The 144,179-nt window shown below is 32.3% G+C and overlaps 2 protein-coding genes across 2 annotated transcripts in view; one reads left to right on the plus strand and one right to left on the minus strand.

Moving 5' to 3' along the window:
• Positions 1-40,524: 40,524 nt before the first annotated feature.
• Positions 40,525-117,155, minus strand: LOC129220267 (plasmanylethanolamine desaturase-like). Its single transcript, XM_054854650.1, has 5 exons — positions 116,920-117,155; positions 53,900-54,019; positions 52,439-52,530; positions 46,787-47,005; positions 40,525-40,785 (listed from the first exon to the last, which is right to left on the minus strand). The coding sequence occupies exons 1-5, from the start codon at positions 117,116-117,118 to the stop codon at positions 40,525-40,527; spliced, it is 891 nt and encodes a 296-aa protein (XP_054710625.1). The 5' UTR covers positions 117,119-117,155.
• An 11,009-nt stretch (positions 117,156-128,164) lies between these two features.
• LOC129220359 (uncharacterized) overlaps positions 128,165-144,179 on the plus strand; it is a 62,229-nt gene continuing 46,214 nt past the window's right edge. The window contains exons 1-4 of the mRNA XM_054854766.1: positions 128,165-128,987; positions 132,846-133,015; positions 138,548-138,642; positions 143,448-143,706. Coding sequence (XP_054710741.1) covers positions 128,196-128,987; positions 132,846-133,015; positions 138,548-138,642; positions 143,448-143,706 — 1,316 coding nt within the window. The 5' untranslated portion in view covers positions 128,165-128,195. The remainder of the gene's footprint in view (positions 128,988-132,845; positions 133,016-138,547; positions 138,643-143,447; positions 143,707-144,179) is intronic.

The raw sequence follows: 144,179 nt of genomic DNA on the forward strand, positions 1-144,179 counted from the left end.
TTCGGTAATAATAGAGCTCACGGAATCACTATTTAAGTGAATTCGTCCCCCCTTCATGTCCGATTTTAACTTCTTCAAGTCCTGTAATTTGACGCAGGCTTTCCTATTCTTAAATTCGTCAGAGTCGGAGAAGATTGAACGCTCTGTGGCCTTGGCATTTACTACGAGAACGGACCTCATTGTTTGTTTAATTTTGGTTGGTGGCTGCGAGTGTACTTTTTTGCCTTCTGGTGTATGAAAGGCGGGGAGTCCATGATGCAATACGCCGAACAAGACGAAAACGAAACAGCTTTTCCGAGAAACTCGTTCTTGGTGTAATCTTTGACTTTTTACCTTTCCAACATCTTCATTCGTTCTGCGAAGATGAGAGTGATTCTGCGGAATTGCTGTTCTCCAAGGTCTGATTCTTTTGGAAGCATTTTTTTTTAAATAAAATTATTTTAATGCTGCTAATCACTCAAAACATCTGATTTGTTTGGAACAGTTCTCGCTTTGATGTTTCTCAGAAGGGTGAAGTGGACAAAGACTTGCACCATGTTGTTCCCAGAAGTCATTTAAAAAAAAAATGTTTTGAGAGGATGATAGTTTTGAAAATAAAGTATACGTATGTAAAAAAAAAAGCTCTGACCATTTCATTTAGGTGAATTCATATTTTTTTTTTCCTTTCTTTTTTTTTCTCTGTTCTGTTTTTTGAGCAATCTTCAATTGCTTATTAACTACACTCAATGGATCGCATGACGACGAGAATTAGTCTAACTCTTTGTTTTTAACATTTATTTAGAGGGATTATATAGTAAGGGCATTTTAAAGACAGGTTATGTCTATGTTAGAAAGGAATAGAAATTGAAAGCGCAGTTATGGGATACGTCGAGGAGAAAATGGACAAGGTTATGATTACAGATTGCAATACCGGACCAAAAATTCAATACCGGTATTCGGTATTTTTTTAAATGTGATACCGGAATTCCGGTATTGGTACCGGTATTTGAAATTTCCCACAAAACAACCAAAAAAACGTTTCGTTACCATATTTCATTATTATGGGCAAAAAGTCCACTATTCATTTTAGTGAACAAATTTCCTGCAGTTGAAAATTCTTTCTGAATTCACGCAGGCCGGTGGTACTTTTAACAATGCGCGATATACCTCCTGTATAGTTTGTCTGGAAGTCCTTCATCTTCAAATAATTTGGTCTTTAACTTGTTGGATTTGAAAAAAATATTTTTGTGAGTGGGAGGCTTTCTTTCGTATCGTATTTTTTTTTTTAAATCATTGTATTTAAGCTGATTGTAACTGTTCTTCGAGAACAGTTACGATTAACCTTAATAGCAATTCTTTTCCAGTATTAACATCACCTCTCTTGTTAAAAATAACCAAAAGCCTAATTTTTAGGACTTCAGTTTTAAGAAATTTCATCGTGTAAACTGCAATTTTAGAAGTATAATTTCTAATATTTTCCAGGAGAGGATCTTGTTACACTTACGAATGTTACACTTACGACGGTTGGTTCATATTGTTAATTATCTCTCCGCTTAACGCTATTCTCTAAATTTGACCGCCAGTATGCTAATAACAACACCCCTCCGTCCCGCGCCCCATCCAAGCAAAAATCTGAACTTTCTCTCCATGAAATACCAGACAGCCTAGTTATTCCATCCAGAGACTGCAGTTTCGTTTATGTTAACACTCATCAGTCTGTAATAATGAATAACCGAGAGGCAGATGTCATCTCATTGAAGTTGAGAGCGCCAATAAACCGGTAGCGGAAGTACATTTATCTCACTATTGAGAGTCCGCAGACATGGTGCGGTTCAACTCGTAAATAGAAGGCAAAGCTTGAGTATTTAGCTGTGAGTTACCGCCCCTAACCTACGTTTGATAAAAATTGAGTGACCGCCGAAGGCCCTCGTCCCAATTTTGTGAACTTGCGACGACCTTGTTGAAAGAAAATGCCTTCATTCACTTCAATAAAAGTTAGAATCACCAAAGCTTCATAAAATTTTTATAACCCCAGCTCATTCGAAAACCGAATCAATCCGCCAAGATCGGAAGAACCAACGTTTGAGCAATTAGGAGCAGTTGGTGTCACCGATAAAAGAGTTGAAACCTAACGGGGTCCAATTTCGGTAGAAAGTGTCCGATTAAGATATCAGGGGGGCCCAAGGACAGATAATTTTTCAAGGCCCTCTGTATACAAACTTTGCAATTTTAACCACTGGATAAAATAAATTTACCCATTGACTAGAGCATTTTTTGCCATTTGGGGGCTCTTAAATAGTGGGGCCCTAGGTCATGGCTTAGTCTATTCAAGCTAGATCTGTTGCTGTTCCTTTAATCATAACCCTTAGTATGTATGAAATGTCCTTCAATTTATTTTAAAGACAATTTGTTAGTTCCTTTGATGTCGGCTTTTTTAACTTGGCAAATTCATTTCCATTTTACAGAGTTGACTTTTTAAAACATAATTTATTTGCAATTAAAACTTGTCCGGTATTTTTGTCAAGTATAACTGAAAAATAAAGATTAATTAATTATTAAACCATCATACATTATAAGAGTCAAAATAACAGACATTTCTACATTTTCTATGGCACGCTCTGTAGAAAATTTTGCGCCAGAGTGCAGTAGCAGGATCTTAAGCCTCCGGTTTCGTTAATGAATGCAATAAAAAAACTCACTAAAATCCAGCTTTCTAATTTCATGGTGATTGCCTTACTTGATACGTAGTGACCAATCACAAAACAATTCTTTTTCACTTGAGACTTTTCTAACAAAACCAAAACGAAACTAGTCATTTCTGGTTACTGAAAAAAAAAAACATTTGATTGTGCTGCCATAACGCTCCGATTTAGAAGACGTCTGAAAGTGCTTTTAACTATTGATCATTGCAAAACATCTTTCAGAAATCTGGTCTCACAGGTTATTTAGGAAACATTTCACGTAAAATGTTAGGAAATGCTTTTTGCTAAAAAGTTTCACGCAAAAACTATTTTCGATATATACAATTGTTTTCTATCATGTAAAATTGAGCCCCACATTACTTCCTTGCATGTCTATTAAATAATCGATTAATTTAATCTTTACTAATGACAAAGCTGAAAGTCTGGACAGCTGGATCTCTGTCTCTCTGGATGTCTGTTACGCGCATAGCGCCTAAACCGTTCGGCCGATTTTCATGAAATTTGGCACAAAATTAGTTCGTAGCATAGGGGGGAGACCAGGAAGCAATTTTTCGAAAATTCGATTTGTTCTTTTTCTATTCCAATTTTAAGAACATTTTACCGAGAAGATTATCATAACGTGGACGAGCAAATTACCATAACGTGGGAGAGCAAATTATCATAACGTGGACGAGCAAATTATCATAACGTGGACGAGCAAATTACCATAACAAGGGCGACCAAAAGCAAATAGGTGAGGAATTCATCATCCATTATTTGTAAACATACAGGAGAGCCAAATGACCTTTTAATTTTCTACTACGGGAAAAGCCGTGCGGGTGCAACTAGTGTTTACATTACTCAAAAGCATACTTGCGTGCACTTATGCACATGTGTTGGAAGCAATTGCATGATCTCTCTTAAGCCTATTTAAAATATGTTAGATGTCGAGGATGTCGCTTTTGAATGAAAAGAAATTTGATGTTTTTGCTAGCTTAGCGTCTGAGATCTGAAGCTTCTAAAAAAAAAATAATAATAATGTGTAAAAGGAGCAACAAATATAATACAATAGTGCATAAGAATGAACAAAACACTAATTATTTGCACCAGGTTTTGAAAGTTTGTTTTGTTTATTTTTAATTATTCATTCATTTTTTTCAAATTTCTACGTTTCATACATGATTAATCCAAATTTCTATGAGCTATAATTTTACACAAAGTTCAGAATATCTTTTTGGATTTTTAACATATTCTAAGTATAATACAAAAATAGTAGAAAATCAAATATTTTGAAAGTTATATATACCATAATACATGAAGCAATCATCAAAATATAAATTAATTCATGCAGTACGAAATGTGCGTAACTGTGATATCAAATTTAATATACTGTTTAAAAATTGTCATATTAAATTGTCGTTCTTTAAGAGAAACCAAATGAAAATTAAAAACATATTGTGAATGAATTCATTTAAGTGTCATTGATGTACGACATTCCCAAGTTGGATGATAATTACAAGAATAATCGTCCCTAATTACCGTATGTAAGCTTTTAAAGTTGAATAGTATTATTTTTTAGACATGTGAGACTTATAACTTCTTTCCTTTTTTCGTCGAGGGTTAAAAAGATCATAATCAGAACCATAGAAAAGAAAATTGATGATGATATTTTTTTCATTGAAACTATGCAAGAAAAAAAAACTGATTTGTTTACATTTTGTCGCAAATTACAAACTGAAAAACAAAAACTGAAAACTTGAAAAGCGGACCAACGTGCTCCAACTCTTCTCAAGAAAAACTGAACATGTTACTTCAGAAATTTCTTCAATCGTTCTGAGACAGGTGAGAAGGAATCGCACTAGAAAATCGTCTGCTCTATCTTCCTGACGAATTTCGCTGTAGCAAAGGAAAGAAAAAAATAAAATAAAATGAAACATCTACAAACTATCCTTGAACTTTTCGTCTCGAGAGATGGCAATGATGAAAGAGGGGGTCTGGTTATTTATCGGTAAGGAGAGCAAGCGCATCCTGTTTTCTCCCTGAAGAAAAAATATGAGTTTTATTGTGAATGTGGCAACGCTTTTGAGTTTATAAGAGCCGCTGCAATTTTATCGTGAAAAAAGATGATAGATTCCGTGAAAGTTGAAACATGAGAAACACAATACGTGATCACAGTTGTAATCATCTATTGATTGAAAAGAAAGAGGAGAAATGAGAGATTGTGGTAGAGATTTCATTTATTTTCTTCATTTATTAAAGGTACTTTGATACCAGTACTGTTTTTCCGTGAAAATATTACTCAATGCATACTGTGAAAACAAACATCAAAACACAAGCCTACACATGTAATTGCACAATATTTATCAAAGCCAAGAGAAGAAATTCAATTTCAATTCTTCTCTTGACTTTGATAAATATTGTGCAATTACATGTGTAGACTTGTGTTTTGATGTTTTTTTTCACAGTATGCATTGAGTAAATACACTTTGCTCCCCCACTCCACCCCTAAATAAATTCGAAATCAAAGGCTTTAGGCCAGTGTTTAGGGAGTGAAAAAAAGGTCAAATACGGAAGTAATTGGTAGAAAGCTAGAAATTGCTTTAATCTATGCCGTATGGGTCTGGAATGACCGCACTAAGTTTTCCTCCTTCTATTAAGTGAGCATTAGCCGTTACCGCCAAATTAATGTCAAAAAACGTCTCTTTTTTCATTAATATAACAATATCTCATAATTAACTCTTCCAATACCACACATATCTCAAGAATACTTGTAGAGATTAAAATTTTGAACAAAATGAGTACCTACAACATATATCTTTGTTAAATACTAAGCGCACAACTTAATTTCAAAGTTAGGCTCAAATCATTAATCAAGCGCTTTAAGCCAGAACGTACTTTTTCCACTCCCACCGACCCTCCCCGAGACCCCTGGAATAGAACTCCGTAACACTAAAACACATGGCGGTGCTTTCCTACCTACGGAAGCAGCTACACAAATACGTATTCATCAAGCTGACATACTAAGATGATGCTGAAAACAATTTATTTCATTACAATGTAACAAAGAAGTGAAGAAGAATCATATCTTCATACAGAAATCATTTTAGTTCTTTAAAGGAAGCATAAAAATACCGATAGATTAATTTCAAGTAGAACTATCTAGAGAAAATGACTGATTTTGAGTGACATAATTTGAATTAGAAAATCTGTGTTATGTTCAAGGTAAAACATTTTCCAGTTCACTTTTCTTAAAGTAAACCATTTTTTTAATTTACACAATTTGAAGAAAACTTAATTAATAATATTAAATGTTTTGCTGCGAGAAATGGTATTATATGAGGTGCGGCTTAGGAAATCAACATAAAATATTAGAAATTCAAAGTTTTCAAGAAATGCGCATTAACAGCAATAGATTCGTATTTAAAAAAAACATATTGCATTATTACAACAAGAATTTAAAGTACAAATGACAATCTTCTGGACTTCAAAAAAGTTATTATTTTCCTATTAACAGAGTAAAACAGCAAATATTAAAACAAAAAGCAAAAATTTAATATACGTAGCAACCTTAAGTAGTTTTCAAAACATAGCTGAAAAGCTTTAAAAATTCAGACACATAAACCATAAACTAAGGAATTCGCAAAAATTACTACAAAAAAAAATAGTTCAGAAATGCAAAAATCGTTTTTAAGAGTATGAATGAAATTACATTTGATTCTTATTTAAGATATTTTTTTGCAAATCAGCAGCAATTCATTAAAAAATATTCATTTTTTTAAGAATCCTTTTTAAGAAGACCAGTCTTTAAGAACTTGTTTTGTAGCTTCCCTTTTCGGCAACGAGAACCTTTTAATCTTTTCAATATTAACGCAGACCTTAGAAAAGCAGGTACATACTCAACAAATGCTACATCTATTCTGTGTGCCTTATCGAAATATGGACTGTTCAAATAAGCAACGAATTTGATTTTATAGTCAGAAAACGTGCTTCTCGGCTCTGGGCGAAGGTAAATTACAGTCCTTGCTCCATCCATCACCACCATAAAGAAATTCTGAGATTGCTGCTGTGTTGTCTTCGCCAGGCTGAGGACCAGCGCTCGGAAAACGAAGCGCAGCTACGGGACCGAACGTTCTGAAATGGAACGCCGCCATCGGCCCGAGCATTTACAGCAGTTAAGCCTAACTGAACAAAAATATTCATATAAAAACAGCATCTCAAAATAATGGCTTGACATTTTAATTTTGTTTAAACAATGTACTACTGATTACTAATTACTAATATAAAGACTATTACATTATTAGAAGGAACGAAATAAGTAGAATACTAAAACTTTAACCATGTGCACAAAATTAAATGATATGTGCACAAAAACAAAGTTAGAGTTTGACATCGTGAGTGTGGAATCAAAGAAAAAGAAATGTAGCAAAAAAATATGTTCCTTATGTAATTTTGATTAAAACAACTTAGGTCAACGAATTTAAACTAGTTATATTTCCCACGCGACAAGTTTCAAAACTGCTTCATAATTCACTCGAAAACATTCCCTTTCACTCACTTCGCTAATCATTTTTATTGCAGTTTCCCATCCCCAAATGAAAAAGAATAAATACAGAAGAACAATATCAGAAAGGATTCAAAAATAATCATAAACTTCAGGCCTCTTGAACTCATTCCTGTACTCTCATTGAACGGGGAATCCCAAAAGTCTGGAACACATACGCGAAAATATTTTAACCTTCCTTCCCTCCCCCATAATTTATTCAGCTAGATGTATATCTCTTTCAATTACTCGTAAAAAAAGAGAAGCAAAGATATAAGCAAGAGCAATTGAGACCTCATAAATCATATGCGCAGAGCAGTGATTCACTGTTGTTTACATTAAAAAAAATCTATCCCATTGAGAGGCCCAAATAAGAAACTAAAGCGTGTACATGAAGGTCAAATACCATGTGACTCGAATATGATCAAAGTTATAGCCATTTAGCGCCATCTAGTATCATTTAAATATTCAATTCAATCGTTCCATTTCGAGAAAGCATATACGTGACGCTGGGACTACAGCGTCGATCAGAGCGCGTAGCGGATAAGTGACGCTGGGCTGATAGGAGAGGAATCGTTGCGTAGCGTCCGCGTGACGCTGGGTGCGAACGGGGTAAACAAGCGGAAAGATCAGCTTTCTTTCCAAATCAAAGTCGGCCATAAATAAAGTGGTTTTCATAAAGTGGTGAAATGTAAATATGATACTTGTGAGTGGAAAAGGCATTCTAAATCCCCTGACGTACTTGACAAGCAATGTAATAGAGCCTGGAAAAAAGGCTGCGGTCTTTTTTTGTGGCAACAAGCTGTTCCTCTTTCCTAGATAAGGATTTCACTGAAACGTTGTTAAATACTGCCAACTTGTTTTTCTGTATTGGTGTGCCAATAAAAACGGAGCAAAATCAATGAGTATTTTTTGAAAAAACCTTGAGATTCACCAATTATTTTCATTCTGCGCAAATTGGATGCCGCTTCAGAATCTACAAGTAATCGTGAGTCCAAAGCCATGAGGTCACCACTTGGTTCTAAGAATGGGTTGCTTATTTCATTACGAATATTAATCATACCCTCAACGCTGTTGATGAATGAAAGTTGTTTTGCGATAAAAATTTTATGGTAAGTACTTCCCTCGTCTCTGCTAGTCTTATTTGCGAATATTACTGAATTTATGGATAATTCGAGCGACTTTGGATCCTGCAAACCATCTATCTAATTATAGCATACGGTCAGCAGCTCCATCTTCTGCTTTAATAAGCGCATTGTTTTGTTAGTGAGCTTCGTTGATTGACATTCCCGAAAATGCCGTTTTTGTCTTCCTTACCATAAAATTTCCTTTGCAAAATTCGGAATAGATATGAGGTAGGCGATCCCTCAAAGACAGCATGTTCCACATATGGAGATTGACACAGCGTGAGCGTAGTTCGGCCGATCAAGGGAGAACATCCTCTTTAAATTCGAAAGAGCTTGCACGTAGAGTTTGAAATCTTCAGCATGTAATGCCCGTGTGTGAAAGTCAGGACATGAAGTTCAGTCCCCAGGATGAGCTGACAGGAAAAGAACTGTGAACTTTCCTCTTTTCTGGACATCAATCTTTTTCATCGGTGGCTTTCGAAATGTCCTCTCACTGATTTTCATACTCTCTTCAAAGGCTTTTTTGCGCAATGCAAATAACGCACATGCTGTTATTTGATGAGCCTGGAGAGTTTTTTTTTTTTTTTTTTTTTTTTTTTTTTTTTTTTACGTGAAAAGCGACTAAGAATGACTCGGCTGTACTACTGGGTGGAACACTTTGGGACGCTGTATAAAAAAAAAAAAAAAAAAAAAAAAAAAAAAAAAACAATCCAAATACATGACGTGGCAAATGCTATTATGGCTAAAAACGCTCCTTGACGACTCTAAAATATAATTATGAAAAGAAATTGCTTTTACCTCAAAATGCAGTCTTATCGTTATGCCGCCGCACTTTGGCGGCAAAAGAAATCTTTGGTTGTTTTGTGGCTAAAAGTTAAACACGCGGCGTTTTTGACCAAGCAAGTTAATGTTTTAAGTTTTGTAAATAAAGTTTACAATGATTATTTCGGTTCAGATATGAGGGTATCTGTGTAGACTGTTTTTTTTTTTTTTTTAGTATTTTAAGAATATTTTAAAATTTTCCACTGTTGGCAGCTTTGAAAAATCAGCGTTTTTCGCACTTTTCAGCTCTTTGATTATTGCATTCAGCCTCAACAGTAACTAGAACACATCGAAAAACATACATTATTAGGCAGAAAAATCGTTACGATGGATTCAAATTTCGCGCGCGAGTGCAATATTACTCAAACCTCACAGCGAATCCCTTCGTGTCTAAAAACGGTCTTAAAAGGTCCGAAACCAAAAGAATCTAAAGCAAAATTGCTTTTACCTCAAAGTGCACAATCTGCCTAAAATTTGTCGTTCGCCGGTCGTTTCCCTCCGGATTACACAACAAAAAACCAGCTATAGAACTTTTTATAAACAAAACAAAAAACAAACCAGCAAGGGGGGGAAAAAGGTCACTTGTGTCCAACATTATTATATTCAAAAACAAATTAGTATCCAATTTTCATGATATTCTTGTTTCTGATCATGATCCTAAACTTTTAGATGTTTGATTTTGTGGTGCTGCCATCTATTAGCAAAGCATTTGAACTATATTTTTGTTAAACCTTGTTCTGGACAAAAGTTGTCAAATTATTTGCGTACATAAAGCTTGTTTAATGAACAATATAATTAAATTTATCTCCTTAATTTCTTCTGTAGAGGTTAACTGTTTATCTCAAAATGGGAGTTAAATTGCAAAAATTGTCGGAAAGAGTTCAATGAAATCAAAATGCGTATCGGTTGCAGTTCAGTTTGAAATTTTATAATGACATGAAGTATCAACATTTAAGTTTTAAAAAAATCCGAAGCTTTTTTTCCAGAAACAATTCACATTTTTAATGAACTTGTGGCAAGTTCTTTTTTTTTTTCTTAAGAATGTACTTAAAAGGTCAAAAAACAACGTTTAACGCTAAAAAGAAAAAAACCGAACAGGAAACTATACCTACTTACAGCTTAAAGTTGTACTTGCAAAAAGTCATATAAATTTAATATGCTAATATTCCCGAAGTATTTCGATAATATTAATTGTTTGTCCCACTAAACCAAAAACGAATTTAACGGCGAGCGAAGGCAGAGCAAAACATAAACACTATCAGTTTCGGATTTACAGGTTTAAAGACCCCCAGCACCCATCACAATGTATTTTCGGGGGCCTCTTTTTCTATCACAAAACTATGTTAAACATTTATCATGTGCATTTTGAAATCCTTTTCGGGGTCCCTTGCCGTTGCGACTTCGTAAATCCGTCACTGAATGCTGCTCTATTTGCTTAATGATTTGTAGACAGCGAGTCATATGAACCATCACGACTTCGTAAATCCGTCACTGAATGCTTCTCTATTTGCTTAATGATTTGTAGACAGCGAGTCATCTGAACCATTACGACTTCTTGGAATAGTTTTAAAATGTTTAGTGGATCGTAACATGTTTTTACACTACACGTGACGGTAAAATGATAGCTCACCGCCAATTTACATAATAAGTTAGCAAATGCACTTTAAAACCGAGCCCATGACCCAATCTAGAGTCCAATGGCCTTACCACTGGGCTGTCTTCCTATTAGACCCATTTATTAATGGTATAACCAAATCCTTACAAAGATAACCTAAAATTAACTTATTTTGCTTTAAAAACGGGAAGCTACCCCAATCCCTCTTTTCCTTTAACGTTACTTTGTGTTCCCTGAACGCAATAAAATTTGTTGACAATCTCTGAAAATTCCCAATCTGTATCATTTCACCTTTGATTTCACTGAGTGATTTCATCCTGACATCATTCCGACTCTCCTCCCCCTAATACCCAAAAAGATTGATTAAAACTGCTTTTTTAAGACTTCAACTTCAAAAACAATCTGGTGACCCCCAAATTTTGCGGCATGCCGGATAATGCGGGGTAATACGGTATTTGTAGTGAAAACATACTCGCATATTTAACATATGAGTACCAATCCAAAGAATGGAATTTTCTGCGTCTGATTGGATTTGTTTGGAACTTCCAAGTTATTTAGAACTCGAGTTATAACCTTTTTTTAAAAGCATATTTTAAATGCAATCGAAGCCTTTATCCACGCGATTGGTAACAATGTCATTGCTGCCCGACAATGAAACAAAGCTCAATGATTTAAATTTTTTTATTTGTATTATATTTGTTTTCAAATAAAATACTCGTAATTCATTTTGACACATAAGAAAGGCTTTTAAAAGGATTTTCTATTTTCCCTCTTGATCCTGTTTTTGCACTAGTAAATTTCAATAGTTGTGAATATCTTTGACCAAGGCTTCACTTGATACGCCTCTTAGTTATTTCAATAAAACTTGTAGTATGAAACCAATCAATCAAACAAAAAACCTGGTCAGACTCCAGCGACATCTGTTGGATTTTAAGGCAACTTTAACAATATAAACATCAGATAACTTTATTTTTCAAGTGAATATTCAAAATTGAGTTCAAAAGTGTTTGATTTAATTTTAGAGCGGATTTTTTTCTTCTTCAAGAAAAATGTTTGAAAAGCTATTTTAGGTTAAAAGTGAAAAAATATGTAACTTTGTTTTCAAGAAAGATTAAGTTTCAAAACAAAATCATATGAGTATAATAAGTTGAGGAAGATGTTTATCTAGTACTAATTAAATCAATATAAAATTCTGTTAATGAAAAAAATTTTGTGATGAACTATTCCATTTTTCGCATGAAGCATTTTCAAAATTGTTTGAGTGATGTAACTACAAAGCTTCAATAAATATAAATATGATTTAGTAATATTGAATATTGATCCTGTCTTATTTATTTCAATTTATACATTAAATAACAATTTCAATTGAACGAAAAAGAAGTTTGCTGTTTGAAAACGTATGTGAGTAAAATGTTTTGGTTATGCTGTTTTTTTTTTTTTGGAGGGGGGGGGGAAGGCTAATTTCTGTTTTAAATTTATAAAAAAGTTCATTGAAAATTTTGTTCTGTTGATATTATGCGCAATATCATAAAAACAAACATAACAACTTACGCACGAATCCATACTGTTTTTTAAACATATGAACTATGACCAATAAATTGAATTGATGAAAAATATTTTTTTTAGTTTTATTATGCAAGAAAAAATTACATATGCTTGCTCAAGCACAACTGATAAATATATTTATGGAAACATTCAAAAAGCTTTTAGTTTTTATTTTTTACTTTACAGGTGAAGTGAAAATCAGTTATTTTTTAAAGACATATTCTAAAACTGGTGAATAACTCAATTTGATATCTTTATTTTTTCACAATAAGAACTAACAAATTGCACCAAAAATGCACAGAGATACAACTATTTTAAGAAAAAAATATGTAGAAAACATATCAAATAAAATTTTATCCATGAAACTGATCGTTAGTATCGATCATTACGCATTACAATTTATGTCTTTAAGGAGAACGTTGTATGTTAAAGAACAAGAAATTTGAATCATTTAAAAGTACATTAAAACAGCAATGAGCTGACCAGGAAAAACATGCCAATAAAAATTTCAAAAAATGAAAAGATGGCAGCTTTTTAATTAAAGATTTTTACATATATCTATTTTCCAGCATTTGGAAAAAAAGCATCTTTATAGTAAAAATTATTGAAAAAATTAACATACGTGAAACATTTGGCGCGTTTTAAAATTTTTTGCCAAATTATATAATTTTCTAAATTAAACAGTATTAAAAAGCACCTACGTTACGGTAATCTAGTCGAAGATCAATTAAAGTGTAAAATAATTCGCCAAATAAATATATCAATTAATTAAAAAACAATAAAAGTTCCATTGAAATTTTAGAAGAATAAACATTTGCGGCAACAATTTTAGCAACAGAAAAAGTTTTCGCCATGTTCGCGCCGAGATCATTTACTCCACGATTTTAATGTGAGTATTAAATGGCAAGAAATATAATGCTGTCACGTTTTGTGACGCCAAAGGATTACATATGTGCGTCACGATGCAGTTCAAATCTTGGCGATTATTTTTCATTTTATTTGTTGCCCCCGTATTTGGTTTTTTAGTTTCAATAAAATGAAGCTTTTTTTATTGTCAAACATAGTTTGTTTAGCGGATTATTCTACATTTTACTGAAATGTCGTTACTTTTAATTTCGTTTCGAGTCTCGTTTCATTTATTGGGAGGATTAGGTAATAAAACTTTGAATGCCTTTCGATGATTTAATTTATTTATTTGTCGAAACTGTATGCTATTTTGTCTTTTTCTTGGATTTTTAATCAAAACGAAGTAAAATAATTCGCCAAATAAGAAACGAGCTTTTAAAATAACATCAGAAATCTAGTTAAAATATTTCGCCAAATCAATTTAAGTTCTCCATCACTATGTGACATAATCAGCTGAATAAGTTAAACGAGTCATAAATGGAAATTGAAAGTGAGTAAATTTTCAAAATTAGAAAAAGGAGCAATCATAACATGGTTATGACGATGCAAGCTTTACTGTTAATTTTCGCCGACGATGATGTAAGTGTAATTTTTTTCAGTTTTCGCCAAGGTAGAGAGAAAACTCACCAAGTCAAACGACGTGCCTATAACGAAATAATATCCAAAGAGAAAATATGTATTGCACTCATACCGATATTGTGAAACAAAATGATTATTGTTAAAGTCTTGGCGATTGTGCCATTAAATACCTCTTTTAAATATGCAGTAAAAGACAATTTATAAACAGCAAGGATTCCTTCCTAGAAGAATAATATTTAAACTGTTCTCGATATTAACTCACCTCAAATGTCTCAAAAATGTTAGACGTAATCCCAGGGCCCGACTAACTAAACGTGAGGCCCAAGGCTCACAATGCTTTGAAGGCGCCCTTGTATTCATCACTTTCAGTCAAAGCGAAATAATGTTAAAATAATATTTAATTAACATTTAACCAGAAGAGGAATTTGATTATTTTCACAAAAATAACATGATTTTTCATTGCGATTCGTAAGATTTTAAAAACATTTTTGCCGCTACGGAAGAGGGGGCATCAGGCCCAGACCTAGGATGCCTGTGCGGTAATCAGGCCCTGTGTAATCCCAAAATAATGCCAATAGTATTTATTTAATTTAATTTAAAACAAGACATAAGCTTCAGGGATGAATCCGTGTATTTTGCCAGAAACGAAAGCCAATGAGTAATAGTTGAATATTGAGTTGGGACCAGCTTTACCTGAAAAGAAAAAAAAAAATTCCCCTGAAAAACAGAATGATACGCCGTTCCGGCATCAATTCGCTCTGTGTACAACTCATCGGTTAACCATATCAATGAAATTTTACGTTAAAGATATAAAAAAAACCTCCCTTTTAACAGCAGAAATAATACGTTAACTAATGTAAACAAAGGATCGCCCGGTTATACTACAGCGCACTCTTGCGGGCAAGTCGGCGCCTTTGATCTTTTGAGAAATGACTGAGCCTGATAAGACGAGCATCGAGTGAAGCCTTGCTTTGACTCACAACGGTGTATGCGAATTATTCCGATTTTTAAAAATTCTTTTGTTTATTTTGACCTTTGACCTTCGATAACATTTTTATTTCAAGTGGAATCGATGGGGATTTTTAATATCTCATTTATAATGATATAATTAAGGTCTATACTTATTTTTAATACTCTACAAATGTTTCCTTTTTTTAAAATTAATTTTGACCTTTGACTTAGAATAAAATTTTTAGCTCCACCGAGAGCGATGGGGACTAATGACATTTCACTTATAATGATGTCCTTAAGGTCTGTTCCAATTTTCAGCTCTACGTGAATTTTTCCGAACTCGAATGTCTATTTTGACCGGGCTAATAAGCTCGAATTTGAGATATAATACCCATGGAAGTGATAGTAATGGCATCAACAAATATACAATCTTCAAAAACTTCTCTGCTTCAAAACTTATTTCAAAAAACTGCCGTCACACTTTTTCTCAAAATTTATGACTCATCATTGACGTTGGTTTGGAATGTCAAAATAATTTTTTCAAGAAAGGATAAGGTGAGCTGGGAGCAGAGGCACGCCGATGGGAGGTCATTGTGACCTCCCAAAAAATACTTTATTCGGCAATTTTGTCAGACGATTCAGCAAAATTATCATCATTTGGCAAAACTTGGAGTTCCACTCGACAAATTGAGATCTTCTGCTCTCCCAAAAATTTGAGTTCAGGGGGCCCCAAGCTGTTAGTCCATAGAGATTGTACGAAGCACAGAAATATTATTCATTTCGAGAGGAGTTAGTTCGTTGAAAGCGAGTTGAGCTCTTATCGACTTCTCCTTGTCCCTACATTTTTTTTTTTTTTGATTTCCTTCGGAAAATCCGGGTACGTTATGAGCGAATTCTACTGCAGTTGGTTTATTCGCCGGTCGATTCTAGAATAGAATAAGTCACTGACCTCCTCAACGACTGTTGTCATTTCCTCACAGAGATAAAGTGTTCCCAAGGCGTAAGTTATGCTCAAAATAGTAACACGCCCATTTTAGCGCCACGCCATTATCTTTCGGTCAATGCCACAACTACCCTTTATTTTTTCACTTTTTATTCATTGATTAATCCAGCTGCTTAGCAGCAGAAGCATTGCGAAGCATGCTTCTGCTGCATCTTTTTCCGAAGATTAAATATTTACGACAGCAGTTTAAATTGATATGGTAATTAACTGTATGCATTGCTCTTTGCATCTGGCTTCAAATGTCATAAGTGAGAAAGCCTTAGTTCTTTGAAATGGAAGCTGGGTAAATCCACTCAAAGCTGAAAGGAAAATAATAAAAAATAAATAAACTAAATTTTTAAAAAAATGAAAAAAAAAAACGAAATTTTAATCCAGTGTATTTGTTTGAATTTACTGTACATTTTTAACCGACTTCAAAAAGGAGGCGGTTATCAGTTCATACCGTATGTATGTTTTTTTTTTTTTTTGTTTGTCCACTCATAGCGTCTCACCTAGTGAACCGATTTTGATGATTCTTTTTTTGATGGATAGGGAATGGCTCAACTTAGGTCCCATTACTTTGTTTGACCATATTTGTTCTTTAGAAAAAAAGTTATGGGCAAAAAACAGTAAATTTTATGCAATTTCCCTATAATATTGTAGCGAAGTTCGCACTTTTCATTCGTGGATAACGGTGGCTCAGTGGTAGAATTCTCGCCTCCCACACGAGCGCCCCGGGTTCAAATCCCGACTAGGACAAAGTGAATTTTACTAAAATTTCGTTTCTACTGTTTCCCGTATTTTCTCGAATGTTCTATTAATTTCTGTATCTTTCCAAGTCTGGAAAGTTCCAGCACTTTCTCAAGTTGTATATAAGGAGATGTAACGTTCCTTCGTGGTTCTGAATAAAGATCTCGAGTTGAGACTAACGCTTGAGTATTCGCGTCATTTGGCTTTCACATTGTGTTCGCTATCTTCATCTACGCGACAATATGAAACTCATTGTTATAAAAGTTTGGTGCCATCTAAGAGTAACATTAATAGTAATTGTAATGATAATTTTGAATAAAGGCTTTTCTAAAGCAATATAGTGATATAGGGCCGAACTTCTTACTAGGTAACTTCTTACTTTTACTGAAATATCTACATTTACACTAAAAAGAATGAAATAAAAAAATTTTGAAAAAAAAAAAATAGAACCGACTTCAAAATTGCTCTAAAAAGTGAAAAATAATTTTATTCTTTAAACACCATCGATAATACTTTTAAACATAATTTTTGAAGTTGGCGCAAAAACAAAAAGTAAAATCCATTGTAACCCTGCTTCGCTCATATTTTTATCAAAAAATCATCCAAAGTTAGGAACGAAACATTTAATCGTTACTCAAATATGCTGTCATCAATGCGTAATGCATTTGGTAGTGAAGAAACTGGACCTGGTTAAATTTATACTTGTAGTTGAGTTATGGCTGTGAATGATTTTATCGATCGTTTTTGCGCCAACTTCAAAAATTATGTTTAAAAGTATTATCGATGGTGTTTAAAGAATAAAATTATTTTTCACTTTTTAGAGCAATTTTGAAGTCGGTTCTATTTTTTTTTTTCAAAATTTTTTTGATACTTATTTTCAAAATAGCTTTTAGTAATTCAAATGTAAGTGGTAAAAGTTGAGGCCAAAAAATACATATGAGTATTTTATCAACAGAAAAGGTGTTGATGAGGACATGTACAATGTACATATCGTAGCACAATACGTCCCCTCGAACAATAAAGAAACTCCAGACAGATTTTGAGATGTGTTTAAAAGCAATTTTCCTAATTGTTGACAAATTTGAAGAAGCCAAACACCAAGACCTAATGTACGTTGGCCTCGCTGATAAATGGGAAAACAGATGATTATTGCCCAAAATTGGCGATCGCGCCAAGTCCCCTGTCATCAAAATATCTTCATAACTTCTAATACAAAGAAACCGCAAACACGTGCGCCGCACAAAAGTGCACCGTAACAGCAGGGAAAAAAAAGGAAATCATATATTTGTAATATGCGCTTTTGCATTTATCTATATCTATATCTATATATATAAAAATGGAGTTTGGTAAATTTGTTCCCTAAGATCTCAGAAACTACCCAGCAGATTTAGCTGAAACTTTCACCGTTTGTTCTTTCTGGTACTGGGAAGGTTTATAGACCAGTTCGAAAATAATCCGATTGATAGTTTCTTTTTTATTCCATTTATTCCAATTTAAGTCCCAATTTTAGCATAAATGCCCCAATTTGGGGACGAAAAAATACGTGCACATATCAAAATTATGTGTCCATCGAAAGCGCTAATTTTTCTGCTGAAGATGGCATCTGCTAGAAAGTTCTAAGTTGTATAAAAAACGAGTTATGAGCTTTTTTGTTCCATGTTCGAAGGCTTTCATCAACCCAATTCATTATTTAATGTATCATCTCAACTCCCAAATGATAGTTGGAATTATTGTATTGTTGAATATTTTTGCGTTTCGTCTGACTGTTCAAGGCTTTTCTCAAGTTAAATCTTAAAGTAACGTTTTGCACAAGATTGGCTAATAATGAATGGATTTGGCTGATCATTTTCCATTTAGACGGAACTTTAATGTAATTAATGGTTTTTATTATTATTTATGCTGATTGAGCACTTACTCACGATCCAATCACCAGCAGAAACATCGCCAAAATTTTTGCAGAAAGATTTCCGTAGCTGATGCAATTGGCAGTTTTTTTTTCTACGTCGCTGTTTTTGAAGTTGAAGACTACGTCATAATGTTTCTCAGCTTTCACCATGTAAACAAAATATCGCCAATCAAAGAATCTTCAAAAAACTTTTTTTACTGTGTTAAATAATCCAGCAACTAAATTAGTCAAATCCATAAACACCACAAAAACTTCCATTAATTTTCCTTTTTGCACACTTTCAAACAATCGCCAAATTTTATTACTTATTTTGGAAACATTTCGGATGAAACTCTTTAGCGCCATTTTATGGCGACCAAAAGTATCTCAGCATCTGTGGACAAAATTAATATCATATCGTTTTACAAAGTAAGGAAAGGAGGGGGGAGCATCATCGAAGGTATCCCAAAACGATTCCCACAAATTCGGTAAAATGGCACCAAGAGCCCACAATGATTGAAATTTCCCAAAATAACTAAAGCAAGTATAAGGGGATTACAAGCGCGGCTACATTTTTTTAAACACTTCGTACTTCAATAGCCATACAGAGAAGGTTTTAGACTCCATGTTAAAAAAAAAAAAGTATCAATCGATTAATCTTTTTAAACGTGAGAAGATTAATTTCATGTTTTGGAAATTTGTACATGCTTAAATATAGTGCTTTCGTTTCTAAATGAATACTATTTTGTTCTTTATTCTTATTGCTATTTTAGTTATGAGTAAGGAAGATGCTCGATTTTTAATCACGTCAATGTTTTAAGTTCTTTCACTTAAAACAGAATGCAAAAGCAAGTAACGATTTTTTCTCATAATTATTACTGACCCAGGCAACGCCGGGTATTTTTGCTAGTCTATATATATAAAAATGGAGTTTGGTAAATTTGTTCCCTAAGATCTCAGAAACTACCCGGCAGATTCGGCTGAAACTTTCACCGTTTGTTCATTTTGGTACTGGGAAGGTTTATAGACCAGTTCGAAAAAAATCCGATTGACAGTTCCATTTTTATTCCAATTTTAGTCCCAATTTTCGCATAAATGCCCCAATATGGGGGCGGGAAAAAACCTGCACATATTAACATTATATGTCCTACGAAAGCGCCAATTTTTCTGCTGAAGATAGCATCTGTTCGAAGTTTCTAAGTTGTATGAAAAACGAGTTATGAGCTTTTTTTGTTCCATGTTCGAAGGCTTTCCTCAACCCAATTCATTATTTAGTGTATCATCTCAACTCCCAGTTCATAGTTAGCATTGTTGAATGTTTTTGTGTTTCGTCTGACTGTTTGAGGCTTTTCTCAAGTCAAATCTTAAAGTAACGTTTTTTTCCCCAAGATTGGCTAATAATAACTAGATTTGGTTGAATATTTTCCATTTAAACGGAACTTTAGTGTAATTAATGAGTTTTTTAATATTATTTGTGCTGATTGGATTTTTTAATCATTATCCAATTTAACAACTGAAACCTCGCCAAAATTTATGCAGAAAGATTTCAGTAGCGGATGCATTTGGCACTTTTTTTTCAACTGTCGCGCTTTTTGAAGTCAAAGACTACGTAATAATGTTTGTCAGCTTTCACCATGTAAACAAAATATCGTCAATCAAAGAATCTTTAAAAACTTTTTTTACTGTAAAATAAGCCCGCAACTAAATTAGGCAAATCCATAAACAGCACAAAAACTTCCATTAATGTGACTTTGTGCACAAATTCAAACCATCGCCAAATTTTACTACTTATTTTGGAAACATTTCGGATGAAATTGTTTAGCGCCATTTTATGGTGACCAAAAGTATCTTAGCATATGGCGACAATATCTCTTTAACAAAAAGTAGTAACATACCGTTTTACAAAGTAAGGAGGGGGAGCATTATCCAAGGTATCCCAAAACGATTCCCGCAAATTCGGTAACATTTTAAATCGCACCTAGAACTCACAATAATTAAAAGTTTCCAAAATAACTACAGCAAGTTTAAAGGGATCACGTGCGCGCGGCTACATTTTTTTAAACCGTTCGTTCTTCAATAGACATACAGAGAAGGTAAGACTCCATGTAAAAAAAAAAAAAAAGTATAAACTGATAAATCTTTTTAAACATGTGAAGTTTAATTTCATGTTTCGGAAATTCTTCAAATTTGTATACGCTTGAATTTCGTGTTTTCATTTCTAAATGAATACTATTTTCTCTTTTTACTTTCTGCTACTTTAGTTTTACGAGTAAGGAAGAAGCTAGATTTTAAATCACGTCAAAAAGGTGTGTTTTAAGTTCTTTCACTTAAGACAGAAAACAAATGCAAGTAACGATTGTTTCTCATAATTATTGCTAACCCAGGCAACGCCGGGTATTTTTGCTAGTACTATATAAAAATGGAGTTTGGTAAATTTGTTCCCTAAGATCTCAGAAACTACCCGGCAGATTTGACTGAAACTTTCACCGTTTGTTCAGTTTGGTACTGGGAAGGTTTATAGACCAGTTCGAAAAAAATCCGATTGATAGTTCCCTTTTTATTCCAATTTTAGGCCCAATTTTCGCATAAATGCCCCAATATGGGGGTGGAAAAAAACGTGCACATAATAACATTATATGTCCATCGAAAGCGCCAATTTTTCTGCTGAAGATAGCATCTGTTCGAAGTTTCTAAGTTGTATAAAAAACGAGTTATGAGCTTTTTTGTTCCCTGTTCGAAGGCTTTCATCAACCCAAGTCATTATTTAGTGTGTCATCTCAACTCCCAAGAATTGTTGTATTGTTGAATATTTTTGAGTTTCGTCTGACTTTTTGAGGCTTTTCTCAAGTCAAATCTTAAAGTAACGTTTTTCCACAAGATTGGCTAAAAATGAATGGATTTGGCTGATCATTTTACTTTTAAACGGAACTTATGTAATTAATGGTTTATTATTATTATTTATGCTGATTGGACACTTGCTCACTATATCCAACCAACCAGCAGAAATATCGGCAGAATTTTTTCAGAAAGATTTCAGTTGCTGATGCATTTGGCAGTTTTTTCCACTGTCGCTGTTTTTGAGCCCAAAGACTACGTAATAATGTTTCTCAGCTTTCACCATGTAAACAAAATATCGCCAATCAAAGATACTTTAAAAAAAAAACAAATACTGTGTAAAAATAATTCAACAACTAAATTTGGCAAATCCATAAACCGCACAAAAACTTCCATTAAATTTTCTTTTTGCACGATTTCAAACAATCGCCAAATTTTTCTACTTATTTTTGGAAACATTTCGGATGAAACCGTTTAGCGCCATTTTTTTTTTTATTTTATTTTATTTATTTATTTATTTATTTATTTTTTTTTTTGACCAAAAGTATCTCAGCATCTTGCGACAATATTTCTATAATAAAAATTAGTAAGGAGGGGGAGTATTATCGAAAGTGTCCCAAAATGATTCTCGCAAATTTGGTAAGATTTTAAACCGCACCAAGTGCCCACAAAAATTGAAATTTCCCAAAATAACTAAAGCAAGTGTAAGGGGAACACGGGCGGCTACAGTTTTTAAAACAGTTCGTACATCAATAGCCATACAGAGAAGGTTTTAGATTAAAAAAAAAAAGTACTAACAGATAAATCTTTTTAAACATGTAATGTTTAATTTCATATTTCGGTAATTCTTCGAATTTGTAGATGCCTAAATGTCGTGCTTTCGTTTCTAATTGAATACTATTCCGTTCTTTATACTTATTGCTATTTTAGTTTAATGAGTAAGGAAGAAGCTCGATTTTTAATCACGTCAAAAAAGGTTTGTTTTAAATTCTTTCGCTTAAAACAGAAAACAAGGGCAAGTAACGATTGTTTCTCATAATTATTACTGACCCAGGCAACGCCGGGTATTTTTGCTAGTAACTGTCTAAATTAGAACATAACCTTTGATTTAGCTTTTCAAAAAGTAATGATATCCCAAGAAAACATAAATGTAAAAAAGAAGCCAAGTTCGGTTGAAATGAGGTGCGGGAAAGACGGTGTCACCGACAAAAAAAGTTCAGATCTAAAGAGTTACTAAGTTCCATAGCAGTTCCTCATAGAAGTTGGATTTTCCCATTTCTTCAATTCATTTAGAAAACAATTTTTTACTTTTTTCGATATTGGATTTAAAACTTGGCAAGTTTTAAAAAAAAAAAATGATAAAAACTTGCCGCAATTTTTTTCTATTTCGGACAATACGGATGTAACATTTGGAAAACAATCCAATATTTCCCAACTCAAATTAATAATAATAATAAAATTAATTTGAATTTTTTATATCATGATTTCAAATTATGTTTTTCGCAATCATGAGTGTGTGTACACGTAGGCAAGCGTGTCTTTGTGCAGGCATGAATGTATGGGCATGTATGTGTGTGTGAGTAGGTGTGTGTGTATGTATGCGTGTGTGTGTGTGTGTAGGATATGGACGCAACCTGGATACTGTTTTCCTTGTGAGGAGCAGCATCGGGAGGGGCCGGTCGACGGTGGTGCTACAGAGGGAGGTGGGGGAAAATAAAATCATAGGGCGTCAAAAACGATCAAGTGAGAACAATAAGCAATGTGATTGCTGAAAAAAAAAAAAAAAAAAAAAATTCGGCTGTTAAAATAATTTGTTAATTCGGGGTTTATTGTTCAGTAAATACGGGTTTTTTGTCTTCATTTTGGTCGGGGCTAGAGAAAAATTCGTTAAATCACGAAATTCGTAAATAGAGGTTCGTTAAATCAAGGTCCAACTGTATACATATTAAAAAATGTTGAATATTTTATTTCAAATTTAAAGTTTATTTTTGAAGAAAATGCGTTTTTTTTTTTCCCCGAAAAGGATGATATCCACTGTTTTGCACCAAAAAGGAATATATCCAAAATAAAATTGGCAATTTAGGTCTGATAAATTGTAGAAAAATTCCTTAACTCATGCCAGTAGTCACTTGTCATGACCTAAACATTCTAGCAGGGTTCATACTCTATTTAGATGAAAAAATTCCATGACTTTTCAAAAGACTTTTTCATGACTTCAATGAAAATTTTCATGACCTTGTTACACGAACAGAATAGCACTATTTAATCTCAAACTTGGCAATATTTGGAAATGAGCATTAGCAAAACATCTATATGAATGCCACAGCCTCATTGAAGCACTTACTCGTAATTTAAAAAATATAAGTGCACACTTAAAAAACTAAACTATTCTTATTTGTCTTCATCATATAAATTTAAGTAAATCAAAAATGCAGTGAAGCGAATATGATGATGCTAAAACATCTGATATTTTTTTTAAACATACAGAATGATATTGAATGGGACAAGGTTGATTGAGTCATCACTAAGTTTCAATAAATTTCCTTCAAAAGTTACCTTTTGGTATCAACTAGAGACGTACCGAGTAGCACTTTGGCCGAGTAGCCGAGTACCGAGTACTCGGCCTTTCACTACTCGGCCGAGTTACCAAGTACTAATTATGTTTTAAGAACCACCGACACACATGTGATGAATTTTGAACTTATTGGAATAGTAGTAAAGACCTCCTTGTCCATATAATAGTTTTTAAAACTAAATTCCTGCTGAAATTTAATTACGCATTATATAAACAATTTTGTTTGTGTCAAAAATTTTACAAAAAAATTATTTTAAAAATAATTAAATAAAAGGTATGATTATTCAAGTTGGAATTAGAACAAATTACAGTGAAATCCCTCTAATGCAGACACTAATAGGACAATTTTTTTTTGTCCGCAATAGAGAGATGTCCGTTGGACAGAGGTTTAATAATGTTGTTTGCATTGGAACTGGGGAATTAAAAATTGTCCGCATAAGAGGGGTGTCCGTTAGGAGGGATTTCACTGTATACCAATCAATTATAATTCTAGTCCGCCAAACATAAATAATTTTTAAAAGCAAATAAAACAAATGTGCAGGAACACTGCAGACCACGTGTTTCTGCCCCCCCCCCCCGTTACAAGGAACGTGTTTCAGTGTATAACATGTGAGCTAAACAATGTAAAGACAAACGGCAAAAAAATCTGACTTTTGTCGGATGCCTTTAAATCCACGAGCTCCCATTTTGTGCATTGAAAAAGGAATTCCTTGTAACGCCAAAACACGTGTCTGCAGAGTTTCTGCACTGTACTTTTAAGGTTGTTTTATTTCCTTTTATTTTTTAAGCAAAGGTATTTTTACATTTTTTATAACTAATTTTTGTTTGTAGCAAAAATTCATTTTTAATATAAAAATTCCACATTTTCTATACTTACCTTTTTTGCGTAATTTTTAATAAATAAGTTTTATAAACTTTGGGGACATTAAAATAAAGATTTATTCCATTGAAGCATTACAAACTTCATTATTCTCAAAATTTAAATTTGACTTATAAATTTTAATTGTAAATGATTGCAGAATATAATGCTTGCTCTTTTTTTTAAAATAAATTTTAGTATATGTCTTGGACAATATTCAATTTTTTGCAACTACTCGGTATTGGGCGAGTATCTGATCAGAATTTGGCCGAGTACCGAGTACTCGGCAAATCGGCCGAGTACCGAGTAGTTACCGAGTACTCGGTACGTCTCTAGTATCAACAGTGCCTTTAATTATCCACGTAACTTGACAGTATTTTGGTTCTTTGAAGTAAAGCCACATAGTTAAGTTCTTTATGTTTCTAAACCAGATCTTTAAAAAAAAAAAACCATTCAGTAATAAATCAATCTTCTGATTCAAAAGTATATTTGTTTTGTTTTCAAATTTGCATACTTTCAAATCCATATAAATTAATAGGTTCAGAAATTCAGGAACACGTTTAATTCCCGACATTGAACATAGCAGTGGGTCGCATGGATTAGTTTTGCGTGCCGTATATTGAGCACTACTGGTTTAGAGCATTAGAATGCCTCTTTTTCTGTATTCTATCGCCTGACGTAAGATCTTTATTTTCTAAAACATTTAACAAATTAAGATAAACTCTAATAAATATAATAATAAAGTCCTTACGAGTGATGGAATCGAACTTGCATACAATTGAACTGCTTTTTTTTGAGTGGGCGTGGCAAAACTAAGAACATGAAATTTTGCTACTACAGAATATGAAACATAAGAAGTGTTGAAAATAACAGAAAATTCAGAATAAGTGATGTCCAGGCAGGAAGATCACATCGCAAACTAGTATGTTGTGGCCATCACGAAACTTTCTTCTATATTTTTCCTTTTTCTGATCCCTCCCCATGCTTGACGAGGAAGCAATATTCCTAACAAAAACAAAATGACACATGCAAAAACTTGACGACCATCCCAATGTCTGAAATATTGTAAAAGCAAAGCAAAGAGCGAAATTTGAAAGTTACTTTAAAAGCCTTACTTGAATTAATTACAAATATTTTATTTATTAAAAAACATAAGATGGCAACAGTTAAAAATTTTAATTCATTGAGATAATATTTCCGATCATTTCCATACAATTACTAGTATGTTGTGGCCATCACGAAACTTTCTTCTATATTTTTCTTTTTTTCTTTTCTGATCCCTCCCCATGCTTGACGAGGAAGCAATATTCCCAACAAAAACAAAATTACACATGCAAAAACTTGACGACCATCCCAATGTCTGAATTATTGCAAAAGCAAAGCAAAGAGCGAAAATTGAAAGTTATTTTAAAAGCCTTGCTTGAATTAATTACAAATATTTTATTTGTTAACAAACATAAGATGGCAACAGTTAAAAATTTTAAATCATTGAGATAATATTTCCGATCATTTCCATACAATTAAAATCACGAGAAATACGCAGACGACAATCTATTACGATTTATCTTTCTTATTGTTGCATTAATAAAGCTATTTTATTCGCAAAAAAAAAAAAAAAAATCAACACCTCTTGGAGCGATTGGCGTCGAAATTGAACCAAAGCCTGTTTACGTATGGATTCACATATATTCTAAATTTCAACCAGAACGTAGCATTACTTCTTGAGATAGGGTACTCACAATGGAGAAAAAGAACGGGCGATTGCGCTACCCCCTTTTTAGCTGTTGACACCAAAATAAAATAAGCTCTTAGACCCACTAAGGGCTACTTGTCAAAAAATTTTTGTTTGATTCCGTTCGTTATTTCTTGAGATACAGCAGTCACAATTCACGACAAAAAACGTTCTATAACTCAACCCCCGTTTGAGCTATTGACACCAAAATTGAATCAGCACCTACTCCAGTTAAGGGCAACATATGGACCAAATTTTGTTTGATTCCGCCAGTTACTTCCTGAGGAATAGCAATCACGCATAACTCAAAAAACGTCCCATTGCTCCACCCCCCTTGAAGGAATTCGCGCCAAAAACCAATGGGCACAAGTTCACATAGGGTCACATATGTGTACCAAATTTCGTTCAATTTCATGCGATAGTTTTTGCTGTAGAGCGGCCACAAAAAACTGGTCACACACAGACGTGACACACACACAGACGTGACACACACACATACATACACACACACATACATACATACACACACACATACATACATACACACACACAGACAGACAGACATTTTCCAAAAATAGTCGAAATGGACTCAGCACACCTCAAAACGTTCGAATCCGTCAAAATTCGAAAATTTGCACGAATCCAATACTTTCTTCTATATATTAGATAGATATAGAAGAAAGTAAAAATGGCAAGGGGCTGCGACAGAAGTAGATGCAATGAGATTTCAAAATTCAGATTTGATTTTTGGATCATTCAATTTTCCACTTTTAATAGCTTTTTTGTGCTATACTGTTAAATCACTCAAAATTTCTAATGCTCCTTTAGCTACTGTTCCTTTCTCTTTGTCCATGACTTGAAATAAATTTCCATGACTTTCAATTTTCCATGACTTTTCCAGGTCTGAAATTTTGTTATTTTTTTTCCATGACTTTCCAGGATTTCCATGACCCGTACGAACCCTGTTCTAGCTAAACATGGTGAAAAATTCGAAACTGTAACAGTTCGTGTTTGTGCGTAAAAAGTTTTTTTCGTTTTGCCAAAAAATATAAAATTGGATATAATCCGTTTTGAAAGTAAACTCCTCAAATGTATTGTTAAAACTGTTAAGAGTTATTGATTTCAATCAAAAATAAAATTATTGCAGAAATGTGGCTGAAATGCTCCTTACCGAAAAGAGTTAACTCATAAAAAAAAGAGAAAAAAAAACTGGAGAGCATTTTTTAAAAATTATTATTATTATTATTTTAAATTTACATATCTGAACCTAAGAGGCAAATTTCGCACTTCGTCCATTTTTTTTTCAAAATAAGGATTTAATCACCATCTTAATTCAACTTTTTATGCTGTATAGAATGCTAAGATTTTTATGAACAATTTTCATTTTATAAGCCCCATAAATGACAAATGAATTTGGGCTTATAAAATGACATTTTATTAGCGTCATGATACAAATCATTACACAAAAAACTTCAAACTCAACTCCCAGGTCCTGGTTAACTTTGTTTTTGTGATTTATTGTTTGTTACCTCCCAGGTGTTCAATGAATATAACACTATTCATTGAAATATTTTCCCTTTGAATTCAGGGACATGTAAAGAAGAAACATTCTAGAATTTCTCAGTAAAAGAAGAAATAAAGCAAAGAAATCAGAACAATGGATACATTCGTTTGTATTTGTTTATTAAAAACATTTCAAAGCTCAGCAAAGTATATGAAAAACCGTAGGTAACGTCGTAACTCGTTCAGTGTGAAGTTGATGACAACATGCACAGCAGGGGTGCTCCAATGGGAGGTCACTATGACATTCCAAAAATTTCCTTGTCTGCGAATTTTGCTTGACGATTCTGCAAGATTATCATAATTCGGAAAAATTTGGAGTTCCGTAAATTGAGAATTTCCGCCCTCCCAAAAATGAAGTTCGGAGTACCCCTGATACACAGATGTGAAATTATCACTTTAGTGAGAGATAAACAAATCCAAAACATAGATGCCACACTTTCAGTTCGAAATCAGTGACAACGTACGTTTATGTACAAAAAGATATATACTACTAACTACAAAGTAAAACACTGGTGCAATTATTCATTAAAATAATTAGAAAAAAATTAAACATGGCACTGTGAAGTCATTTAATGGCTACAAGCACTATAAACATAAGTGCAAATCTAAAAACAAAAGCTAAACAACATTTTTTTTTTTCAAAAATCTAAATCACACATTTGGATAATTAAAAAAAAAAAAAAAAAAAAAACACACACACACACACAATGTGAACATGATCTCAATGATGCAAAATATTTTCAAAAGTTGGAAAAATACATCAGTTCATGTAAGGAGGTATACAGAATAGATTCTTCCACGTCGTTTTAAATATAAATCGTTTTTCAGAAATTGGTTGCCTACTAACTTAACAGCCATTTAAGACTGACAAATTGAAAAAAAAAATGAATATTAATTATTAATAGTTTTTAAAAATCTCAGAGTAAAAAAAATAAGGGAAAGCTCACTGAGCTGCCTTTTGACATCACGAAGCCATTTGGTGCAACTAAATACTAATTTATTTCTTTTTTTTTTCAACGATCAATAAAAGAAAAGTTTTAAGAAATAAAACTTTGAATTTAGATGCTGAATATAGAACTGCAGCCTTCGCGCCAGAACGTAGGAAGTTTTTAAAAGAAAATCATAAAGGAGAATTAGATAAATATTAGTTTGCACCACTTATACTATGTCCGGTTTATACTTAACATTCATTTCATTAAAAAATTAAAATGGTTTATTTTCCCTGAAAATATTTTAAAAGATAAAGCATTTTTGTAAAAAAAAAAAAAAGCATTGAATTAAGCCCTGAAAGAATTTTTAAAGAAGTTCTCAAATTAAAAAATACTTTTTATATTTCTGACTATTGAAAACTAGCATCTCAAGATACAGAGGTGGTATCCCTCGTATAACACAGTTAATTGGTTCTGTGTAGTATCGAAACCGTGTTATACGAGACTTTTTTTAAAAATAACATTTTTACTTATTTTTAATACTAATTATGTATGTGCATGATTAGTATTAAAAATAAGTAAAAATGTTATTACTACTAAATTATAACTACTAATTTAATCTACTAATTTAATTATTACAACTAAATTAAATATTACTACTAAAATATTAATATTAATTACGTATGTGCATGAGAAAAATCAGGTTATAAGATGCATTGTGTTATATCGAAACTGTGTTATACGAGACTTAGAAATAAGGTAAATCAAGGGATGTGTACCGTGTTATATCGAAACCAAGTTTCGTGAAAACTTATTAGAGTTATCAACCATTAACAGAATGTATTAAACAAAAATGAAATTCCATCTTTTATAAATATAACAATCATGTTATATCAAAACCATGAAGTATTAAATTCAAGTTTGGTACCATGTAATATCGAAACCGTGTTATAATAATCACAAATTTAATACCGTGTAATATCGAAACCGTGTTGTAGAAGTACCGTGTTATACCAGAGACGCCTGTATACTGCAACATGCAGGAAATTATGAAGCCCAATCTCGTTTAAGTAGCCGCAAAGAAAGTTTAGCCATTGACATGCAATTTCTTTTTTTTTAAACATTACATAACAAAGTGTCCCATCAGAATCACTTGAAATGCATTGAAAATTTAAAATAAATAAAAAAAAAAAAACATAAGGAACTGCATCTGTACAACAGTTTTTTTTTTTTTTTTTTTGAGAGAGAGAGAGAGATAAATGTGAGAAGAAAGTGTCAAGACATGTCTCATGGAAAAAAAAATACAAACTCTTTATCGGAAACAGACGCATCAGTATGTTAAATATATTTTGGGCAGTTTTTGAACTAAACGTCTGGCACTGGTTTAAACGATACAGATGGAACATACTGTATTTAATGCACCAAAATGCTAAGGATGAATTTACTCTTGCCTGCATAGAATAACATTTCAAACAGAACAGTAAAAACTGGACTATGACGTCAAACCCCGTTTACAGGGGGAGGGGGGAACCACTAGAAGCATGAACATCAGTATTTGCAATCGGATAATGAACAAAATGCCCACTCATCTGGACATGCATACCCTGATTGCACAATTTTTCCTTTTCACCGGATATAACTTCATATTTTTCTCTTGCATTTTCCCCGAAATTTACAGGTCAAAGAGGTAGAGTTTTCTGGGCTGTGGTTACTCCAAACCAGCAAGGACGATGCATTCTGGCTCTACAGAGTTTTAGCGGTAGCGAAGGAACATTTTAAATTTAATGCCCATGCTGAGGATAAATTCATTCTCAACTATTACACAATCATGTTTTGAACAGAACGGTGAAAAATGGGCCTACACACACATACATGAAAAATAACAATGCCCTTATCACAAGCTAAAATGTACTTACTATACGCAAAATATTCATTCTGTGCAATAAGACACTTTGAGTTCATCAAATATTTATCTTTATGGTATCACAAAGTGCATTACATAATCCAAAGAGTTTTATTTGCTGTAACACAATACTAGGCTCAAATACTGTAGCCCTAATTAAAAAGAATCTTTCACAGACACAAGCACCAAAGTTTCAAATCATCATACTAAATGCATTTCTTTAAAATAGAAATAAAAATAATACTGATAAAGTTACTTTAAAGTTGTGTTACAACTTTAAAAAACTTGTTCAGCCTTATTTTGTTTATAATATTTTTGTATAATATATAAATAATCATACCTTGTTTATTCAGAGCTAAAGCTCGTTAATGAAGCAGATCGAGTCTGCTTCACTTTCATAACAAATAAGGCCGAACACCTTTTTAAAAAAAAAAATGTTCTGCCTTATCTTGTTTAGGACGATATTAACATATATTATACAAACTATTTCGCCTAATCTTATTCATAGCCAAAGCTCTGCTAATGACGACTTTACATACACAAACCCAGTAATGGACAGAAAGATGTATGCATAATACAAAAGTCAGAAATTACTCATTAGTCAAGAATGAAATTCGAGTCCACTGCTTCTTACGCACTCAAACATATGGTCTTTCATACCACTCCGCTACCGAGATCTTAAATAGTGTACCTAGCATCAATTCAATACAGCAACTAAATAATTCTAGAATCAGTGATCTTCAAAATATCCGGATCTGTGTTTATTTGCAATCTTTGTTGGTTTCTGGTCTACCATGTTGGCAACAAAATCCATTGCTGTCACCACTTCTGTCTAATAGGTTGCTGTTATGATTTTCCTGCTACCAGCGAAGATTTTTGAATTCTTAATTTAAGACACACAGCACAATTAACAAATCACAGAACTCTGGAATACAGTTGCAATCAATAAGCAAGTGATTGGCAACACGATTTCCAGATTTTCCTGGCTTGATACGCAAGGTGACAACGGCTCAAATGTGTTTAGCACTTGTGTGCAAAAGGGTAGAGACGTACATTCTGTCTCATATCGCCACACTTGTGAAATCAGTAATAAGATTTTCAAGTGGCTCAAAAAGAAAAAGTGACTTTAAATGCTTTTTAAGCTCATGAAGATAAAGAATGAAATAAAACTACTTAAATTTTACAACATTTTACTAAGCTATCTAGAATAGGAAATTTCATATTTGAACATCACATTAACATACACTTAAAATTCAAAAAAGGCAACTGAATGTTTCCTGAAGCTCTCATTAGTTGTCCCACATACATTTTATATTCTTCTTTACGAAGAAAAGCAGGCACCTGAGAAGTTTACAGATACTTATATTAGTATCTTATCACTCTTTCTCTTTTATTGCTATTTTGAAAGTTGAATATCATTATCTTACATAGTACATTTTCTCTCTATATATTTGTATATGTGTGTACCTAAATTATAAAAAATTCTGTACATAGTTTTTATAAAATATTAAAAAGTTCTAGGGTAGAATTATAAGTAGTAAAGTTGAAAGTCTTTCAGTATTTGACTTCCTCTTTTAGCCTAAGAAAGTTATTGATGACATTATACCTTTTTAAGTGTTTAGTCAAAACATTGATTAAAACAGAATTAATATAAGTTCAAACTGCATAAAGAAGAGAAAATTTTGATAAATTTTAGTTCTAAATTGATTAATATTAAATAAAAAAAAAGACCTTGTGCAATATGAAAATGTTAGCAAAAAAAATATTTGTAGTATGCATATGAATTTATTTCTAATGCAATTAAATAAACTCTATACATAAAGTGACACACATTCCTCAAGTTATAATTCTTAGACACGTATAGAGAGGAAAATAATATTATTTGTATCACTTTTTTTTTTCATGATAGTGTTCATAAGAGTTTTCAATCATATCATGTTAAATAATTTATATCATTCTAAATAATGAACTTTTCCTTATGAATCAACTAAGCAATGACTAATTTATTGAGTATCAAGAGCACCTTTTGAAGTTTTAATATATTTTTGCATTAAAAGATGGGAGTGAAAGAATAAATTTCTTTGAAATTCTAATTCATGTATTAAAACACAGAAAATAATTCCGTTCTTTTGAACATCACTGATTTTCGTCCAAATATTGTACAGCACAGAATCAAGTTAAGTAAACGTGACTTGCATTAGAACAATTACAAATGTTTCACAACCAGCAGCTCTTGTCTCTACACCAACAAAAATGATGATTCATCCTGAAAACTTTCAAAGCGAACAATATGAACAATAATATAGCATTTGTTTAGCATTATATTTCATCAGATTTCTTTTAAATGCATAAAAATTTTCATCTACGACTTTCAAGGCAGCAAAATAGTTTGAGCATATAGTAGAGAACTAGGTAGCAAAAGCGAAGCATTATGCAAATGTTTATAGGACATGACATGCTTTAACTATGATATGTAAATGTTGTGATTGTGTTGAAAACCGACATTAGTCGGCGAAAAGCACTTTAAACAGCATGACATAGATACTTTGATGGCAATGAAAAAATTTTCAGCAACCTTTTTTTAAAAAAAAGTTTATAAGCTAGTATAAAACTATAAAATGCTGCAATTGTACAAATCCAACAATGTAAGGCACAAATTCACGACAAAAACAGCAGCTATGTGTTTTGGAATCATAATGGAGCTGAATAGTAAAACGGAAACTTTAAAATGTATATAAGGATCAACAAAAAATAAACAAAACTGCACAAAAAAAAAAAAAAAAAAGATATGCAAAAAAAATCCACAGAAATTATTTTTAGGAGATTTATAGATTTTTAAATGAAATTTTAAACACTTAGAATTTTAGATTTTAGTTTTCATGCGTAGTTTCTTAACTTATATTCCTTGTACCAAAGAAGTGTTTCCTAATTGCTCATAAGCAATGAGCAAGTCTTTTTTGAAGTAAATTTGTACTCACAATGTTTTATTGTACAATCGACCCAAAAGGTAATCATTTACAATATTAACTTTGGGAAAACATTCATGGTTCAATTTAAATAAAATACCTTGGGATTAATTTAAGTACAGTGTTATTTCTTGAATAGATAGTTTGATGAAGTTTTCATAAGGTTCAATAAAACTTGCACATTATATTCAATTAGCACACCTGAAACTGTAACCAAATAAATATTTAATCAATGTATATTCATCACAGATTTAGAGTGGTATAAATAAATGAATAGCAAGAAAAGTGTTTTGATAAATCGATATTACAATATTCTTTATACAATATTGAAAACTAGGTAAAGATTAAAATCAAAACAATAAATGTAGGAAAGAACTAAAAGATTAAAAGTTCCAAAATTTCAAGAGCACTTTGAAAAGGAGAATTATAATAATGTTAAGGTAGAATTATATCACCGAGCACTGAAAATAAGACTCATGGATGCTTTAAAACAGCAGCATGAGTAAATGCATAACATAATTGCAGTAATTCCCATTGTATTTTTTTTTTTTTTTTTTTGCTTTCTATAATTCCTCATCTTTAAAATATCTTTTTACTTCTTCCATAAGGGATTAATTTGCGAAATTGTTATGAAATAAAAATAAAATATTTTTTAAATTTAATAATTCTTCTCCAATCAACCTTTACCGTGAGATTAAAAAAAAAATTGTTATCATTGAAAATTTAACTTTTGTAATGTACAACATAAACACATAAATGTTTGTAAATATTCATAAAGTTTTATAAAAAAAAACGATGACAACAGAAAAAGTTTATATGTTCGTTTTTAAAATAAAGAAATATATTTCAAATTCTGATACTATGCATTATACCAAAAAATACATGTAGAATTTTATTTTTAGTATTGGTAAATATTCTGAAGGGTCTATCGTGTAGTTTCTAGCATAAGACAAATAATTTCAAAAATAATTGAAGCTATGTTGATTGATAAATTATGGAAAATACATTTTGAATTCTGTTTTTAAAAGTGCTGCAGCTACAAGAGTTTTACAAATGGCATTTCAATTACACAGTGGTACATAATACTCAAAGCTTCCATTCTTGCATTTCTAAATTAAAATAAAAATTATAGTTTAAGGAAATAAAATAGTTTTAAAAAAATGTCTTCAAATTCTTGTTTTTTATTCTTAGAATGATGGCTGTTATTTATGCACCACCGAATGAAAAATACTGATGTTTTGTGCTCAAAATTGTGCAATTGTGACAACTTAATTTCTTGCAAACATAATAAAACTGAAGAATTTTTTAAAAACCATAAATTAGCATTTCAGTATATATCAGTTCACTCGACATAAAAACTTATTTTGAAAGGTCAATCAAGAAAATATCAACATCAAAATTAATATGGAAGTCTAAAAGGACTCTTCTCAACCTCATTAACATATACCTTATTCAATAATGAATTTCAGGAATTAAAAATGTGTTTAGTTCTAGTACTCAAAATGAATATAATACATATTGTAAAGCGAATAGATAAATACATGCATATGAAACTTTTTGGGTTATGTGAACAAAGATAATTAACTTGTAACAAAAGTAGATGAAAAGGATGCTTATTTATTTTTTGATTTTGGGGAGGAATGTTTAGTTAAAAGATGTGTGCAACAACTCATAAAACTTTCACAAAAACAAATGATTGGTTTCAATCTTCTTCATAACTAAGGTTTATGCTCTTTTCAGAATTAAGATCATTTCTAAAACATTAATAATATACTTAGCTCGTCAGGCAGTCTTTTACTTAAAAAAAGGTCTACATTTTTAAATTGTATTTTTTTAAAACAAAAGCAACAATCGTTTTGTCATTTCTTTTATATAAATTAGTTCTGATGTGTTCATTGGTCTATTATAATGTAGTAAAAAAAATTTGTGTGAAAGAGTGATGGTAAACAAAAGAGGCTAATTAACAACACTTACATTTAAAAAAAGAGAGAATGAATTTCCCTGTTGGTTAACATAAAGCATCTAGGAGGAATTTTTGTTTTAAAACTAAACAAAGATTTTTGTTTTCAAAGGTACAATGACTAAGGTCTTCTTACAAGAAACTTCATATGATATAACACAATCATTCCTATTGAGTTTGAGAAGGAAAAGTCTAAAGAAATACTTAAGTTGTGCACAATCAATAACAAGACTAACTCAACTGAAACATATCTTATTTTTGGTTTCATTTGTAGAGTTTTCCCTTCTGAAGAATCAATAGTAATAAAAAGCAGTTTAAAAGTTTTAATCTCAGATTTTACTTTCCCAGAGCCCAGAAGAATGCTCTACAATAGTAGAGAATTCAAATGTTCTTTCTGCTCAGACAGATCCGTATCATACAAAGTTCAAGTTTGATGGTATTTGTAGTATCTTAAATTTGTCTTACAAAAGTCCTTGACTAAAAACTGAAAGTACAATAAAATATCATACATTTAACAACAATACACTTTGTGCTCAACTAAAATGATAAAAAAAAACAATCATTTAACTGTGCAAATATGCTTTTTATAATTACTGGATTTACATGGATCAATTAATGAAAGAGTTGTCGTTGATACCACTCTTAGGGGTAGCAAGCTGTAAAAGAGCTTCCTATCAGAAAATGCCTTTTGAATTGCTAAAGGTAGAGAATAATATAGAAATATATCAAAAAGGTTATAATTACATTCAATATTAGTAAGAACAAAACAAATAATAATAATAATAATAGCAAAAAACTTACAAGTAAAAAAAAAATCACCGAGGACAAAAATACAAGCACTGGTACATAACTCACCATTTTTAAAGCTTTTTGTAACACTAATATTTGTTTAGCAAAATAGCTCTATAATTAATTTATTAATTTATTTTTGTGGATACAAAATTACTACAAAGCTCTGATCCAGTTTTGCAAGAAAAAAAATATTAGTTTAAAATGGCATATAGTGAGCATCGTTTCCCAACCATTTTTAGCGCTCTGATTCCTCTAAAAGGCAAATTAAAAAAAAAAAAAAAAAAAAAACTTTCAGTACTTTATTTTAATTAAACATTTATCAAAGTTTTACTGTTTTTCATGGGAAAGAATATCTTGACTAGCTACAAAGTTATTTCATTGTTAGTGATTGCATGTTAAAGAGCATAAAATGGCGATTTCATGAATGGAAAAATTCAGTTACTGTTTTATTTATCATATAACAACGAGGATTTGTTTTTTTTTTTTTTTTTGAAAACATGGGTTCTCAATCTCTTTGACCAAAATGCTGATTATCTTGCAATTACCAAATCATCTGTTCAGAATAACAATATATCAGTCAACAAAACTCTTCAACTAGAACTTTTATCTCAAGATTTAGGAAAATTTTGGCCTCCTGATTGTATTGGAAGCCTAGTATTGGAAGCTGTGAAAACATTTATCATTTCTTACTTAAGCAAAAAGGGCTTCTCTTCTATGGCAGCTTCAAAAATGAAATGCAGAAATTGCTTATCATAATTTGAAAATATTCACTTACAAGTGTTTTCAATGAAACTCCTTGCTGAAAACCAGGTAAGTAAAAGGAAGAAAGTCAATTGTTGCATTGATAATGATTCAATTATTATTTAAAACAACTAGAAAGTCGCCCATCAAGATATGACAGGTGAAGATGGCTTCTATTCTTCTACATTTTAATGAAGCAATAGCCTGGTGATATTTTGACAGTTGAAATTTTAACCCCAACTCCAGTGGATTAACCCTAAACTCCAGTAGATAGCGTTAATAGTAGACCACTTTTTCGTTTCTTCATTCTCCTAAAATAACAGTTTTACCAGTAAAACAGTTAAGTGACTGGATCCAGTTCAGACTTGTTCTTATCAAAATAAAGCATTTCCCTGCATGTCAAACATTACCAAAAATATTATCAAATTATCATGCCGTGGCACGAGTTTCATTGTTGATGACATCAGAACGTTACTCGATCATTTGCTATTATACATATTGTCGCTTCAGAGCGACAGTAAGATATTTCAGTGTTATTTCTGGGATTAGATATCTCACTGTTGCTCTGATGCGACGCGATATGAGGATTAACTATTAGAGTTGAGGAAAACCTAACCTTGCAGAGTTGTAATGCTACCAGGTTAGGTATGCCCTAACTAATGTTGATATTATTAAGTTGTAGATGAAGTTTTTGCAACTTAAAATATTTTATTTTATGAAGGATATTTCGTCTAATTTCGAATTTTTAGGCAGAATGAGATCCTCCTTATAAGTGAACATGGCGCAAAGTTGAGAAATGATGCTATAGTGCCATGAAGGAACTGGTAAGAACACTCAAGGCAGTACATTCCAGGAAAGAAAAGTGTAACATTCAAAATGAAAATGGAAGCTTATTAAAATAAAACTTTAAAATTATTATTGATTATATCCAATTTAATCAATATAATAGTTGTGGGGAGAGGAATAATTAAACAATTACCTATCCAAAAAAACTTCCCTTTTCCTTTTCTTTCTTTGTTAAAAAAAATACATAAAATGCAATGTTTTTAACAAAATAATTTTAATTAAGATATAATTTTTAAACTTGTATCCTTAATTTATTTTTTCGATTTTACAAATAAATTATTTTTAAAAAACTCCCAAAACTATTCAGGGTTAAACCATTTCATTTAGTATCCTGTATCAATAATAGCATTTATTTGCAAGGCGAGATAAAAACACTGGAATGATTTGCCAAAGATGCTCAGTGATTCCTAGATATGCCATAACTTCTTATAAAATATTTTCATTATATTAAGAAATAAAAAATGAATAAATTAGTTAAGTTATGACGAATATTTAAAAGATTTCGAACGCATTAGCTGATAGTATAAATTTTCAGCGAAATTTTACTTTTAATGCAATGCAAAGACCTACTAGATTACTTTCTTTGAAGATAAGCATGTAGAGAATAAAAAAGTAACATTACCACTTCTAAGTTTTAACAAAATTTATGAATTTCTTAGTCATTAAAAATTCTTTTAGTAAAATAGATATGTACACCTTAAATCTCATTAAAAAATTAGTGTTACACTGTCAGTAGCACAATATTCAAACATCACATTACATAGATGGTATGGACAAAACAGCTTTCAAATTTAAAACCAAAAATGTATATAAATACATACTCTTACAAGACACCTTCAACCAGCACCAAATGTTTATGGTATAATATGAATCTCAACAATATGCAATTAAAATTTTGTATAAATTTTGATAGAAATTTGTTTCACTTTCATTCACATTATAAAAGAATAATTTCAACATTTTGTGCATTAAAAGAAACAAATCATAATGAAAAAAAAACGTAAACTGAATGAAGGAAATCTATGATCATGTCTTTATGATAACTTTCATTGCTTTTATCATACTTTTAAACCAAACTAGTGTAAAATAGTTTCAGCATTTAGAACAGATATGATAAAATGATAATTTAAACAAAGATAAAAATGGTGGGAAATATTTGTTTGTAATATAATGAAACTGTGCTAGCCCTAAAAGATTGGTAAGTTCTGGCAAAACAGAATTAGAACATGAATGGAATTCTTAATTGTTGCATCCCATTAAATACAAATAATGTTTGAACAATCATAAATATTTTGTGCTCCAAGGGAAAAAAAAATTACTTTTCCCTCAGTGAAAAAAAAATCTTTTGTTTAAGTTTAATAATGAATATATTAATAATAACTAAATTTTAATGAATATGTTTAATAATAACTAAATTTCAATGAATATATTTAATAATTTATAAATAAATATAAACTTTTTCACTTTATGCACTTTGACAATCAAAGAAACTGAATACATTTGCAAATAATTGTGTAAGGCACTAAAATCTTATGAGAAACTCAAATTTCATTTCTATTAACATTTAATCATTTATGCAAGAAAAAAACTCTTACGTGATATGTTTTTATCAAACAAATCAAAATATTAATATCTAGATACTCAGTACGGGATCCTGTAACCCACACTGAGCGCGTCTCCGGGTGGCGGATAGGGGAGTGCCACCACAGGATCACCCTGTGAGTGGTAGGAGGGAAATAAAATACCTCCCCCGGTCCAAACAGGCAGAAGTCTAACCTCTTCGGAGGCAATGGCACCCCCATTCTAATGAATAGAGCAATTAGCAGATCTTGTTATCAAGACTTTTGGAGGCATCTAAACCTTTTGCACTCTGCACGTCATTAGACACGACAACAACAACAATATCTAGATAGCATATGGAATGTGCATTAGATAAATGGACAGCAAATGAATGCATACTTCAGTTGAAGATAAATTTTTAACAGTTAGCTGTTAAAAATATAAAAGTATAAAAATTTTGCAGCACAATTAATCAATGTAACCTTTTATATTCAAGCACAAATACAAAACAATAGTTTATTTGACTGAGTTTAGAAAACTGAGCTAATAGATAATTTTTCCGTAAAAAGTAGAATTGCAAATTTAGAGCTTTTATTTTGAAGAATGCCTTTACTGATATTTCAATGGAGTAGATAGGGATTTATTATTAGCATTTTACAAAGAACAACATTTACAAACTGTTTCAAGCAATGTTTGCCAATTATTCATATTTATTGAAGAATAATGTGTAAGCGAATAGTTTTACTTTTGATGCTGGTTGAAATACATTAAAACAGGTGTGTAGAAATAAAAAGAACAAAATAAAGCATACATTTTTAAAGATACTAAGTAAAAAATGAGGCACCGTGAGCCTTAATAATTGACTAATTTTTAAAAAATTTGAAGCTAAGAATTCCATATGCTAATCTTTCCGTTGAGCCCATTTTAAATCATCAGTCCTAGGCTTGCAGCTGAAGACATATTCTATCACCCATTCTAAAGCTGGCCAAAAATTTAGTTTTTCTAAAGGATAATTTAGCCAGCCAGTGGTTATGCAAAAGTAAGTCTCGTGTGGTGCGACATGATGGATACGATGATGTCTTCGTGGCAAAATGACATGGAAATCTTGGAGAAGGGTGACCCAATATGGGATTCCAAAATAAGTATGTGACCATTTATGGATCTGCCAAAAATAAACAGAAAGTTAATGAGACATGAATTTTCAAATCAAACTTATTTTTCATAGAAGTCAGTAAAAAAAAAAAAAATCTCAAAAATGAGTACCAATTTCTTCAAATTAGAAACAAAAAATTGCAGCCTTTTGTGTGCAAAGAGCACTGAAACAAGATATTTTTAAAATTTTGTATTTAAATTTTGCATTGCTTAGAAAAAAATATTATTATAATAACAGTAAAGGATTTTCGTCAGACCAGAAGAAATTTTGCTAAACTAAAAGAAATATTTTTCAATTCAAAAAATATTTTGTATTTTCGTGATAAAATGTAAATTACATATGCTGATTAGTTGACACTTTTTACTGGCAGTATTTCAGTAACTCGTAAGATATTGCAAAATTATTTTACAGGAAAATGGGAAAGTGACATGATTTTACATAAATTTTTAAACAAATAAATTTCCAACTTCTCTTACTTAATGAATCCTTACTAATTTTATAAATACAAAAGTGACATGTGTCGAAAAAAAGCCATATTTTTTTTTTTTTTTTTGATTTTTGCAATATTTTAAAGCTTTTAAAAAACTGCACAATATGAACTTTACCCAAGTTTGAGAGATAACTAGAACACCCCCTAATCAGGGTTCACTGATTTAAATTAGCTTGATTTAAATCAAAATGATTTTAAAAAGTCATTAATTTAAATCAATTGATTTGAATCAAGCGATTTTTTTAAACAAAATTATTAATTAAAATCAGTTAATTTAATTTTTATCAATTAATTTTGCAATTTTAGAATGTGTTGCTCTAAATTTAACTACACTGCATTACACAATTTTAACTTTAACAGGAAAACCTACTTAGATCCCTCTTCCTGTGTGTGAAGCAGATTTTCACTCTTGCAATATTGCTTTTACTCCAAAATTACAATTCAATTCAGTACAGAACCAAATAAAATTGACAGTTTTTCTTATACACCATCATTAATATAGTTAAGAAAAGTAATTGCTCAACATATTCTTTAACACTAAATTCTTTAACACTAAACACACGCGTACATGATGATGAAAACCTCATTTTTAAGCAAAGCATTAAAAGAAAAAAAAAGTAATCTTTCTTTATAAAATAGTCTGATTCGTAAACAGACTATTTTATAAAGAAAGTAAACATATTATTTTATTTGTGAAACAATAAGTGAGAACTTTTTTTTATATATTCAAAAAGAATAAAGGATTATGGATTTAGTTTTCATGTTTTTTTATATTTTATTTTAAGTATTAACTGGGCTTTCTGCCGGTTTTAATAGTTCTTGTGGAACATAACAGATAGGCAAAATTCTGTTCAGTTGATGCACGTCAGTTTTAGAATTATTTTAATCTAAGTATTTTAATATTTTTCAAAAAATTTTCAGAACATGATTTATTGATACATGCGAATTCATCTGACTAACAATCATCATTCTACGGCCATGTCAACTTGAAAAGATCATGGCTGCTGCAGTTAATACAAAGATGACAGAAGTTTTAGGATTTTAAAAAAAGCCAAAAAGGTCTAAATTTTAATTTTGAGTCAGAAAATCGTTCTTTTCCACACATTGAAAGGGGAATTTTATTTATTTATTTATTTATATTTTTTTTGACTGATTGCTAAGCATTGCGAGCACAGGTAATTTTTGAGGTAGACTATGCAACACCAGATAATGCAGCTAGTAAGTATATAAAAGACAAAAGTTAAAAATCTTTTCAAAGATAAATATTTTATACTTTTATGCTGTATGGTTCATACTTCAAAAAGTGTAACTTTTCTGTCACCCGCCTTTTAAAGTGGAAACTTTAAGAAACAATTCATTCAACAATGATTTTTAATTTTATCAAAAATATATCTATTTAAACCTGCCAACAGTTTTTTAATAATAATTTTTTTCAGTATATTTTTGATTCACAACATGTGAATTCTCATCTCCGTGGCATGTCACACACCTTGTGTGACTGTTTAGGTTGCTTAATAACTTGTTTAATTAAAAGTATATACTTATTTATTTATTATTCCTTTCACAAGTGTCTCAAATACTAATTGTTTAGGTATACTTAATTTTTTAATATTGTGTTTTAGTTCGTTTTAGAAGGACAAGGAGTCATATCATACAACAAATTCTCACACGCCCTATCTAAACTCAAAATGTCATTCCTCATTAACACGTGGGAGTAATGACCAGTGGCGTAGCTAGACCCGACTTTCGGGGGGGGGGGGGGGTTACTTCTTTTTATATATATATATATATATATATATATATATATATATATATATATATATATATATATATAATATATATATATATATATATATATATATATATATATATATATATATATATATATATATATATATATATATGTATAATCGCTTGGAATTTTTTCCTTTTCTTCTTTTTTTTTCTTTCTCTTCTCTCTTCTTTTTCTCTTTTTTTTTGAGACTAACTTTTCGGGGGGGGGGGGGGTTTGTCCCCAAACCCCCCCTTAACTACGCCCCTGGTAATGACATCAACTTTTATTTTCTGTAATACAAGGGAGCCTCCTTGTTTATTTTCAGCCATAGTTGAAGTTCTGAGATTTTTGTCTGAGAAAAAACAAGAAGATAGATTTTGCTTTAAAAACTTAGTATGGTTACTCCGACTTCTCACCTCCGTGAACTTGAATTTCAGGTATATAAATTAATGTAATAAAAGAAGTGAACATGTTTTTTCATATGCTTAACATTTTCAGATTGTAGCAACAAAGAAAAAAAAATCCATAAAATTTTTTCTATTAGGTCTTTATTAATGGGAAGATCCTCACCTCCGTGACAGACCATATCAATGTCATTATTTCTGAGGTGAAAATAACTGATGGAGGTGAAATACATCAATAATAGGCATTCTACCAAAGTTATAAATTGTTAGTATATCCTCAAATTTACTAAATTCCATTTTTTAACATATATTTGAAACTAGTAATTAAGCCGTACTTTAATTAAGAGAGCGTAATGTTCTATCTCCACTAATCATTAAAATAGCTGATTGTTTGCACAATTTACAAAATTACTACTTTAATATTAAATTGGCCTCAATATTTAAACGTTAAAAGTTTTTATTTATTTATTTTTTTATTTCCGTGAACAATGCATTTTTTTAATTTTATTTATAAGTAAAATAATTGGAACTTAGCTGGGCCATTGTTTATGGTTACTTCTAGTAGATAACACTTTCATGTAAGAATGCAAAAAAATAAAACAAAAGGTTTTGAAATTGAAAAATATTTGTGTTCAAAAGTTACGTTTTCTGGAGAATGACCCATATATTAAATGCCCAACTGCCATCCAATGGTTTCAAATGTAAAAATTTAAACTTATGCAATTGAAAACATCATGTTAATGTACTTCTGCAATCTGCATATTGTAAATTTAACTTTAAACTAAAGATGACATGCGTATACTTTATAATGTAAAATAGAGTTTGTTTTATGATTAAATCTATTTGGAATTATACATAACTGGCTGACCGGAAGGAAACAAAGGGTAGTTGTAAGGGGAAATTATTCTGAATGGAGTGAGGTTTCAAGCGGGGTTCCTCAGGGATCAGTGATAGGGCTTGTTTTGTTCATTGTTTTTATGAAAGATATTCATAAAAATATTTCTGGGGACATGATGTTTTGCTGATGATGTCAAAGTTATGGGGATTGTAGAAAATGAAGAAATGAAGAACAAACAAATCAGCTGCAAGAGGATCTAGATCATATTACGGAGTGAGCTAATAAATGGGGCATGGCTGTTAATGTTGGGAAATGTCAAGTGCTACATTTAGGGCATGGAAATAAGTATACAAATTAATATTTGCAAGGTTCAGTCATTAGTCAGGCAGAAAAAGTTACTGATCTGGGCGTCTTAATAAGACAGGACTTAAAGTTTGGTTAGCAGTGCAGCATAGCTAGTAACAAAGCCAATAAGATGCTTGAATTTATCAATAGATCTATTTCAAACACATCTAAAGAAGTTCTTCTGCCCTTATATAGAAGTTTGGTAAGACCTCATTTGGAGTATGCTGTTCAGTTTTGGTCTCCTTATCATAAGAAAGATATTAATGTATTGGAGAGGATTCAAAGGCGGGCTACAAGGCTAATAAATGGACTTTCTCATTTAGTCTACGATTCCAGGCTTAGAATGTTAAAAATGTAGTCTTTAGCAAAGAAGAGACCGAGGGGACATGATTCAGCCTCAGCAGTTTAAATTTATTAAAATAAAAGATGTTACGGGTTCTAAAGTTTAGCACTAAAAACAGAACAATGGGTCATTGTCTTAAGCATTAAAATCTCAGGCTAACATGGATATTAGGAAAAATTATTATTTTAGCAGGGTAGTGGAACCTTGGAACAGCTTACTGGAAGAGGTGGTAATGAGCAAGGGAATAGATAGTTTTAAGAGGGCCATTAATCTTCACTGGGGATTGTAAATTGTCTAAGAACAGCCTGTTGCTGATGGTCACTTTTGTATTTGTATAAAATGAAAGACAATTTTCTTTATTTCACTTTAATAAGTACATGTAATAGCATGCATTTTGGCAACGAAAAAAAACAGAGAAAGAAATTAGTAAGGTTCTGTAAAAAGCATTCATAACAGCCGTAATATTTTGCTTCAAAGCCTTTATTCTAAATGCACCAAAATCATAACAAATAAAAGACATTAAAATCTCGCATTTGAATATCAAAACAAAATTTTAATGCTTTTTTTTGCAAAAAAATCTACAGATCATAATGCTAAAAAAGAGCTTTGGTACCAATCTTGTTAAATTTTGAAACATGCTAAAACAAACAAAAATTTTAAGAAAAATTAAATTGGGGGGGGGGGGGGGGTTGAAAAGGTTAAAAATACATAAATTTCAAAAACCTGTTCATCTAACTAAACTTGTTTCCCTTTTATGGCATAACGTTTTAACAAAATATTTTAAAACTCAAGTATAAGGGGGAACAATGCATAACTTCGCGACACAAAAACTTCAATTTGTTAGATTTTTAATTTTACAGTCATTACAAAAAGAGGGGGAGGGAGGTGTCACTAAGGATTGTTCACAAATTAGCAACGTTTCCCTGCAATCATTCAGTGTGATTTGTGATAAAAACAGATTAATTTTGAATGATCCTTTATAATTCATCGCCAATCCGAGAATAATTGGAATGTATCTTATTAGTTGCCAATATTGTTTAAACTGTTTTATGATATTCAAGCGAAATTTTTTTCATAAGTTTCCAAATCTATTTGGCCACAAAATTTTGAAAATTATAAATAGCCATCTTTTGCACATGCACATTATGGCACTAACTGCTTTAAATGCTCAAATTTCATCCAAATTTTCATTTTAAGTTTTAGTATAATAGTTCACCTCGTACGCTCTGAAGATTTTTGAAAGTTTAGTAAGCCAGAATGGAAAACTCTGAGTCATGAGCAAAAAACATGCGAGCAAAATTAATATTTTTTAAAGAAATGTTAATATCTTCGTGGATTTGGTTTCTTCAATTTGTTGCTCATCAACTAAGCCTATGGGTGAAACTTTTTTATTGAAACATGTCATCTGAAGCATGTCTTTTATGTGAATTAAGTTACAGAACAATTGTTTTCTTATTAATAGAGAAATTCTTTAAAATGTGAATTTTTGCAAGTGATGCAGTTCTTTTTTGTCGGCCACTGTATGTTACTAAAACAGTTCAATCAGCCATAAAAAAGAATTGATCTCAATTTCAATAAATTGATTCCAATGTGATGGACAAAATAGAATTGTGCAAGATGTTTACACAAGGAAAGTATGTTGTAGTTGGAAAAAATCAAAATTGGTTTTAATGCATAAAATTATGAAAGGTAGCAAAAAGAGCATTACACTTATAAAAGAAAAGGGCAAATACAGAGATGTTCATAAAGAGATCTTTTTTGACACTGATTATAAGCAAAATTAAACATCAATAGTAAATTAAGAGTGTTAACATACCTGATTTGTCATAGCTACAAAAATACCTAACAGAAACACAAAGCAATTCCAATGATAAATAGGAAGAATTTTCTCCAAAGGATAAGAAAGGAACTGATAAGCCATGTATCCTAGAAAAGGTACTGTAACCATGAAGTTATCACCATTGGTTTCAATAAAATCATGGCGTGTAATGGCTGTGGGATCAATGTGATGTTCACGAAATGGACGAATGAAAGCCTAAAAAAGATACACTTTATCAATACTTAATCATTCATACTGTATTTCCAAACATGATGCATGAATACTTACACATATCATAAACTAGCTGTACCCGCACGCCGATGCTCATGGTAAAGAATTTAAAGTAAATCCGTTGAATAAAAAAAAATCCACTCCCCCTTCCCCATGTTTTTATGCCAAGTTTGACGCCTACGGCAGCAAGCAATTGCTTTTAAAAATCACGGTACATCTAGGACAAAAAGGAAGCCCCGTATCCCATACGAAAAAGGATTCATCTTCCCAGCAGAAAAACACCACATTTAAAAAACTTGGTACATCTAGGACAAAAAGGAAATCCCGCACCCCGTATGAAAAATTTAACTATAGAAAAGCTATCGTCTGAGAAAAGGAAAAAAAAACCTCTAGAATTAACCCCCCCCCCCCCAATCTTATGTCAAATAATCAGTAATCATATTTTTTAACTAGAATGCATGAACACTCTTTGAAAACCTAAATGCAATACTTTGAAATCTAAATATTTTGCGAAATAAACAAATAATCTGCAACTACATTGGTTAGTTCCAAATTCGCCAAGTGACGTTCAAATTAAAAAGAAAATCAATTAACATTCGCACAATGAATTTAACAAAAATGACAACAGCGCAATAAACAAATCAAGAATTCACCGGCTCTACTATTCGAAACGCAACCATATACTGAAGATGACGTCACTGCAGAAACAAAAATCAAGTTTAGCCTTGAAAATTGGCTCAATTAAGATCGCAATTAGAATCGCTTATATCTCCTGTTCTAACTAATTGAGAGAAATGGAACAAACGTCATCTTTTTCGGAAAGGAAAGCTCTTTCCAACGACATATGTTAGGGGTGGAGGGGGGGATTTTTTTACCCCCTAATTAGGCAAAAAATTGAACTTTCAGCTTAATTAGTTAATTATGAAAAAATGAATAAGAAATTTAGAATTCGGGCTTCGAGGTGCAGACCCCCGTGGTATGTTCGAATTTTGTGCCAAGTCTCAAAACTGTAGGTGCTATGGTGGCTTCTAGCCATCGGGTACAAAGAAACAAAGAAAGCAAGAAACACCGTGTGCTTTATATATATAGATAAATTGAAACAAAATTAATTCTTAAACCATTGGCCCTATCAAAGGAAAATACTGGTCATCTCTCTGAGGCCAAGTTATATGTGCTAGGAATAGTTGGTAAAGATCTTGATTATGAAAAACTTGTGGAAAAATGGGTACTTTTTGCACAAGATGTGAAAAAGAAAAAAAAAAAATCATTTCCATGTTTTTTTAAAAAGTAGTAACAATACTTAAATTGTTAGCACAAATGTTTAAAAAAAAAGAAAAACAATCTTCAATACTGCATCAAATGCTTACTGCTTCAATACTGAATCAAAAGTATTAGGAGTGATACTTTTAAAATGCAGAAATGTTACGGATCATTTACAAAGTTTTTTAAAAAGAATTTTTTAACAACTTTTTGCGACATTCAACATTTGATTGAATATTATCATCTGCTTTTTAAAAAGAAAGAAAGGAAAAACAAGTTTCATTGAGGAAAGAATTCTAAAAGTTTAAATTACCAAAATGGCAAATAGAACTAAATATATATATATATATATATATATATATATATATATATATATATATATATATATATATATATATATATATATATATATATATATACTAATATTATAAAGAGAGAGTACGGATTTTTGTGTGTTTATATGTTTGAGGTAATCTCCGGAACCCCTGCACCTATTTGAAAAATTCTTTCACTATATGAAAGGTGCTTTCTTACTGAGTAACATAGACTATAAACCAAAAAAATCTGATAAATAGTTTTTTTTATTTCAATTTAGGTCCAAATTTCACGTAAATTACCTATTATAGGCTATTAAAAGGGGTGAAAAATTACTTGCACATATTAATATTTTATATCGTTGAAAAGGGTAGAATTTTTCGCATTCTAAGCAATTTGTTTCAATGCTCTAACATCATTACGATGGGAGTAATTTGTGTTTATAGCTCGAACTTTTTTAGGCGTAGCTGAAATTTCGACAATACTTTCTTCATTAAACTTATCAATAAAAAGTGAAGGAATTGTCCCACAGTTTTCTTTTTGAAACCGTTGGAAAATGCGACATTTTTTACTCCAGAAATATCTCGACCTATGATCGAAAAAATAACCTTCTATTTCCAAAGGAAAAAAAGTTACAAGCTGTTAAAAATAAACTTTGAATAAATCTAATCTCCATTAAAATTGCTGATGTTTTGCTTTGCATTGCCATGGTTACATCTTTTAGCTTCACTTCATTTTAATTTCTTAAAGGTCGACAAACTTGGCGCCACAGAATTATTAAGCAGTGGAGAAATGTTTTCGCCAATTCTGCATATTTTAACGATTTACGTTGTGATAATTCCCCCGGACATTGTAGAAATTGTGGAAAGAGTTTCAAAAATAGGAGACTTAGCAATTTTCCCAACTATCGCCAAATTTGTGGACGCCAAAGACCAAGAGCTAATGTATTTCGGCCATGGCCTTGCTGATAGTGACAGAAGCAAACGATTACAGCCCATAATTGGACGATAGCGCCAAACCCCCAGTTATCGAAATATTTTCGAAATTACCAATGAAAAGAAACCAGTGCATCGAAAAAGCAGTAGGGGATGGAAGTTGTATTTGTACGCGCTTTTACATTTAATTGTAAAGAAGAACATTAATATGATTTAGCTTATTAATGATATCCAAACAAAATATCAATGTGAAAAGTAGCCAAGTTCGATCGAAATGAGGTTCTGGGTAGACGGTGTAACCGACAAGATTCAGATCTCAACGGATAACAAGTTCCATAGCAGTTCCTCATGGAAATTGGATTGCCCCGTGTTCTTCAATTCTTTTTTGAAAACATTTTTTTTACTTTCTTTCATTCCGGATTTAAACTTGCCAAGTTACTGCATAATTGGAGTGGGCACTCGTTTTGGAAAGTGTTTTTTGACGACCAAAACTTGCCGCAAGTTTAAAATCCGGAATCAAAGAAAATAAAAAAATTGTTTTCTGAATGAATTGGAAAACAAGGGACAATCCAACTTCTGAGGAACAGCTATGGAACTTGGTACCCATTTAGATCTGAATTATTTTATTGGTGACACCGTCTACGTCTACCCAGGGCCTCATTTTAATCGAACTTGGCTCCTTTTCACATTTACGTTTTGTTGGGATTTTATTTTACAGCGATCCATAGCGTACAGTAATGTCCACAGCCCTGCTATTTTAATTACAATAGAGAAAATAATGCCTTTTAGTTCAGAGCAATTTCATGTGTAACGGAAAAACAGTTTTTTTTTAAAAAAAAAGGTTTAAAGCGATTACAGTGAAATTATTTTCATTTCAGCTGTCTTTTTTTTCTCTCTCTGCACTTCATTGTTAAAATATGAAAAGCGAGACAGAAAAAAAATTCTATTCCTTTTTCCTCAATGTTTGTGCTATTTTCTGCTCCGTGATGAAATGACACTTTTCTGAACCAAGTTTTGGGACTTTTTGGATATTTTTGTGACATTGTGTATTAATTCAGTCTTTTAACTGACGAATACTTACGTGATAGAGAAGTATCAATAAGAAACTGTTAATTCTGTCCATTCATTGCTATAAAAAAGACGATATTTTTAATTACGTTAAAAATTGTTGCCTTTAACTTATATGACACTACTGTTGTTGTTTATGTGTCCATGGTTAATGACCATGGAAGGATTGAGTGCCATTGCCTCGAGATTTTGGACTTCACACATAGACAACATGAGAAAGATTTTCAGCGTAAAGAAAGGAAATACACCACTCAGAGCATCCGAGGTTATCGGACCCACGTTTACCGGCATTGGAAGTGAAGTTTCTACCACAAAGCCACGAAGGCCCCCAACACATAATGACTGAGGCGCAATGAGTGATATAGTTTACAAAATCATTCCAATAAATTAATGGAAAAAAAATTCTTTCGAGAGAATTTTGACGGACAGGTGTAATCTTTATATCAGGATTTTTCTTAAAATTAGTTTAGGGACTATGTTTGGAGCTCAGACAAAATTATATGTGCACATTTTAACTAACGAAACAGGATCTTTCTTTTTATTTCGGAGTGGAAAGAGAAATTTACACTTGCTCTAAGATTTTTTTTTATTTAGTTTTATAGCACGAGCAGAGCTGTGCGGGTACTCCTAGTATATATATATATATATATATATATATATATATATATATATATATATATATATATATATATGATCAAATTTTATTTTCACAATAAACATTTTTTGCTACTTAAAAAAAATTTGAAATTGCACATATTAAGAAATCTATCCAAACTGTGGTGAAAGAATTTACAGGCTTCATTATAATGCAGTTTCACAGGAAATAAACACCTTCTTGTCACTCATGCCAAACTTTTGGATGGTGTAACCCAGTTGTGTGGGACAAAATGCTCCATAAAATGCTTCTTGAGGAAAAATTCTCAAGTATAGATTCACAAGCTTCTATGCACTGATAAGACAACCGTGTTACTGTTTTTTATGCATGCAGAGTTTTATGCTTGCCTCTTTCTGCTCATTAATTGGAACTCATTGATACAGTGAGAGAAAAATTGCTACACCTTGAAAAAATAGCATAGGAAAATAACTTTACAGGCATTTTTTGGGAATGGTAAAATTGTTTTTTGCAGAAATGCATTTAAGACAGAACAAATCTATTTAAAAGAGCTGTTGCAAATATCGAGTTAATAAACTAATACTTTTTTGTACCATGATAGCATTTAACTACATTTCAATCATTGTAGTTAAATTAAATGCATAATAATATTTTACAAGATTGAAAAGAAGTAGATTGACTGTTTTTTCAAAATTGATGATGATTTATTTTAATCCATACTACATAAAAAAGAATGATATTTTTCTGTGCAGAACAAAACAAAAATAATTTAGGGGACCAATGTCGCAGAAATTTAATTTTTAGAGGGAAAACAGACACTTGGCTACCACATAAAAAGTCTACAATCTGCAGTATGAATAAGAAGTAAATCATAAAAAGTAATAGAAATGCACTGTTTACCATATTTTCCGAATATCGCATATTTAGTTAAAATTCTAATAGAATATTTGGTTAAAATTTTTATTGATAGTTAATATTTTTATTTTATTTTATTTTTATTGATACTAAAGAGCAACAATCCATTGATGTAGTGGTGAGAAAATCAGCATTCTCCCCACGCTAGAAAAGATAGGTTTATCTGCCGACCAGGCAGTATACCAAATACCAATCAAATATTCAGTGCATCTCCAAGTATTAATTTAAATTTCACAAACAAATCAAAAATAAAAATCAAATTCTATATTTCTTTTTGGTTTATGAGTTTAAAAAAAAAATATAATCACTTACTTTTCCAATGATAGGCACATCAACTGAACCCCAAGTATCAGCACCCCAATGAACTAAACCACTTAAAAAATCTGCTAATATCACACCACACACTGGAAAGTATACAAATAACAGTTACTAAAAAAAAGCAAATATATTTTAAGTAATTAAAACTGTTTTACAGAAAAATACATATTAATACATTACATTTCTGTATTTAATTCAGATTGTTCTAAATCATGGGCGGAGTTAAGGGGTGAGGACTCAAGGGGGCTAAGTCCCTGTTGACAGCTTATTAGCTCTCTCAAAGAAGAATACAAATGAAGTTTGAAGCCATCATCACACATATGCATTTCTTAAAAAGTTAGTTTTGTTCTTCCAAAATAATACACATAAAACACAATCTTTTTTTCTTCTTTTTTCTCAGCTATAAAACTTTTTCTTTTATCTCACGCTCGTCTCTTTTTTATTCATTGTACATTTGTTGCTGTAAACAGTTTCAGATCTGCTGGGAAGGCAAGCCAGAGCACAAGAGGAAATTTCTGATAGTGACAAATTCAAGTACTTATCATAAGCGCGTATATAATGTAGTCATGAACTTCTCTTGACAAAGCTAGAGAGCCTGAACTTACATTTAAAGGCTTCTTATTTCGGAATATTTTCGAGGGAGAACCTCTGATTCCCAAGCTTCTTCCTTACGTTACAAAAGACAACTGAAAATCATCTTTTTAGGTCTTCAATTTCAAAAAAAAAAAAAAAAAAAACTACACAGGAGAAAAGCTTACGCATCTATTTTTCCACAACTTAGTGAAATACTGCCAAAAAATGGAGCTTTTGAGGTATTAATTTCAAAAAAATTTCCAGAAGGAGAACTTCCCTTTTCTAACATTGCCAAATGTATTATAAAAGTGTGTTTTTTGAAGAAAAGAGTTTCTGAATCTGCCACCATTTTCCTAGAATTACCAAAGATAGCTTTGTTTCAATGGTCGAAACATTTCTGGAGAAAGCCTTCGAACCCTCTTATTTCCAAAAGCATCATTAAACCTAAATTAAACGCATTTTGAAGCCTTCAAAGTCGGAAGATTTTTGAAAGAGAGGACCTACACTCTTCCCAAATTGCTCAATATATACCTTAATATTGCATTTTAAAAATTCAATGCCAAAACGGTTTGCTACAGTTGCACAGCTACTGCTACAGAAAAAAATCTGTTCCAGAAAAGTCTCAAGTATATCCGAAGTTCATATGTCTTTTCCACCCAAGGACCCAAGGAATGTGTAAGAAAACGACAATTCATAAGAAAAGTAAATAAAATGATAGAAAAGTAAATAAATAAAATAAAACGCCATGATCACGTAATAAACCAATTAAACAATCCAAAACATCCCTCTTAAAATTATTTTTATCCTCCACATCCAGTATTTTATAACTTATGAATCGTAAGGTAGTAAAGCTATCTGAAACACGATAAAACTTATACTCACATGCAGATATGAGAATGGAACTCCACTGACTGGGTTGGAAAAAATATACTAAATGGGCAAAGTTGATTGCCATAAGAGCAAGGCACAGAAACACAGATATTATTTCTTGTATTCTTTTCCCTGCAATAAAAATATAAACTTCAATTGATTTGAGTCAAGTACAAACATACATTTAATCTCTCACACCTCGTGAGCTGCAATAAATAGTGTAACCCAAAAATCATTACATGAAACAATGCAACTTGATGAAACAATTTTCTCTCTCTTTTACTCCAATAAATAATTATTTGCACTGCTATTTTTCAACCAAAATCTGTTATTTGTAGTGAACTTGTATTGATAATAATTTATACAATTTATTCCAAGCGGCTGGTGCACCAAAAACGTGGCGGATCAAGAGAAGTGTTGGGGGGCTTGGGAGGCGGCGCAAAAGAAGCCTTTTTTTTTGTTGGGAAAATTGAGCTATATTATTGTCTTTTAACATGGCTGATTAAATGATCTACTAGAAATGTGGAATATAGCAACAAAAATCGGGATTGATGGCCATCGATGGCCCCTTTCAATTAAAAATTACATTCTTATGAAACAACATGAGAGAAGTTCATTTATTTGGAATTTTTAGTTTTTATTTTTCTTTACTAATAAAATAAAGCTGAAAGTCTAGATCTCTGTCTGGATGACTGTTACGCGCCTAGACCGTTCGACCAATTTTCATGAAATATGGCACAGAATCAGTTCGTGGCATAGGTGTGAGCACCTCGAAGCGATTTTTCGAAAATTCGATTCTGTTCTTCTATTCCATTTTTAAGAATATTTTACCGAGCAAATTATCATAACATGGATGAGTAAATTACCAAATTATCACAACGTGAAACCGTAATATGGGCGAGAAAATTAACATAGTCAATCGGCGAGAAATTCATATTCTATTATTTGCAAATATACAGGCGAACCAAATGACCTTTTAATTTTCTACTAAGGGCAAAGCCGTGCGGGTACCGCAAGCGAGGAATAAATCAATCCACTTTTTCAATCGGTTATTTATTTTAAACTCCAAAAAGTGAGGGAGCAAGGCCCCTTAACTTTTGAAAGTGACGAACACTTGACCATCTCCCCCGTACGAGCCGCCTATGCCAGCCCAAAATTATGTAATGTTAAATGTTGAAAAGTAGACAGAGCTCTAAAAAAAATACACAGATAAATGAACAAAAAACAAATTGTAAATGCATATTAGAAAATAAGATTTGATTGCAACAGGAATGAGTTTTATGTGAATGGAATGTAGTGAATAATCCGCCTTTTTGTTCGGAGCTGAATTATCAGTTTTTATTATCTCACATGTTTGTAATGCGTCAGGAATTTCTCTCAGACACTGTTATCTGAATGGAGCGCATTCTTTTAAGATATTTATAGCTAAGTTCCCTTGACAAGAATTTATTAAGAGATAAGCCGCCTTTTACATTACCTACAAAGAAAAGGAAGATACGCAAGGAAAGGCAGCGTGCATGTGTGTTCCTTTGTGTACATTGTGAACAATGGGCGGAAGTGTCAAACATTAATACTTCTAATTGGGGGCAGAGATTTTTATCAATTAATATGAATAAATGTTTCTCAAAGAGTTAGGATGAAAATGTAAGCAATTTAGCCTCCCCTTTTCCAGGAAATATAAAAAAACTGACTTCTTCCCATTGCAGGGGTCGGAGTGAAGATATCAAAAATTTTAGGACACAATTTTTATAAAATTTTAGGACAACAAATATCAAGTTTTGTTTCAAATTAAATGTAATTTATAAGCTTGAATTTCGTAGTGGATGATAAAACGTTTCAATTTCAATCTTGAAAACTACAATGGAATGCATTCAATCTTTTATTCTTTAATAAAGTGGCATATTATGAAGTAGAAATTTATACCAGTAAGATAAATGTACAAAGATAAAGTAATGTAAACGTAAGATAAATGTATAACCAATTTGTTTTCAGTAGAAGACAAAGAACACGGGACTTAAAATACAGCTTGATTTTTCAAGTTACATGTCAACCTCTTATGCCTTGCCGCATCAGCATGAAACAATACCTGTGAAAATCCTTGATAATCAATATTGGAAAGATAATCTACAAACAACAAAATGTTTTAAATTCATTTCTTTCTGCGCTACACTATGTGCTGATCTCGCATACATTTCTGTCTGCTTTTTCCAACCACAAGGAGGATAATTTCGTTTAATGTGGCATTTTAATAAAACAAATTACTATTTACGTTTTTTTAAAACAAAAAGTTAGTGACCAAATTAAAAATTTTTTTGTGCAAGATACAATCCAACTTCACTGAGCAGAAACACAATGCAAACTGACTCTGTGCATTGGAAGAACAAGCTAATGCTCAGACCACAATACAAGAGAAGCACTATAAAAATAAATATTACTTTCCACCTGGGGACAACCGTATAAATTTTGCTTTAAATATGTTTTTTGAACTAAATGTTTATAGTCAACTCTCGATTATTTGAAGTGCCGAGGGACCGGCTAAAATGTTCGAGTTATTAGTAGTTCGAGTTATGGGAAGTTTCCACAACAGTCTCAAGAGTTTGGGACCCAATGAATATTCAAGATTAAGGAATATTCGAGTTATCGAGATCTGACTGTATTTGGATTTGAACTAACACGCTGTATTTGTTTTATTTCAATAAGCTGTGATACAGTTCACCCCCCCCCCTACACAGAACTGCAAACCTCTATAACTCTTTTTCTGAAACATTTGCTGCACAGCTGTTTTTATTTTCTTTATTGTTTTATTTTTACATCCTTTTCTGCAGAAGAAGAATGACTGCAGAGAAGTATCAATAAAACAAGCAGCTTTATATTGAGCATATATTTTGGTTAACTGCATCCCCCCTCCTCATTTCCATAAAAAAGCAATAGCAGTATAGATTTATCTCTTTCTTTTTTAGAGAAACTGTCTTAAAATATAGGCATATCATAATGAAAAGTTTCATTTTTAGGTTGAATTTTATTTTTCGGCGCAAGTAGGAAATGAAATAATGAAAATTTTAGGACAGAACTCAAAATATTGACATAACTCCCAAGCGGAATGCTACCCATTTTATTTTTCCTGGAATAGAGCCCTAAACTTCACTTAACTGAACAAAAAAACGTCAAATTATCAGGAAATATACCAAAGAAAAGAATCATTCGTTGTGGCTGACACGCGCGCGTCGGTAAGTGAAAAAATTTGAGTGGTTCGTTGAGCTTTTTACCTCTCCGCTTAAAAAAAAAAAAAAAAAAAATAATAATAACAATAATTGCAATTTATTATATATTTTTAACCGTAATTTTGTGATTTCTTTTCATAATTTCCTGCGATTTTTTTCAAAGATTTATTTTTTTGCGTATGCAATGATTACAGTATTTTCTTGAATTAAAATATTATTGTAAGCAAATCATGATAAAAATCTTGTTATCAATTTCTGTAATAATTCTTGTCCAGCAAAGTGTTTTTCTAACCCCCCCCCCCCTCCCCCAGAAAACACACGCACAAGTACGAGACATTTTCTAAAAAATGTTTACCGGTTCGCGGGTCAAAAAATTACGGTAAGAAACTCAAACATCCTACAATCCTGAACTTTGCACCTTTGCAGCGTAAACACAAAAAAGCATTTCACTGACACCTATAAAAACTTTTAAAACGCATCACGAATAAGAATAAAACAAGAACTCATGCGATACATAATAAAGGTCAACTTCACAAGTGAGCATCTTCCGTCAAAGGGAGCGTCGCGCTCAGTTTCTAAATATGGCTTCTCACGCTTTTAGTTAGCCACGCCCTACATGCCGCCTTTCGTATAGGGCGTGGCTGTCCGCATCGTAAGCAGGAAAGGAATTATTAAAATCTCAGGAGGGACGAGTGAAGACGCTGAGAAATGTGTCAATGGGAAGATTAGGCTGAATAGGAAGTTACTAGGCTAATCGTTCCAAAATATCTGCATAAATAAAAGTGATTTGGGCGCATATGGAATACACTGAATATACTCAAATTGGAAATTTTCATGGAAAATGTGAAAAGAGATGTTTTAGATTCAAATGCTTTTCTTCTTATTTTTTAATTCAAACAATTCTGAAATGGATTACATAAATACTTATTTCATTATAATTACAACTACATATCCTCGTTATGCCTACACCTCCAAAACCCCCTGTATGCAGTAAATCCGTGGTGCCTCCAAAAGCTACAGCGCAGACTTACAAGAAAAAGAACACCCAAAAGAGAAAAGGAGCCTTTAACCTCCCCCCCCCCAAAAAAAAAAATCGAAAAAAAAAAAAAGATTGTGGCGCTGTGCAATGACCCCTCTTTCTTAGGCACCTTGGTAACCTTTATTTTTCACTTTTCTTTGCTTTGGGAGCAATTTTTTACTGACGGTCGATCCTGCACAGGGACTGAAAATATACAAAATCTGAATAAATGAAGACAACATTCGAACACCGCACTATAAAATACGTCATCTTTAATATATAAAAATCTTCTGTGCGAACGTTTGTCACAATAAGAAACTTTGTCACAATAAACGGCTGGACCGATTTTGATCAAATTTTTTGCGTGTAATTAAGGGTTGGCAAGCATGGTTTTGAAGCGCGATGGATCGAATCGGAAACGTTTTTGTTAATTAATTAATTAATTTAAACATTGGATGGTTATATCTCCCAAATTATTAACATTTATTTTAACCTATTGTTGAGCGAGAATTGAAATAAATATTTAATCCGTTGCCAAACGACAATAAGAAAGCCAGCTCTGCTTTTTGTAATGAAATTTCCTACTGTGATATGTCAATTGAGAATAGATAAAACGGAGAGAGAGAAAAGCCTTCACACACATTTCTTGAAAGCAACGATTTTAGGTCCTGTGATATATTCATAAGTAAAGTACTGGAAGGTTCACGTAAAACGTGTGTTCTGTCGTCGTAGTTGTACCATGTGACCGGATTGGTGCTTCAGGTTTTCCTAACCAAATGATCAGAAAGTACCGTACCCAGCAACATTTGTTTCTTGGCTCAAATCCATCTGAGTTTTGGTACCAATGTAAAGAATAGTTTAAGGATTATCAAACTAGTACATTATTAAAGGAAAAGATGATGGAATTTAAAGACGAAACAAGTTTTATTTTCGTCCAGATAAATTACAACATGGTAGTTCTGTACACAAAAGATCAGTGCAGTGGAAGATCTTTATCTTTGCTGGAAGGAACAAATTAGGCAAGAAATGAAGTTTTAAAAGTTTTCGTTCAAAAGATCGGACCGCTAATCGGTCGGAGTTAGCTTCGCTCACGGATCGGCTGGACTGCAGTTACGTGGTAGCTTGGCGACTTTGGCTATAAACAATAGAGTTGCGTGATCATTTGTTTACATTTTAAAACTACTGTTAATGTAATTTATTGTTTTTTTTCCGCGAAATATTTCAAACTTATAAGAAATGTTTTTCGTTTTTAAAGAGTGTTTAGTCAGAGTTGAAGAATTTGTGCATTTTACATCCGGAGGCAGAGGGGAGGGATGAGTGATTTTTGCTTATTCAGAGAACTGCTTTTACCTTTATCATTTTTTTAAACGATATCCTTTCGATTGTTTTATTCTTTTTCATATGGGGGATGTTGCAGCGAGATTTTTCGTTTGTTCTAGATGGATAGTTAGTTTTTTACATTTAATATCTGAGGACGCTTTTTATCCTTTGAGTATGGCTGAAGGAACAAATCATCAAGTATGGGAGAAAGAATATAGTTAATAAAACAACTGCTCAGTGGGCATTAGATAAATCAAGTTGTAATAAATATACGCATTCTGACATTAAGCAGAGCTTAAAACATTTTCTTTTTACTTATTTTTTTCAACAAAACGGTTCAAACACTTGAGAGTTTATTGAAATTTTTTAACTTTTCAATTTACAAAGTTTGAACAGAACAACGTCTGTCGGGTCCTCTAATTAGAAATATAATGCTGTCCGAAAATTCATTCAAATTAATGCATAGATTAAGATTACTATTCAACGTTGAAATTAGCATAGCGAAATTGAACATATTATCCGTATTTTTTTATTATACAGAATAGAAATGACACATTTATTGCCATTATTCAAATAAAAAACAAAAGTATTTTCATGCGCTTACTTGAATTGAAATGCAAATGTAATCAATATCGCAAAAGAATAAATATATTAATAAATTTGGAACAATGTAAACAGACACAAAACTCGAACTTTTGAATGGTTACTGACAACCACTTGCTCTACTTTGAGAATTCAGTAACTGCCTACGTGTCACGTGTATTCAGAACCTACGTGTTCAACAAATTATTCTTCAAAAAAAAAAAAAAAAAAAAAAAAACGGAACATATTCCCAGCGTATTGTAGGACGTTCTGACAGTTGATAATAACAAAGCAACAAGAACGTACTACGACGTGACATCTTTTGGTCTCAAAAATTGAAAAAGTAACATAGAAACTGAGATTAATTATTGAGAATCATTGAAAAATATCGACAATCGTATGTCAAAAGAATACAAAAGCAAAAGGAACAAACTGTTACCACATAAGCCCGATTTCGGGAACTGGGTTGCGGAAAGAAGAGTGCTTGAACCAATTGTGAAAATTGATGTATGAAATCTATTAGACTTTTATTATAGTTGACAAATGAAAGGTATTCTCAGGACTCGCGAATGCTCAACTCATTCTCAAAATGGAACAATTGAAAGCAGATTAATCATTTACCAGGCAACCCTACACAGTGGCATAAAAGAAAAGATACGCGGCTTTCGAAGCAGCTGCCGACAATATAGAATTATTATTATTATTTTAAGCATAACCATATAAACTTACCACAGAAATAATAAACATTCCAAAACAAAAATTTAAAACTAGAAAATCGCCCCTCAAGGTATGACGGGTGAAAACTGCTTCTAAATTTGAACGAAGCAATTGCCTGTTTGATGATATTTTGATAGTTGTAATTTTAGCCCCAACTCCAGTGGATGAACCCTAAACTCCCGGAGATGGCGTTCATAGTTGACCGCTTTTTTCGCTCCTTCATTTTTCTTAAATGAGTCTTAAGAGTAAACAGTTAAGTTAATGGATCCAGCTCAGCCTTGTCAAAATAAAGCATTTCCCTGAATTTCTAACATTACCAAATTATCATGCCGTGGTGCGAGTTTCACTGTTGATGACGTCAGAAACGTTACTTGATCAGTGAATTGAATCTCATTTTTGTGAAAAAACATAACGTTAAATTGGTCAAAAGTTTACAGATAACTGCACACACATATTTCGGGGTTTCAAGGAACCCCTTTTTCAAAGGAAAACAGTGAGCTTTTGAATAAAAAGACATCCAATAAAAGGATCAAATGTCGACCCTGAGAACGACATTCATTGAAAAGGTAGGCAGGGGTGCCCCGAACTTAAAATTTTTTGGAGGGCGGAGATTCATATTTTGTCGAATAATGGTGATTTTGCCGAATGAAACTCAAATTTTTGACGAAAGGAACTCCAAATTTAGCGAATAATGATCATTTTGGCGAATAGAACTAAAAATTTTGCCGAATGAAGAAAGTTTTGGAGGTCATGGTGACCTCTCGTAACCTCCCATCTGGGTGCCCCTTAAGGTAGAACAGAAAGAGTAGAAAAACTAAGGAAGAGAAAAAAATGTGAAGTTATTTCCTTCATTTTAACGACTTGACTAAGGTCATTATGGTAAAATTTATTTTTCTTAAGTAGCAACATTATATGAGGCAGGGAGAAGCAAAGGGAGGTAAGTGGCACAGTTAAAAATTTGGAGATAAAACCAGTACACATGGTAGGTGAACCTCTCCTTTGCCTTGGGGCAAGAGATGGTACTAGTAGCCCCGGTAGTTGCTGCTATACAGCATGATTTTAAAAACAATTTCAATGAAAGCCTACCTAGAATGTTATCTTTAAACGCGTTTTACTCAAAACTTGAAAATGTCCGCTTACATCCCTTTGCTTCTCACTGCCTCTCATATGTAAATGTATCTATGACATTTACCAAATGCATTCTAACTATGCTGAAATTAATGGCCGGTCACGTTTTCAATAATGGTTACGCATAGTAATAACCATCACAATATTAAAACATTACCATCCAAATGTTTTCATTTCATTCGTACACCAGTAATTGTTTAAATGGCGACACGAAATTTAGGAATAAATTTATGTTAAGAAAGTGCATGAACGAGTATGCCGTGACTCCGAAGAAGTTTTTACATTGATACAGGAAAGATCGAAAGTGAACACCACCTGCCAGGGCTGGTAAATATCGGCTTTGGAAAAGAATAATCCAACGACTAATCGATGCGGAATAAGGACTGAAGAAGCGATATATATAAAACTGCAAAACTTATTTTTCCGGGAAGAAAATGCAGGAGAATCGATTGCTTATGCAATCATATGATTAATGCACAAAAAAGCATTTTAATCACAGCGATAAGATTTCGGCAAAAATTACTTATAAATAGCGCACCCGTTGTGAAACGCAAAGCAATTGTTTCTATAAACTCCACTCTTTCGTAGTTCAACGTATGGATTGGTTTATACGTGAATCCTATTTTTCTTTTTTTTTTGCACTAATTTGTTCGTCTCTACTTCTAATTGCTTCCTTAACCAGTTCAGTTTATTATTTTTCTTTTGGTATTATTAAAAAACTTTTCAAAGGTTTTGACGTAGTTACAGTAGAATGTCAAAAACCTAAACGCACACCCATGAGGTTTTGATAAATTCAAAAGAATATAAAGCTCTCTCAGCTCAGCTGAAGCGCTCAATGATTTTTAAGAATGAATTCAAGTCAGTTTTCCATCACACAAGTTAGTTCAACTTTCTTTGTGTAAAGTCTGTATTTTTCAGAAGTTCAAACAATTTTCAGTTTAATTACTGTATAAGTTTTTCAGAGCGCAGTACAATAAATATTTTTCATCTTTATTTTCAGTAAACAATGAGAGCTAATTTTTGGTAAATTTTTATTTAATAAAAAAGGTTTGTTTCATGTTGTGTACATACATATTGTATAACCACTTCATTTGACACCAAATAGCATACTGTTTTCCAAAATAGTATTTCCTTATTTATTTTTGAAAATCCGGATAGTTCGAAAACCCGAACTACCTATGGCACCAATTGGTTCGGATTTTTAACGCTCCACTGTATTCATCTTTACTGAAATATACGGTACTACACTCGTTTTGATGATGTTTGGCGACACTTTCTTTCTAAATTGGCGAAAAACAGAGAAATATAGTTTACATCGCCGGTATATTTGCTTCTCATGTTTTTAATTAATTTCAATGGAACTGCTGTTATCCTCATATATATATAATAGCCAATGATCAAGTAACGCAAGTATTTCAACAATGAAACTCGCGCCACGGCATAATAACTTGATAATGTGTTTCGATGATGTTTAACATGCAGGGAAAGGCTTTATTATGACAAGGCTGAATTCGATCAGGTAACTTGCCTGTTTTACTGGTAAGACTGTGTCATTTCAGGGGAATAAAGAAACGAAAAAAGCGGTCAACTATGAACGCTATCTACAGGAGTTTAGGGTTCATTAACTAGAGTTAGGGTTAAATTTCAACCATTAAAATATCACCAAACAGGCAATTACTTCGTTAAAATGAAGAAGAAGAGATGCAATTTTCACCCGTCATACCTTAACGGGCGACTTTCGAGTTTATTAATAGTTTGTGATACAGAAATTCCGTCACAACGAACTTCAAAGGACCGTTGAAATTTTGCTCGTTATTACGGGAATATCGTTGTAGCGGAATTCAAGCAATGTAATGGCAATTAACACGGGACTGAACACTTACTTCGTTGAAACAGATATTTCATTGTGTTGGTATCCGCTGTCAGGAAGTCTTACTATTTAACTGGCTGATTAGTTTAATGCAACTTTTAAAGAAAAGTTTCATTAAACTTTTCATTGCTTGCAAATAACAAGATTGTTATTTACAAGCATGTACAAGAAAACAATAACAGTACAGCATTGTTAAGTACATTGTTAATTACAGCATGTATAAGAAAAATAAAACACAAGCAAATGTCGGGATACTGAACTCCGTTTGAATACAAATTAAAAACAGTAAAATGACAAGTATAAAAATTTTAAAAACCCCCGACTGAGTCACAAATGTAGAATCAAGAGGAAAAATTGGAAATCTTTTTAAAAGCCTTATACTATTAAAATCAATTACAAGTATTCTATTTGTTAACAAATAGAAACTAACTGGCAGCAGATAAAAATTTTAAATCATTGCTTTTAATTTCCTTATCGGCCAACAACATAGAGTAAAGAAATATAATAATGTAATTTCTTTAATAATGTAATTTCTATTTGTACTTTTGTAATTTTGTAAATAATGTAATTTCTTTACTCTATGGCCAACAATGAATTCAGTTACTAATCGCTGAATAAAAGCTTAGGCGTATTTGAAATCTGTTCTAAAAAGCGTTATACTAATTCAAATTCTATATGTAATTTCTAATTGTATTTTTGCAATTTTGTAAATAATGTAATTTCTTTACTCTATGGCCAACAATGAATTCAGTTACTAATCGCTGAATGAAGGCTTAAGCGTATTTGAAAACTGCTCTAAAAAGCGTTATAATTCAAATTTTATATTAACGTGGAAGTTCCAAACACATTTTATCAGACGCAGAAAAAAACTCTTTATTTTGGTATTAAGTTTTAAAATTTTAGAGGTTTTTAATAAATATCTTCTTTGACTAGGGTCATCTGAAGACGCAAACTTGGTAAGAATACACTCGATCATCTCCTTTCGAACAAAAAAAACTTTTTCAAAATCGGTCTATCCGTTTAGGCGTTAAAGTGCCACAGACAGATACACACACACAGACACGTCAAACTTATAACCTCCTTCCTTTGTGTGTCGGGGGTAAAAACCGATACAAATTTTGTCGAAAAAACCTTAACCAATAAATATTATACTGAAGAACTGACATTCAGTTGAAAACAACAAAGCAGCACATTGCAACCGGAACTTTTAAAACTTCCTATAGTTTGTGTTATAATGAGCTTAAGTTGGTAAGAGTATTTTTAATCCAATTAGAGGGGGTTCAGCTTAAAACGGAAGATGCATTTCACAAGTCATTATTAATTCAGCTTTCAATTGTGTTAGCGAAACGGAGAATCAAACAGAAAATCAAATACGATTTACGTTATTACTTGAAACGGAAATGAGGAAATAATGCTCCGATGAATTGCTATTTAAAAAATGTTATTTTCCATCGCTCAAATAAAAGATGATTTAAATATGATGCAGTTAAAACACGGGGAAAACATGCGATGAACATGGATTCTTTTAAAAATAATACTAGTGATAACCTCACGGCTTTGTCCGTAGCAGAAAATTAAAACGTCATTTTGTTCGCCTGTATATTTACAAATAATGGATGATGAATTTCTCGCCAATATGCTGTGTTAATTTGCTCGCCCATGTTATGGTAATTTACTCGTCCATGTGATAATAATTTGCTCGGTAAAATGTTCTTAAAATTGGAATAAAAAATTATAAAAACAAAATCGAATTTTCGAAAAATCGCTTCGAGGTGCACACCCCCATGCTACAAACTAACTTTGTGCCAAATTTCATGAAAATCAGCTGAACGGTCTAGGCGCTATGCGCGTCACAGAGATCCAGACATCCTGACAGAGAGACTTTCAGCTTTATTATTAGTAAAGAAGATCATTATCCATGCAAATATATTAAAAATATGTATAATACTAATAAGAAACAAAAAACAAACGCAGTGAATTACTTTTCATTCCATTACAAAAAATATATGCGAAGGTCAGAGATTCCTAAACTTTGCGTCACGGTACCCTGAGGAGCAGTTAAACCTTCAATGAGGTTGAGGTGCCTCAAAATTTCGCAATAACCAACAAATAATGTAAGAGTGGAGACTTTCAAGGCCGGTGTCAGTAATGTTAAAAGATTCTGGGCTGTTCTGCCGTGGTCTGAGTGTAGAAACTCCAAATGTTTCGACCGCATCTGCGGCGATCATCTTCAGTGGCAGCGTGGACGAAGCTTTCAGGAAAGCGACTTCTTAGCAACTGATGCAAGTATCGAAGTGTTGTCAGTATCTTTGAAGGAAGAGCTAGTGCCATCTTGGTTCTGATCCACACCGTCCATGCTGTCACTGAAGATGACCGCCGCAGATGCGGTCGAAACGTTTGGAATTTCTACACTCAGATCACTGCACAACAGCGCGGGATCTTTTAATATTATTAACCGACAAATAATTAGAGACTTAATAGTCATGAAATTGTTGCAACATTTTGTGGCTAGCCTTTTCATTTAAAAAAGGGTTGTGCAATGCACGGGCACAAGTTTTATTAATTTTTGCCTGTTAGTTATGATAGCTCATACTTTTACTTAACGAAGGGCACCTCAGGAAAATCTTACTTCCGAAAAGGCGCCCGAAGACTCAAAAAGATTTGGGGATCACCGGCTTTGACAATAATCATATTATTTGGCGAAACTCGAAACAGACTTAGGGACGAAATAAATGTGTACTTTTTCTGAAAATTCAATTCACTTGTTCCAAAACTTCAGGCAAGTAATATTTTAAGTTACATAATAACCAGCATTCTACGGTAATCCTAAGAACCTCACCTCAAACTCACGGTGAGATGATTGAGGTCATTTGAGTTGGGTGAAAGTAGGCATATGTCCAGGATTTTAAAGAAATGGGTGAAGAAGGTTTTCCACCCTGGATTATAAACGTCAAAGAAATGAATCATGTGACGAAGAACACCAGATAATTTATTTAGATTAGACAGCGACAGTTTTATTATTTAGCCAGAAATTTAAAAAAATAAATTATATCCACTATGCAACTTGTACAGTGTAAAAAAAAAAAAAAGCATCGAGTCGTTCGATAATAACTTGCGATAAATTTCACATTTTGAAATGACAAAAAAATGCACCCTTCCATGTCAGTTTGTTGTGGCAATATTCTTCTGTAATTTAAAATGTCAAATTGTTTCAACACCGCATTTAAAAAAAAAAAAAAAAAAAAAAAAATCGCGGATGAATGCACTAAATTCCTCAATCGTAACACGAAATGAGATTAAGAGAAAGCGTTAAAGGCAAGAAACTTAAAAAAGGGATAACACGAAACTATAAATTAACTGAAATTAAAACCATACAATTACTTCTCTCTTGCTTTAACTAATTTTTTCTAATATGTTTAGTTAAAACCTTAATATCCAGGTACGGACAGGGGCGAAAAGGGAGGAAAAAAATTATACGCTCAATAGGAAGCAGAATTATTTCATGTCTATGTCTATAATAATCTATTTGGGAATGAAAGTGGGTTTTGCAACAAGTCTACGATGCTCCTTTCCGCATAAACATCGGATCAAATGGCGTAACTCTGACTAGGGTAAGGTGGGGCATTTGTGACTGAAAAATCCATTGTTGATCTTTGATTATTTTTACCTGGAAAACTATTTACAGCAAAGTATTAAAATAACTGTCAGGTGATGTACTATATATTTATGTACATAATATGCTGTTTGTGGATGCACTTTTGAATTATGGTTTAAAATGTGTTAATTTTTTAAAAAGGATCTAAAAAGTCACATTTGCCCCGGGACTGGGGCATTAATGATTTTTTGAGGGGCATTTGTGATGACTGCCAATTATAGGTACTTATTTTAGTGCTTTATCGTACAGGGTAATTGTGATGAAAAATTGACATTCTGAACTGCAAGTAGCTACATTCTTAGTTTTAATATGACAATAGGTTCTTGAGAAATTAAATTTTATTATGATCCACAAATTAGAACATTTTTCAAAATTAAAAATGATACGTGAAAAAAGATGTTATAACCTACAATTTATAAAGGAAACAGTGCAAAAATGTCATTTTTGAATTTGTTAAGTTTTTTGTACATTAAAGAAATCATTGCATATGTTTTTGAGTCCAACGTGAATGGTCCAATTCCTATAATATTTAGTGGACCAGCAAATATAAATGGCTTATTAATTTCTGAGATATCATCTCTTCTTGGCCATTGGAAAGTTTGGTTTTCAGCCTTGTGAAGAAACTTAACAGCTCCAGTGAACTCCAGTTCCAGTTTTATTCTCTGACAAAACTCTCCCAATATAATAACACTTTTCAAAATATACAGCATAATATTTCTCCAACTCGACAGGACACTGAACTTTATTCAATTGTTGTTTGAGTCCATCGAAAGTTCATTCTTTTAAATCACCTAGTAAATTAAGTTGAGTTTCATGAGTTTTGCCATCATCTTTATCAACAGAACTATTTTCATTTTGACTCTTTATCTCAGGATAAGTTTCAAGTTTCACTATTTCTTCATATTCTTCTAGTTCATCAATAATAAAGTCACTCACAGATATATCACCATCACTGTCCTTGTTCAACTCTCTGTTAAGTTCTTCTTCCAAATCTCCATCTACTTCGTCACTGTTTTAGTACTTATTATGCACTATATTTAGAGTCTTATGAATTTAATAAATAAAAGATAATACTTTATAATAACAGCAATACATTTGAAACTTACAAACCAAAGATCTAAGTGATGTTTAAAAACGTGCTTCAAAGAACACCAACTGGTAGCCATATTGGAATCATTTTTGCCCCACACTTGTCATCACTATTGCCCCACCCCTATTTTTAAAGGGGCATAAGTGATTCCACTTAAAATAGCTGTTATAAGTGTTATAAAATTTATATTATTATAAATTTATAATGTAAAACTTCATTTAAAATAGCGCAGTACAAAAATTACATTTTTAGAACAAAAATTAAAAATTTAGTGAAAACCTTTGTAGATTATCAACAAACCAGAAATCCATGTTCAAAAGTAATGTAATAGGAAAACTCCATTCATTAAAAAGTATAATGTAAATGCATCTCAAATACTTTTGAGTGTTATATCAGACATTTTAAGGTATAAGACTGAGGTAATTTCATACAGTAAATAATAATATCACAGGAGTAATAAACCCTGGTCACATTTACCCCAAATCACAATTGCCCCACCTTACCCTACATGGCTGCGTGCGATCCAAATAGCGGCTGCCCAGAAGTGAGAGACGTTTGCTTCTCAGAGAAATAGAACAATAAGTGAAACTAGTACCATTGTTAGCCCTCATTGAAGATTTAAAATTAAATACGCAGTATACTTCAAATTTCTTCAAAGTTTTAGATTTGTTTTTTATTGTATCAACGAAGATTCGAATACTCAACGTTAACTTAAATTTTCTGATAAACACAAACATACACAGAGTCTTTTGATAAAGAGATTGACTCAGTTACATATTTTTTACCATATAGCTACGGAATCAGAGTCGTGGAATCGGACTGATTTGGGGGAATAGTGCAGTAAAAATAGGGGTCGGACCCAAACATCCAAAAAAAAAAAAAAGCTAAACCTGGTGCAAATTGTTTATTACCCTCCCAAAAAGAACAGGTAAAAAGTCCCATCCCATTGTGCGTCGGGTTTCGGAATGGGGGGGGGGCATCTAAAAATTGCTGTTTTGAGCATTTTTTCGGAATTTTTAGAGTAAAATTCAAGAGGGAATATTATGTCATACTAAATTTAAAAGCATGAAAATAAAGGCGTTTACCCCCAAGAGGAATGACACAACCCACCTAGAGCCCCCCCTATCCCCGTAAAACGAAGCAGTACCCCCGTTCCCCCCTCCATACATTTCAAGTGGAAATATTATTTTATGCAAAGTTAAAGTTAGTAATCAAGTGTGTCCATCCTCCAAGTGCGATGGTGCCCCTCCTCCCAAAGCTACAGCATCCCCTCCAAAAAAAGATAATACGCTAATCTCCCCCCGAAAAAAAATAATACGCTAATGCCCCTCCCCCCCTTTCCATTTCAAGTAGAAGTATTATTTCATGTAAATTTAAAATGTATTAAATCAGTACTGTCCATCCCACAAGAACAGTAGCTCACCTCCAAAACGAAATAATATACCTAAAGATTATCCCCCCCCCCCCTCTGATGGCACATTTGATTAAATGGTCAGAAAAATTATGCTGAACTGTTTTTTTTTTCCTTTTATTATATTGCTTTTTAGCAGTACTTAAAAGCAATATTTTTAGTTTGCGTTATAACATGCATGCCTCAAATACGTCATCAGATTGAGATAAAAGCTTCATCAGAAATGGAGTTTTCAAAGCTTGTAACAAAAAGTTTTCGTTATCAAGATCTCTTTTGGTATCTAGATCTTCGGCAAAATCGTTATTGTTGCAGCTATGTCTAACACAGTTTGCGCATATAGTTGAGCACTTCAGTCTACTTTCAGACTTATCAACCATTCATTTTTCCAATAATCCCTCATAGCAAACACAAGATATGAGGCGAAGAAAGTCTTCTAGAGCGGAAGGCTTGGCTGTTGTAATAGGACGCATATATTTCCTATGGTGCTTTCTCCTTCTTTGTACCCATCAAAAATGGCACTAGCTTTCCCATACTTACAAGTGACATATACACTGCATTGCTGGCATATTTCCTTTAGGCTTGCAGATCATTACCAAAAAAAAGAAAAAGAAAAAAACATGATCGAAAAGGTATCTTCCATTTATAACATATATGACACCAACTGTTTATTTTGTGATGGTGACGTGAATGGATATTTTGCTTCAGATAATAACACTTAACCATACAGGTTTTCTTTACTTCTGAAACCAGATTCATCGAATTCTGATGGAGGATCAGCGCACAACTCGTAATAGAAGTTTTTAGCAATTTGTTGTTCTACCTTTTTTACTGTTCATACTATTCGGTGTAAAAGATAGTTTGGGCTTACACATGTCTACAGATAGTAGCTACACTCGTAACAGAAGCTAGAGACATAACTGCATACCTCTTTTATAAAGAAACGCAACTTAATTTTTTTGCCTTCCATATCCTTTTATGTTACTACTACAACGTTAAAGGCCACATTACAAACTCACCTTATTATCAGCGGCGCGACCAGTATCGGCGAGCAACACCACTACCAACTTGAGTCAATACCCGTAGAGAGGGAAGAGCAGTATTTAGCATTCTACTGTTGTATTGCTCATTGCTATTATCAAGACTTCTTCCATTGTTGAATCATCACAGGTTCTGGACCACCTAAATTTGTCACTGCGTAGGATCGTTGGGTAGCTGATGTGACATATTTATCAATTCTTTTAAAAATTGCATAATGTACTCGAAAGTTTCACATAGTTTTACAAGTATATGTTCGCATGTTTAGCATAATTCACATAATCGGCTGCGTAAAAGAGAGGCGGCTAGGTGTTTGCAAACGGGAACCCCTACCGACTCGGAGGGTGCAGAATTGCAGCATTGCCCGTCTCACTGTTGGCAATTTCGGTTTATCTCCCCTTACGGTAATGGCAAAAGATTAAAGAAAAGTTGAAGTAAATTAATTAAGAAGAAGGAGGTAAACTGCAGTCAATTTGGACTATTTTTTATGCTGCACAGGGATTTTGTTTTAGATATCACCCCAGCGCTCTAAACAGTTTAATAACTCCAGTCACAACTAAATTGGTTACTGAGCTTGCTTAGATCTTTTAGAATTATCCTTCTGACATTACTATATCATTGTGTGGCATTTTGTACTTCGGAAAAGTTTTAAATCGGTGAAATTTTTTCATGAACTTCACTGCAATCGTTGATTTTAGAATGCAAATTCATGGTCCCCCCCCCAAAGCGATGGTGCACCCCTGAAATGTGACGGAGTACCCATCCAGAGTAAAAGCCCTCAAAAAAGAAAGAAATACCCCTTGAAAAAATGAAAAAACTGCTTTAAAAATTCCAATGACGCAATCTGCGCCATGGACCCCCCCCAGCCCCCCCCTTTTAATTAGTATTTTTTTCTATGAGAACTTATTATTTCACTATTATAGAGTGTGGTTTCTGCGACTTTTGAGTATTTTTTTAAGTAATAAAAATTATTTTCATTTAAAAAGAGGATTTTTTGGCCCCCCCCCCCTCTTTCCCCCAAAACCCGATGCGCAAAGTGCTGGGACTTTTTACCCCCTTTTGATGGGAGGGTAAGAAGTAATTTGCAATAGGTTTCAGCTTTTTTTTTTTTTTTTTTGGATGTTTGGGTTTCGCCATTTTTTGGCCTAATTTTACTGTACTAGAAAAGGAATCGGAGTCGATGTAGGAATAGAAAGCTATTAAATTCCAAAAGTCGACGCTGGTGTTTTTACTCTTTCCCTTCTTTATATCCGCCAAATCTGGGTAGCAAGAGTCGGATTCGGGGTGATTTTAGGGTAAAGTCGGAATTGAATGTTTTAAAATTTTAGGAGTCGGAGCTGGACTCTGTCATTTTCTATCAGACTCCGCGCGCGCGCGCAGCCCGGTTTCATACTAAACATTTATTCAAGAACTTCAAGTATATTTAGCTGTTACACTACCCTTCATGAATGCGGAACAGCTGTGGGAGGAAAGAGAACTTGACTATACCAACAAGGAAAAAAGAGTGGTGGGTATGAAAAAGTTCGAACTGGTTTAGATAGAACTAAATCAATGTTTTTGACTAACTTGTAACAATAAATTTACTATAATGCCATTATATTTTTTAAAATAGTTACAGAGGGTGGCCAAATTATTATACTCAAGCAAAATTTTCTGATTTTTTATTGTTTTTCACTGTTGTTACATAGCTTTATTACTTGGACACATTTTAAAAGTTTATTCAAAAGCTTAAAGTTTATTCTGGCAACACTTTACATTTTTTTTTATTACTTAAAATGTGACAGACGTCAGTGTCAATGTCCAATGAAATTTCAAGTTACAAGCGTTTTCTTGCGAGTGTGATTTTTGGAAAAAAAAAATGATGGTTTTATACATAATACAAGAGGTAACTCAAGTAGCCATATCATGCTTTGAAAGCAGGCCACTCCGCATCCAAGCCGTGATAACAGCAAAAGGTGGAGTTACTAAACATTAAATAATTATTGTTTTACCTATTTATAGTATCGATCAGAAGGTACTTTATGGTTAACATGTTTAATTCATATTTTTATATAAAATTTAAAATGTGTTCAAATAATAAAACCTATGAAAGAACAATAAAAAACAATAAGAATACAGAAAGGTTTGTTTGAGTATAATAATTTGGCCACCTTCTGTAAACATCTATTTTGCATAAAAGTTAACAGTGGGTGTTTTTTTTTTTTTTTTCCGCAGACAGCAAAAAAAAAAAAAAAAAAATACTGAGATAGATACATTATTTGAAGAGAGCTCGCTCTTAGATAATCAAAAATTCGTTCAGTCGTTTGGAAAAATTGCTTGCCCTCGTTACATATTGTAAAAGCTCTTATTTTCGCGAGGTTTTAATTTTTGTGATTTTCGTGATGCCGTTGTAATCGCGAAATTAAGTTCTGTTCTAATAAAATTCGCGAAATTTTCTGCTAGCGAAATCACCGATGTCTTTATTTTCGAGAAAATTATGGCTAGCGAAAAAAATTGCTTTTACTGTAATCACTTTCCGGAGAAATGCATTTTGAATTAACGAAGCGAAACGCAACCCAGAAATTCCCAGCTCACACTAAATTGAAATTGTCAACATGCCTTACGGTAGGCGTACTCAACCTTTTTCTCTACGCTCCCCTTGGGACGCTCATATGTGGTCGCCCCCCCCCCCCACCATACACACAACCATATATGCTCAGTCCAAATATTACAATTGGAGTTTGAAGATAATTTGCCAGGCTAGCGGAAGCTGGTTATTAAATAAAAATATGATAATTTCATAAACGAAATTTCGTATTGTGTAGTACGCAACTTTTATTTTGAGTTACTGTATTATTATTAGAAAATATGAAATCAATTACTCAAACAAAACATTTTTCTTTGGACATAATATGGTATCTAGGTGAGGCTGGCACGTAGTACAAATCTCCCTTATGAAATTTCGGATAAACAATTTTCAACAATCGTGTTTGCACTCGTGTTATCGCTTGTACTCTTGCACATTTTTGCTTGAAAACCGCATTTTAGACTAATTGTATCTTCTTGAACATGATCAGGAAGTGTATCCAAGACTTGGATATCGAAGTGGATTTTGAAAGAATCGCTGGTCAATTTAAACTCTCAGTTATCTAAAGTAGTATCTGGAAAGTAATCAGTAATTTCATTTTTCAATACCATCAAATGCCCAATTAGAAGCTCCTACAATGGGTTTATCTATGCGCAACGGGAGATTCTTCGTATGATCAAGGAAGTCATTCAGTCTTGAGCGGATAAAAAAGTTGGCTCTGAACTTTGAAAACGTACAAAAAAAGAGTAATAATGTCTAAATTAATAACATGCGATCCAAAGCTGTGTAAATTATGATAATTATTATTTTTTTTTGTTATTTTTATATACTCACCCCCCCCCCCCTTAACATTCTTCTACGCCCCCCAGGTTGAGAATCGAGCCTTAAAGTAGCTGCGAAAACAATGGATTGCAGTATTCGTACATGGTATTGAATGCAAATTTGCAAATATTAATAGAAAAAGTTCCACCATTCGCTTTAATTCTGTTTCAATAAATAGCTCTCTTTATCTCTACACAAACGCTACAGTTAAAGCCTTTATTATGTTATATATATATATATATATATATATATATATATATATATATATATATATATATATATATATATATATATATATATATATATATATATATATATATATATATATATATACTGGTATCCAAAAGTTAAGCATAATTCATAAAATGCGAGAAAAATCTGTAAATTTTCGTGAAATTATATAAAGTTACTTATGGAGATTCCATTGGTTGAAGAAGAAACAATATGTTTCTGCAAAATAGTATAGTCGATGGTGTCATGCGCGAATTAGGTGCGCGTTTCGGAATGTGGATAAAACAGCTCGCACGCTTTAGAGAGTTCAGGCGCGTTTCATGCAATTGCTGTACCAAGAAACAAATCTTAGAAATACTAGCTTTTCGTCAATTACTTCATCGGACCAAGTGATAGAGGTCCTGGAATCACAGAATGCTAACGATTTGATTGGTCCATTTTCAGAATACTTTCACAAAGATTGCCGTCCTACTGAGAATTATCTGTCGTCCGATAGTCCTAACGACGATTTAATCCAGTTTTTAAGAGAATTAATAACTGGAAAAGACCGGAGAAATAGGTTTTTTATGAGCCAAGAGCTACAGAAAACATCCCTCTTAGTTGTTGAATTAATAGAAAAAAGGCTTCATGAACAAGAAAAGTCTCGAGTAGGAATGAATGATAATATCGAACCTCTGTTGAACTCTCCAGTTTCAGTGCAAACAGAACCAGAAGGGAATCAAGATCCAAGATCATTCCCATGTTCTAAAACTGATTTCCCTATACTTGAACACACTAATGTGCATTCTAATCTGAATCACGATATTACAGTCCCGATGCAAAAGCCAAGCTACGCACAAGTAACTCACGTAGAAGAACACACACTGCTATTATATCCTGCGAGTACGAAACAAAACCCACGATCTACTGATTTGAGAAATACTTTAGAATCTAGCTACAACCCCTCAAAAGATGGAATTTCTATCAATCGAGTCAGGTTTATTGGTAAAGGAGGACTTGCCATTGATGTTCCGTCGATTCGTGATTTGAATATTCTAAAGCAAAAAATCGTGGAACATCCAGAACTTTCTCAAGAAATTACAGTACGTATTCCATCAAAACGCAAACCTAAAATAATCATTTATGATTTGTCCAAAGATTCTGAATGGGAGGAAATTGCCTTAGCCTTTTCGCGTACTTATGGTCTAGAAACGGAAGATGATTTTCAATTCTCATTTAAACTTAGTGGAAAAAGAAATAGGGAGAATTGGGTCTTAGAAGTCACTCCTCAAGCATTTAATATTATAATGTCATCTCCAAAAATCAACATTTCGTGGAGAGTTCATTCTTTAAAAGAATTTATTGGAATAAAACGTTGTTACAAGTGCCAAGGTTATGGCCATATTGCCTCAAAATGCTTTTTAGAGGGCATATACTGTGGTTTTTGCTCAGAATCCCATAATGTAAACGATTGTGATTCACACAACGCTAGCTGTACTAACTGCCATATTTATAATAAGAGGAACAAAACTAATAACAATATTGAACACCCACCTTCTTCCACTGATTGCCCTTGTTACCAAAGGGCTGTTGTTCTCTATCGTAAAAATATTTGCTATGTCTAGTGAGATATCAAATTGTTCCTCTAACCCTTTGACTTTTAGAGATTTTTCATCATTTTCTCATGCTCCTTCAACGCTTCTTAACACTACAACTCAAACATCAATTAAATTGGTTCAAATCAATTTACAAAGAGCATATGCACCTACTTCCAATTTAACTATGTCCGCAAATGAAGAAAAAATTGATATTTTTCTGGTCCAAGAGCCATATTTGCACAATTCAAAAATTTCGGGTGTCCCATTATCTTGGGGAAGTATTCTTTCCAATAGTGGCAGGGCAGCGATTGTCTTTGCAACTAATCAAATTACTCCGTATGTAACATTTGTTTCTTACGATTTTGTTTCAGCAAAAATTTCACTAAATAACTCTACTATAATTTTAATTTCCGCTTATTGCTCTCCTTTGGAACCTCTTGAAGAACTTCTGATTGAACTTGATGATTTCTTAACTTCAACTTCTCCAACACCTTTAATTCTTTCAGGTGACTTTAATGCTAGATCAAGATCTTGGGGGTATCCACATAACGAATCAAGAGGTGAATTATTATTAGATTTCATAGCAACCCATAACTTGGACATATTCAACAATAGAAATTTTCCTCCGACTTTTGAGACTCCACATGGAAAAGGTTGGCCTGATTTAACGTTCGGAAGAAACTTTCGCCTCCCTATCTTATGGTCAATAAGTCAAGAAATTTCTCTAAGTGATCATAAATATATAATAGTTGAAATCCAAGCTGCTTTTTCAAAATCTCGCTTCATACAACACAGCTAAATTTAGAAGATGCTTAAAACAAAAAATACCACCAATAATTCCAATATTACCAACAATTCAGAATCAGGGTTCGCGTTTACGCGCTATAGCGGGTTTTTTACGCAAATTCGCGGGAAAGGGACGCAACTTCCGCGAAAAATCGGGTCCCAGGGACCCAGAAAACCCAAAAGATAAGAACCACAAAAAAAATGGGAGAAAATGCTAAAGATCTATTTAGTAAATGCTTTTAAGCTTCAAAATGACCAGGAGAATCAACAGAAAGGGACTAAAATGACCCTATCTGTTTATCAACTATTCAAACACACCCCAATTGTGGACCAGTCAATGGAGTTTCAGTGATAAGACTGGAGCTTACAGTGACCTCCTGGGCAGAGCTCAGGGAGTAAGTTCATAAATAGCCCATTATACTGTATTTTAAGAATAAGCTTTCCCTCAACTTTTATCTTGAGGAAATTCCTAAAAACAGAAATGAAGACTAAAAATAAGAGAGGTTTTCAATGCAATCTTCAGGATTAATACAAGACAGTAAAAATATTGCAATTTGGCATTCATGTAACCAGAATTACTTTTGAAAATCATCATTTTGCATCCCCAATAAAAAGGGGGGAGAAAAAAAATGGCGAACATTTTCCAGATCGCGCTAAACACAAAAAGTTCGGAACTTTACATTTTTCCTTGTTAAATTGCTTATGAATACTTGAATTTTATACAAAAGCACTTTAACCTTGTTCTTTTTCTAATAATTCATCTCATTCTGATGGGTTATTTTTATTTGGACTTGCAAAAGTCGGGTATTAATCGATCGCGCCATTTTCAAAATGGCGCGATTTTAAAAATAGAACAAAAACCAAAACAGATATTTTGAACGAGTCAAAATCAAGTCAAATATACTGATTTAAGATTGCAAATGAGCAATTTTCACACTCATATGAGAAAATGTTTCGTTTTTGCGATCGCGATTTTTGTGTTGGGTTCATTCACTTGCGATTTATTATTATTATTATGTAATTGCCAATGATAATTGGGAAGGGGGGGGGGGTCTGTTCGCTTTTATAACAAAGAAAAATTTCCAGGAAAACAAAGGTTAAGGGAGTGCTTTTTGCTTGATCAATCAGAGGTTTTATATTTTATGGTAAAACCCATTTTCAAAGTAAATTTTGAGTTAATCTCATTGTAACTGACCAAATAGTTTCTCACATAACTAAGTCTTGCAAGTGTATTATTGAAAATAATTTTACAATGATAAAATCACAAAAAATTAGGGCAAAAATAACCAATTTATTTTATTTCATGCCTCCCCCCTCCCCCAAGTATAAATATTTTTATATTATTCATTTACACACTAAGATTTTCTGTTTAAAATTTAAGGGACTCATTTTTTCCACCAAAGGACCCAAATCTATTTCATTAAGGGGTCCCTGGGACCCAGGTTACAGATAGTTGAGCGCGAACACTGAGAATACCACTGAACTTGATAGTTACGTATCTACTTTAGTACAAATAATACAAGAATGTGCAAATGATTCTTTTAAAAGAAATATTTTACAATCGCAAGTCCAGCAACATGGTGGCACGAAGGCCTTTCTCAACTAAAAAATCAAACTAGAGCAGCAAGAAGAAGATTTCAACACTGCAATGACCCAAATATGCTCATTTACTATAAAAATATTTATAAAAAAATATTAGCAAAATATAAAAAAGAAATCCGTCTTTCCAAAAGAAAATCTTGGCAAAATTTCTGCACAAACAGCAATAAATCTTTTGGGAAACCATACAAAATAGCTTTCGGCAAATATTTTACTCCTGTTCAAATGCAAGAAAGATTCCCTCAATATGAGACAGAAAACTCTTTTCTCCAAGATCTTTTAAATCATTTTTATCCAGCCTCTCAAGATTCTTCAGCTATCCCAATAAATAGTCACAGAAATATTTCACATGGATTATCAACTCCCTTCACAATACAAGAAATTGATTATGCATTTAAAATTATTCCCAAAAAGAAAGCGCCGGGTAAAGATGGACTTGACGGAATTATTTGGACTTCCTTTCATGAGACTTTTCCATATTTTATTAGCAATTTATTCAACACCTGTTATACTCTAGGTCATTTTCCAACTTTATTCAAAGAAGGCGTACTCATTTTATTCCTTAAAGATGGAAAAGACCCAAGAGAATTCTCTTCTTTTCGCCCTATTATACTATTACCCACTATCTCGAAAATCTTGGAGAAAGTCATGCTTTTTCGGCTCCAAAGTTATTTAACCCTTAACGGATATCATCATCCAGATCAGTATGGTTTTGTACCAAGAAGATCCACTGAACATGCTTTAGCTAATTTTTACTCTAACATTCAAAATGGTATTCGTTCCGGGGAATTAATGGTTGCAATATCAGTTGATATTGTATCAGCATTCGACAACCTGCCCTGGACCAAAATTTTATTCTATCTGCTTCAAACTAACTGTGAATCATCAATTTATAATCTTTTTTCTAGCTTTCTCTCAAATAGGTTCATTTTCATAAATTCCACAAATGGTTTTCTTAAAATTCCACAAACAAAAGGTTGTCCACAGGGTTCTTGTAGCGGTCCCGAGCTATGGAATTTAGTGGCAGCCTCGCTGTTATCAGCTCCATGGCCGGAACACACTAAGGTGCAAGCCTTCGCTGATGACTTTCTCCTTTTAGTCTACGGACGCACTAGGGAACTTCTTCAAGCTAATGCCAATTTTTCTCTCAAAATCTTCCATAATTGGCTCCTAGAACATAATCTCAAAGCTTCCGAAAGCAAAACTATGGCTCTTCCTTTTAAAGTTCCTCGCAATCTGGTTCGTCCCCCCATTTTACGTCTGGGTGACAAGTTTATTAAACGAACAAAAGTTTTAAAGTATCTTGGCCTACATTTTAATCAATATCTAACGTGGAATGCCCACATAGATTGGATTAAGCACAAAACTTTTTATAAGCAAAGCTGTCTGCAACGCCTAGCAGGTAGAAACTGGGGGATTCGAATGGCAGAAAGAAGACTGATTTACACTCAAATTTTTGAAAGTACAATACTTTATGCAGCAGGATTGTGGGGTAGATGTTTACCAGTTAAATTAGAAAAGCAATTACTAACTCTTCAACGCAGGGCACTTCTCACTATAACCGGAGCATACAGAACTTGCTCGCACACTGCTTTGCAAACCTTGACTGGTATTCCTCCAATAGAACTAACAGTAAGGGAAAAAGTATGGATTTGGAAAATAGGAATAGAATCAGCAGAGATTATTCTAGATGGAACTACTTATTCACCTTCAGATTTTGAAACTCCTGCACCTAAATGGTTTTCCAATTCACAGTTACAAATTAAAGAATATCCAATCTCAATAAATTCCAATTCTACAAATCTTTCCTTTCATCGCTTATACACAGATGGCTCTCGCACTTCCACCGGTACAGCATCAGCATATGCTTATTTTGAGGGCGAAACTCTTTCATCGTCTTGGAGTATCCGACTTCATCCCGATAATAGTATTTTTCAAGCTGAATTATTTGCTATTCATCAAGCATTAAAGTTCTCGGATTCACTTAACGCTGATTCCATTCAAATTTTTTCGGATAGTCAGTCTTCTCTCTTAGCAATTAAAAATCCTCTTCAACGGAATAAATCAGTATCTGATATTCAACAGTCATTATTAGGTAATTCTTCTGTCTCAATTCATTGGGTAAAAGGGCATTCTGGGGACGTCGGCAACGATCTGGCTGATCGCTTAGCAAGACCTGCAGCTGACGACCCGCAGTTTCCTTCTTCATCTATTCCTCTTCCAAAATCTTCACTAATTTCATACATTAAAAAACAAACATTAGATGACTGGCAATTTAGGTGGAATGAAGCGGATACTGGACGAAGAGTCTTCGAATTCTTCCCCACTGTTCGTTTTTCTCCCCGCATTAAAAGTAGGTTTGAGACAATTTTCTTTTCTGGCCATGGACCATTCCCACAATATCTTCACAGATTTAACCTTTCTGATTCTGCTAATTGCTCTTGCGGCGAATTAGGTTCTCCGGAACATTACATTTTTTTCTGTCCACTAACATCGCATTTGCATATCAGACGTAATCATAGTCTTTCACTCAATAAAAACATATTAATTGCCTGTTCACAACATCATACCCGCATCAAACTTAACACAATTTTCAGTCTATTGTCTAATGAAGGCTTCATGTTTCAAGGCGTTGATTAATACACATATTTTTTCTTTCTTCAATAGTTAATACCGTTTAAATTCAGAGTTTTTTCTACACTTTAACACGTTATCATCTGTAACGCAACAACTCTCTAATGTGGTTTATGTTTAATTTATCATTGTAAGCTTTTATGCATTGGTTTTGTCTACTTTATTACATATAATAATGTTAAATTACCAAAATTTTTGTCAAAAGCAAATCAAAATTGTAACAGATAACAATGTATTTTTCCTGTATTTTTATGTAATTAAATAAAGTTCCTCAGAGACCCACTTGCTCAGATTTATCTGAGCATTTAAAACCGATAAACCAAGTAATTGGTAGGTGCGGGTGGTCTCTGAGGGTGTCAAGTGTACCAAGAAACATTGGATCTGGTGAAACAGAACTAATAATGGCACAAAGACGCCAATTGGACATGTTTGCGAATGGAAGAATCGTTGGAATGCTAGAATCTGGACGATAACAAACTGAAGTGTCTCGTATTCTTAATGTGCCTCAGTGTAATCTCGAGACTATGGCAGAGGTTTTCAAATACGGGAGATGTTACCCGCCGACCAGTACCAGGTCGACCAAGAGTCACAACCGCAAGCCAAGATCGTTTCCTGGCAATTTCTGCACGACGTTATAGGGACAGCTGTGTCAGAGAACTGGGTTCGGCGCTCAGTGCCGGTCACAGGAATAACTATTTCGAGGCAAACTGTTTACAGGAGACTCAATCATGTCAGTCTGTATGCCAGAAGACCAGCAGTTTGCATTCCTCTCACATCAGCGCATAAACGCGCTCGTTTAAACTGGAGCTTGCAACATCGGCATTGGAGTCTGGGACAGTGGGCTAATGTGATGTTCAGTGATGAGTCCCGCTTTACTCTACAGAGTGATTCTCGTCAGGTAACAATCTGGAGAGAAAATGGGACTCGTTTCCAACTGCAAAACATAAGAGAAAGACATCACTTTGCGTCAGCAGGAGTAATGGTGTGGGCGGGCATTATGTTGGATGGCCGCACCGACCTCCATATTTTTGAGACAGGCTCAGTCACTGGTCAAAGATACAGAGACGAGGTTCTTGAGCCTTGCGTTCGCTTGTTTCGAAGTGCTGTTGGTCCTGAGTTCATATTCATGGACGATAACGCGCCATGTCACCGAGCAGCTGTGGTCGATGACTTCCTCGAATCAGAAAATATCCAGCGAATGACGTGGCCTGCGAACTCCTCTGATCTGAACCCTATCGAGCATGTCTGGGATATGCTCGGGAGACAACTTGCAGCCCGTTCGCCCCCGCCAAGCTCCGCTCCGGAGCTAAAAAGAGCTCTCCAGCATGCTTGGAACTGTTTAAGCCCACAACTCATCCACCACCTCATAGAAAGTATGAGTAATCGTTGTGCAGCGTGCCTGGCAGTCAGAGATGCCATACACACTATTGACTTCAGCATCATCTTTTAAATAAAAATTTTGTGCAAAGAGTAAACTCCTCATATGCCTAATTTTCATTTAAACTATTTTTTGGGATGATAAAAGTAACTATTACCGTTTTTTTGAGTAGTTTCCTTATTTTGTAACCGTGTTGCACTCGCATATCACGTTTCCCCCTATTTCGATGTATATTTCTCACATTACTCACATAAATAACAATTATGCTTAACTTTGACACCAGTATATATATATATATATATATATATATATATATATATATATATATATATATATATATATATATATATATATATACGCACACATTAAAATAAGCTCTTAGCTTGCAACATACAAAACCTTACTTCAATTTAATTCGATGTTTGATAACAAAATGAAAATGGGCAGTGCTTTTTAAATATTTCAGCAAAAAATTTGAAATTAAATTTTGGAATGCATTTTATTTGTCAAACTATTCTTAAAAGTATTATTATTTTGCCAAGAGAATAAGACTTATCTTAAAAATCAAACATTAACATTTAGCTCCACATCAATTTTATGTAAGGAATCAAACGAAAATAGTAATGAATTACGTACGAAAAAGAATGAGTCCAAGGAAGAGAAGAAGGAGTCTTTACGTGATATTCAATCTCGACATTATTATTAATATTATTTTCAAATGACGCTTCGCACGATTGCTCTTTTTTTCTCCTCCTAGTTTTACAAGTTGCAATTTGGAGTTTTCATGCTTCTAGTTTCGCACTGCGCTGGGACCTACAACTCAAGTGAAACATTAATTAGCACGTAATTTTGAGTTCTATAATTAAATTCCTGCGCCTAGTTTAAAAATGTAACTGCACTGTAACTATGGTAACTGTTGGTCTGTTTTCGACAGAGTTATTCCTTATGCATGGAATGATTTTAAGCATTACAGCGATTATGCGGAGAAGACCATTCTAGTTTTCTCCTTAAAACTTCAATTGAAGTTTTATTTTAGATAGCGATAAAGCTCAATTATTATTGGATGGTGCTTTAAAAGTAAAAATCTAGACATGAGGACATTTAGTACTTAGCACAGTCTCTTTAATTGAGCACCAATCGATTTATCGAACAGTGAAATTTAGCCACTTGCAGTTAGAGTAGAACCCCGATTTTACATTATTCCGTTTCGTACGAAATGATGTCTCCCGAAGTATAGCGTCCGAAGTCATTTCCTGCTGATCCGTGAATATTGATATAGCACCAAAAATGTTTAAAAATATTTTGGATTTTATGTTATCCTTTTTCAGAGAATCCGCTTTGCTCGTTCTTCTTAGATCAAACTCATATTTTCTCTACAAGACTCAAAAAAACTTTTTTCTGAATCATTTTTTCGTGATAAATTTGTTTCTTAGCCATTTGAAGCCGTTCTTACATTCTCTCAATTCCGTCGTATTGTAGATGCATGAAAACTCTTAAAATAATTTTTATTTGCGAACGCAAATTAAGAAGCAAATGTACAAAACAAATGTTAGTATAGACCGTGATACAAAAAAAAAAAAAAAAAAAAGCGTATAAAATCTATACTAGGAAGTGTGACTGAGCTGGAGGAGGAAAACCTCATCTCATCTTTTCCACCTCCAGCTCAATCACTTCCTATGCCGGGCTGTTGAGTGCTAATAAGCACGAAACTGAAGTCCTCGGTTGAAACTGACTGAGCTGGCGGTGTATTTCATGTATCCTGACCCTAATTTTACGTTTTCCCGCGTGGTGTGTCACTAGCCGCTTAGCACTCCATTTCACCCCAAAAGCCACAAATGCATAATTCAGATTCCAAAGAAGAGATTTTAATATGGCAAAATAAGAATATAAAAGTTTTTTCTTTTTTTTTTCAGTTTTTGAAATTTTTAAATCAGGTGCAAAAAGGAGAAGTTGCACAACTCAATGTTTAAAAAGAATACTAGCTGCGTTGATCGGCTTTGCACGGTCTACCTCGAAAATAAAAATGATGGCAAGTGACGCATGTTGAAACTCGACAACATTTGAAGGGTATTTCCAAATAAAAATCCACAGTTTACGTCGGATCTTTGCCAAATTGCGAACAGAGGTTCTTTGGTGCTGAGGAACTCACATGGGCTTGAACAAAAAAAAAAAAAAAAAAAAAAAAAAAACAGTAATTTTGCAGCAGATTGCGGAAAAATAATCAAAAAGTAAAAATTTAAATCTCTCGATTACAGGAAAAGCCTTTAAAACAAAGCAAGAATTTTACTTGTTCATATTCGAGAAACAAAACCGGCACAATAGATCTTTCGTATCAATGATTTTCTTCACCCCCCCCCATCCCGCTATAAATTTTAATAAAAGCATCGTTACGGAAAGTTGAGATGAAGCACTGAATGATAATTTGAGTGGAGGAAAGCATTTGAAAAATAGGGATTTTATGTCGAAATCTAAGTGTTATAATTAATAGCTTTTAATTGATATCTCCGATAATTATTATTGGAGGATTATGTTAAATAGCCAAACATAAAGACGGGAAGATTGCGAATCCATCGATACCTGGTACGATGGTCAGTTCACTCGTTCCGGAGAAGAAACTTGGATATAGATGACTACACAGATACATACGCTCAGTTTTTAATTATATAAGATCAAACACCGAAAGTGCTTTTTTGCGAACAGTGATGTTTACAATATACATGTAAGTCACAGGTCTCCAATCTACGGCCTGCGAACAGGTTTTGTCCGGCTCGTGGAAAACTTGCAGACTGGAAATATATATACAGTGCAGAACCTTTTATCCGGTAACCAAAAAACCGGGAAACCAGAAAACCGGCAACCTTTTGTCGATTTCCCCACCATTTTTTAAAAATACGCAATTTCGGCAATTTTTGAAAAACTAAGCTTTTTTTTTTTTTTTTGAAATACCTAAAAGAAATTGAGCGGTTTCTTAATAAATACCATATCACTCATCTATAACTCGGGAAAATGTTTACAAAAAAATGAACTTCAAAGGGTTGTCTTAAACGCGGGGGAAAATTTCCGGAATATTTTCTTGAACCAAAAAGTACACTCGTAAGTCTTAAATTTTTGTGTTTTATTCCAACTGAAAACTAAAGAAATGAATATTGTCACATAATGCAATATTTTATTTAATGGCCTTTAATTAAAACCGTTTAGAGCGGAAGTAACGTCACAAAAGCGCGTGAAACGCCGCGATTCTCGAATTTTCAGGATTGTTGATGGTGGAATCTAGAAATCGTTAAACGCAAGACTAATAAGGCTGCAGAAACTCATAAATTAAATATCAATTGGTATTAACTTAATGCAAAAGCAATAGTTATCAATAATCGAATAATCGTTAACGCCAAACCTTTACAAAAAAAGTGAAAAAACAAAACGCGTTCATGAAAACAAATTCTCTCATACACTATAGTAGAAGAATCGCTCATTTACGTTCAAAAACTTGTTTCTTGCCCTTCCCTTCATTCTCTTTCATTTTAAAACATCGAAAATTGGTGTTTTTCTTTAATTTTCAAAATGAAAGTGAGGGTTTCAGGTCTTTTTAAATAACTTAATGTTTTTGGTGTTTAAATTATTCTCTCACAAGTAATTTTTAATGTTTCGATATTGATAAGCCTTTCCGAACTGTTTTCTTCTTATTTTAATACGTATTACAAATATTATAGTAGTTTAAGTTTTATAAACAATCGGCCAAAAGCTCTTTTTAGCGATGCAGAAAACCGGGAAATTCAGATATCCGGGATAGCTATGGTCCCGAACTTCCCGGATAATTGGTTCTCTACTGTATTTCGTTTTTAGTATTTTTTAAGAAAACCCAGAAGATCTCAAAAGTTACTACTGAACGTTTAGTTCAAAAAAAAAAAAAAAAAAAAAGAGAAATTAATTTGAATTTTGACATCTTGAATTCAAATTATGTTTTTCGCCATCACAAGTGTGTGTATGTAGGCGTGTGTGTTTGTGTGTGGGTATGTGTGTTTGTGTGTAGGGGTATGTGTATGTGTGTAGGCATGTGTGTTTGTCTGTGTGCTGGCATAAGTGTGTGGGTAGTTGTGTATATGAAAGTGTGTATGTGTGGGGGGGGGGGGTATGTGTATGTGTGTGTAGACATCTGTATTTTTGTCAGTGTGCAGGCATGAATGTGTGGGTAGTTGTGTGTATGTGTGTGCGTGTGTGTGTGTGTAGCTGCGTATGTATGCGCGTGTGTGTAGGACATGGATGCAACCTGGAGACGGCTTTCGCTCGAGGAGCAGCATCGTGAGGAGCCGGTCGACGGTGACAGGGTGCGGAGGGTGGCGGTGGGAAAATAAAAAGATAGGACATCAAAACAGTCAAATGAGAACAATAAGCAATCGTGATTGCTCAAAAAAAAATGTGGAGGGAAGGGGGTACTAACTAAACATTCTGAACACGAAAAATGTTAGACTGTTGACCCGCCTAGCTTTACATAGTGGTCTTTGAGAAAAAAAAGGTTGGAGACCCCTGCTCACTGAAATAACATACAAGATTCATAATAAACCAGAGAGATATCGCAATTACAAACATATGCACGTAGCTTGCTTGGACAATGACCTCACGCAATGTACGATTTTTTTTTTCTCCTTCCTTTTTTCTGCTTTGATTGCGTTATTTTGAAAATTCAGTTATGCCAAAATGACTGAAAAACTGGACATCACTGAATAGTGAATACCGAATAAAAGTCATAGTAACAATCCTTGCACGCTCATGCTCAAATCTAATCATCTGACATTCAAAAAGAAACATTTTAGATAAGGAATTCAAATTACATGATAAATCTTAAAATAGAGGCAAATGACGTGGTTGTCATTGATTTCGCTATCTTTCGGATCAATGATCAGCAAGTTCAAGCGACAAGTTTTTTTTTATATGTATAGATATATCTATATACATTTTATCATACTTTGATATTTGCAATGATAACATTTTCATACTTTCCAAGTTCATGAAAATTGATATGGCAAGAGGTTTCTTATGCAGTTAACAACTGACGTCATCCGCATAAGTGAAGTTAAAATTTTTACGCATTTTTACTTGAAGTACAACATCAAATTTTAAAAGATCTGAACAAATAATAGAATTTTATTTAGCTATACACAAATTATTACTAAAGCAATGATTAATGAATCTGCTTGAGCATCAGATGCTATAACAGGAGTAGGTCCAAAGACCAAAATACTTTTTGTCAGAAACTATTATTGTTAAATAAATACCTTTGTGCAAAAACAGTAAAATAAGAAATAACAACGTCAAATAGCACAAATTGCAGATTACTGCAGGGCCATTCCAGCTTTACGTGCGTGACTTTTTGACACCATTTCGTTGCAAATAACAATAAAAACCGATATGATATTTTAAAAATATTTCTTAGCTGTTTCTACTGGATTAACAGAAGATATGTAAGAGGTTTTAGGTGGCAGTTTTATTTTCATAGGACAATTATAAATTTTTTTTAATACAATTTTTTTTACAGTACAGCGTACGTGTGTGACTCAGAAAATCTGAAAATTAGCTATAGCTCATACTATTTTGTAATCTCCTGTGAAGTTTTGAAAAGTAAATGAACAGTATTTTTTGTGCATGTGTCTAAGTATACTAAGTAAGTATTCCCCAAACATTTTGTTTTCCTAAAGCTCGTACAATAGCAACAAAAAATATTTTATTAGCGTTACGTGTGTGACATTAGAGCGTTACGCATGTGACCGCGTACAACATTTGAAGGGGATTTCCAAATAAAAATCCACAGTTTACGTCGGATCTTTGCCAAATTGCGCACAGAGGTTCTTTGGTGCTGAGGAACTCACATGGGGATTCCCCTCCCTAGACTTTGACACCCCATGGAGGTTGTTAATATTCAAGTTCAGCTTACATCGGATCTTTGCCAAATTTGGTACAGAGGTCTTTTGATGCTCAAGAATACACATAGGGGTACTTTCGATCCCCTTAGGGAGGGTTTCCAGAAAATTCGTAAAATGGGATAGTGAGGCCTATCAATAACAATGATAACATTTTTTTTAATGAAAAAAAAAGCCAAAGACGTCTAAAGTTATATTTTGAGGAATAAAATTGCTCTTTTCTACACATTGACGGGAAACCTAACGTTATTTTTTCTTTTATTGTTGAAAATGGGCCACTTGACGCAACTATTACCTTCGAGGTGAACCACGCAACGCCGAGCAACGCAGCTAGTAAATATTTAACTTGAAAGGATAATTTCACAAAATAAAGAATGAAGATGAAATTAATTTTTATTTGTATACGAATCAAATAGTAAATGTCAAGCTTATAACCTATCACGATCTTCTAACCTATACTTATGTGATTTAAGAGATTTGGAATGTTTTAAATCGTCTGTAAAATTTATTCACTTTTTTTCAAAAACCAAAAATTATAAAATATAAATGCAATTTAAGGTACTTAGAATATTATACTTTTGATCTTAAAGTATGCAGATTTCGAACACTTAGTTTAAATTGCTCTTTGGGTATGAAAACTACAATTCTTAGTTTGTTCTTTTTATTTATTTATTTATTTATTATATTTTATCATTATCATTATTTTTTAACGCTCATTGAGTCTTGGATTTAGTGCCAGCACACAATATTTTTAGTTGAATTATGTAAAGTACTTTTTTCCCTTGCATTCAAATGTAAAGACCCAACTCGTAATGAAAACTATTCAGGAGCGTTACGTTGTGTGATATCTTTCAAAAAGCCTCGTTAAAATTTTTCCGCCGAATGTTTGAAGATGAAAACCTGGTTACAGGTATTATGTATCAAGTAAATTTATGATATGAGACATTTTTCTTCTAGTCCCCCAATTTTACCTTGGAGGAAAACTTCTGTTCTTTTTACTTTACGTGTGTGACCAACAAAAATTGCATATTTTCGGGAGGTAAAAACTTATCAAAAGGATTTATTCAAAAAAATTTACTCATAACTGTAATAAAGCATCTGTGTTCATGATATTTGAGTTAAAAAAAATGATGATTAAGTAAAAAATGTGTTATTACATTTATTTCACTAACAATTTTTTTTTTTTTTTTACTTTGCCTAAATGTTATCAAATGAAGCTAAAATCTGATATAAAAATATTTTAAACACAAAATTGATGCTGGAATTGAAAAGAACAGATATTTCTTGGTCAAAAAATAAGATTAGTTTGTACATTATGTTAAAAAAATTTTTGGTGTGTCAGGACCACTTTCCGTGGTTTCCTTCAGTCAAAAGTAGTACTTTTGGTCACTGAAATTGATAGAATAAGCAAAAAAAAAAAAAAAAAACATGGACCCAGAAAATACTTTCATTTTCTCAACAGTTATTTTTGAATTAATAATTTAAAATGTCCGATTTTTCAAACAAGGCGTGGTGTTGATGACGTCCCAAATGATGCTCTTTGGCGCATCTTTATACCGCGTTTTCGCGTTATGATAATCAAGAAGCGAATTAAAATTGCGCTCTACGCTTGCTATCAACCATATTGTTGCCAATACATGTGAGTAAAGATGCGAATTAAATATTTTGATCTGTGAGTGGCAACACAGAATGGCATTTCATCATTTGTGATGTCATCGGCAAGAAATGTAAACAATGAAAAATCACCGATTTAAGTAATTTTTTAAAAATATTAAACTTAAACAAATTATTTAAGAAAATGTTAGACCCTATGTTTTTAAGCATGTTCTTTCAGAAAAAAATACTTTTAAAATATTGGAAACGACCCCATTGCCCTGCAGAGACGTATTTCGGCTTTACAAGGAACGCATTTTTAAATGCAAAAGAAATGAGCTTATGAATATAAAAGCTCGTTTCTTAAATGATCTCATTTCTTTTGCATTGAAAAAGGGGTTCCTCGTAACGTCGAAACACGTGGCTACAGTAATCTGCAATTTGTGCTACTTGACGTTGTTATTTCTTATTTTACTGTTAGTGTTGTTGTTTTTGTAACTGCGTTCACCTTAGAAAACCAAACAAAAAATCAGAAACACAGAAGAAACATTTGTCCAGAATAAGAAAATTATGTGCGATCAAGTTCACATCGGTAAAATAATCAATTGCGCAATTTCCGTTAAATCTCATTGTTTAAGTCCGCGTTTCTTAAATTGTGTTCCGCGGAACCCCAGGGTTTCACGGAGCTCCCTCAGGGGTTCCATGAGATTTGTATATTTTCTATTCACACCTTTCAAATTTGTCACTTAAAAAATAGACAAAAATAACGCCTTTTCAAAAATACATTTACTGTCACTTTCGCATCTAATCTAAGCAATAGCCACTATGGGAACAATTTAATTTCTCGCTTAAAATAATGCAAATTTTTGACTATAAAAAATAGCATGAAATGGGCCTTTAAGATTTTAACTTTTAAATCTTTCCGAGGTTTTAACTTCGAAAGATTTTCGAGATCAATCCCCAAACGCCTATTTTTCAGCTAATGTCCGCAAAGATAACATAAAATTGGGTTTTAAAATCTTCAATTTTGAAAAAGTTTCGGAAGAAGCTTTTGATTCTTTAATATCGCCAAAAATAGTTTAAAATTGGCTTCAATGTTGAACGAATTTCGGGAAAGCATCCCAAATCCCTCTCCTACAACATTACCAAGTATTGCCATAAATTACGATTTTTGACATAAATTTCAAATATTTTGCCATTGATACTAGTCACACTCCCAGTATCTATGGCAAGGCCGTGGTGGCCTGATCGGTAAGGCATGGGACTTGTGACCGGAGGGTCTCGGGTTCGATCCTCGCTGATCGAAGATCCACTGTTTTCATTAATGGTGACTGGGGGACGTTAAATATGCGTGGTCACAAAGTCCTCCAAGTGAAACGATACCTCTGGGGGTGCTGGACTAGGGATTGCTCGGTTACTGGTCTGGTTCAAAAAATCACAGCTGTCTTCAGTAGGACTCGACCGATGCATCGGCCTGGCCGATGCATCGGCGCCGATGGTTCAACAATTTAGCCATCGGCATCGGCATCGGCGGCCGATGCTAACTTGCGGGAAACATCGGCCCATCGGCCTTAAAATACATCGAAAAGCCGATGGAATTGGCCGATGTTTTTGAAAAAAAAAAAAAAAGGACCTTTGCTGTTTTACTTTTTAATACAAAGTAAAGAGAGTTATTGTTTTCATATAAAATTGTTTACTTAAATTTCAGTATGAATTTCTATTTTAGTCACCCCTGAAAGAGTTTTTAATACTGCATTCAGATTACCAAACAAGTTAATTATTGCGTTGTTTCTTGCAGCTGGATGTACGTATATATCTCTCATAAGTCATAACTCTAAGATGGTAAGCTGTAGAAGGTAAAGTTTTCGCATGTGTGTGCGTACGTTCCAGTTGTGCACTTCCTTTTTTGTTTTCGATCGGGTGTTCTGCAAAGCCGGTTTACTTACTTTTTATAGCTATTAATTACTTATTTCAATGCAAAACTAATCTAGCGTCTCAGACTGACAATCATTTGGTGATATATTGCCGAATTGGAGATCATGGAAACAAATATGAGATGGTGAAACCTGTTTTTGTGTCATTTTGGTAGATTCCTGTTGAACCGACGGTAAATTTTTAATTTTTCAATACTTGTAATTAATATGAATCACAGTAATGCAGTCTTATCTGTATCGCTTCAGCAAAGTTACAAGTTTGGGGCCCGTCGAAATACGTTTTGGGGCCCTATTTCTCTATCACGGAAGTTGTAAAACATTTATCATAAGCATTTTTGTAACTCCTACGGTGCCGCTATATTTATGGGGCCTCCCGTGCAATTGCAACATTTGCTACATTTTAAATCCGCCACTGCACGTCAAAACAAACTCCGGTGCAAGTTTTAGAAGTTTTTTTCTGCTGCATGTTTATGATTATTTTGAACTCTATTTTTCACGACTTTTTTTTGAATTTCCGAGAACACTTGCGTGCCCCCCTCCCACTCCCTCAATTTCTGAAATTAAACTCTAGTACTAACTAATACTTCTGAGCTCTTTAAATTAACACCATTCATAAAATTAGAGATTTTTTTTCAAACTTAATTTATTGTTTAGAAATAATCTAGAGCATTAATGTAAGAAATTGATTAAAGACGTTTTGAATGGTGACATAATTCGAAAATCAAAGGGTCTTTTGAATTTTTTCTTCAGAAGTGCTGAAGTAGATTCAGAAACTCTTCCGAGGCGTTGCACAGTGTGGCATAGTGGGCAAAAATCCACCGAACTCGCGGGTTTTGAGCTAGGATCTTCTATTATAGCTCAAAATGCGGCAAAATTCTTCAGCTATTTCGTAGTGGTGCTACAATTTTGAATTTCTTAACCCGCTAAGCCCCGCAGAGCTCAGAATGGACCCAAGTCGCGATTTTGTGAACTAAAAAGTATGACCATATTTTTTCCCTGATATGTGGCTCAATGCTTAGTACAAATCGAGGAATTGGATGATAAAACACAACTTTTGATCGCTGCCGGGTGCTTAGAAATGCTTTTTTCCACCGTATAAGCCATTAAAAACATTATTTTTCAGGTTTTTCCGCTGAAAAAATGGGTTTTAACGGTCTTCACTCATCTCCCGCGGAAGAACAAACATATTTTAATTTTAAACTACATTTTTTCATTCATTTTCCGAAGTTCAAAAGGTAAAAACCTCCCTAAAACACCGAAAAATTGCTCAAATTCCGAATTTCAGCGCGAAATCCTACCATTGTCCACGGGAATACAACCGTGCAATAGCGGCAAACAGCTTATTTTATATGTATGCGTATATATATATATATATATATATATATATATATATATATATATATATATATATATATATGCCATAACGTTTCATAAAATTGGTATTGAACTGAATAATTGAAATGTTTCTTTGACTATTAAATGCGTTCCTATTCCCTATAATATTTGTATTTCTTCGAAACAAAAGACATTTATTTACTTCCTGTAGTAGCCAACTACAATATGACTTTATCACTCATTTAAAATTATTGCATTTACCTATGATCTTTACGTTGTTGTCAATATAAAAACTGTGAAAGAAAAATATAACAAATATGAAATCCGCAGACGATTAAGAACCTGCAGACGATAATTTTTCAAATATTTATTTAGCGAATTTGAAACTTTTATGATTATTTTTCCTCTTCGAATTTTGACAATAAATCGTCTGCATTCGAATAAAAACCTATACATTTAGAATTTCCGAATGCTTTTGATGTTTGTAAGAAAATTTAATGTATTAAAGTAACAGTTGAGCAAATGTGTAGACGCAAAATTAGTATGCTTGTCTGTTTCCTCGGAATAATCGCAGTAATCGAATTGTAACAGGTATGTTCACACTTTTACATAAGTGTTTTTGTTGGAATTCTAACTTAAAATGTAAAAACACATGTTGAAATTTTAATGCGTTTTAAACTAAACAATTAATGCTCAGATGAAACCTTTTAGCCCTAGTGTTGTTACGAATAACATCATTTATACGCTAAGGTAGGACTGAAAGGATTAATTATATGATTTTATTTCACTCTATTTAATTTTAGAAACAAATATTTACAAATATATGCCCATTAGCTTTCACTTTAGAAGTATGAAAAACAGTAAAGACATGTTATTTTAACTTTATTATAAAATTTTATTGAATTTACATTAAAATGTAATTTGCTTTGCTGGTCTTACACGCAGAAACTAATTTTTGAAAATTTAATTTACATAATTTGTTGAAATACTTAGTTATGTAACGGAGGACAAAATTTTCTATTTCCAATAAAAAGAACTTTGAAAACCATGTATTGTTTCTAAGTCTACCAGAAGAATTTTTATCATGCAGATAAAATCTTACCTTTTCCTAATATTTAACTTTTATTTTAGTCAAATTAGATGGCTAAAAAAAATGAATGTGCTAATTTCTGTTTACCAGCTCTTACTAAAGACTTTAGCACCAGCTGCGAGTTTTTTTCAGCGTGTAAGAATTTTTCATCTTATATTGATAAAATCTGTTAGAAAAATATTCACTCATTCGAAACATTAAAAATAAAAAATAATAAAAATAGGAGAAAATTCAAACACTTTAAATAACAATAAAAGTTTACGTCGGAATACATAATATTAAGTAGGCACTATTTATATTATGTTGATACTGACTTCCAGTTAACAGTTTCTATTGAGTTCTCTCCTAATGTTTAGTGACCGTTTTACAGACCAGTTTTGTACTTTTACTCTTGGTATAGCATATTAACCATATATGCTTTGTATTTGAAAAAAATAAAATCCATTTTAGAATAGATCCTTTGTCCTTTACATAAATTTTTTTAATACTAATACAAATTTACTCATGATGTAACCAAACACTCTTCTCTTTTCCTTAGCTGATATTCAAAATGAAATTTAAAATAAAAAACAAACAGCTTTGCGAAATTATATGGGGACGTGAAAATAAAAATATGCACCGTCTAGAAGCCATCATGGTAGAATTACTAAATCGCAATAGTTTTAGTGAAAACCAATTAATTATTACAAAATCCCAATTGCTCAGAAACTTCCATCCATACTACTTGAAGAAATGGCATGAGCCAAGAGTTAGTAGGCGCAAAGATCGATTTCTTATGTATCACGAACAGTGGTTGAATAATTATTTCATTGTTGACTTTGATGAAAATGATATTGGACACAATGATCAATCAGTACCCAATCAAGGGTTCGATTTTCAAAGCCTAGTCGATACAGAGCATAATTTGTCGACTAAAGAAACATCTCCGTTTAAAATCAAAAGCACTCATAATGCAGCAGAAGGAGCGTCATCAATCAACGAAAATATGGAATGTGGCATAGAAGAAGCGTTTACTGAAGATATAAATGAGCAGTCTGAGAATGTTGCAGCAAAACCAGTAAAAAAGGGTCGTCCATCTTCTACTTATCGAGGAGGATCTCGACGTACAAAACGAAGAATATCCAGTGTACTTGCAGAAGAAAATCAAACTCCCGAATTGGCACATGCTTTTGAAATAAAAAAATCTGGCTCTTTAAATAATTACAATTTTGACATAGATGATATGAAAACTTACACTCATTTAAGTCGCATATTAGCTATGTATGTAGATTTGGACTTATCTTATAGAAAATATGAAGATTTCAGGCACCACAACAAGAATATAACTGGAACTAATATTTATCCTTCGTACAAGATCATATCCAAATTGAAAAAGTCTGCATATCCAAATTTAATAACTTGTTCAGAAGGGGGTGCAAGTGTAGATTTACTCCAACTGTTGGAACACACAGTAAGCAGAATATTGTTATTTCAAGAAACGGATAATTGGAAAAATATCTGCAAAAAGAGTTTAACTCTAATAGGAAAATGGGGTATGGATGGAGCCAGTGGTCAACAGAAAACTAGACAAAAGTGGAGCTCATGTTCTACTGATGATCTTTTTGATTTGGAAGAATCAGATGATGAAGAACAGGGAGATACAAGAGAATTAAAAAAAGAAACTCCTTCTTCTGATGGATCTGTTTTTAGCGTAACATTCGTCCCCCTCCAATTGAAAGCTGACGAAGAAGTAATTTGGGTTAATGAAACACCGTCATCCATTTTTTATTGTCGACCCATTGAATTTTCTTTTGTTAAAGAAACTCCTGATTACGTACAAAATAGGTACGAATATTTCAATGATCAATTTAAAAAGCAGCCTATCGTTTTCAAACTCAAACGTTTTAAATTTACTTTGTATCTTGATTTTGAATGTACAATGATCGATGGCAAGACATGTAATGTTTTAACTAAGACAGCTAGCACTAAATCATGCAATATATGTCTTGTGGGACCAGGAAAGATTAACGATTTAGAATTTATAAGAAGTAAATGTAAAGCTGATCAAAATAATTATAAATTTGGACTATCAACTTTGCATTGCTGGATTAGATGCCTTGAATACATAATCCATCTTTCTTACAATTTGAATTTTAAGAAAGGCTCAGCCAGAACCCAAGAACAGAAGGAAATGAAGGCAAATATGTAGAAAAAAGTCCAGGATAATATAAGAAAGCATATGTCGATACTTGTAGACGTTGTGAAGCAAGGATTTGGCACGACAAATACAGGTGAATCAATCACGTGTTCCTATGTGTTTCTTTTTCTTTCTAGTACTTGCGCTATATTGAGGTTACAAAGACAACAAGATTTCGATTGGTACAGTTGATTTTTCCCTTTTGTTCCCGGGTTTTTTTAATGTGTGTTCCCCGTATGTTTACAAATTATTGTATTGATATTATATTTTTCCATAGCTCATAACAGTAACATTTATACAAAACAACTTCAAGCGATTCCTCTAAGGAAGACTTGGAAATCATCTGTACCGATCCAAATTTCGTAACATCTGCATTTTTTATATCCACCGAATGAAATATCTTGGTTGGGGGAATAATATTTGCAGCAACTTATTTAAAAGTTTTTTTTTCTCAATGCAGCTCATCAGGTGATTTCGTTATTATCAAAAAAGTTATTTTAGCACAGTAACTTGAGTTACAAAAATTTATTTGGTAACTTGGTTCTTACAAATCGACTCTTTTATTTTATAATTTTGATTTGAAAAAAAATAACTTAGCATTTACAACTTATCGACGCTTAAAAAAAGTTTTATATTTTCAAACTTTACCGAAAATTCCCACCTTAATTCAATTTTTTGTACTTGATATTCAAGTTTTTCAAGGGTTGTTAATAAGATATTCTTTTATAAGTAAGACTTTTCCTATTTTAGATTGAGGTTTATTTTTTTAACAGTTTACCTAAATTTAACAATACTCAAATGATCAAGATCCCCGAATCACTAAGAACCTATATTTCCTATCATATCGCTTAAATGTCTGTGTTGAATTGCAAGTGTTTATCGTGCATTATATATCAAGTTTGCTTCCCAATTTTACAGGTAATGTAGCAAGAATATTTTTTGCACATCCAGAATTAGCATCAAAATGTACAGAAATAAACGAAATACTCCATCCAACGATTCCATGCTATTCTCCAAGTATTATCTTCTAATGAAACTGTTACAAATATTGAAAAATTTCGACAGTATGCTTTAGAAACATTCCTACTATGCAAACAGGATTATGGGTGGTATCCTATGCCCCCATCTGTGCATAAGATCCTCATCCATGGTGCGGACGTAGTTGAATATTTCAAGCTCCCTATTGGATGCTATTCAGAAGAAGCACAGGAGTGCAACAACAAAATATTTCGAAGAGCTAGATCTGATCACAGCAGAATGATGGATCGCGCTCAAACGAACACAGATATTTTGAAATATTTACTAATTAAGTCTGATCCATATCTAATTAAATTCAGGATGATACATGAAAATAAACCACTTAACAAAACATCCGATGCTAAAAACCTTTTAAAATGATTAATGTAAAAACTGATTGAATTTTAAAATGTCTGTATTTTTGTTCAAAAAAATGCTAATTATTGTTGATTAATCCAAGTGTAGTTTCTAAATTAAAAAACATTTGCGTATGTGTGTTTTATTCAAAATTGTCCTATTCAATTTATAATGTTCTTATCAAAGAAAATAAAAGGAAGAAAAAAGAAAGAAAGGATATTAATGTATCTATATTATTTTTTATAACGTGGATGGTATTCAAAACAAACTATTTCTTGTTTTAGCAACTAAACAAACATACTATTTTTAAGGAAATGGTATTAAAGTTCCTATTTTTCATTCAAGAAAATTATACAAATAAAAATGTGTTGAATGTTCACATTTTTTATTTTATCTTGATTACTTACTGTTTTTATCATTTGTTTTTTTTTTCCTTTTTTTTGAATAAAACTTGTACGCTATTGCTCTCAGAAATATCACGGGAACGAGAAATAGGATTGAAAAAGCTAAGCCATGATTTTGACACGAGCGAGTGGAAAGGTTACAATAAAAATTGTCCCCCCCCCTTCTTATATATATATATATATATATATATATATATATATATATATATATATATATATATATATATATATATATATATATATATATATATATATATATATACGCATACATATAAAATAAGCTGTTTGCCCCTATTGCACGGTTGTATTCCCGTGGACAATGGTAGGATTTCGCGCTGAAATTCGGAATTTGAGCGATTTTTCGGTGTTTTAGGGAGGTTTTTACCTTTTGAACTTCGGAAAATGAATGAAAAAATGTAGTTTAAAATTAAAATATGTTTGTTCTTCCGCGGGAGATGAGTGAAGACCGTTAAAACCCATTTTTTCAGCGGAAAAACCTGAAAAATAATGTTTTTAATGGCTTATACGGTGGAAAAAAGCATTTCTAAGCAGCGATCAAAAGTTGTGTTTTATCATCCAATTCCTCGATTTGTACTAAGCATTGAGCTACATATCAGGGAAAAAATATGGTCATACTTTTTAGTTCACAAAATCGCGACTTGGGTCCATTCTGAGCTCTGCGGGGCTTAGCGGGTTAAGAAATTCAAAATTGTAGCACCACTACGAAATAGCTGAAGAATTTTGCCGCATTTTGAGCTATAATAGAAGATCCTAGCTCAAAACCCGCGAGTTCGGTGGATTTTTGCCCACTATGCCACACTGTGCGTTGGTGGTAGCGGTTCTGTACTAAAAAATGAGGCCGAAGTGTGAGTTACTCCAAAATCAGAGGGTGACTCCTCCTCCCTTAACCCTCCCTCGTCGTTTCGAGCATTTCTTAAATATTTATAGCGATTATTTATTTTGGTCAAGAAATGTCATTTTACGTATTTGTCATACTCGTTTCACCTATATTTCGTAATGCGCCATCTTTTTTGCATCATTAATAGTGATCGATGTTTTTTCCGTTGTAAGTAAATATTTTTTTGTATTTATATAAAATCAATGAATAAGTTATTTTCGTTTTTATAGAAACATTTCAAGGATTTTCTATTATGGAATTTTTTAAATTTCAGAAAGTTATTCTTAAATTTAAAAAATTAATTTGAACTTGTTTGTAAAGCTTCATAAAAGATTAAACAATCAAATTGTTCAATATTATGTGTGCAAACATCAGATCAAGAAGTATATTTATTCAGTTATTAACTTGGTGTAAATATTGAGTTTGTTTATTATAGCTGCGTTTTAAGAACCTCGCTCTTTTTATGACTATTTCTTTTTTCAGCAAAATGTATGTCACTGTAATAGCTTTTATGAAAAATGCTAACTTTTCTTTTCATAAATTTTAAATAGGTACAAAAATGTTCCTATTATGATTTAATATTGTAATTTACCTGTTACCTTTTTTGGTTAATTTGATGACTAAAAAATGTCTACGTGCAATCTTTTCACTTTAATTGCGTAATTTGTTGACGGTTTCATAGTTTTATTCTTTTTTTTAAATGATTAAACAACATAATTTAATGTTTTTAAACTATTTTTAGTGTACCTAAATCCATACATTACTACAATATTACTGAAATCTTAGTTATATGTTCAATTAAAAGAAAAGAAAAAAGAAAAAAAAATCAATTGGTTATTAAACAGTCTTTTTGTTTTTCTTCCTTTTTTTTCTTTCTTTTTTTTAGCTGTTGTTCTTGCTCTTTCATCATACAGCAGTCAAAAAAGGAGAAGCATAACTACACCCTATACATATTGTACGTAGTACGATCTAAAAGTTCGGGGACAAGCTGTATAGAACCTTACCCAGAATAGTTCACATTACCGAAGCACATCCAACTTCAAAAGATCACCTTGAGGCACTATGTACTTCGTCCAGTGTTCATATAACTTTTGGAAACACTCCTGGAAGCCATTTTTCGCTATCTTCTGTGATGCAGCTTTATCTTCTCCTGACGGAAGAAAACGGCGTCCTTGCAAATGTTTTTTTTTTTGCTGGGAACAGGTAGAAGTCACACGGAGCTAAGTCGGACGAAACGTTGCGTTATTTGTTTGTCATATCAGAGTATTGACCAATCGAACCGTGCATCCTCAACATGAAAGTCGCCTTCTTCCCCACGATGAAGTTAAAAGCAGCAACGCAAGAGGCCTTACAGGAGGTTGCGTAAAATATCTTCCAGGAGTGCTTCGAAAAGCTATACGAACGTTGGCAGAAGTGCATAGTCGTCCAAGGTGACTATTTTGTAGATAGATGTGCTTCGGTAATGTGAACTACTCAGGGTAAGGTTGTATACAATTTGTCCTGAACTTTCAGATCATACTACGTACGTATGTGTTTTCAACTTACTATTTCATAACGTTTTTGAGTGACGCAAGTTAACGCACATGAAGACATCACAAGAGAATTTGCGATAATTAACTGAGGAGGCGTTCAAAATGGATATATCTATATGTTCTTAAATACATATGCATGTACAAATGTGCCGGAAAAACTTGTGAACTTTAAACTGGGTGATCGTAAAATAGAAGTTTAGGTCGAAATCTGATTTTTTTTTTGTGATTATACGATTCCTTATTCGTAGAAAGAAAGTAAAATGAAATGAATCAGCGATCCTTTAAATCCCTGATAATCTTATCCATTTATTTCTGTTTGATTTTTTTTTTTTTTTTTGCCATCGGCCGACGGCATCGGCCATCGGCCACTTGGAGGAAAACAATCGGCCATCGGCTGTCTTTGAACAATCGGCCAACAATCGGCATCGGCCCATCGGCCAAAAAATGCCATCGGTCGAGCCCTAGTCTTCAGGGTTCATCCAACTGGTTAAGCCACAAATAGTGGCAGGTACGGGGGACTGTGAAGTGAAAAGTATTTATATGGAAGCAGCTGGAAAAACAACTTAAGTATTAACGAGTGATGACTTATTTAAGGAGGAGTACTGGTCACGAGGGTCTAAATGGTTTAGTTCTGTCTAAGGCCCCTATATAAACAGCGACTCTGGCCCTGTCTGAGGGAACACACGGGGACATCAAAAACTCTGATTAATAAAAAAAAATAAGAGATATTTTTTAATTTTAAGGTTTAAAAACTTTTTCTACTTAAATTTAAGTGAGTTATTAACACTGTTGTAGGTAAAGCACATCAGTGTTCCTTTCCTGAAGAAGATATTTCAATCATATAAATCATGCATTAATTCTGAGGTTATTTATCCCTTTTAAAAATTCCGAGTATTTCTCGGAATCACAAATAGAGAAGTTTACTGGTATTTTACAATAAGAAATAATTAGTAACCATCAATAATTAAATTAGTCTATAATTATGTGTATTTAATTAGCAATTTAATGACAAATAGCTAATGTAATAGTCTCTTTGAGGTAAGAACCTGGGCATTCTCCGAAACAGAATACTGACTATGCCATTGCAAATTCTTGAAACACCAGGGATCCACGAAAATAAGTGAGCATAAAAAGGGTTCCACTAATCAAAGAAATTAAGAAACGCTGGGTTAAGTGTTCAAGAAAGAGTTCAAAAACTATAACTGCAATAAATAAATTCTCTACCATTTTGCATAGTTTGATCCTGTTTTTAAACTGTTTCTAGTGACTCTTTTTTTTTTTTTTTTTTTTTTGTAGAGAGCCGATATTTACACCCCATTTTTCTGGTACTTTTTTTTTCAATTTAAAACGTTTTGTAGACCGTCGTTTTTGAAAATAAAAACCATTGGTATTAATCATGGTTTTGTCTTCTCGCATTTAGGATACGTATTGTAATTGTTTTTGAAAAACAAAAATTTAGAATTTTTTGAACTGAAAGTAACTTAAATGAAAAACAAAAGAGTGTTCATAATTGAACCTTTTCCAGAATAGATAAGCAGAATAATAGCTTGGTAGTACAATTCAAATACTGTTCTAAGTAAATGATAGAGTAAATATGCAACTATTAACTTATGTAGTTATTTTTAATACCTAGTAAAATTTAAATAGAAACAAATAGAAATAGAAATTCAAATAAATACAATAAGGAAAATTAAAAGCCCCCCCCCCCCCTTCACGAAAGGTTTGTGATTATTCTATTTTTTTTCACAATCTAACCGGTTAAAAGTTTGAAACAATCTGGTGTAATGCACAAAATGGAGATATCGATTGCCGTAACTTAAATTACAAGAGGAAGTAATTCAGAAGAACAACTAGTCAGATTTTTGTAGAAACTGTCCTAACGTCTCATGATTCCATGTAACACAGCAGTTAATGGAATTCTCATCGAATTTTCGTACTCTAATAAATCATAGATACGCTTTTTTTATATAGCTGTACGCAGAAAGTTTCTAACACTCGGGTTTCGACCGAATTGATGTCGTGATGTCACGTTAAAAATAATTTTTTCTTATTTTTCATTATTTTTTTTACTGCTTTTCTGGGTTTTTTTTTTTTTTTTTTTTTTTTTTTTGTTACGTGCGGCTATTTCAGAATCTTGACCATAGTAATTGTCGCATGTAACAGGTAAAAATACTTTAACCACTTGTTTTACTAATTAATAAAGTATGTTTTTCAAATTACAAAGCCAAATTTCAATCTTCAACTGACAGTAGAGATTATTCCTCATTTATAACCCATTCTTGTCGAGTCATTAAAGACAACATTCTAAAATTTGACACGAAATCAATTCTAAAGAGGACAGATTTTCATAACGTTCCAGCAAGATCAATGGTTAAATTCAGAAATTAATCGAAGATTGACCATAGAAGGAAACAAAGTTAATGAATTTGGATAATTGAAAATTAGTCGAAATGCACTATTTACTTGTTGACACATTTATAAAAAAAAAATAATTTAAAAAAAAAACAAGGATTTTTTCACGAACTTGAACTTCAACTTTGAGTATCAAACGAGACTTGTAAAGGCAATAAAGGAATAGATAAGTGAAAGATGAGAATGATTTAATTTTACATTAACATTAACGAGTTTATGGAGAATTTGAATTTATATTTTAAACTCCCATACCATTCTAGAATTCATATTCAACCTGTCATGAGTAAAAACCATGCTCCGACTGACGCACAGTGGGGCCAAATCCCGAAAAGCTGGCCAAAACCTCAAAAATGAAAATTTGATTCGGGAAATTTTGACTTGTGGGATGGATAGAAGGATAACTGCTGCGCTAAATTGAAATTGATTTTAACTAATTGATTGATAAAATGTATTTTATTTCCCAGTATCATAGTGTATTATTTGATTCTTTGTTTTCATTCTTTTTTCTTTCTTTATTACTTTTTTCTTTAAATATTTTTAATTCCTTAATTTCAAAATATTTTTATATAAAAAATAACATATTTTCATTCTGCATCAGATATTGATTATTATCATCGGCGACTTCGAAAACCATCATAAATTAATTTTTATAAAATTCTTACATATTTCTCACATATGCGTCGACCATATTGGATCCGCTATTTCGTTTACAGTAATTTTGACTTCAGATTTATAATCAGCGACCTGAAAAACGCCTATATACCAATTTTGGCACAAATCTGAGTTTATTTGAGGTTTTGGCCAGCTTTTCGGGATTTGGCCCCACTGTGTGACGTTTTAAATCTAACTTGAAAGAGCACAAAAGTTAACAAATATGTTCTGCAGTTTTAATATTCAAAAAACTAGTGTTTTGTTGTGCGTTTTTATTTTTGTTGAACTTTGCTTTTAGTTTCGTGCAAATATAATTTATTTTGTAAGATTATTTTTATGCTTTTTTTTGGGGGGGGGGGGGGAGAAGACAAAAAAGTTTCAAAAAAAAAAACAAAAAACAAAAAAGCTTTAAAGGGGAAATATAAGTTAAGTTGTTTATGCCAAATTTATACTTTAATAATTTTGTGAACTGTTTTTTTTTTCTTTCTTTTTTTAAATAAAACTGCGAGATTCTTTTAACTGAAGGTATAATAAAAATGATTGGTAAAAAAGAGCAGGTCAATGGCAATAATATCTTCTGGACTTCTGCCAGACGTTTACGTAACTTTTTTTTCCTGGTCAGTTTATCGTTATCAGAGTTATGTTCATGTGCTCACATGTTCCAAAAGATATTCTTTCTATATGCATAAACAGGGAAAAAGCGGTTAAAAAAACTCGATTCAAAGCTATCAGGAATTGCGTGATGAATTCCTAATCTAAAACTAAAACCTTGAGGAAGGAAAGAAAGGAGTAAAGTTAAAAAATATGAACAATAAACGAAACGCACGCAAGAATAGAAGAGTTTTATTTTTTCAAATGCTAGTACTTCGACAGCAAAATGTGCGCGCGTCTTAAATCGAACGATTTCATATAGTAGTATAACACGTTAAACCTATTCAAATTGAATGTATAAAATCATTCAAAAGATGTATATTTTTACATAAATTTCTCTTTACGAAAAATACAGCTCGATTTGTTCAAATGAAACTACATGAAAGAAAAAGACCATTTCGACTTTCTGAAAATTGGTACTGAATTTGGAAATAGTGTTGAAGTAGAGAAACACAATTAAAATAAATAAATAGATAGTTAAAAAGTTTTTAAATTTGTATTTTTTAATCTAAAAATAAGCATTGTTGCACTGGTTAAAATTTGGTGTATGATGATACAAGTTTGCAGTGAAAGGTGAACTGAAATCTGTTTCCACGATTAACTGTCGGATAGCCTAGTTCATTTATCTCTCAAATAACACCGCTTAAAAGTAGCTGTCTTTAGTTTAGTTCATGGATTTCACTAGTGGTAAAATTGAGAGGAAAAAAACAACGTTAATTTCCGGACAAACATTCTGAGGAGATTTCAGGTGTCCGGGAGCATTGCCTAAGATTAATAGTAATTTAAATGAAATTATTTCACTGCGCAGTGTTTCCCAAGTGTGGTACGAGTATCCCTGGAAGTACGGGAACAGTTTTCGGTGGTAAATGGTGTACCGGGTCAAAGTAATTAGGGAAAACCACAACTAGTGATATGGATCGGGTAAATACAAAGGGGGGAGGGGCATTGAAATATTCTTAGGTACTTTCCCGAGAGCAGGGTAAATACCCCCAAAAAATGGATATTTTCTATTAAAAAAAATGAAATAGTGAATGGATGATAAATTTTTATCTAAATATGAAATAATAGGTAGGTAAAATTGATAGAATGATATGTGTTGTCTAAAATATTTTTGTTTTATATTAAAAGATTTAAATTTATTAAAAATTAAACCGAAAGTCAAAAAACCTATTTTAAGATTTTAAAATTTAAATCTGCCCCCTCCCTTCCGAGGGTGGCGCCACAGTTTAAAGTTAATATTTCTTATCAATTTATTTTATGATTTTTGTATTTTTGAAAACTCCCTACTTTTTACCAATGTTTTAAAATATATTATATCTATATATATGTTATTGAACATGGTTAAAATAATACAGAATATGAAGGGTTTTTTTATGTTCAAAAAATTTTTAGTGCTAAAAAAACCCCTTCCTGATTGGTGAACTTCTAATATTAGAAGGAGTTATATTAGATTGATAAATTAAGCTAAAATTTTTAACTCTAATAACTAAAACGAATTTAACTATCTCGATTAAATGATGCTGGTTTATACATCTCTTGAAAAAATTTAACCAAGGACATTATTTTGACTCAAAAATTGTTTACTAGTCAAGCAGCTACTGAAGCAGACTTGAAATAAATTATAAATACAATTTTTGCTTTTATCCGTTTTCTCATACGTCTTTAAATACCTAATTAAAAATTGGGGTTTAGGTGATCATTGACAGGGGTGAGGATAACACAATTAAATAAATCTAACTTAATATAACTCTAACTTGCGATGAAAAAGGCATACCCGCGTTTTAGAGCCACAAAACCTCTTTTCTCAGTGCAAAGAAAATCGAACTGAGTGACAAAAATAGATACTTTTGTGCCTTGGAACCAAACGTATGCAGTTTTTAAAGCAAATGCATGCTATAATGATGCCTTTGTTAAGTTGTATATTGTACAATAAGTATAAAGGTACCAATACCACTACTTATTGTTGATTAAATCTTTTGTCCCACTATTAATTACGAGTTCTTGTTGTCGAAACCATTACGCATTTCATTATTGAAGCATGATGAATTTCATTCTGCTCCCCCCCCTCTCCCATATCTCTCTTGGTGTACTTTCCATTCATCAATCAGGTGCATTTCGTTTCTTTTGAGAACAATTGCTGATCGAATTGAATTAATGATGATTATCGTTTGCGAAAAAAATTAGAAATTGAAGAAGTAAAACTGACTACATTTCAAAAACCAGACTTCTACTTCATTGCGCAGAAATGTTGGCAGTTAACTTGAAAACTCAATAAAGCATTTGGCATAATTCCTACTCGAGTTAACAATGTCTCACGCAACTGTATCATTTGGAAAATCATGACTAGTTTCGGCATCATAAAGACATTTTAAAGTAAAACATCGAAAACAGAAATTACATTTTAACTATTATTAAGGAAACAAATGGGAAAACTTTTCTTTTTTCGAAAAAGAAAAAAAGTTTCCAGAAGAAGAATACATAATATACAGTGAGAAGCAAAGAGATGTAAGTGCCAAAATTCAAAATTTGGAGATAACCAGTACAAATGGTGGGTGAACCTCTCCTCTGTCTTGAGACAAAATATAGTACTAGCAAAGTTAATAGTAGCCCTGGTAGGTGCGGCTGTATAGCATGAGTTAGAAAAAAAATTCAATGAAAGCCTACATAGGATTTAAACTTTAATCGTGTTCCGTTCAAAACTTCATAAAAGTCCACTGACATCCCTTTGCTTCTCACTGCCTCATATGTATTCCATTTTCTTGAAACATATTTTTGATAAATTCCGTACAAACTTATAACAGTTGAAGTAGGCAAAGTAATTTTTTGATAATATTTATTGCACAGTACCATCTGCACGAAATGAAGTCTATTGTAGTGAAACAAATGTATCGAATTTTTTATTGCAATTTCTACCATATAAGGATGGTATTTCCTCCTTTAAGGTCTGAATTTGAATTGAAGAAGGCTATAACACAGTGATCTTTTATCAATTTTAAATTTATAAGAATGTCGTAAAAGCATTGTGAATGCACCATTTCTGTTGCTGCCAAAACTCGTGCTATCAAAAGAAAGTGCTAATTCTTTTTTCGTTCTTCGAATTACGGATTTTTCTCCGCTTTTGAGAGCACTGTGTCCAATGCAGAGCTATTTCTACTTTCTGCTGGCAATGAAAATCCGATCAGAGATCAAATTGACGAATTCACGAATTCGACGGTCTGGCAGAAGTCCAAAACTCATGAAAGAAGCAAAGAATGTTCTTAAGAAAGAAGTTAATTTAATCACGGTCCTTTAAAAGATTTATTTGGAGCAAGATTTAATTTATTGCAAGTTAAGAGAAAAATTGGGTTTCGAGCAGCATACAAAATTCGTTTCCCATGAGATAGAGGGGAGGGGGAAATAATAGAATTCTAAGAATCTATCTTTAGAAGTTGGGGTTAAGAACGAAAAAAGAATTGCAGCTTCGAAAGAACAAATACAATGCTAAAAGAAAATTACGCCAGACAGAAGTTTGATCTACCACTTCAAGGAATTTAGTTCATGTGCGCCACGTTCATTTTCTTCTAATATAATGGTAGATTCTTGATATAGTGTTTCCTCTTTGTGGCCTTTTTTTCAGATTTGACAAAGATATTTCTTTTGAATCGAATTAAGGTTCACAAAACTTTTCATACAAATTTTGAACTAAATTTCAATGAAGGTATTATATATATATATATATATATATATATATATATATATATATATATATATATATATATATATATATATATATATATATATATATACATATACATATATATATATATATATATATATATATATATATATATATATATACATATATATATATATATATATATATATATATATATATATATATATATATATATATATATATATATATATATATATATATATATATATTTAGAGGAGGAGGGGGTAATAATTTAAAAAACCAAGACTTTATTGAAAAACTAAAATAAAAATAATAGATTTCTTTACAGCATGAAAGATCAAATCTAAAACAGTAGAAAATTAATTTTCGCCTTCGATTCGTGTCATTAAGAAGATGATCATATAAATTGCGTGATGTAAAAGATAATATTGTTATGAGTTCAGGAGGTACATAGATTTCAATATTAAATGCCCAGAAAGCTTGTCAAATTGCTAGCAGGTAAGGTATCCTAATTACACTAATTGTGAATGAAAATAATGGAATAAACGCCAAATTAAGCAAAATTTCAGAAAATAAATCATGAAAAAACATTTAAAAAAAAATTACTATTTACAAAATTTGTAACAATATCTTTCAAACAATAATTGTAAAAGAAAATTCGCAACATAAATTGTTTCAGGCCAAAATGGCTGAATCACAACTCATGATTTGGACCAGAGCAAAGCTTGCGGTGGTATGGCCGAAGCTTCGTTAGTTCCAACTCTAGTTTTCCCCAAACTCGGCAGTTTTAGTGATAACTATTATAGTACCAAGAACTTTAAAATTAATTCATGCCAATTCCTTAGCATTGTAATATAGTTTATGATGATGTACATTAGCGTGGCCCTCAGCTATAGGGAATATTTCGAAGGTTAAATTTCATTGCTCATACCCTTTTACCTTGTTTCAATGGACAAAAAGACATAAAAAAAAAAAAAAAAAAAAAAAAAACAGGCTGTGCAAAATTTTTCTTCATTTGGACAATTTCTAGGGGTGCCTCAAATACCTTAAAGTTCGATCAGTCCTAGAAATCTCGCGATTTTTTTCAAAAATTTATTTTTTCCTTAAAACGCAACAGTTTCTAGAGAATAAATATATTTTATTATGACAAATGATTTCTATGGAATCATAACACAGTGGGAACAAGTGAATATTTAACATTATTTTCTCTTAAGTCAGGATTTTTAACATTATTTTTTCCTAAGGGGCCATTCCACGGAAAACGGTATTTTTTTCCCGCACGTGACGCTTCATATATTTCATAAAAAACAATGATTTAAAAAGATGATGAACAAAATTTTGTTGCTTAAGAAATCACAAACGCATGTGTGACTTCTTAAGCAAAAACTTTCTTCAAAAATTATTTCTTTTTTATGAAATATAAGAACCGTCACGCGCGGGGATAAAATTAGCTTTTTCAACGGAATGAGCATATACATATTTGTTTTCAATGGTTTAAATAATTATTTCTAAACTAATGAGATGTTTTTTTTTACGTTGGAACCATAGCTTTCAAAATCTACAATTTGTTTCGTCATTGCTGTATTAATAGAGCAAAAATATTAGCTTAATCATAAGCAAGTTACCAGAGGTTGACTTTGGATGTTCCGTACGTCACGCATGAAAAATAAATTTTACTTTAAATAACAAAATAGTTTAGTAAAAATATAATTGTGTCAGGAGTATCTTTGTATCAAAAGTAAAGATTAAAAAAAAAAAAAAATAGTTTACCCCTGTTTCATTAAAATATTAAGAGATATGACGAAATGTTAATGAAATTTAAGCGTCTTTTTGTCCCGTACGTGACGGTGGAATGGCCCTAAGCAAGGGCGCCCATATAGGGGGGCAAGGGGCTCGAGCCTCCCCCCCCCCCCCATAGAAATTAGTCCTTGCTTTTAGAACTTTTTTCTTTGCAAAAATGTCAAAAACATTTCTTCTCCAGCCATTAATAAATAAGTTATTAAAAATGTCAAATTTTAATGACTCTAATCTGTCCTGAAATCTGCTTCCATGGGGAAAATATTCTGCTAAACCACGGTTAAAATATCTGAGTCCCCCCCCCCCCCCCCCACTTACAATTTTGCATATGGACGCCCATGGCCCTAAGTGATAATTTAGTAGCAGTGGGATATCTTTTACGGTCTTCAGCAACGATTTGTAAAACAAATTGTTTTTTACTTTCATCTTTTGTAAGAATATTATTGTATTCCTGAATTAATTTGACACCCCTTTATGCAGCATCATTCACAATAATTATTTTATTAAGTTTTTCCTTTCCGCTTATGTAACCAATATGATCTTTCCAAGTTGAAGGGTCTTAGTTGAGAAAATCGGGTGAAGAAATATTTCGCAAAAGGGTCACAAAAGATGAAAACTCATTGTTAATAAACTTAAAACTCATTTTGGTTTAGAATATATCTCTTTTGCTGGTTTTCTAATTCTCGCTGTTCTTGCCATTTAGCTGCTTCTAACATAACATATGCAATGTTTCTCTTAACCGTGGTTGGAACATTATCATCAAATAATGATAGAGCCTAACGTTGGAACGTTAAGTACCAGAAATGTTTTGAAAATTTTTTGAGAGCAGTCAAACTGATTTCTGAATCAATATCCTAGTAATCGATCAGTTGAGGCACAAATAGAAAATCGTGATATGGAACTTGGAACTTTCTGTTTCTGGGGAGATAAACCCAGCTAGAACGCACACACACACAGACTGGGAGCAAGAAAAATACATAATCTTCTTTAGGAGTTCTTCTCCCTTTCAGATAAGTGAAACTGATCCTGAAATCAGTACATCTTGAGAGCATAAATGGATTTTGACATCCACCAAGCACGGCTTACGGCTCCTGGCTTACGAAATTATATCCCACTCTTTGGAATTCCAACAAGAAATTTCATATTTAATTCCAACAGTTTTCGGTAACCATCGCGCAGTTGATTCTGAGATAAAAAGTGTTAATCAAGAAACCCGAGCATGATTGAGCGTATATCATCAAGGACTTCATTGTCACCAGTTAGCAAGTTTTGTCCAGGTTTCTCTAAATCTTTTGAAATATGCACGAAGTTGCACTCATGACGGAATCAAATCATCCCTTTAAAAATGGAAATGATAATGACAAGGAAGGTACAGCAGATCAAGATCGAACAACTCTTCCTAGATTGAATACAAGCACCATTTATTTGACCTTTGTAGCCAGCTGTGGTATCACATCAAAGTGATTGAATTTGATCGTTTAATCCCCACTTTTCAACTGCTGGATCAACAGCAATGGCTTGTTCTTCTCCAGACAATGTTGGGATTTCAGAGAAAACATTTGCTCCTCGCCTTGGAAAGTTATTGCTGGAGCATTTCACAGTATTCGGCTCTTACGGACTCTACACTTCATAAGGATGTTTTTAGCCTCCTACTCATGATTAGTGCAGATAGTAAAGTTAAACTTTTTGTAAATGATTAGTCCTATGTGTACTTATGTCACAGCATTGAAAAAAGTTTAAATTTTGTGTTGAATTTCTGAAGATATAGGAAGATATATATATAGCATATTACGGATTCTACACTCAAAAGACATGGAAATTTTTGCTTAAACTGCCTTCAAATTTTCTCTGAAAGTAATAACCATTCTTACCTAATAAAGGTTTTCTACTTTGTATCAATTTATCTATAATACATTTAAGCAGCAAAATATTGCTCTTGGTGGTGGTGTTGGGGGGGGGGGGGGAGTACCAGATTGAAGGTGGCCTCTTGTTGGAACAGACCAAGTGATATGTTGATTTCTTCAGTCTTGCACTCGTTATTAGAAATGATGGGATTTAATTCAAATTTAACTAGCAATTTTACTTATATAGTTAGAGCCCTTGGTTACCTGAAGTGATCAATACCGGACCATCTTCGGTAAATCGAAATTTCTGGATAAATTTTAAGGGGGGCGGGACATGTTAGGGAGAAGTTATTTTTAAGCCAAAACTTTTTAAATTGCATTTTTAAAGGTAAGTTAAATGTTCTGTTAATTCAATTCAAAAAGGCAACATTTTTTTGCTTTAGGGATCTCATACCACATATATTTTTAAGCAACATAATTTTGTTCATTTCCGGTTTAAATAATTGCATTTAAAAAATTAAAAGTATGATCGGTCATGTATGGCCCCAAAGATCTGTTTTTCCGTTTAACGGCCCAATATTAATGTACTAAATTACATCTGACAAGCCTTACTTTGCACTAACGATACCTTACGATATAACACTGGAAATTTTTCAAATGTCACATTGAATACATACTGAAAGTCAGGACCACCATATCAGTCAACATCCCATAAGATAATGGGGGAAATTGGGTCTCGTTAGAACAGCCTTGATAATTTTAATACTCTTCACGAACAAAAAGTAACGCCCATAGTTCTACAACTCCTATAATAAAATCATATGGTACAGCTATTTTGAACAAATTTCAGAAACTGTTAGTTTGGCAGAGCTATTTTTGATCGATTAACTTTCATAACTAAGCAACTTTATTTTTTTTAAAATGGTTTTCCTGAAGAATGAAGCAACATATTAAATTCCTCTCCTAAAATAAGTTTTTTTAGTTCTTAAGGATTAGCAGTTTATTTTTTGATGTAAAGAAAAAAAATCAGAACAACTTTTTTTAGACCAAGAACCTAGGGTTATGTTGGTTCACTTTCAGAAAACCCACAAAAACTTTTAGAACAATTAAAAAAGCAATACTCTAGTTTTAGCACTAGTGAAGTTGCTAAAAACACAAATTGTGCTGATTCTTGAAACAATGTAACAGTAGATGTTGGTCAATTTTAATTATATTGATCTTTAAACTTTGATTTCTGATTCTAATCACAAAACAACATTTGTTTGGTACAAATGTTGGATAATATTTTATCATTAAAACTGTAACAGAAGTTGTTCTTGTAATGTGGGGACCCAGAGAATATGGCAGGTTGGTTCACTTCACAAAGTTCTGTTAAAATATTAATGTGAAAAAAGTTAATGAATTGAAAATTGACTGGAATGATGAGAAATATTAATGTACTCATGGGAGAAAGTAAAATTACTCATTGAATTTTCTGATGAGATAAAAAAAGAAGAAAAGTAGAGAGCCAAACAAATGTGCCCTGACTCCTCCCTCCATACATTTGTGCAATCAAAATTCTTCTATAAGTCGAAGTTTTTTTAAGTATAAGTTGTAATTCCCTTTAAAAGAGCTACTCTTATTCTTTTTTTTTTGTGCAGGCTGTTTCAAGCATTTTAGCAAAGAAAGAGCAGTGTTGAAACAGTTGCCAAATGTCGAGTCCGAAACCAAATTTAGAAAATTAATAAAAAATATTGAATGCAAATAATCATGAAACTTGTTTTAGAATATTGTAACACCATCTAGGTGAAATTAGAAAATATTGAATTTAGTGATATAAAATGCATAAATAAAAATTTTAACAAAACTTTTCTTCTAATTATTGTAACGGACTCTACAATCACCATTTTCACGACTTATAATTTTTTAATGAATGCACTTTTTGATTCAAATTATTATACGTATTAGAGATAATCCTTTACTTTATTTGTCCCAAGCACCAGTTTTTGGCTTGAAATTCAGTTCAAAAGTCACTGTTGAAGAAAAATTCAATGTAGAGTCTGTAACGATCAAAGTTGTATTTTTTATGTTTTGATTGCGATTACATGGACAATATGAAGTAAAAAAAGAAAAAAAAAAGAAATTCATGTCCTTTGGAATGTGCTTCTTCAATACATACAAAAATTTTAACCTTTTAACAAGTTTTGTTATGGACAAGCCTATGTCACAAATACCTTGAAATGCCTCAGCAGCAATATCTTTAGTTTTAAAAAGAACTATTTTGTGCTTACAGTCACTATTTCAGTATCAATAAATTCAAAAAACTTTAAAATAGAAAAGTTACATTCAGTATTTCAAAACATGAAATCTGCACAAAATAGCTACCATAACTTTTCACATGTGGTTCTTTTGGCTGTATCTAACTGGAACAATGCTACTATTTTCGATTTTTCATATAAACAAAAAGAGCTATCTATTATTAGATTTAAATGCAGGTGGTCCACTGTGCTCTAGTCACCATAATTTCGAGTAAGGGCTAACCTTCAAACGGCCAAAGATAGAGGGAGGTGGGGTACGTTGGACCATTGGGGCGCGTTGGACTGGTCTCAATTATTTTAATACCATTAATATTTTTTATTTTAATTTATGACCAACAAATAGCACCTATGGTCCTACAAATCCTATTAATAAAATCTCATGGTACAGCTATATTGAACAAATTTTATTTCAGAAAGTGGTTTTTCAGTAACCCTGAGTAATTTTTGGAAAACTAACTTTTTTTTTAATGATTTTCATCAAAATTGCGGGGAAAAAAATGAACTTTTCCTTAAAGTAAGTTCTTTTAGTTCACAATAATAGGCAATTTTTTCATTTTTTGTCAAAAAGAAAAAATATTATGACATCACTTTTTCAGATCAAGAAGGTGGAGTAGGTTGGTCCACGCTTTGTGGAGGACGATGAACCGGACCAAACTACCCCATATAATTTTTAAAACTTTTTTTTTTCTCTTAAACCTCAATAATGATAACAATATTCCAAGTGTTTGTATATTATACATTCATTTCATTTCATGCTACTCATGTTTCAAAACAATAATAATAAAAACTTTGGGCAAAAAAAGCAAAAGATAACTATTTAATAAAAATTACACTAAATTAATTTTACCAAAAAAATCATTTCATATCTGCACTTTTTTACAATTTATATTTTCGAATATTATTTCTAAATTTTTCCAGACAATTGTTTTTTAAGAGTAAAATATGCACTATATGCTATAATGAAGTTCCTGTATTAAACATTTTTTTTTTTTTTTGCTAAACAAGCATTCTACATAGAAACAAAATAAAACAAATAATTGATTAAAGGAATAAAGGAAAACTTTCACTTAAGATAATCTAATTTTATTTTTTATACTTGATTTTAAAACACAAAGATATGCTAACTTAAAGCTGTCAATTTTATTGTACTTTTTCTTTGAAAATATATGGTATTAATGTAACAGGATTCTTTTCTTTTTCACGCAATGCAATGATGAAAAAGGGAGCTTTTTTTCTCCCCTAGCAAATACTGATGTACCTTTGCATAAAAGTAACATATGACTTATCCTTCTGAAACCCAGTTCAATAAAAGTACTACTTCCAAAGCTCAGGAAGTAGTACTTTTACATTCCCAGATATCGTTTAACACATTTTTAGTTATGAGTTCAATATTGTCTCATGAATATTTATAATTGATTTTTAAAAAATAATTGTGTACTAATGGTGAATGCTCGTTACTGTTTTCAATTAAAGATGATTTATCAATCAAAATCAATTTAATACGCTATATTGATCTTTAAACTTTATTTTTTTCGCTCTAAGGTAGTTACAACGTTTGATAGTAGATATCACTAAAATTATACCGAATATTGTTTGAGTTATGCGGTCCAACGTGCCCCACCAGGTGGACCATCGTACCACACCCGTGGGGCACCTTGGTGCACTTATCAAGATTCCATTTAAATATTAAAAATATAAAAAAAAATATCAATACAACGTTTCCTAAAACATCTGTGGCGTTGAGAAGTGCTTAGTGAAACTTATTGTAAAAAATTGAACTGCTCATTAAATTTTTTGATGAGATAAAAAATTATAAGTAAAAAAGTGGACCAATGTACCCCACCTCCCCTTAAACATAAAGCAGCATGCGAACAATATATTTCAAAAAATTTGCCACTCCTATTATTAGAACCTGAACATCCTTTATGACCCCCTACCAAAATCCAAAACTTTCAAAACCCTCCTGATAAAAAGGTCGCAGATAAAATGTCAGGCCCCAAGCTGTTATAGTTAGACCTTGAATGTGTTGGGCAAATAGGATTCCGACAAGCTTCATTGGCCAATGAAAAGACAACACTTCAAAAAACATTTCTTTACCGAAAAACCATTATATGTGCACACTATTACATAAATTATAAAAATAGGGGCTAGACCATTTGAAACTGTTGCCAATCAGAAGAACTGAAAATAGCCATCAAAATGCATGTCACAAAAATACTTGAAATGTAAATTAATATTTTCCAATTCAGTATTTAATTGGCATATGTAGTTTCTTATCCAAACATAAAAAAAATACATAGATATTGGAAATTTTGAATAACTGCAAAAAAATAAATAAATAAATAAATAAATAAATAAAATTAAACAATAAACATCCATTATCTTTACATTTCTGTCAGTGAAAAATTTCAAATTATTCACGAAGTTTCCATCATTTAATCGAAACAAACTTTTAAGTTTTCAACACGTCTTGCTGACAGTCATCAAAATCTCATCTAACATCAAATAAATTGAAGAGAATGCATCTATAATGTGTCACATTCGTTTCTAAACTCCCGATGAATTTACAGCTTAGCACATAATTATGTATTACTTAAAATAGATCAGTTTGGGGGGGGGGGGGAGAAGCGCACAAAAACTATTTGAAAGCTTTTCGCTGCTGTTTACGAAGCAGAAAATTTTAAGGAGCAGTTATTGACTTCCCGAATTGACGAGAATAGAATTTAATTTCAACTGCCGATCATTGACAAAATTCTCTTCGTATTATGATTTCACAAATGCTATTTAATTTGTAAAAATCAGAATTTGTCACATACCTCTAGTGTAAAGACTAGCGAGTTCTTTAGCTCCAGCATGGTTCGGGCCCCAGCGTGGTTTGGAGAAATCTTCCTGTTTAAAATCCTCTTTTATCACATCAGAATTGCAGTTTGGATCATCTTCTGGCATGGAATTTTCAAAAATCTGCTTTTCGGTTTTTACGGGAGGTAATAAACAGGAAGACATACTACCATTCATGATTTCGGCTTCTTTAGGGATAGACGAGCAGCTGAGAGCTGAACCCTTTAAGGTGTTGACTGCTAAATGGAACAAAATAAACAAAAAAAAAGAACAGACGAATTTCGATGTCGATATCGATTAAAAATCACAAAAGTAACGTCTTTTGAGTTTCGTATTCAAATGCAAGAGAAAAAAAAAGTCTTTAAAAGAAAACTTAAACGTCAACTGTAAAGCAAATTTATTTACTATCAAACAGTTGGTGTAAAATTGGCAATCAAGTTGGCATTTTGCAATTTATAGTTATTGGGTGCGTTCGCGAGCCTCGAAACTTCCGCTGATTAAAAAAAATCGTTATCTATAAAAGTTTTTATGGCAACACTATGTTCATAAACAATAAACAACATGGAGTTTCCCTGATGGAGAAAATTCAACGAGCGTGTTATGTGAACTTTACGTTAAATTATACATAGAAATTATGACTTTGATTAATGAAACGTTTAAGGTTTATTTCATTAAAAAATGGAAGACAAAGTTCAAAGTTTGAATTCATCGCGAGCAGTAAGACAATTTTGTTAAATTAGGCCTGGAAACGATAAGATTTTGAATGCATATGTCTGAAAACGAAATTACCAGAACATGCATTTTATTAATGTTATGAATTGATAAGTAATTTTTTGCCGCGTTTTTTCTTTTTTTTTTTGAGCAATCACATTGCTTATTATTTTCATTTGACTGTTTTGAATTATTATGATTTTATTCTCTCCCCCCCCCCCCCCCCGCCATCCTCTGCAGCACCACCACCGTCGACCGGCCCCTCCCGATGCTGTTCCTCTAGCGAAAACCATCTCCAGGCTGCGTTCATGTCCTACACACACCCGCATACATACACACTCACATACCCACACACTCATGCCTGCACGCAGACACAAACACACACGCCTACACACACACACTCGTGATTGCGAAAAACATAATTTGAATACAAGAAGTCAAATATCAAATAAATTATTTTTGTTACTTTTTTTTACACTATGTTTCTGGTGAAATATTGTATTTTTTTAATTTTATGTGTCGACTGCAGTTTTTTTTCACTTTATAGATACAATTTCAAATATTGTTTTGCAGGGATATGCAGGGGAGGATCCAGGAATTTTCGTAGGGGGGGGTCAAGTCTCAATGACCAGCGTTATACCTCCATCATAAAAACGTATCGGCTAACCAGGAGCTCCCATTCCCCCTAATGTTGATGCGGCACCCCATATTTGAAACAGAGCATTCAACTCCTTTCCAAATGAGACCAAAATCCTTTGAAGTTAATCCCCCATCCCCCTAAATTTTTCAATGGCGCAACCTACGCTACAGATCATATTCCCTTTTCATCTAAAGCCATACATCTTTTGGCAGACAGGCTGGTCATGTTACCGTAAGCTTTGAAAAAATGAGGAAGCACTCACACGACATGTGGTTTGAGGTGGAAGACTGCTCTGAAAAAACTTAAAGTAAAATTGTTCTTTTAAAAATTAAGAAAAAACTCAACATAGCAAATAGCTTAATAAAAGAACCAAGTCAAACCTTTGAATTATTGACACGCTGGCAAAGAAATGTCCTACAGAACTCAGGAAAAGAACGGTTAACTTTGATTCCATGTATTACTCTTTCAGATCTAGAAAACTGAAGTTCAATGATGATCATAAAAAAGTTCTTGTCACAGGGATCAGCTGACCCTTTGACCCTCTCCTGAATCCGCCCCTGGGGATATGCACCCTTTCTCCCCCTTAAAGATTGATAGTGACGAAGACCCTCAAACAGGGCTGTCGGATTTTTGCCGGACCAAAAACATTTTTTAGAATAATATTTTTTTTATTGTATATTTTTATATATTTTTAATGTAATCAAAATGAAACATGTTTCTGTCATTACTGCAATTGCTACATGTTGTTTAACAAATTCTTCGAAGCAAAACTGAAACCTAGGCTGTTGTCAAATAACATTGTACTGCACAAAAATAGGAAAACTATTGCTCATTAATTGGAATTTAGTTTTATTCAATACAATTTAAATTATAGGTAATAATTGAATTTTAGTCAAAGTATTCAAAAAATACATTAAAGAATTTCAACTGGATTTTATGTCAAATTATTATGCAAAAAAGGATATTGAAAGCAGAAAAATATTTTGTTTAATTTACATGGATAATTTTTTTGGTTGAAAAATTATGTCAACTGAAATTAAAATAACCAAAAATTTAAAAAATGCGCTAATTGATGTTCCTTTAACGGAAAAGTACTGTAAAGATTTTTTATGTTTTTCATATTGTTCAAAATAATATTTTCAATCTCATTCAAATCTTCATGTGTTTAAGCGGATACTAAAGGCGGATCCAGTTTTGGAATGGATTACTATCAGAAAATGGGTCAAAGAGACTCAGAAGCATAATATAGGCATGATTGGTCTGGGATGAATTTTTTTGAACATAAGTCCCTTAAACATAGCTTTTTAGTCTATCTTTGGTTGATTTGGATCTGCACTTAGAAAGAATTACCTCAGTTGAATCAACAGGAATATCCTGCAACGTAATGACGATGTTGTGTGAGGGATACTATATTACACCAAATGTTGCTACGGCAATCATAAAAAAATTGCTCCAAAAATTGAATATTGTCAAGCATTTAAATATTGTTCTGCATCCAGTTTGTAAAGCTTCAAGTGCTGTAGAAAATGTTGGAGGCATTGGAAAATTGCATTCTTTATCACCGCTTTTTTCCTAGGCTGTTTATCACTACTACTCTCTTTGTACCATCCTACCCACTTGAATTCCTCTAGACATTTCTATACACTTAATTCAGATCATAGGCGTGGGTTCACCGGACCATTAAGGGTTCTCAGTTTAAAAAAAAGAAAAGAAACCCTGACGCGATTAAAAGTCCAGAGCACCATAATAATTAGTTTTAATATGCAGGCGGCTATAATGAGAATAAAGCTGCAGTGGTTAAATGACAAGGCAGCTTCTATATCACACACCCAGCTTTTATTATTTATTCTTCTATATATATTTCCTTTTTGTTATGGTGATTTAATAGGGTTGCCACTGACGACTAAAAGATAAAAAGACTTTTTGATAAAAAAAAGTCGACACTTTTTTTTAATCAAAAACGGCCTAAAAACGACTTTTTAAAAAAAATTGGGGACTTTTTACAATTTTAGGCCACTTTTTTAATATTTTGTGATGATTATTGAAAAAAAAAGAAAGAGCGATGGACACAATGTGCTCAATGCTTGTGTCGAGAAAAATACTTCCTCTGTTTTAGATTTCAATCCTTTTGCATCTTGTAAACGTTTTAATGTTTTTGAGAATCCAAAAATGTTTTGACACATACTATCTTTTATTAACTTATTTTATGTTTTATTTTTATAAATAATTTTTAAAAAATATTTTTTTTTTGGAAGCATGCCAACATTTAACTTATACTGTGCGGATTATTTTCTTGTATTTGAAACTTCAATCCTTTTTGCATCTTGTAAATATTATTTTTTATATTTTTGACGATCAGGCGAAAGTTAGATTGTATGCTGCCTTAGATTAACTTATTTTGGTTTTATTTTAACAACTAACAAATTTTATAGAATTTCGATGATGAATAGATGCTACTTTGGTTTAAAGAGCCAATTAAAATCTAAGCTTCTCACTGTTAATACAAAAATAAAACAATACAAAACCCTTATTAGACCAATGATTTTATATGATAGTGAGACATGTGCAATTAAAACAAGAAAATTGGCTGCTCATTTTTAGTCTAAAATGTCTGAGTGGATGCTAAATGAAGACATTTTTTTTGGCAAAGTACCAACATGTAAGAGATGTAAAACTAACAAAGGAACTGTAAAAAATTGCATATGGGCATACAAATCATATAAAAATTATCTGGATTCACTAGGAAAGTTGACAGAACAGACTTTAAAGGAAAACAAAAAATTAAAAAGATGATTTAAAAAAAAAAACAACTGAGAAAATAATAAATCAAATGTAAAACAATATCAACCGGAGAACCCAAGCAACAAATCAGGGGTGATTGCACAGATAAGAAACTCAATCAAGAGTCTCCAGACTCTCTATTAGAATTAGCAAACCAATTACAGTAGAAGACCATTATAACGCACACCTTGGGACCAAAGCTTTTGCGTTATACAGGTTTTTGCGTTACATAGATCATTTCAAATTTTTAAACTAATATTCAGGATATATTAGCACTTCAGAATGAGTTTTATCTGCAATGAGTATTAAAGCACCAATATTACAATTAGTTATTCACAAGTAAATATGTTTCACAATCAAAATCCTGCACTTCTGCTAGCTTCATGGTCTGCATAACAGCTGTATTTTCAAGAGCCATCTGGTATTTTCTGTTTACTATGAGTACTAATTTTCAATTTAAAAGCTTTGAAATAAGATGGAAAGATAAAATACTTTCAAAATTTATTTTGCCTAACAATGTTTATGTTTGCAAAGCAAAACAGAGGGATTTTTTAAACTTCAAAACCCATTGTTTACTTCTGAAAAGTAGTGCGGTTTATAGAGAATTGCGTTATACAGGTCGGCGTTGTAACGGTCTTCTACTGTACTGAAATCAGATATTTAGAAAAGTGCATTGTCCGAAATTAGTGTAATAATAGGACTAGGAGGAGCAGAAAAGTTAAAAGAAGAGGGAAGAACAAATATAAACAAGAGTTAAAACTTAATGTTAACAAAAGAAAAACCAAGTTTTATTGATTATGTAACTAAAACCCTAAGAAATGTCCTAAATTTTCCATTTTGTCATCAAAGTTTTAAATTAAACGTTCAAAATTTTTAACTATGCAGTAATTATATGTTTGTTTCAATCATACACAAACTCAATTTATGACTCCTTCATGATTTCAAAACCAGAATAAGTATGTTTTATTTGCCTTAAAATTAAAAAAAATATCTGAAGTTTTCTTTTCACTTTGTGACACTTAAAACGTGACGTTACACCTAACATCTTCATGACGTTACGTGAAAAGTAACTTATATTTTTAAAACAGTAATTCCATCGAAAAGTTCAAAAAATAAACTAAGTAAATGTTGAAGAAAATGTTACATTTCAGGAATTAAGTTTTGATTTTCTTGTATTTACCTACTAGATACAGTTATGTTTCAAGATGTTGTATTGCGTGGTTGTTTCATGCAATGGAGTTTTTGAGTTAGCAAATTAAAAAAAGATTATTGGTAAAAGCAACTTCATGAATTCAAAATGTAACTCAACTGTTCCTCTGGGGAGACTATTTAGGCAACTATTTATTAAATTTCAGGCTACTAAAGCAACCATTTTCAAGTCAAATTTTGATGGCAACCCTATTGAATAATTTTATGCCTTTACAAATCACAAATGGTACACTGAAGAGGAAGAGTTTCTGTTTTGTGGAATCAAGTTAGGTTCAGAAATTGAATGGGAGCTCTTTTGAACATCCTCTGAATGGATTTTTTAACCCTTTTTTGAACGACTGAGGTTTGTAACATTTAAAACTTATTAAAAATATCTTTTTCAAGCAATGTTATTATTTTTATTGCCGAGAACTAAAGATGCTTCTGTAAAAATCTAATGTTCTTCATTTGATCAATTAACTTTTATGTTAAAATTCTATGAATGACATCTTAAAAGTTAACTTTTAACCAACATTTCAAACTTAAAATGGAAAAGAAAAGAACCAAATTGAGAATCTTTGAATTCTGTATATGAACTTTTCACACATAAAATAAATTTTTATTGAAGTTAAAAACGGTATGCAAGCATGTCTCATCCACATAAAATAAAAATCCAAAAGAATAATGTATTGAAACTCAAATTTTTATTCTGACAATTTGGAATTGCCAAGCCCAAATGCATCACTTTAGCTGTAGAAACTAGAGAACATATAAAGTTCCTTAATTTGGTGATGATGCCAAAAAATGTTTTATGTTTCATCATTGGTGTTACAGCCCCTGAAAAGCCTCGACCTCCTTCAAGACTTTTCACCATTATTCCACACGACTTGTTGTCTTTTGCTTCCAATTATTATTTTCAGTTTCTTCAAACCTTTGACTTGATCTCTCTATCTGATTTTTGGTCTGTCTCTCAGTCTTGATCTGCTGAGGCTTTCTTTACACGTTTTGTTATTTCGCTTAAATCCAGTCTTTCCACATCACCCAGACATTGGATCCTCCTTCTCCTTAACTCTGGCAGTATCTAATTCCTTATAGCAATTATAGATCTTTTTACTTGTTTTTTTTTTTTTTTTTGAGCAATCAACAATTGCTTATTGCTTTCATTTGACTGTTTTGATGCCCTATGGTTTTATTTTCCCGCCAGCACCCTCTGCAGCATCACTGCCGACCGACCGCCACACGATGCTGCTCCTCGAGCGAAAACCATCTCCAGGTTGTCCATATCCTACACTTACACAAATGCATACACGCACGCACGTACACACACACAAACACATACACATACAACTACCCACACACTCATGCTTGCACACAGACACAAACACATATATGCCTACACACACATACACATTCCCCCCCCCCATGCACAAATACACATACCCCCCCAGGGGTCTGGCCAGAGGATATTTGGGTCCGTTAACGGACCCTTCACAAAAATCCCGATCAAACAAAACGGACCTTTCACAAAATCCCGATCAAACAAAACGGACCTTTCACAAAACCCCGATGAACCGAAACGAACCCTTCACAAAATTCTGATAAACAAGAATGGATCTTTCACAAATTGTTTTTTGAAGGAGCAAATCTGAAAGCAAAATAAAGCGTATTAAACCGATAATTTTTGGAACCTTTTTTTAAGTCAAATTAGAGGGATCAGCTTATACAAAATCTGCTAATTTTGCAAAGAAAAAAAAATTGGCACTCTTGTGATGCTCCTGCAAGCAATAAATTGCTACTGCCAAATAAATATAATGCTTGTTGTTTGCTTCTTGGAAAGAAATTAACAGCTGGAAATAAGTTTGGTTTCAAATAATTTTGTTTGTTTTATCACAGCTAATTAGCAGCAATGTTTCTGAAAAGGCGTTTGGTAAGCACTCCCCCCCCCCCCCCGCTGATGATTTAATAAACAATAATGCTTCAGATAGGGTTACCAACTTTAAAATTATCACCATTTAGCGTCTGGCGTTAAACCTTTATAATGAACTTGATTAGAAAGTATTCTCATCATTTTACCAGCTTGTCAATATTTGGGTTTTTATGGTGTGGTGCTGCGATGTTCAACTGTTATTTTGGGAGAAAATTATATGGGTTTGATTTTTCGATGCTAACAAGGATGATTAACTTTAAATAAACTGTTTTACTTACCTTTTTTTTTTCTTTAGATGTCTACATTTTAAAAAAGAAATCTTTTAACATCCGATATAAGAATCATATTTTGTTCTTTTTTCAAGTTAACTTCGTTTTATTAGGATGCAAATAAATGAAAATTCTTTTTGTTAAAACACGCACTTCAAGTTTTCAAAGCAAAATTCCATTTTCTTTTATGAGTCAAAAATTAAAATGCTGAATCAATGGTTTAATTTTATTTCTGGTTTAGCTGTGTCCACAGATATTAATGATATGTTTATCATAGGACTCTAAAATGCAATTTAAAAATAATTTTATCAAAAATATTTCTTTTACAAGCCGTTTTTATACGTTTGATGCCTTCACTTTGAGAATTGCGATATCTTTGCATCCGCTATGGGATTCCGATTTTTTTAATTTTTGATGTTTAGTACGCTTTGTTAAGAAGTAAACAAATAAAATCCCTTTTTGTTTTTGTTAAAATCACGGAGTTTATAAGTTTTAAACGAAACTCTGTGCTTTTTTAAGAGTGTCTTGGGTCAAAAAGTTAAATGCTGAACCTCCTTGTCTGAATTTTATTTATTTGTTACAATTATTTTAAATGCTGTACAGAAATATATCTAGTATAATTTAACATAATGTAAAATGGTAGATAAATATTGCTACTTGAGGGAGCGATGCCGCCCTCCCCCCACGCTAAATACTAGAAAAACACCCCAGAATGATGTTCTCAACATAGAAGAGGAAAGCACTCTACTTTAAGTTTAAATGATGTAGTTTGTGCCTGCTCTAAATTCTAAAGTTTCGATTTAACAAAAAAAAATTTTTTTTTTGCGAAATTATTTTATTTTTCACAAAATTAATTCACTTTTCACAAAATTATTTTATTTTTCACAAAAAACGGACCCTTTGAAAAATCCTGGACAGACCCCTGCCCCCCCCCCCACACACACATAAACACACACGCCTGCATACATGCGCACACTCGTAATTGCGAAAAACATAATTTGAATTCAAAAGGTCAAAATTCAAATTATTTATTTTTTTTTTGTCATACAGCTTCAAAAATCTTTCTCTCCCACACTCTAAACAACTCTCCATTTTACTTTCATAAAGAACACGTATCAGCTCCTTTCCTGATGATCACTCTGTATACTAGAATCTTTAGCTTCCTTTTTAAATACGATAATCTTAACAGCTTTTGTAAAAAGCATACTAGCAATATCCTGCTGCTTTTCCTGCTCTGATGCCAACATACATTTCATTCTGATCACTGATTTGTGCACCAAGATATTTAAACTCTTAACTCTCTCATACATCTTTCCAATGCATTCAAAATTCTGTATTTTTTTGCACATCTCCTTTTTGTCTCGTATTTATCATGCACTTCGTCTTTGTAATATTAACAGATAAACCTGGTTCCTTTGAGGAAAGCAGCAGATCTGAAGATCATTCTCTGAGTGTAGCCTGGTTCCTGGCCAACAGGATCAGGCCATCTGCAAAAGCTAAAATTTCACTAGTTCTATTAAAAATTGCCTCCCTGGTTCACCTCGATTTTTCTCATTGCATAGTTCAAACAAATGTTAAACAGACACGATGACAGTGGATCTCCCCGTCTCAAACCTTTTTTTATTTCAAATTACTGGGTATTGTTATTTTGGATTCTGACTATTGCAGTAGAATTCGCGGTGTTTCATGTTTCAGATTTATTAGTTTCATACCCCAATTCATTTAAAACTCTTTAAATGCTTAATCCTCCAAAATTTTTCGTGTCAAAGCGCATCGACCCTCTTTCCCCATTTGTTTTAGAAATGGGGCCACCAATTTCATTTTAGTGATGGGAATAAGGAAAGCCTTTGCAGTCTAGAAAAATTGAAATACATTGAAACTTCTATGAGCAACCACCTCTTTTTCACAAAGAGTGAAATTCACGTCCTACAATAAGCAAAGAGGAGCAAGTTATTCTGCTGAGCATTCAATAAATATTTTTTCTCTTTTCCTTGTCAATTAACATTAATAATGAAGATATTTGCGCTCTTTGACAAATAAGTATAGAAATTGAAATAAAATAAAGAGCACAAAAACAGATAAAGTGTTTTATAGGTGATTTATTAATGTAAACAATGTTCTTTAAACATTTAGTTTTTCATTGCTAATTATTTTGTTTGTTTATTTTTTTTGCAGCAAAATCAGTCTTTCCTGAGAAAGTACTCAACCGCTCCTAAAGTTTCAAAAAATAAATTGACTTGTGAATCTGTGAAGGAGAAGTGGAATGTGTGTTCTTCTGTATTCCATGCCACTGAAGGAACAAAAAATTCCTCATATGAAGGTAATGTTTTCTACTAACACTCAGTAGTGTTATGCTACTGCTGGTGATTCCCACGCTGTATCGCTTTTCTGCCAAATTTTCATTTGTGTGTGAACAAACTGCTTTTAAAATTTCTCCCTCCTCCAAGTATAATTAAGTTTTAACCAGTCCCAGGGTTGCCAACTTTAGAGAAGAATTTCGAGGAATAATTTGCAATTTTGCTTAGTGGTTCAATTTTTTGTAGAAAAGTATTTTTTTTTTTTTTTTTTTTTTAAGAACTAAAACCTGTCAGTCTGTGTTTGCATTTTGATGATCATCTAAAATACTAGCATAAAAATAATCTTTTAATTTCTAAACATTTATAAAATAAATTGGTCATATTTTTTGTATCCAGGCAACTTTAATTTCCTGTGCATATTTACATGTCTGTCATTACAACATTTAAATAGAAAAATGTAATTTTTAAAGACTTAGAATGGTTTTAAAAGTTAATTGCTAAAAATGTTAAGACTTTGAATGTTACCAAAAATTGTAATAATATTACAAGAGGCAGTAATGCACATTGAAAAAAAAAATCCATTTTATAATCCTGTAAAAATAAAGATTACTTAAAGAAAGAACAAGTGACTTTTCTGACTTTTTGCTAGTTTTCTTTGATGGAAGAAGCCTGATTTAATACTAGACATTTCTTGCATATTTAGATAAAGATGGTGTCATTGCTGGAAAATTCTTGTTTATTGAATTTTGATGAGAAATGAGGATCAATATTAAATTATTTATAGATTTGAGGGTTTTCACTTTTTGAGAAGAATCTCCTCAAAATGAGGAGCAGTTAGCGACCCTTGTATCCACAAACCTCTTTTACTTTCTCTAGTTTTGAAACTTTTAAAATTATTTATGAACTGTGGACATAAAGCTTTTTATATACTTCAAGTTTTTGTGTGTATGTGCCAAAAATCAAAAAATTACATTTTAATAAGGATCATTACATCAAACCTAGTAAATATTGCTAAAATCATTGGAGTGAAAGAAACATCAAATAGAAAAATATACTTTTGGGATAGTTTCAGAATAAAATTTGAGCCTCAGAAGTACTGCAGGAAATAATTTTAGTCACAGTGCATCTGTTTTTTTTTTTTTTTTTTAGTACAATTTATTTCATTAAATTTATTTTTCTTTCTAGTAGCATTTATACTCTGTTTAAGTAATTCAAAATGTTTATAAATAGCTTTAGTTGTTTTTTCATTTTAGATTCCCTAATTGAACAACTTGATGAATCTCCACTTAAGCAAGAACATAATTCTTTCCAGAAAAGCTTCAATAAGCCTAAGAAATTGTTAAAAAGAAAACCAGTTTCTTTACTGGAAGGTTTTAATCCAGAGTTTTCTTCCACTGAATCAAAGCTTGAAAATGTTTCTTGCAAGAAAATTAAACTTTCTATGTGCTCTGATAGATTTCATATGGATAGTTCTAAAAATACACACAGGAAAGTGAAACCTTGTTCTATTTTTACTAAAGATATTGGTGCATCATTTAAAGTTAAACATGTTCCTGCTCAATCATCATACTCCTTTACTGATTTGCATGACATTATTCTTAAAAAGGATACCTCCACCGTACCTCAAAAACTTAATGTGGAATGTTCTGTTCCATTTTTGCAATCTGGTTATTTTAAAAGATATGAAAAGAAGGCTAAACGTCATAAAATAGACTCTAGTTTTAATGTTTCAGATCTATCTTCTAATTTTTCATGTTTAAAGGAAGATGTAAATGTTCAATCAAAGTCAAATCTACTTTCTGTTGCTCTTGACAGAGTAAAAATTAGTGATACTTCTAAAACTGAATCTGATTGGTTGCGACTATTTCCTGATAAGGATTCAAACAGAGAAACAAAACAATTCACTTCAAATTCCTTCAAACACACTTCAAGAAATTTACCTATTTGCCTTGAAAATAAGGATGATAGGAAACAAACAGAGATAGCAAAATGTCCATGGGAAACTGTTCAAAATCGCATTGAAAATACTGTCAAATCTAATTTGGCCAGCATATCTACAGAAAGTTTTTTAAATTCTGACAATTTTCCAGAAAATATAGATATTCAATATCCAAGCTCACAATCACAGTCTGATTGCATCAATGACAGTGAACCTGATGAAGTTCAAAGTCTTGGAAAGACACTTAGTGTAACTAATGATGATGATGATTATGTCAATAGTGGTGTGGTTCGTGTAAGTATAATGTTAATCAGTATTCATATATTTTCTTGATTTATTCTTAATCCGTATAGTGCTACATTGGTAAGAATTATAATCTGATTATTACTATTGTTATTTTTTATTTGCAATCCTTCAATAAAACACATGCATCAATGCCACTATAGAGAATTATTGGTGAGAAATGATGAAATTATATTCTGTTCCTGAAACAGGAGCCTGACTTTGATGCCTTGATCTTCATTTCTTCTAAAACTACTGACTACTTACTCTCTGTTCACCTTATTTTTGGGATGATTTATTATTATTATTATTATTTAATTTATTTTTTAAATGTTAATCTTTATTAGAAGTGGGCAATGTCATTCTTTTTAATGATTTGTTTATCAGATCCGTTTACGATGAATTAAGTTAAACAATAAAATTTCTATGTCAAAATTTTGAAGAAAATTTGTTTATAAATACTATTTTTTAGGCCATCAAAGATATTAAACATTTTTCTTGGACATTTTCTATTTAAGGAGTTTCGCATGCAGGGTCATTTAAGGGTGATAAGTATTACTTTTAGAACTTAGGAAAATGAACAAACGCACCTACGAACCATTGTATATGCATAGTATTTTTTATGTATAGTCTTTACGCCTCTTCAGGAAAACAAATAAACTAAATCAGCTTAATGAACATAGTTCTGTTCATTAAGCTGATTCAAAACAACTTCTGTGCAAAATGTTCCATTCTAAATTTAAAATTTCAATTTAAACAACAACTGTAGGGGAATGACCGATAGTAACACTAATGAGTCATCACAACAAAATTTGACTTTAAACCTAGTTATTTTACTAACAATATGGAAACATAAAAGTTTTAAATATCTACATTTGGCGGTAGTCATCCGATTTCGATCCTTTAGGAGGTAATCTTTGCCCTATTTGTGATAACACGGCAGCACCAAAATTAGATGTAGTGTAAAAAGCTAATCATATTTCGGTGACAAATATAAAAGGTTAATAGGTAGTTTGAAGCCTCAATTAGCAAACATTTTGCTCTAAGTCATCAGATTTTATAATCTAAAGGTTTAAAAGAAGACAAATCTCTTGTAAGACCTCGAAGAAAAGTTGTAAATTAAAAATCTAGATACGATTTAAATTGATATTTTGAAATTATATAACAACCAGAAAATCGCCCGTCAAGATATGATGGATGAAAATTGATTCCACATTTGAACAAAGAAATTGCCTGTTTGGTGACATTTTGATAGTTGACATTTTAAACCCTAACTCCAGTGGATTAACCCTAAGTTTCAGTAGATAACGTTCATTGTTGACCACTTTTTCGTTTCTTTAATGCCCTGAAATGACATAGTCTCACCAGTAAAACAGTTAAGTTACTGGATCCAGTTCAGCCTTGTTACAATAAAGTCTTTCCCTGCATTTTAAACATTACCAAAACATGTTATCAAATTATCATGGCGTGTAGCGAGTTTCGTTGCTGCGAGTTTCATTGTTGATGAGGTCAAGAGCATTACTCGTTTATTGGCTATTATATATATGAGGATAAGAACAACAACTATTATTCTTGCATTTGGAGTCGACTGTGCTTTTTAACCATGAATGTACAGATACTTATTAAATAATTCTTGAATACAAAGAAGTCAGTAAATAGCTATGAAAAAATTTGCTAAATGAAGCATATGCACGAATATTAAATAGTATTTTATTCGAAAAATGGGACTAGAAGATAGAAGAAAATACATATTTTCAGTTAAACTAATTAATAACTTTTCCTTTTGACCTTGTGAACACATTTCAGTTAGTATTTTAAAATAATGATTTAAAATAATTTCATTGTGAAATATATATGTATAAATAAACTTGCACATCTTTACACATGTGTTAATCATTCCAAACTTAAAACCAAGAAAACCAAACACATCCATTTTTTTTAATTAGTTTCTTTGTTTTTTAAACTTTGATATCACTGAAATCAATTTAGTTACATTAGTATTAACCTTTATTTATTCATCTTTTTTTAACTACCTCCAGATACATATTTTTTTTTCCTTTTTCATAAATCATATTTAAAAACGCAAGAGATAAAACATTCGCAAAAATTCTAGTTCCTTTCGGTACATTTTTTGCTCAGAAAGAGTGAAAGAAAAAAAATCTCTGTTACGTTATGATGAAAACGAACTAATATTCAGAACGAATTTCCAGACATTATTTTCATGGTTGTAGAAAGGCAATCTACAGCCATGTAGTAGAAAGGCATTTACAACTTTTCTTAGAGTTTTTACAAGAGATTTGTCTTCTTTTATACCTTTAGATTATAACATCTGATGACTTAGAGCAAAATGTTTGCTGATTGAGGCTTCAAACTACCTATAAACCTTTTATATTTGTCACCGAAAGATGATTATCTTTTTACAGTATATCTAATTTTGGTGTTGCCGTATCATCGCAAATAGGACAAAGATTACCTCCTAAAGGATCGAAATCGGATGACTACCGCCAAATGTAGAAATTTAAAATTTTTATATTTCCATATTGTTAGTAAAATAACTAGGTTTAGAGTGTTAGATGAATGGGGTTGGCTAATTTTTTCTTATGTGTTTGTAGTTTTGCTCCTAATTTTTCTCTTTAACTTTGGAGGAAAACATTCGTGCAACCGGAACCGACCCGTACCAATGGCAGCGATAGAGAAAGTGAATGTGTGACTTCTGTACTATCCACGTCTGTAGGAGCCTTAGGCACCTTCTAAAAAGACGGCGCTATATTACAAGGACGGCTGACCCCACAAGTGTCGCCTTTCTTTTTGTATGACTTTCCTGCAAAAACATTCTTACAAATTTCCTATCTCCGACATTTTCATCATTGATGACTCTCATCAATCTTTCGTTAACAATAAATGTTTGTTTACGAGCTGCCGGCGATTTCTTTGCGAGGAGGGGCACTAAGATAATGTCTCCTTTTTTTCGGATAGCTGCTGGCAATTTTCTTGCAGGGCAGAGGACTAATGTCTCCTTTGGGCAGGTCTGCGACACGTACCACGGGTTGAAAACTTCTGTCGCCCCCGCCCCTCCCCCCACCACTCCCAGAGGTTCTGTTGTTCTGAACTAAACTGAACGTGAGAAAGTTGTCGATTAATGAAAATATTTAGGACAAAAGAATTTATTTATTTATTTATTTTCGGAAAATTCTGTTTATTTAAGTGGAGGGGGACAGTGACTTATCGGGAAGGGGGGGGCGGACCCCATGGACCCCCCCCCCTTGGCTACGTCCCTGGTGCCAGTTCAGTTGATTTTAACAAATAGTTTATTATTGTCTGCCATTTTAATTTATAGCCTGTGACAAGAGCTCATCTATAGTTGCTATGGTAACAAAAAAATTTTTTTTTATCAAGTTTAACCTTTTTTTTTGGGGGGGGGGGGGTTGTAAGTAATTGTTAATTTAAGTTTAGTGTATTTCAAATTAAAATTAGTTTCAGTCGCTGTAAGTTCCTTTCTGAGTATACAAACGGCAGTGTTGTACATGAAGTTTTATATTCAGCATATTTCTCAACTTTTTATTTCAAAAAGTATCTTTATATTTACTTGTATAACAAATTTACTTATTTAGTTTTCACATGCAAGTTTTTAAATACATTATAGTTCCAATAATTCCTGAATAGCCACCACTTTTTCTTTTTGATTTACTTAAATTACATTTGTTCTTAGAAGTCTACAAATCTTTCAAGCAACTACTGATACTTTAAATATTATCAAACTTCATTATTTCCTCCTTTCACCCATTCATATATTAACTTGATCTGAACCATTTATGAAAGGTAGCAGCAAATTCAGTGCATTTATTTATGTGTTTTTTTTTTCCATTTAAGTCGGTAGCATCTGTTAATTACTCATCGACACTAAATGAAATGAAAATTGAATCAGAAGGTAAAGGCAGCAGTTGGATTCATTCTCTGAAATGGAATGAAGATACTTGTGTGAAAGATTCTGTAAGCAAGGAAGAATACAATGAAAAGCTGAAAATAAAAGGCTTTTTATCGTAAGTTATTTTGTTTAGCAACATTTTAGACTTTTAACAATCTAAAAACTTTCAACTTGGCCAATTTTTTTCTCTCTTTATGTACCTAAATTCACCCTAGGCAAAGTAGACTTAGTCAACATTGTTCTCTAAAGCACAACAATCTTAGGTTGTGCGAGTTTCTTAAAGTGAATCATAGTGAGTAACTTACATTTCTAAAATGATACTGTTGAGAATTTGTTGAAAAATATTTGTTAACAGTCATTTATGTAATGCTTTCAAAAATGCTCAACTTCATTAATTATTGTTATTTTTCATGTTTGGTAGTAGGGGAAGGTGTTGTACCTTGGGCCATGTTGTACCTTGGGCCAGCATGCATTTCTCTTTTCAGATAACAGATGGCAGGCCAAAACCCATCCCACTTTGTCAATTTGACAGTAGAAGGCATTGTATTCTTTGTTTTGTTCTTATATCTTATGTGCATGCTGACAAAAGTTGGAATAGAAAGTTTTGCCTATGCTAAAGTAAATTTTTTGTGCTTTATGTTTTTTGTTTTGTTGAAAACAGCTTCTACAAAACAGATGAAGTAAAATAGCAGGTAAGAAGTATAACTCTTTATCTTTATTTCTGTAGTAATTATGTTTTGAAAACTTAACTTGCAAACTCAGTAGCCATTTTTTCTTCTAAAAAACCATGTGGTTGTACCTTGGGCCACTTAACTATGTTGTACCTTGGGCCACTTAACTATACTGTGTTTTGTGTCACAAACTGTGTTGTATCTTAGACTCTGTAGTTAAGCCTGATTTAAAAATTAAATAAAACTATTTAATATTATCAATAAAATAATATAATATTACTTTAATGATGCCTAAAATATAGTAATAATGGCCAAATAGCTAAACAAGAATTTAAATAGTACTAGTGTAAGATTAATGATGTATAATTTGGCAATAGATTATAACACTATATTATTTTAATATCTATAGTAATAATAATAATCAAAGAATAACTGAATCCATAATAATTAAATCAAAAGAATAACTTAATCCTATTGTGATTTATTTAATTAATTTTTTTTAAAAAAAATTTTAAACATGATTTTTTATCTTTTATTTTTTCTAGTCATGCCAAGAAGCAAGACTGGAATCACTAGACCACAAATTGATGCAGCTGCTCTTAAACAAGCTGCTAATGATGTTTTAGAAAATGGAACTAAAGTAAGAACAGCTGCAAAGAATTTTGGTGTTCCCAGAACCACACTAGATAGACATTTAAAAAAGTTTAATAATTCATCTGGTCAATCAAAAACATTTGAATATATTGCTCAAAATGATGTTAAGAAAGTTTTTACAAGAGATCAAGAACATGAGCTTGTAGATTATGTGAAGCAGGCAGCTAAACTCCACTATGGACTAACCGAAAAAGATGTTCTTAAGTTAGCATATCAATATGGAAAGATGAATACCATAATTATGCCTCAAAATTGGGAAAATGGAAAATCTGCTGGTATTATGTGGTTGAGAGGTTTACGGAAACGTCATCCATCACCAACACTTGGAAAACCTGAAGCTACAAGTCTCTCCCGTGCAACAAGCTTTAATAAAGAAAATGTTTCTTTATTTTTCAAAAATCTTAAAGATGTGATGCTACGGTATAAGTTCACACCAGATAGAATTTATAATTTAGATGAAACAGGAAATTCAAATGTTCATGTTCCTCCTAGAATTATGTGTGAAAAGGGTGAAAAACAAGTTGGGAGCATGACATCAGGCGAGCGTGGTGTGAATGTGACTATGATTGCAGCAATTAATGCGATCGGAAATCATGTCCCTCCAATGCTAATTTTTCCACGTCTACATTTTAAAGAACACATGATAAGAGGTGCACCAACAGGTTCAATTGGAGGAGCTAATCCATATGGATGATCCAACGAGCGTTTATTCATTGATTATCTCAAACATTTTGTGAATTTTGTCAAGGCTTCTATTACTGATCCTGTTCTACTTATTATTGACAATCATGAATCGCACATATCAGTTGAAGCTTTTAATTTAGTTAAGCAAAATGGGGTGGTTATCCTCACTCTGCCACCCCATACTTTACATAAACTGCAGCCACTAGACCGAGCTGTATTTAACCCTTATAAAACTTATTACAATGTGTCTCTTAATGAGTGGATGATAGAAAATGCAGGAAAACCTGTAACAATTTATGATATTGCTGCATTAATTGGAAAAATTTTCAACAAGGCATTTACTAAAAGCAATATAGAAAAAGGTTTCAAGAGAACAGGAATATATCCCCTTAATGAAAATATTTTTGAAGCGGATGAATTCCTATCTTCTTATGTGACGGATCGTCCTTATACAGTGCCCGCCGCTTATTAAAATCACATTCGTTCGGAGGACATTTGATTTTATAAAGCGGCTGATTTTATAAACCGGCATTCATGCACTGAAAAAAAAAAAAAAAGGTTTTAAGTGTAAATACTCTAAAAAAGAAATAAATTACGATTAGTTGTATTTTATTTTTAGTCTACTTGTATTGTATTATTTTAGCTGAGTTGCAAAATACAGTTGACATTTTAACTTACATAAGGTACATTTTTAAAATTTCACAAGGGTCTTAAAATCTTGACTTATTGTTGTTTGAATAAGAGAATTTGAAAGTAAAGATTGAGAAATCCTTTGTTTAATTGCAGCATCACACTAACTACATTTAGGAAGCTTGTCATACTTCTTCAAAATTTCGAATTAATCTTTCACACTCAAGTCGTCACGACTTGCTAGCTAACAATTTTAACTCAATTGTAAAAATGAACTGTCAATCCCTGTAGATAGCTGAATGAGCACGAACTGATTGACTCAGTGTTCAGTGAGCAGGGCTGCATGTCGAAACAGTTCTGCAAAGTGGAAACATGCTGCACCAACTAAATATATAGCTCTGAAACAATTCTCTTGAGACTGCTTCATTCTTCTTTTTTTTTCATTCAATTCCCCAAGAAAAAAAAACGTACAACCTTCACCTTATTTTTTCGTTTTTGTTTATGCGGAATTCGTTATTTTATTAGTGCTGCAATGTTTTAAATCCTTGAAAGAAAAAATAAAATCCTGGTTCTATGCAGAGAAGAATTAACATACGCTCTCCAAAAGTTTGATTTTATAAAACGGCGAGGATGATTTTATTAAGGGATAAACCTAACATGTTTTGATATAGAAATGATTCTGTTCTTCCAGATTTGATTCTATAAAGCGGCTGATTTTATAATCCAGTGATTTTATTAGTGGCGGGCACTGTACCATCAATAGAGCAACAGATGCCACTGGATCTCAATCAATTACACTTGCTTCAACATCCATTTTATCATCTCCTGTTGCATTCTCTCCTGAAATGATTAGACCCTTTCCAAAAGCAGGACCTATTAAAACAATTTCTCGTGGAAGGAAACGTGGAAAAACTAGAATTTTAACAGACACTCCTGAGAAAGAACAAATTGAACAAAAGAAACATCAAACTGTATCAAAAAGAATTGCGCCAAAAGAAATAACAGAATCAAGTTCTGAAAGTGATTTTGAGATACCATATGCAGATTCCAGTGAGGATGATGCAATGCAAGAGGAAATTACTCAATACAAACAAAATAAAATTATTAAAGACTTAACAGAAGGGAGCTTTCTGCTAACCAGATTAGCAGGAAAGAAGAAAATTTCTTATTTTATAGCAGAAGTCATAAAAGATTTAGGTGGAGGCGACTTAGAAGTAAAGTTTTACAAGCATTGTGGCAATACAGATAAATTTATCATAGAAAAAGACGATCTTTATATCATTAACATTGATGACATTGAGATAGTGTTACCGCCACCAATTACAACTGGACAGTCAGAGCGCCAACTTTGCCAAATTTCTTTTGCGGTAGATTTTAAAAAATATAACATTTGTTAAATTAGTTTATAGTTTCATTTAATGATGTAATTTTGATTGAATAAAGTGTAACATAAAGTTCTTTTTTTGCATTTAAATTCACTTTTTTTAATGTGGCCCAAGGTACAACACCATGTGGCCCAAGGTACAGCACCATGTTGTACCTTGGGCCATTTTGCATTTTCTTACCTCATTACATTTGACAACTTCATTTTAAATATTTTCTTCAAAGCAAATATATTTTTAAGAAGCTAAATGTATGAGTGTTCTTTCCCATTAAAAAAATTGAATCTACAGGTTAAATTCGTCTCAAGAAATAACTCCAAAAAAAAGTGGCCCAAGGTACAACACCTTCCCCTAAATTTTGGCCTTAAATTTTTTTTTTAATTTTCACTTTGCTCTATGTATATAGCAAAGTTATAATTATGCTGTCTTGACCTTGATTTCTGTCCTTTTTCAAGTCTTTATCAGGGCTTGATTAGCCTCAGAAGTTAAAAGAAGCTCAGTATTATTTCAGTTCCCCACACTTTTAGCTTGGAGAATTGTTTTCAAAATGTTACACACATTGAAACAAAAATCTCTGATACTTTAAATATTATTGTCAAATGTGGCCTAACAGAAATAAGATTGGCGTTTGCTCTTTGTCCTAGACACTAGCATTTTAAATATGGTTGTATTGCCATTCTATGGATAGTTGTTGAATCAACTTTATGATAGTCTCACAGTACATTTGACTGAATTAATTAAATATTGTAAAGTATAAGCACATTGTAACACAGATGGTCTAAATCAGGGACCGACAAGTAATTTTAGCTGGGAACAACTACTTTTGCAAATCTTTATTGAGGTTAAGAAAACCCCCTCATATTCTGCACTAACCATTTAAAACTTAAAACCTGTCATATAATTACTTCAAAAAGACTAGAAAAAGGGATAAAAGTGGTGCCAAAAGATATTGTTACTTGCGTAAAAATATTTTAAAATTTATTTCAATAATTTATACTTCCAAATCTTTGGTGATCCAGTTTTCTACCTTCCTTGGTCTGGACCAGGACTGCGGTCTGCCAGTTGCTGACCGCTAGTTCGAATCTTTAACTGTAGTGTATTTTCTCTTGCTGTGGCAATATTTCTAAGAGGGGAAAAAAGACTCAGAAATGCACCAAAAATCAGAGACTGGAATTTAATCTGTTTTTCAGTCATTGCTTGACCCTAAGAAAATTACAAAGGGAAGTTCGAGCTTCTTGAACCTTTTTAGCTGTCGGGTCCTGGTCCTTATTCTCTTATATGCATTGGGGGAATGTTTCAATTTTGTGCACTCTTAAAACTGAGAGAGATTGTGTGTTTATAATTAAACAGCTTGATTGATTGGGGTTTGATTAAGCATCACTAAACTGTACTTAATCAACTGCCTTTGTACTAGCCCTGTACTTTCCCTCCAAACTGAAATAACTACTGCCTTTGCTCTATGTCTTACGTTGTTAATTTCTCATGATATTTTTTATTCTGTATATTTTAGGGAAATAATATTTCATAAAAGGAGAGATTCTTTACGTTTGTGCACACTTTCACTGATGGCAAGTATGCACAACATGTATGTGAAATTTATGAGTCATTTTCAACATTTTTTTCCAGCGGTGGATTAGCAGAAAAGGCGGTAAAACTTCAAAGAAGAATTCGCTCTGATAAAGTTATATGGGATCACAAAATTCATGATGTTAGAAATAAAGGTGAGTTATTCAATTGTTTTATGAATTTTTTGCATGCTTGAGAGTCATTCCATCTCAATTGATATAATTTTTGAATATTGTCCCCACCTATTCTTCTCAATTTTGAAAAAAATTCAGTGATATCCCCATGGCATTTAACTGAACAAATGCAAATTTCCAGTTTCCTAGACCCAGATCCTGAGCATTTGTCTCTTCAAATAAAGGGATAAAATGGGGGGGGGGGACAGAAACAAATTGCCATGTTTAGGCTAAGCGCGTAGAAAAATTATTTCAGTGAAACCATGAAGTTTTGAAAGTTGGAATCCTTTTTGTTGTTTATGCATTCTACAATTTTTGTAATGCTCATTAAGTTTTATGTAACGTGCATACAAGTTCTTGACAAAACTCAGTGGGGAAATGATTCTCTAGATTTTAGGTTCTCAGAATTTGGATCAAAGTTCATCCAAGAGCTTGTTCATAATAATTCTTTGAACAAAATAGTTGCTTTCAATTTGTTATGATTGAGCTTGATAAAATAAAATTATGTAAAATATATTGCCATTTAAAGGGAATAATTTGAAGCAAAAATTACCTAGAAATAAACAGGGTTCGCCGATATATATATATCATGATATATATCACGATATATATTGGGTAATTATTTTGAAAATATCATGATATTTTGATATTTTTTATATTTATTTTTTCAACTACGGTATTTTCAATAGTAAAATTGTTGGCGTTTTTACTTATTATTTTTTATCTCATCAAAAACTTTAATGATTAGTTCAATTTTCTAAGTTTCACTAAACACTTCTCAACACCACAGATTTTTTTAGAAGTGTTGAATTGATAAACTTTTTTTACATTAATTTTTTAACCGAACCTCGTAAAGTGGACCAACGTGCCCCACGGGTGGGGCACGTTGGGCCGCATAACTCAAACTGCATTTGTTGTAATATTAGTGATAAATACTATTAAATTTTGTAACTACCTTATTCTCTGTTGTGTGTAGAGTGAAAAATATTTAGTTTAAAGATCAATATAACATATTAAATTGATTTTTTGATAAATCATCTTTATTTAAAAACAGCAATAAGCATGCACCATTAGTACGCAGTTATTTTTTAAAAATCAAAAGAAAAATCATAGAATATTGTTATAATTATTGAGATTTAAGAGCAAAAAAAAAAGTTTTTAAATTATGTGGGGTAGATTGGTTGGATCCAATGTGCCCAACAAAGAGTTGATCCTTCCCCACCTTCTTGGTCTGAAAAAGTGATGTCATAATTTTTTCTCTTTGACAAAAAATGAAAAAATTGCCAATTATATCGAACTAAAGGAACTTGCTTTAAGAAAGGAGTTTAATTTTTTCCTGCAATCTTGATGAAATCCATTAAAAAAAAGTTAGTTTTCTGAAAATTACTCAGGACTACTGAAATAAAACTTTCTGTAATAAAATTTGTGCAATATAACTGTACCATGTGATTTCATTATAGGATTTGTAGGACCATAGGTGTTATTTGTTGGTCATAAATTAAAATGAGCAATATTAATAGTTACTCAATATTAATAGTATTAAAATAATTGAGACCAGTCCAACTTACCCCACCTCTCCCTATTGTTCATTTATTATTTAAAGAAAAAAAGTTATGCACTATATGTTTATGATGTATTAATACATCATTAATACAGCAAAGTAATGAAATATTTCTTTTTTATTTTATACTCATTTTTATCATTAGTAATGTAACAATAGGGAAGTTGCAACCTATTAAATGTTCATATTTTGGCTATTGCATATTGTTAATTGACCCTCAAAACTAAAAAATTCACCATCGCCGAATTTTAAAACACCGTGGTTGATTTTTAATGAATTTTTAAAAATCCACGCGCAAAAGTGCGCTCTTCTGAAACGTCACGAACCTACGTCACAGGGCGCGAATGGCCAGCCTTCCGCCGAAGATCCCTTGTTTTCGCTAGGGACATTTTTAGCGCACTGATATTTTTATTTTTTAGAAATTCAATAATCCTTTTGAACACACTATAGAGGCCAGATTCGTTAAAGCACAATCTAAATAATCTTCCTCAAATAATATCAATGGTGATATTCGAAAATTTCCGAGAGGATGAGAGGTTTAATGTTCCAGAAACGTGAGGAGATAAGCCTTTTACGTTTCATCTTCGAAGTCGAATGCACGTTCTTCGATTTCTCCCATGACATGGGAACCGGTTCGCTAGCGTTTCTCTCCTATCGGACGTCACTTCCTATGCCATCTGACGTCACAGGCGCTTGAACTTTAAAAATTAATTTAAAAAAAACTACTTATCGTATCGCAAAAATTTTTTCACCTATGATGTTCATACATGTTACTCTATCATATAAAAATAAAATTGAAAAATCGAAAACTTCCCTATTGTAAATCATATTGAAAGTAATTAAATATGAAACGTTGGTCAGAAAAAAAGGAAATGTCTTATGACTGTGCACCAAATAAATAATACATATTTTTTTATTTTTGAATCATATAACTGTAAATGTAACTAACAGAAGAAAACTGAATAAAACAGCTAATGCTAACTTAATTGCATTAAAATTGACAAAAATGTAAAATGAAATATTAATTATAAGTAATGAGAAAAACTTTAGTTTTAAATCCTCATATTGTAATAATAATGTAAGAAAACTAAAGAGTGATTTAAAGATGCATTTACTATTTGAAGACTTTAGTTTGTGTTGATTGAAAATATCAGATATATATCAAAATATTGGGTATTTTCGATATTTTAAAAAATGTCATGATATTTTCGAACCCTGGAAATAACCAAATCAGCCTTTAACGCTCCATCCCTGTAATAAGAACACAGGGTCAGACAGTCACACAGACCCTTCTCTATGCATGAAGTTACTCGTAGAATATATCATTGCAAAAAATACAGGCTTTGTTGTGCTCATCTTCAGCTGAGTCATCATATTTTGGAGGCAAGAAATACCTATGTACAGAGCCGTAAAAAAAATAATAACAATGTTACATCGGACAAATTTGCAGAGAACTGCAGAAGTATTTTTTAAGGAACCAATTTTCCATGCAGAATAATGAGCTTTTGGGTGTAAATTCATCCAACAAAAGCAACAAGAATGAATAGTAAACAGCTCAAATAGTAAACAACAAACAAGATAAAATGACACAAACAGCCAAAATTTATTACATAATTCCCTTCAAGAAAAAACCGTTAAGCCATACATTTCTCAAAACATCCCATAATAAATTTTGCTGTCCAAATGAAACTGCTAGTTTACAAATTAGCAATAAATTTGATAATGGAATTTTTTTTGTGAGGAATCAGTTTTTATGAATGAAATGAAAAACCAGCATAAATAAAGCACAAAATTTGAAGAAAATATAGCATATAGCTATTTCAAGGCTACAATGAAGCCTCTTCCTCAGTGCAAAAAGCTCACCAACATAACCGAAAGTCGAGTCTTTAATCAATTATTATATTTAGAGAAAGGCAAAATAAGCATAGTGCGTGAGTAGGGTTAAGTAAGTTTATTAACTAGGTTATAACAATTCTTCAGAATGTGGAAAGATTCCCAAAAAATTAGGGCCTGATGAATTTGAGCTTTTTCGGATAATTTGATAAGAGTTAAAATCACAGGAATGATTTGAGTCCCATCAGTGTCGAGCAATACTAGGACTACTTTAATTGTTATTTTTTGCACACAATTTTTAAGCTCATTCAATCGTAATTTCAAAGAACAATGGGTCTGTCCACAAAAACACAATTGCAATTAATTTTACAAATTTTACAACAATTAAAAGAAGATTAATAAAATCCTTAAGAGAGGATAACAAAAGTTTATTCCTTAAGGAAGAATCTTAGCAACCCAAAAACTAAGAGAAGAAAATAATGGCAAACCAAACAAATTGAGAGAGTTTTTGTTAACTGTTTGGAATTTTTGTTGACCCCGGAACATGTGTTTGAAGTTCTCCTCAAATTTGTGCTATGTAACCGTGTCATATTTTCTTGTACATTTAGTAGGCATTTGTTCTGCAAATTCTGACATATTCTGTCCTTGTTTTAACCAGTCTTTGATGTTTTTCTTTTTTTTATCATTTCTGTCTGTGGGAAGCTGAATTTCCTTGTTGTATTTTTAATCATTGATAATGATCCTATTAATGTTTTATATTTTTGAACATTTTGGCTCACAAATTTTTCTCCTATCTTTGAAATGAAAGCAAAGTGGGATCAATCAAATAAAGCACTGTGACCAAAGGTCTATTATGCAAGTTTTTTTTTTTTTCGTCTTTAGAGTCATGAAATTCGGTACTGCATTAACTACGATCATTTGGGGGAATCCATGTGGTAATTTTTAAAAATAATTTTAATTGTTTTATTTTATTTTTAAGTGAGATTTTTACAGAAATTCTCTATTTTAGCAACTAAAAAATCCTATAATAATTGAAACTTTTATATTGAATTATTATTTTAATACAACAGTTTTAAAGTAAAACCGTACACTTTTGAAAAATGTAAACAGTAAACATGTGTGCTTTTCTTCCAAAAAAAAAAAAAAAAAACTGTTGGCAGCAAATTGCAAGGCCAAGACATTGGGGCAACACTGATCACAATTGATCAAATCTCAACCTCAAGCTATACTAGTATAAATAATTGAATTGTATATAGATATTATTTTGACTACTTATTTTCAATTCTTTCATCTGTTCAAATATTTATTTTTATAATTTCATTTGTATGTTTTATTTAATTTTATTATTTGTTATTATTTATTTTTTTATTTACACTATTTTCTTATCTTTTAGCTTGCAACAAGTTTTTAACTTTGTTAATTCTCACTGTCTTGCACTGTGGTGAAATTATTGTTACTAAGTGTTCGAAGTACTCTAATGAAGAAAATCATGAGCTTAATGTTTCATCTGAAAGAAGTTTTCAGGAAAATGAATTGGTTGAGAATGATGACAAATTGCTACATTCAAATAGTTTTATTATTCTTTTCAAGAAAAATGACTTTTACAAATTCAAGCTCAAAGCAAAACAAATTTTCAGACTATTTTATCCGTGGTAAGCATTTTTGAAACTTTGAAATGCAATTCATTTCAATTTTTTTCCAATATTCATTAAATTATTTATCTTACTTGTTTGTTAAATTCAATTCTACTTTTTTTTCATTACATGTTATTTACTTTTTACCTACTAACAATAATATATCCCTCTAAGAACTACAAAACTGTTTTAGAATAATTGTTTTGTAGTCATTGGCACTAATTTTAGTGATAGAACAAATTAAAGGTGGGGTACATACTACCATGTGCAGGTTAATGGCAGTATCTGTAGAAATCAGTTTTCCAGGCATTTGAAGAAATTCATTTTGGATTCAATACTAACAATAGGGCAATGTTGGAATTAGACGTCTTTTTTGCACCTTTTTTTTCAGTGGTAAACAAATAAGCAATCTTTACAATTAAGCTAACATGCAATAGAAGACAAAAATGCAAAAAAATGGAAAATTTGCAGTTACTGCCCTTTACCTGCAC

The sequence above is a fragment of the Uloborus diversus genome, chromosome 4 (assembly GCF_026930045.1).
Source record: "Uloborus diversus isolate 005 chromosome 4, Udiv.v.3.1, whole genome shotgun sequence".
NCBI lineage: Eukaryota > Metazoa > Arthropoda > Arachnida > Araneae > Uloboridae > Uloborus > Uloborus diversus.

Bases quoted from the DNA above. Each gene is read 5' to 3' on its own strand.
- LOC129220267 (XM_054854650.1), bottom strand. From the start codon at position 117,118: ATGAATGGTAGTATGTCTTCCTGTTTATTACCTCCCGTAAAAACCGAA. The intron at 52,531-53,899 runs GTGAGTATAAGT...TATACTTTCCAG, and splicing joins TTCCATTCTCATATCTGCAT to TGTGTGGTGTGATATTAGCA. The intron at 40,786-46,786 runs GTATGTTAACAC...TATTTTTGGCAG, and splicing joins TTGTAGCTATGACAAATCAG to ATCCATAAATGGTCACATAC.